Source organism: Pelobates fuscus, chromosome 3 (assembly GCF_036172605.1).
Source record: "Pelobates fuscus isolate aPelFus1 chromosome 3, aPelFus1.pri, whole genome shotgun sequence".
In the NCBI taxonomy this organism is placed as follows: domain Eukaryota; kingdom Metazoa; phylum Chordata; class Amphibia; order Anura; family Pelobatidae; genus Pelobates; species Pelobates fuscus.
In genome coordinates this window covers 402,946,304-403,072,750 of record NC_086319.1, presented here as the reverse complement: position 1 = coordinate 403,072,750, position 126,447 = coordinate 402,946,304, and the positions used below count along the sequence as shown (strand labels likewise).

General features: G+C 43.8%; 3 protein-coding genes and 1 long non-coding RNA gene across 11 annotated transcripts; 1 reads left to right on the top strand and 3 right to left on the bottom strand.

The window, feature by feature from the left end:
• Positions 1 to 13,164: 13,164 nt before the first annotated feature.
• Positions 13,165 to 38,894, top strand: LOC134603607 (uncharacterized). Of its 5 annotated transcripts, none has more exons than XR_010090473.1 (4): positions 13,165 to 13,188; positions 16,449 to 16,531; positions 34,964 to 35,040; positions 37,018 to 38,894. It is a non-coding gene; the product is annotated as an uncharacterized LOC134603607 (long non-coding RNA). The 5 variants fall into 5 exon arrangements; XR_010090474.1 differs by lacking the exon at positions 13,165 to 13,188 and adding an exon at positions 13,197 to 13,221; XR_010090471.1 differs by lacking the exon at positions 13,165 to 13,188 and adding an exon at positions 14,715 to 15,023.
• A 2,310-nt stretch (positions 38,895 to 41,204) lies between these two features.
• On the bottom strand, positions 41,205 to 51,075 carry PSMB6 (proteasome 20S subunit beta 6). The gene is made up of 6 exons (XM_063446052.1): positions 50,932 to 51,075; positions 44,751 to 44,818; positions 44,520 to 44,651; positions 43,647 to 43,776; positions 43,381 to 43,525; positions 41,205 to 41,418 (listed from the first exon to the last, which is right to left on the bottom strand). Exons 1-6 carry the CDS (start codon positions 51,025 to 51,027, stop codon positions 41,291 to 41,293), a joined length of 699 nt encoding a protein of 232 aa, XP_063302122.1. The 5' UTR covers positions 51,028 to 51,075; the 3' UTR covers positions 41,205 to 41,290.
• A 10,072-nt stretch (positions 51,076 to 61,147) lies between these two features.
• On the bottom strand, positions 61,148 to 67,720 carry LOC134603606 (dnaJ homolog subfamily C member 18-like). The gene is made up of 2 exons (XM_063449730.1): positions 66,260 to 67,720; positions 61,148 to 63,425 (listed from the first exon to the last, which is right to left on the bottom strand). The coding sequence occupies exons 1-2, from the start codon at positions 66,725 to 66,727 to the stop codon at positions 62,388 to 62,390; spliced, it is 1,506 nt and encodes a 501-aa protein (XP_063305800.1). The 5' UTR covers positions 66,728 to 67,720; the 3' UTR covers positions 61,148 to 62,387.
• A 5,888-nt stretch (positions 67,721 to 73,608) lies between these two features.
• Positions 73,609 to 90,760, bottom strand: LOC134601534 (ceramide-1-phosphate transfer protein-like). Of its 4 annotated transcripts, none has more exons than XM_063446049.1 (4): positions 90,337 to 90,760; positions 84,838 to 84,924; positions 77,801 to 77,981; positions 73,609 to 74,575 (listed from the first exon to the last, which is right to left on the bottom strand). In XM_063446049.1, exons 1-4 carry the CDS (start codon positions 90,443 to 90,445, stop codon positions 74,050 to 74,052), a joined length of 903 nt encoding a protein of 300 aa, XP_063302119.1. In that variant the 5' UTR covers positions 90,446 to 90,760; the 3' UTR covers positions 73,609 to 74,049. The 4 variants fall into 4 exon arrangements, with proteins under 4 accessions (XP_063302119.1, XP_063302121.1, XP_063302118.1 ...); XM_063446051.1 differs by having other exon boundaries at positions 77,801 to 77,985; positions 84,851 to 84,924; XM_063446048.1 differs by having other exon boundaries at positions 84,838 to 84,927; positions 90,337 to 90,758.
• Between the last annotated feature and the right edge of the window lie 35,687 nt (positions 90,761 to 126,447).

The window sequence follows — 126,447 nt, the reverse complement described above, 5'->3', positions numbered from 1 at the left end:
TACTTATTAACCCTTAATAGGGAACACATGGGATGGGTAGCAGCATTGTAACCAGGCTGTGTGATACAAAGTAAATACAAATACAAAAAGAGAAGTCATGCGCTTAAGCAGCAAGGACTACAACACACATCAGCCCCAATATATAGTAAAAACCAAAGAAAAGAAAATGTTACTTGCGCTTTTTCCTTAATCCCTATGTATATTTAGACAAATGGAGGTCATTTAGTTGCTCCAATGGCCATTGGAGGGATGCCCGCCTGCCAACGTCAAGGCAGACCCCCCCTAAGCGGGTCCTAACACTGACCCTTCAGCCTGCTTCCTTGAGCTTCTGGCAAAGATATCTCTAATGAGACAGAAAGGGGTATTTTTTATATACACCCCTTTACTTATTAACCCTTAATAGGGAACACATGGGATGGGTAGCAGCATTGTAACCAGGCTGTGTGATACAAAGTAAATACAAATACAAAAAGAGAAGTCCTGCGCTTAAGCAGCAAGGACTACAACACACATCAGCCCCAATATATAGTAAAAACCAAAGAAAAGAAAATGTTACTTGCGCTTTTTCCTTAATCCCTATGTATATTTAGACAAATGGAGGTCATTTAGTTGCTCCAATGGCCATTGGAGGGATGCCCGCCTGCCAACGTCAAGGCAGACCCCCCTAAGCGGGTCCTAACACTGACCCTCCAGCCTGCTTCCTTGAGCTTCTGGCAAAGATATCTCTAATGAGACAGAAAGGGGTATTTTTTATATACACCCCTTTACTTATTAACCCTTAATAGGGAACACATGGGATGGGTAGCAGCATTGTAACCAGGCTGTGTGATACAAAGTAAATACAAATACAAAAAGAGAAGTCCTGCGCTTAAGCAGCAAGGACTACAACACACATCAGCCCCAATATATAGTAAAAACCAAAGAAAAGAAAATGTTACTTGCGCTTTTTCCTTAATCCCTATGTATATTTAGACAAATGGAGGTCATTTAGTTGCTCCAATGGCCATTGGAGGGATGCCCGCCTGCCAACGTCAAGGCAGACCCCCCCTAAGCGGGTCCTAACACTGACCCTTCAGCCTGCTTCCTTGAGCTTCTGGCAAAGATATCTCTAATGAGACAGAAAGGGGTATTTTTTATATACACCCCTTTACTTATTAACCCTTAATAGGGAACACATGGGATGGGTAGCAGCATTGTAACCAGGCTGTGTGATACAAAGTAAATACAAATACAAAAAGAGAAGTCCTGCGCTTAAGCAGCAAGGACTACAACACACATCAGCCCCAATATATAGTAAAAACCAAAGAAAAGAAAATGTTACTTGCGCTTTTTCCTTAATCCCTATGTATATTTAGACAAATGGAGGTCATTTAGTTGCTCCAATGGCCATTGGAGGGATGCCCGCCTGCCAACGTCAAGGCAGACCCCCCCTAAGCGGGTCCTAACACTGACCCTTCAGCCTGCTTCCTTGAGCTTCTGGCAAAGATATCTCTAATGAGACAGAAAGGGGTATTTTTTATATACACCCCTTTACTTATTAACCCTTAATAGGGAACACATGGGATGGGTAGCAGCATTGTAACCAGGCTGTGTGATACAAAGTAAATACAAATACAAAAAGAGAAGTCCTGCGCTTAAGCAGCAAGGACTACAACACACATCAGCCCCAATATATAGTAAAAACCAAAGAAAAGAAAATGTTACTTGCGCTTTTTCCTTAATCCCTATGTATATTTAGACAAATGGAGGTCATTTAGTTGCTCCAATGGCCATTGGAGGGATGCCCGCCTGCCAACGTCAAGGCAGACCCCCCCTAAGCGGGTCCTAACACTGACCCTTCAGCCTGCTTCCTTGAGCTTCTGGCAAAGATATCTCTAATGAGACAGAAAGGGGTATTTTTTATATACACCCCTTTACTTATTAACCCTTAATAGGGAACACATGGGATGGGTAGCAGCATTGTAACCAGGCTGTGTGATACAAAGTAAATACAAATACAAAAAGAGAAGTCCTGCGCTTAAGCAGCAAGGACTACAACACACATCAGCCCCAATATATAGTAAAAACCAAAGAAAAGAAAATGTTACTTGCGCTTTTTCCTTAATCCCTATGTATATTTAGACAAATGGAGGTCATTTAGTTGCTCCAATGGCCATTGGAGGGATGCCCGCCTGCCAACGTCAAGGCAGACCCCCCCTAAGCGGGTCCTAACACTGACCCTTCAGCCCTGTCTAAATATACATAGGGATTAAGGAAAAAGCGCAAGTAACATTTTCTTTTCTTTGGTTTTTACTATATATTGGGGCTGATGTGTGTTGTAGTCCTTGCTGCTTAAGCGCAGGACTTCTCTTTTTGTATTTGTATTTACTTTGTATCACACAGCCTGGTTACAATGCTGCTACCCATCCCATGTGTTCCCTATTAAGGGTTAATAAGTAAAGGGGTGTATATAAAAAATACCCCTTTCTGTCTCATTAGAGATATCTTTGCCAGAAGCTCAAGGAAGCAGGCTGAAGGGTCAGTGTTAGGACCCGCTTAGGGGGGGTCTGCCTTGACGTTGGCAGGCGGGCATCCCTCCAATGGCCATTGGAGCAACTAAATGACCTCCATTTGTCTAAATATACATAGGGATTAAGGAAAAAGCGCAAGTAACATTTTCTTTTCTTTGGTTTTTACTATATATTGGGGCTGATGTGTGTTGTAGTCCTTGCTGCTTAAGCGCAGGACTTCTCTTTTTGTATTTGTATTTACTTTGTATCACACAGCCTGGTTACAATGCTGCTACCCATCCCATGTGTTCCCTATTAAGGGTTAATAAGTAAAGGGGTGTATATAAAAAAATACCCCTTTCTGTCTCATTAGAGATATCTTTGCCAGAAGCTCAAGGAAGCAGGCTGAAGGGTCAGTGTTAGGACCCGCTTAGGGGGGGTCTGCCTTGACGTTGGCAGGCGGGCATCCCTCCAATGGCCATTGGAGCAACTAAATGACCTCCATTTGTCTAAATATACATAGGGATTAAGGAAAAAGCGCAAGTAACATTTTCTTTTCTTTGGTTTTTACTATATATTGGGGCTGATGTGTGTTGTAGTCCTTGCTGCTTAAGCGCAGGACTTCTCTTTTTGTATTTGTATTTACTTTGTATCACACAGCCTGGTTACAATGCTGCTACCCATCCCATGTGTTCCCTATTAAGGGTTAATAAGTAAAGGGGTGTATATAAAAAATACCCCTTTCTGTCTCATTAGAGATATCTTTGCCAGAAGCTCAAGGAAGCAGGCTGAAGGGTCAGTGTTAGGACCCGCTTAGGGGGGGTCTGCCTTGACGTTGGCAGGCGGGCATCCCTCCAATGGCCATTGGAGCAACTAAATGACCTCCATTTGTCTAAATATACATAGGGATTAAGGAAAAAGCGCAAGTAACATTTTCTTTTCTTTGGTTTTTACTATATATTGGGGCTGATGTGTGTTGTAGTCCTTGCTGCTTAAGCGCAGGACTTCTCTTTTTGTATTTGTATTTACTTTGTATCACACAGCCTGGTTACAATGCTGCTACCCATCCCATGTGTTCCCTATTAAGGGTTAATAAGTAAAGGGGTGTATATAAAAAATACCCCTTTCTGTCTCATTAGAGATATCTTTGCCAGAAGCTCAAGGAAGCAGGCTGAAGGGTCAGTGTTAGGACCCGCTTAGGGGGGGTCTGCCTTGACGTTGGCAGGCGGGCATCCCTCCAATGGCCATTGGAGCAACTAAATGACCTCCATTTGTCTAAATATACATAGGGATTAAGGAAAAAGCGCAAGTAACATTTTCTTTTCTTTGGTTTTTACTATATATTGGGGCTGATGTGTGTTGTAGTCCTTGCTGCTTAAGCGCAGGACTTCTCTTTTTGTATTTGTATTTACTTTGTATCACACAGCCTGGTTACAATGCTGCTACCCATCCCATGTGTTCCCTATTAAGGGTTAATAAGTAAAGGGGTGTATATAAAAAATACCCCTTTCTGTCTCATTAGAGATATCTTTGCCAGAAGCTCAAGGAAGCAGGCTGAAGGGTCAGTGTTAGGACCCGCTTAGGGGGGGTCTGCCTTGACGTTGGCAGGCGGGCATCCCTCCAATGGCCATTGGAGCAACTAAATGACCTCCATTTGTCTAAATATACATAGGGATTAAGGAAAAAGCGCAAGTAACATTTTCTTTTCTTTAGTCATTTAAATGGGTAGTTCTCACTGGGTAAGCCTGGGCAATGGGTGTAAAAGGCATGATAAGCCAAACCTCCTGTGTCTAACCGATGCTCAGTCTTGAGGATTTGGCTGTAATCTCGGGGTGGGTGAGGGAGTCCCCCCAAAACGTGCCTGTCCAGCTCCCAGCCTGGATGTAGTCTGGGGTTTTAGTGACATTATTCTCCTGTCTGGGTACCAGCAGATCTTGAACTTGGTGTCTCTGGTAGAGCCTAGGAGGCTTGCGACGGCTGGGAACCCCAGATGGGTGGTGGTGGCGAGCACCCGGGGATCCCGTGTCTGTCCGCGGCCTAGGTAAGTAGCGGTTCTTGGCTGGGTTATGTAGGGTAGCCCGGGGTCCATCGGCATGTTGCTGTTGCCCAGGTGAAGCGGTGGTCTCCCCAAGGGGATAGAGGTTTTGAGGGGGCAGTCCTGGGGTATGTCGCTGTTGAAGGCTTAAGCGACTCACCGCTGATCTGAGGTTAGTTTGCTGAGGCTTCCGCCGTATTGCCCATCTCCTCCTCCCAGCCATCTTAGCTCTACCTTGGCTCCGTCTTGGAGCTGCTGGCTGTGGCGTGGTGTCTTGTGGGGTTATTGCCAGTGTGGCCCTTCCTGGAGTGCCCTTGCAGGCTGTAAGTCTGGCCCAGAAGTCTGCTAGTAAGTGGTCTAGTCATTCCGCAAGTGTGGGCAGAGGGTGTCTGGGTGCAGTCTCGAATGTGGCATCCGCCATGTTATGAGTCACTGGTCTGCGATGCAGGTAGGGCGCAGTTGGCTTTTTGTTGCTGGGCCACAGATTGTATTTGCCGGGATATCCCTCACCGACAGGGGGGGGAGGGGAAGAGTATTCTGGGGAGACCTCTAGCTGTGAGGGCAGCAGCGGCTAAGGGATCGGCCGCCTCCCCCGTGCCGTCTGGTATGCCCTCTGTAGGCCTCAGGTCAATCCCCGGGAAAAAACTGCTGAGTTCGGTCAGAGGTTCTGTCACTCGTTGCCGCTGTGGTAGACCCCAGTTCCTGGGGCTCCTGTGCGGGCAGCAAGTAGGGCTTATTGCTCAGATTTTGGCTGCATAAGAGCCGTTTGGCTCGGAGCTCATATAGTGTGCGACCGCTCAGTGTGGCTTCCAGGCTCCGCCCCCCGAGTGTTAGTGGTTTTAATCCCACTCCAGTCTCTGTATTGTCAGTGAGTGTCAGTGGTTTTAATCCCATTCCAGTCTCTGTATTGTCAGTGAGTGTCAGTGGTTTTAATCCCCCTCCAGTCTCTGTATTGTCAGTGAGTGTCAGTGGTTTTAATCCCCCTCCAGTGTCTGTATTGTCAGTGAATGTCAGTGGTTTTAATCCCCCTCCAGTCTCTGTATTGTCAGTGAGTGTCAGTGGTTTTAATCCCCCTCCAGTCTCAGTATTGTCAGTGAGTGTCAGTGGTTTTAATCCCCCTCCAGTCTCTGTATTGTCAGTGAGTGTCAGTGGTTTTAATTCCCCCCCAGTCTCTGTATTGTCAGTGTGTGTCAGTGGTTTTAATCCCCCTCCAGTCTCTGTATTGCCAGTGAGTGTCAGTGGTTTTAATCCCCCTCCAGTGTCTGTATTGTCAGTGAGTGTCAGTGGTTTTAACCCCCTCCAGTGTCTGTATTGTCAGTGAGTGTCAGTGGTTTTAACCCCCCTCCAGTGGCCGTATTGTCAGTGAGTGTCTGTGATGTATCTCCCTCCAGTCTCTGTATTGTCAGTGAGTGTAAGTGGTTTTAATCCCTCTCCAGTCTCGGTATAGTCGGTTGTCAGTGAATGTCAGTGGTTTTAATCCCCCTCCAGTCTCTGTATTGTCAGTGGGTGTCAGTGGTTTTAATCCCCCTTCAGTCTCTGTATTGTCAGTGAGTGTCAGTGGTTTTAACCCCCCCTCCAGTGGCTGTATTGTCAGTGTCAGTGGTTGTATCTCCCTCCAGTCTCTGTATTGTCAGTGAGTGAGTGTCAGTGGTTTTAATCCCCCTCCAGTCTCTGTATTGTCAGTGAGTGTAAGTGGTTTTAATCCCTCTCCAGTCTCTGTATAGTCGGTTGTCAGTGAGTGTCAGTGGTTTTAATCCCCCTCCAGTCTCTGTATTGTCAGTGAGTGTCAGTGGTTTTAATCCCCCTCCAGTGTCTGTATTGTCAGTGAGTGTCAGTGGTTTTAACCCCCCCCCCCCCAGTGTCTGTATTGTCAGTGAGTGTCAGTGGTTTTAATCCCCCTCCAGTGTCTGTATTGTCAATGAGTGTCAGTGGTTTTAACCCCCTCCAGTGTCTGTATTGTCAGTGAGTGTCAGTGGTTTTAATCCCCCTCCAGTGTCTGTATTGTCAGTGTGTGTCAGTGGTTTTAATCCCCCTCCAGTGTCTGTATTGTCAGTGAGTGTCAGTGGTTTTAATCCCCCTCCAGTGTCTGTATTTTCAGTGAGTGTCAGTGGTTTTAATCCCCCTACAGTGTCTGTATTGTCAGTGAGTGTCAGTGGTTTTAATCCCCCTCCAGTCTCTGTATTGTAACAGTGAGTGTCAGTGGTTTTAATCCCCCCCCCCAGTCTCTGTATTGTCAGTGAGTGTCAGTGGTTTTAATCCCCCTCCAGTCTCTGTATTGTCAGTGAGTGTCAGTGGTTTTAACACCCTCCAGTGTCTGCATTGTCAGTGAGTGTCAGTGGTTTTAATACCCATCCAGTGTCTGTATTGTCAGTGAGTGTCAGTGTTTTTAACCCCCCCTCCAGTGGCTGTATTGTCAGTGTCAGTGGTTGTATCTCCCTCCAGTCTCTGTATTGTCAGTGAGTGAGTGTCAGTGGTTTTAATCCCCCTCCAGTCTCTGTATTGTCAGTGAGTGTAAGTGGTTTTAATCCCTCTCCAGTCTCTGTATAGTCGGTTGTCAGTGAGTGTCAGTGGTTTTAATCCCCCTCCAGTGTCTGTATTGTCAGTGAGTGTCAGTGGTTTTAATCCCCCTCCAGTGTCTGTATTGTCAGTGAGTGTCAGTGGTTTTAACCCCCCTCCAGTGTCTGTATTGTCAGTGAGTGTCAGTGGTTTTAATCCCCCTCCAGTGTCTGTATTGTCAATGAGTGTCAGTGGTTTTAACCCCCTCCAGTGTCTGTATTGTCAGTGAGTGTCAGTGGTTTTAATCCCCCTCCAGTGTCTGTATTGTCAGTGTGTGTCAGTGGTTTTAATCCCCCTCCAGTGTCTGTATTTTCAGTGAGTGTCAGTGGTTTTAATCCCCCTCCAGTGTCTGTATTGTCAGTGAGTGAGTGTCAGTGGTTTTAATCCCCCTCCAGTGACTGTATTGTCAATGAGTGTCAGTGGTTTTAATCCCCCTCCAGTGTCTGTATTGTCAGTGAGTGTCAGTGGTTTTAATCCCCCTCCAGTGTCTGTATTGTCAGTGTGTGTCAGTGGTTTTAATCCCCCTCCAGTGTCTGTATTGTCAGTGAGTGTCAGTGGTTTTAATCCCCCTCCAGTGTCTGTATTGTCAGTGAGTGTCAGTGGTTTTAATCCCCCTCCAGTGTCTGTATTGTCAGTGAGTGTCAGTGGTTTTAACCCCCCTCCAGTGTCTGTATTGTCAGTGAGTGTCAGTGGTTTTAATCCCCCTCCAGTGTCTGTATTGTCAGTGAGTGTCAGTGGTTTTAACCCCCCTCCAGTGTCTGTATTGCCAGTGAGTGTCAGTGGTTTTAATCCCCCTCCAGTGTCTGTATTGTCAGTGAGTGAGTGTCAGTTATCTCCTGCTGCAAGTGTTCCGAACAGTTAGACAAACTGACACATTGTCTCACACTGGGGTCACTGCAGCCGGCACCGGTGGGAGGCAATTCACCAAATTCCCACTTTTGTTTGCAGTATAAAAGTCCATCACTGGGAGGTAAGGATTTAGGATGGATGGGGGCAGCTCATGTGCTGAAACTCAGAGCCCATTGACACAGATTCCCTGAATTTGCTTATTTGCAGTATGGGGGGGAATCATACTGTGTCTGGTGTCCCTATATATAGGGACTATCCTGCCAGATCTGGGACACTTGATAAGTTTAACTTTAATGGCTTAAACTAATGTTTGAACTAAATGGCTGAGGCTATTACAGCCTCACAAAGCGACACTTTGAAGGTGGGGAACCTCTTCTGGTACTGAATGGGTTAAGACTACATCAGTCAATTTACGGTAAATAATCTTGGGCGTCCTATGCTTGACCCCCAACATCTGTCAGCATGGAGTCGGACAGGAGTATGGCGGTTGGTGGCAGTGTCCATGATACAATATTTGTTAACGATCTATAGACTGTAAGCTCGTTTGAGTCGGGTACTCTTCAACCTATTGTTCCTGTAAGTTTTCTTGTTATTGTCCTATTTATAGATAAATCCCCCCTCTCATAATATTGTAATGCGCTACAGAATCTGTTGGTGCCATATAAATAATAATAATAATAATAATAATAATAATAATAATAATGACACAAGTGGTTGTAAAGGGGGGAGATCCTGGCATCCATGTGTGCATACCCTCTATACACGTTTACCCCGCCGCTCTGACAGCGGGTTTCAGCCGATCCATTTTCAATGAGCAGAAACGCCTGTTATAGTCTAGCGCGCTCTTGAACGCGGCGCTCACCAACAGGATAATTCACTAAAATGTGCATTTTCAGAAATTCACAGTTAATTTTTTACATTGAAGGCCAAAGCATCGCTGGCATAGAGAGAGTTTCCAGTTTGGCTACTGTCAGAGGTATTTACTAAACTCTGAATAGCAGAGAATTATAATCCTAAATCCAAAATATAGTCTAAAACAGGCCCGCTGTAACCACATCTGAACAGATTGGCTATGTTTGCCTCAGTTTTCCCAATACTTGTACAATTCTGGATATAGTAATGTCAAAATAGCTGAGTTATGTCAACGGCTGTAAATCTTTAAATTGAGTTTTTTTTCTCAATTTGATTATTTCGGCCCATATTCTGTCAGTTTTCTGGCTGCTCACGTTCGCTGTTTAGAGATTAGACCTCTTATATAAAATTTTCTATTTTAAAATTCCACATGCACAGCACATTCTTAGCCATAGGACGGGGCTGGCCCCATACCAAGAGAGTAAACCAGAGCACGGCCTGTCCTTATACAGAATTCTTACAAGTCCTTAATTACATTACCATTAGAACAATAGGTACATTAGCAGTTTGGCTATTGATCCTGTTTTTTGGCTATCAAGGATTTGAATACATTGAATTTCACTTGGAATGGGACGTGTGTCTTTAAAATCCTGAATGAGCTACGATAAGGTTAGAATCAGAAAATATCTCCTAAGTGAAGGTGTATGCCCTGCTGCCTCTGTATTAGGAGGAGGTGGGAGGTGCTTGCCCTGCTGCCTCTGTATTAGGAGGAGGTGGGAGGTGCTTGCCCTGCTGCCTCTGTATTAGGAGGAGGTGGGAGGTGCTTGCCCTGCTGCCTCTGTATTAGGAGGAGGTGGGAGGTGCTTGCCCTGCTGCCTCTGTATTAGGAGGAGGTGGGAGGTGCTTGCCCTGCTGCCTCTGTATAAGAAGGTGAGAGGTGCTTGCCCTGCTGCCTCTGTATTAGGAGGAGGTGGGAGGTGCTTGCCCTGCTGCCTCTGTATAAGAAGGTGAGAGGTGCTTGCCCTGCTGCCTCTGTATTAGGAGGAGGTGGGAGGTGCTTGCCCTGCTGCCTCTGTATTAGGAGGAGGTGGGAGGTGCTTGCCCTGCTGCCTCTGTATTAGGAGGAGGTGGGAGGTGCTTGCCCTGCTGCCTCTGTATTAGGAGGAGGTGGGAGGTGCTTGCCCTGCTGCCTCTGTATTAGGAGGAGGTGAGAGGTGCTTGCCCTGCTGCCTCTGTATTAGGAGAAGGTGAGAGATATGTGTCCTGATGCCTCTGTATTAGGAGATGGTGAGATATATGTGTCCTGATGGCTGTGTATTAGGAGGTGGTGAGAGATATGTGTCCTGATGGCTGTGTATTAGGAGGTGGTGAGAGATATGTGTCCTGATGGCTGTGTATTAGGAGGTGGTGAGAGATATGTGTCCTGATGGCTGTGTATTAGGAGGTGGTGAGAGATATGTGTCCTGATGGCTGTGTATTAGCAGGAGGTGAGAGATATGTGTCCTGATGGCTGTGTATTAGCAGGAGGTGAGAGATATGTGTCCTGATGGCTGTGTATTAGGAGGTGGTGAGAGATATGTGTCCTGATGGCTGTGTATTAGGAGGTGGTGAGAGATATGTGTCCTGATGGCTGTGTATTAGCAGGAGGTGAGAGGTACGTGTCCTGATGGCTGTGTATTAGGAGGTGGTGAGAGATATGTGTCCTGATGGCTGTGTATTAGGAGGTGGTGAGAGGTATGTGTCCTGATGGCTGTGTATTAGCAGGAGGTGAGAGGTACGTGTCCTGATGGCTGTGTATTAGGAGGTGGTGAGAGATAAGTGTCCTGATGGCTGTGTATTAGGAGGTGGTGAGAGATATGTGTCCTGATGGCTGTGTATTAGGAGGTGGTGAGAGGTACGTGTCCTGATGCCTGTGTATTAGGAGGTGGTGAGAGATATGTGTCCTGATGCCTGTGTATTAGGAGGTGGTGAGAGATATGTGTCCTGATGGCTGTGTATTAGGAGGTGGTGAGAGATATGTGTCCTGATGGCTGTGTATTAGGAGGTAGTGAGAGATATGTGTCCTGATGGCTGTGTATTAGGAGGTGGTGAGAGGTATGTGTCCTGATGGCTGTGTATTAGGAGGTGGTGAGAGGTATGTGTCCTGATGGCTGTGTATTAGGAGGTGGTGAGAGGTACGTGTCCTGATGTCTGTGTATTAGGAGGTGGTGAGAGGTATCTGTCCTGATGGCTGTGTATTAGGAGGTGGTGAGAGGTACGTGTCATTATATTTGTGTATAAAGAGAAATATAATGACAGATATGTGCCCTGCTCTCTCTGTATTAGGAGAGCTAAAAGGTACTTACTCTGATGCCTCTGTATTAGTAGGAGGTGAGAGACATGTGCCCTGCTCTCTCCATATTAGGAGAAGGTGAGAGGTATGTGTCAATATATTTGTGTATAAAAAGAAGAGGGTAGATATGTATTCTGATCGCTTTGTATTAGGAGGCGGTGAGGGGTACATACACCCCTGCTTGTGTATTAGGAGGCGGTGAGGGGTACAATCCCCCTGCTTGTGTATAAGGAGGCGGTGAGGGGTACATACACCCCTGCTTCTGAATTAGGAGGTGGTGAGGGGTACATACCCCCCTGCTTGTGCATTAGGAGGCTGTGAGGGGTACATACACCCCTGCTTCTGAATTAGGATGCGGTGAGGGGTACATACACCCCTGCTTGTGTATTAGGAGGCGGTGAGGGGAACATACCCCCCTGCTTTTGAATTAGGAGGCGTGAGGGGTACATATACCCCTGCTTGTGTATTAGGAGGCGGTGAGGGGTACATACACCCCTGCTTGTGTATTAGGAGGCGGTGAGGGGTACATACCCCTCTGCTTGTGAATTAGGAGGCGGTGAGGGGTACAATCCCCCTGCTTGTGTATAAGGAGGCGGTGAGGGGTACATACACCCCTGCTTCTGAATTAGGAGGCGGTGAGGGGTACATACACCCCTGCTTCTGAATTAGGAGGCGGTGAGGGGTACATACACCCCTGCTTGTGTATTAGGAGGCGGTGAGGGGTACATACCCCTCTGCTTGTGAATTAGGAGGCGGTGAGGGGTACATACACCCCTGCTTCTGAATTAGGAGGCGGTGAGGGGTACATACCCCCCTGCTTCTGAATTAGGAGGCGGTGAGGGGTACATACACCCCTGCTTGTGTATTAGGAGGCGGTGAGGGGTACATACCCCTCTGCTTGTGAATTAGGAGGCGGTGAGGGGTACAATCCCCCTGCTTGTGTATAAGGAGGCGGTGAGGGGTACATACACCCCTGCTTCTGAATTAGGAGGCGGTGAGGGGTACATACCCCCCTGCTTCTGAATTAGGAGGCGGTGAGGGGTACATACACCCCTGCTTGTGCATTAGGAGGCTGTGAGGGGTACATACACCCCTGCTTGTGTATTAGGAGGCGGTGAGGGGAACATACCCCCCTGCTTTTGAATTAGGAGGTGTGAGGGGTACATATACCCCTGCTTGTGTATTAGGAGGCGGTGAGGGGTACATACCCCCCTGCTGCTGAATTAGGAGGCGGTGAGGGGTACATACACCCCTGCTTGTGTATTAGGAGGCGGTGAGGGGTACATACCCCTCTGCTTGTGAATTAGGAGGCGGTGAGGGGTACATACCCCCCTGCTTCTGAATTAGGATGCGGTGAGGGGTACATACCCCCCTGCTTGTGAATTAGGAGGAGGTGAGGGGTACACACAACCCTGCTTCTGAATTAGGAGGTGGTGAGGGGTACATACCCCCCTGCTTCTGAATTAGGAGGCGTGAGGGGTACATACCCCCCTGCTTGTGTATTAGGAGGCGGTGAGGGGTACATACCCCCCCTGCTTCTGAATTAGGAGGCGTGAGGGGTACATACACCCCTGCTTGTGTATTAGGAGGCGGTGAGGGGTCCATACAACCCTGATTCTGAATTAGGAGGCGGTGAGGGGTACATACACCCCTGCTTGTGAATTAGGAGGCGGTGAGGGGTACATAGAATACTGCTGCTGAATTAGGAGGCGGTGAGGGGTACATACCCCCCTGCTTCTGAATTAGGAGGCGTGAGGGGTACATACCCCCCTGCTTGTGTATTAGGAGGCGGTGAGGGGTACATACCCCCCCTGCTTCTGAATTAGGAGGCGTGAGGGGTACATACACCCCTGCTTGTGTATTGGGAGGCGGTGAGGGGTCCATACAACCCTGATTCTGAATTAGGAGACGTGAGGGGTACATACACCCCTGCTTGTGAATTAGGAGGCGGTGAGGGGTACATACAATACTGCTGCTGAATTAGGAGGCGGTGAGGGGTACATACCCCTCTGCTTCTGAATTAGGAGGCGGTGAGAGACACACACTGCTGCCTGTGTTTTAGGATGTGGTGAGAAGTACGTGTCCTGATGTTTATGTATTAGAAATAGGTGAGCGTACGTGACCAGATCTATGTGTAGAGGAGGGAGAGTTGTTTTTCCTGGTGTCTCTATATTAGGAGGAGGGAGAGTTATTTCCTGATGTCTCTGTATTAGGAAGCAGTGAGCGTTGTGTCCCCTGATGTCTCTGTATTAGGAGGAGTGGATGGATGGGATTGTTTATTAGGAGGTAGTGAGAGTTGTGTCCCCCGATGTCTCTGTTTTAGGAAGCAGTGAGAGTTGTGTCCCCTGATGTCTCTGTATTAGGAGGAGGGGATGGATGGGATTGTTTATTAGGAGGCAGTGAGAGTTGTGTCCCCTGATGTCTCTGTATTAGGAGGCAGTGAGAGTTGTGTCCCCTGATGTCTCTGTATTAGGAGGCAGTGAGAGTTGTGTCCCCTGATGTCTCTGTATTAGGAGGCAGTGAGAGTTGTGTCCCCTGATGTCTCTGTATTAGGAGGCAGTGAGAGTTGTGTCACCTGATGTCTCTGTATTAGGAGGCAGTGAGAGTTGTGTCACCTGATGTCTCTGTATTAGGAGGCAGTGAAAGTTGTGTCCCCTGATGTCTCTGTATTAGGAGGCAGTGATAGTTGTGTCCCCTGATGTCTCTGTATTAGGAGGAGGGGATGGATGGGATTGTTTATTAGGAGGTAGTGAGAGTTGTGTCCCCTGATGTCTCTGTATTAGGAGGCAGTGAGAGTTGTGTCCCCTGATGTCTCTGTATTAGGAGGCAGTGAGAGTTGTGTCCCCTGATGTCTCTGTATTAGGAGGCAGTGAGAGTTGTGTCCCCTGATGTCTCTGTATTAGGAGGCAGTGAGAGTTGTGTCACCTGATGTCTCTGTATTAGGAGGCAGTGAGAGTTGTGTCACCTGATGTCTCTGTATTAGGAGGCAGTGAAAGTTGTGTCCCCTGATGTCTCTGTATTAGGAGGCAGTGATAGTTGTGTCCCCTGATGTCTCTGTATTAGGAGGAGTGGATGGATGGGATTGTTTATTAGGAGGTAGTGAGAGTTGTGTCCCCTGATGTCTCTGTATTAGGAGGCAGTGAGAGTTGTGTCCCCTGATGTCTCTGTATTAGGAGGAGGGGATGGATGGGATTGTTTATTAGGAGGTAGTGAGAGTTGTGTCCCCTGATGTCTCTGTATTAGGAGGAGTGGATGGATGGGATTGTTTATTAGGAGGTAGTGAGAGTTGAGTCCCCTGATGTCTCTGTATTAGGAGGCAGTGAGAGTTGTGTCCCCTGATGTCTCTGTATTAGGAGGAGGGGATGGATGGGATTGTTTATTAGGAGGTAGTGAGAGTTGTGTCCCCTGATGTCTCTGTATTAGGAAGCAGTGAGCGTTGTGTCCCCCGATGTCTCTGTTTTAGGAAGCAGTGAGAGTTGTGTCCCCTGATGTCTCTGTATTAGGAGGCAGTGAGAGTTGTGTCCCCTGATGTCTCTGTATTAGGAGGCAGTGAGAGTTGTGTCCCCTGATGTCTCTGTATTAGGAGGTAGTGAGAGTTGTGTCCCCTGATGTCTCTGTATTAGGAGGTGGGGATGAATAGGGTTGTTTATGAGGAGGTAGTGAGACTGTGAGAGGTGTGTCTCTGTATTAGCATAAGACGCAAGCTATGTATATTGAAGTCTGTGTACTATAGGAGGAGGAGAGGGATATATCTGATCTCTCTATCAGGAGAAGGAAGATCTGTGTATAAGAAGTTAAAGGAGCAGAGTCGTGGTAGTGTAAGCATTGTGTGACTCTGGATATTAGGAGTTAAATGGACAGATCTCTTGTATTTTAGACACTGCCTGACACTGGGAATTGGGAGTACAAGGTAAGTGTCCAGTGCATTGCAAGTTTGATACTGTATACTAGAGGTTAAAGGGGCAGTGTCCTGTTTATTGTAAGCACTGTGTGATACTACATATTAGAAGTTAAAGGGGCAGTGTCCTGTGTATTGTACATGTGTGCTACTTTGTATTAAGAGTTAAAAGGGCAGTGTCCTGTGTATTGTAAATGTGTGTGTTACTCTATATCAGTAGTTAAAGGGGCAGTGTACTGTGTATTGAACGTGTGTTACTCTGTATCAGTAGTTAAAGGGGCAGTGTCCTGGGTATTGAACATGTGTGTTACTCTGTATCAGTAGTTAAATGGGGCAGTGTCCTGTGTATTGAACATGTGTGTTACTCTGTATCAGTAGTTAAAGGGGCAGTGTCCTGTGTATTGAACATGTGTGTTACTCTGTATCAGTAGTTAAAGGGGCAGTGTCCTGTGTATTGAACATGGGTGTTACTCTGTATCAGTAGTTAAAGGGGCAGTGGTGTCCTGTGTATTGAACATGTGTGTTACTTTGTATTAGGAGTTAAAGGGGCAGTGTCCTGTGTATTGTACATGTGTGTTACTTTGTATTAGGAGTAGAAGGGGCAGTGTCTTGTGTGTAGAGCAGGAGATAAGAGAGCAGTGATTAGGTGAGGAGGGAGGAGTGTCATGTGACAAACACAAACTTTGAGCAGACACATTGACAAAGTGTGAAGTTGAATAAACACAGAAGAGGTTCTGAGGGTACGTGTGTATTGGTGTGTATTAGTGTATAATCCGTTTGTGTGTTGGTTTGACTGTGTGTACACCAGGGACCCTGCAGATCTGTGCTGTGTATGCATGTATGTTTTTCTCTGCACACAATTAGTGAGTTAATCTCAGCAAGGCATGTTTTGTTGCATGGGAATATAGAATACGTGTGTGTGTGTTTATGCTGTTATTTTGCACAAACAATAAATAAGTGTAACAGATTACTGAATTTCAGAATCAGAACACTAATATTTATATATTTACACAAAGATACAAAATTCGCATATACAATCAGCAACAAAGTGTTCACACAAATACACATTCATTCTAACATACACATGAACACACAATTATTCACACATAAACACACAAATACGTGTTTTTCTGAATCATTAAACACATTTTTATAGAACACAATTATAGGAATATTGTAGTAGGCAGAACACAAATCTCTATATTTGGAAGAGCACGTACATAGCTTACAAACCCTGCTATGTATACGCAGCAGGGTATAGATATATACATACACACACTCACTCCGATATAATCCTGTAAACTTTCACCCAGCAGACCCAGTGATACACCGTGCACACAGAGACACACTGTTACATAGGACTGTGTAGGAACATGACATACTGTCTGCGTGTAGGGCTACGCTGTGTAATGTTGTAAAACCAGTTTTGTTCTGCAGAGAGCTGTGGGATTTCGTGAGCGAGATACACTTTGTGTGCTTTCGAGTTAAACTTTACGGACCGCAGATAAACAGAGCCAAAGGTAAGCACTTCATTCTAAATGTAAGCTCTTGGGGCCAGTGTTAGAGAACTACATTAAAGCATGAGCAATGAATGACATCTGTTTAAGTTATATTTACTTCACTATTTATTATAATATTCATAGTGTTTTCTAAGCAGCTTTGATTGTTTTTGGAACCTGTATTCTTGCTTGCAACTCTCTCCGCAATGAATTATATAGGGTGAAAGGAGGTGTTAAAAGGAGCAATATAAGGAGTTATAGGGAGGGCTCTATGGGTTAATAGGGGGAATTATAATGTGGGTTATATGGAGGAATAGGGGGAGTTATAGGGAGGGTTATATCGAGTAATAGGAGGAGTTATATAGAGGGTTATATGGAGTAATAGGAGGAGTTATAGAAGGGGTTATATGGAGTAATAGGAGGAGTTATACGTAGGGTTATATGGAGTAATGGGAGGAGTTATAGGGAGGGTTATATCGAGTAATGGGAGGAGTTATAGGGAGGGTTATATCGAGTAATAGGAGGAGTTATAGGCAGGTTATATGGAGTAATAGGAGGAATTATAGGGAGGGTTATATCGAGTAATAGGAGGAGTTATAAGGAGGGTTATATCGAGTAATAGGAGGAGTTATAGGGAGGGTTATATCGAGTAATAGGATGAGTTATAGAGAGGGTTATATGGAGTAATAGGGGGAGTTATAGGGAGGGTTATATGGAGTAATAGGAGGAGTTATAGGGAGGTTATATGGAGTAATAGGAGGAGTTATAGGGAGGTTATATGGAGTAATAGGAGGAGTTATATAGAGGGCTATATGGAGTAATGGGAGGAGTTATAGGGAGGGTTATATCGAGTAATAGGAGGAGTTATAGGGAGGTTATATGGAGTAATAGGAGGAATTATAGGGAGGGTTATATGGAGTAATAGGAGGAGTTATAGAGAGGGTTATATGGAGTAATAGGAGGAGTTATAGGGAGGGTTATATCGAGTAATAGGAGGAGTTATAGGGAGAGTTATATGGAGTAATAGGAGGAGTTACGGGGAGGGTTACATGGAGTAATAGGAGGGTTATATGGAGTAATAGGAGGAGTTATAGGGAGGGTTATATGGAGTAATAGGAGGAGTTATAGGGAGGGTTATATGGAGTAATAGGATGAGTTATAGAGAGGGTTATATGGAGTAATAGGAGGAGTTATAGGGAGGGTTATATCGAGTAATAGGATGAGTTATAGAGAGGGTTATATGGAGTAATAGGGGGAGTTATAGGGAGGGTTATATGGAGTAATAGGAGGAGTTATAGGGAGGTTATATGGAGTAATAGGAGGAGTTATAGGGAGGTTATATAGAGTAATAGGAGGAGTTATATAGAGGGTTATATGGAGTAATGGGAGGAGTTATAGGGAGGGTTATATCGAGTAATAGGAGGAGTTATAGGGAGGTTATATGGAGTAATAGGAGGAATTATAGGGAGGGTTATATGGAGTAATAGGAGGAATTATAGGGAGGGTTATATGGAGTAATAGGAGGAGTTATAGAGAGGGTTATATGGAGTAATAGGAGGAGTTATAGGGAGGGTTATATCGAGTAATAGGAGGAGTTATATAGAGGGTTATATGGAGTAATAGGAGGAGTTATAGGGAGAGTTATATGGAGTAATAGGAGGAGTTACGGGGAGGGTTACATGGAGTAATAGGAGGGTTATATGGAGTAATAGGAGGAGTTATAGGGAGGGTTATATGGAGTAATAGGAGGAGTTATAGGGAGGGTTATATGGAGTAAAAGGAGGAGTTACAGGGAGGTTATATGGAGTAATAGGAGGAGTTATAGGGAGGTTATATGGAGTAATAGGAGGAGTTATAGGGAGGGTTATATGGAGTAATAGGAGGAGTTACGGGGAGGGTTACATGGAGTAATAGGAGGAGTTACGGGGAGGGTTATATGGAGTAATAGGAGGAGTTATAGGGAGGGTTATATGGAGTAAAAGGAGGAGTTACAGGGAGGTTATATGGAGTAATAGGAGGAGTTACAGGGAGGTTATATGGAGTAATAGGAGGAGTTACAGGGAGGTTATATGGAGTAATAGGAGGAAAGATCCAGGTTTGCTGCATGGAAAGTCAGTAATATAAATGATTAATGTGATTTATTCTCTTGGAGTCCTCCCCTCCTCCTGATGTTTTTGCTGTGTGAGTGTTTATAGTCCTGACAGAATCCAGCTGCCATTAGAATCCCTCACACGCTTCATTTGTGGGCTTAGCCTGGGCTCCTGGGGATAAGCGGTGGAAAAATGTTCATCCAAAATCCAGATTATGTAGCAGAAACCATAATTAACCCTGTGTGTTACCCGGGAAAACTAAGGTGTTTCTCAATAACGAGAGATTCTGGAAAATTGGGCAAAAAGTGGATGAATCGGTGGGACAGGCCCTTGGTTTCCATGGTAACTGCCCAACAGAATGTCTGTTTATTGGCAAACTCCTAGGGACTCAGGTTTCTCTATTGTGGATGGGGATCAATCAATCCAATATTCTGACACTAATGGGTTAACTGGTATCCAGACTGCTGACAGGGTCAAATATTAAACAGCGAACAAACAGGGGATATATTTGCTGAGCTGAAGTACTCCTTGTACGAAGATTGTAAACTTTGCATTCTTAGTACTACTTCATTAAATCTCGATTTACTGTTCAGTAATTAAGTAACACAGCAAGTTATGTCCATATAGGTTGATTTACTGTAAAATAGCAAGCACCATAACTGTCATACTGTGAGTTAGCGGCGTTCAAACAGGGCTCAAAATGGCTTGCTGTTATATAGCCTTAAAAGGGCACTATTGGTACCATATCCATGGATTACAGTGGTTATGGTGGCTGGATTCTGTGGGCTCTGGGTCCCATATCACTGCCTAAAGGGTTCATTCACCGTTTAGTAGAGAGTCTGGAGTCCGGTCTCCATTAATGAAATGGTGAAGGCGGAGATATGCTCTGCTTTATGCCATACCGTGGGTAGTGGGCAGTGATTGGCTGAAACTGTCACCGGAGCCAATCACTGTCCCCAGCACTGGTATAAACTAGGATAGCGATATATTTGCCATATAGTAATTGGAAGTAGGGCTGCACACTACCCTGGATATTGTGTCAGTAGCGTTTTTGGTTTTCTTTATATAATTGGGCTGATGAATACTATAGCCATTGCCGCTGCCTAAGGGTTTTGGGAGTTAGAACTCCCAAACCTCTTCTATGCATTCGTGTTTTTACTATGGAAGAAGTCACCAGACACGATCACGGACATTTTAAATCCCTCACGATAGCCACCTATTTGCTTCTTAAACCAATCTACAAATGTACATAGCAACAATTGTGCACTTTTAACGGTGTCCTGCTCTATAAGAAATGCTTTCTAGAATGTGTTCGAAAGCAAAAGAAACTTCCTGTTAGAATACTTTTCTAAATTAATAGTAAACATTATTGAACACTGCCAAGTGCCCTGAGTATTGCATGTCACTCCTGACTCTCCAAAGCAAGCTACGAACTCTATTATCAAGTATTGTTGGGTAGTTTAACGCCTCAGCTGGCAAAGTGCACACAGACGTCTTATTATGCCGTGTCTATAGATCTTAGAGAGCATTCATAATTATAACTAAAACACGATTAAGAAATATTTACTCATTTTTATCTTAAGCCTCTATGGTCTGTATAAAGACATCTATGAGGGTCTTATGCACACACCTCCCAAGTGCCCTGATTTATGAGGGACAGTCCCTATTTTAAACTCAAATCCCTCTGTCCCTCTTTTCTAGGAGCTCCATATTGTTGGTGTGTCTGAATGTATAACAGAGCTCCACAGCAATAATACTTCCAGTAATTTTCCTGAGTGTATAAAAGAGCTCCACAGCAATAATACTTCCAGTAATGTGTCTGAGTGTATAACAGAGCTCCACAGTAATAATACTCCCAGTAATGTGTCTGAGTGAATAACAGAGCTACAGAGCAATAATACTCCCAGTAATGTGTCTGAGTGTATAACAGAGCTCCACAGCAATAATACAACAAAACTCCACAGCAATAATACTCCCTGTAATGTGTCTGAGTGTATAACAGAGCTCCACAGCAATAATACTGCCAGTAATTAGAGATGTCCCGAACAGTTCACCGGGAACCGTTCGCCAGCGAACATGTAAAGTTTGCGAACATGTTCGCCACGAACACGCGTGATGTGTCGGTCCGCCCCCTATTACGTCATCATGGAGTAAACTTTGACCCGGTACGTCACAGTCAGCTGACACATTCTGGGAGGGAGGGTCTGCTGCTGATTGGCTGGAATGTGTCAGCTGACTGTGAGGTACCGGGTCAAAGTTTACTCAATGATGACGTAATAGGGGGCGGACCGACACATCACGCGTGTTCGTGGCGAAACATGTTCGCGAACTTTACATGTTCGCCAGCAAACGGTTCCCGGCGAACTGTTCCAGACATCTCTACCAGTAATGTGTCTGAGTGTATAACGGAGCTCCACAGCAATAATACTCTGAGTAATGTGTCTTTAAACTAATAATAAATGTGTTTGGAAATCAGTCTGTGTAAATAAAATAAATTTTATAAATTCCATTTTAATTGCATAAATTAATAATTAGATCATTAACGTTCTCAGAACAGCCCCGTCCCCGGCCCCACTCACACCATTGAAGTGAAAGAGCCCCTCTTTGTCCATTTGAAATGTTTGGAGATATGTTATACAGCAAAACAAAAAGTTATACAAATGGATTTTTTTTAAATTTGTTTTCCGTAAATGTGACAGCAGTCGGAGTAGGGTTCAGGATACAATCTTAAAAAAATGGTCTTAAAACTTATACATGTTTCGAAGAACAATTATTGGCAATTTTTTAAATAAGGACGCAGGTCGGTTCTTTCTCAATATCAACTAGAACTTGTGCAGAGTTAAAGCTCTCACTGTAGGCGCTGCAAGAATCTGCTTGTTATCGCGGATTAAGCAAAATTGTGCAGAATTTGTGCCCTCCGGCAAGAGGAATAAACCTCATAAATACCAGCTGTCTCGGGTCTGGTGGTACAACCACAATTATGGGCTTCCATTCCAAATTGTGTTTCTGTGAAATGTACCACATCTTCCATGCTGGAACGCAGTGTTAAAAAAATAAATAAAAGGTTGTTTACAAGTAACATTAACTCTATAAAAGAAACAAGGTGGATCATCCTTTTTTTTTTTTTTTTTTGATCTCTATATATATATATATTTTTAAAGAAACTTAGTTAAAAAATAAAGAGAACACTCCAAGTACAAAACCCACTACATCCCAAGGGCCCACCATTGTAAGAAGTCAAACCATTACCTGGAGCCCGCCGGGCATCTTCTGTATTTTAATCTTTAAGCTCTCCCTTCTGCGCCAGCCTGGCAGAGCAGGGCTTAGCTCATTGGCTGAGAGCACTCAGATTATCTCAGCCAATGAGCTCCATGCAGGAGCTTCTTGCTCTCAGTGGGCCAAAGGTAAATTGTCAAAATGTAAGCAAACATATTGACTACTTAAATGGGGGTGGGGGACGGGTACACCAGACCACTCCTGCCTGGCACCATAACCACTACAGTGCACGGTAATGGTTGTGACGCTTTGAGTGTTTCTGTGTTACAATACATTATTTCCTGTCAGTCAGCCATTCCATGCCAAGCTGTTCCCCTAACGCAGGGATAGGCAACCTTCGGCTCTCCAGATGTTGTGGTCTACATCCCCCATAATGCTCTTACACACATAATGCTGGCAAAGCATCATGGGAGGTGTAGTCCAAAACATCTGCAGAGCCGAAGGTTGCCTATCCCTGCCCTAAGGTGTAGCTGTGTTGGGCAGACTAGATGGGCCGAATGGTTCTTATCTGCCTCACATTCTATGTTTCTATGTGTATTGTAACCAGGGGCGTATTAGCCTTGCGGCTAACAGACATGCCGGCGGGCTGCTGGGCTGGGCGGGCGGCATTGGCGGGCGGCTGGCGAGGGAGCACTTCCCCTGAGCTGTCTGCTCAGCTCCCTCGCGCGCCGCAGAGTGAGGCTGTGAGCCAGAATATGACGTCATATTCCGGCTCCGCCTCCCAGCCTCACTCTGCGGCGTGCGAGGGAGCTGAGCAGACAGCTCAGGGGAAGTGCTCCCTCGCCAGCCGCCCGCCCGCCAATGCCGCCCGCCCATCAGCCACTGGACCACCAGGGAGGAAGAGAACCCCCTCAGCATTTCCAAAGGTAAGGAGGCTGGGGGGTTACATTTAAAAAACAAATGTGTTAAATATGTGAGTGTGTGTGTATGTCTGTGTGTGTGTGTCTGTTAGTGTGTGTGTGTCTGTCTGTTAGTGTGTGTGTCTGTCTGTCTGTGTGTGTGTGTGTCTGTTAGTGTGTGTGTGTGTCTGTTAGTGTGTGTGTGTGTGTGTCTGTTAGGGTGTGTGTGTGTGTCTGTTAGTGTGTGTGTGTGTGTCTGTTAGTGTGTGTGTGTGTGTGTGTGTCTGTTAGTGTGTGTGTGTGTGTCTGTTAGTGTGTGTGTCTGTTAGTGTGTGTCTGTTAGTGTGTGTGTCTGTTAGTGTGTGTGTGTGTGTGTGTGTGTGTGTATGTTAGTGTGTGTGTGTGTGTGTCTGTTAGTGTGTGTGTGTGTGTCTGTTAGTGTGTGTGTGTGTGTCTGTTAGTGTGTGTGTGTGTGTGTCTGTTAGCGAGTGTGTGTTTCTGTTAGCTAGTGAATGTGTGTGTGTGTATTTAGAAGGCGGGGGAAGGGTTTGGTGGGGGTGGCGGGAGAAGGGTTGGGTGGGGGTGGGGGTGGTGGTGGGAGGGGGGCGCCTGAGTTTTGTCCTGCCTAGGGCAGCACAAAACCAGGATACACCACTGATTGTAACCCCAATCTCTGATTCACTTGTGGGAATAGGAACAGCTCTCTGACTTGCCCTAACCTGCTCTCGTGATATCGATGGGATGGGGGGATGTCAGGCCCCTTGTTGCTGAGTACACTAAGAAGAACAGGAAATGCCCAAACTCCTGCCCTTGGAGTGGGGACTGAAAATGGATGTCGCTCAGGACCCCTATGTTTTAATGTGATCCCAAAGACCCCCAGAATTCTAGTTGTATTCAGTTACATAAGCACAGGTCCTTCCGACTCTAGAGTGTACTTTTCATATCCAGTTCAGGTTGGCGCAGACAGAGGGAGCGCTGTTTAGGGAACTTTTGATGGACACATTCCCTGGTTTAATATTTATTGGAGGGTTTTCCTGGGAGCTCACTGCGCTCAGATGATATGGACTTGTTATTCAGCGGTTTCATGCTTTGCTGCGAAACGTGATACCTGGGGTTAACTTTCTGAGCCTCTGTTAAAGTAGCTTTATGCTGGTAATATAATAGCAGAACAGTCAGTGGTCTTCGTATTCAACAAAGAGCCCAGGGGTGACTAGAAAAACCTTATGAAGCAGAATCTCTTCTCTCACAAGGTCACGGCCTTCACGGGGTCCCAACGGCTGCTATTTGCCTTATTTGTGTCATGAGACGGAGCCGTAATTTTAGGAAAGGAAAATGCTCAAGACAATGATTTCTTTGACTATTTTAAAAACCTACAAAAGCTATCTGCCCTTCAATGAACTCATCCAGTTCAGAATGTATCCCATTCCACCTATAGAACAGCTATCCTGAAGGATAAATATAATTATGTTTCTATTTAACGTAATCAAACCTTACATTGTATCCTGCAAATCACATAACTCCCAAGTGCCCATATTGAGTTGGGAACGTCCCTATATTGGGCCCAATGTCCCTCTTTTCTAGAAGCTCCATATTGTTAGTGTGTCTAAGTTTATAACAGAGCTCCACAGCAATCATACTCCCAGTAATGTGTCTGAATCTATAACAGAGCTCCACAGCAATAATACTCCCAGTAATGTGTCTGAGTGTATAACAGAGCTCCACAGCAATAATACAACAAAACTCCACAGCAATAATACTCCCTGTAATGTGTCTGAGTGTATAACAGAGCTCCACAGCAATAATACTCCCTGTAATGTGTCTGAGTGTATAACAGAGCTCCACAGCAATAATACTGCCAGTAATTAGAGATGTCCCGAACAGTTCACCGGGAACCGTTCGCCGGCGAACATGTAAAGTTTGCGAACATGTTCGCCACGAACACGCGTGATGTGTCGGTCCGCCCCCTATTACGTCATCATTGAGTAAACTTTGACCCGGTACCTCACAGTCAGCTGACACATTCTGGGAGGGAGGGTCTGCTGCTGATTGGCTGGAATGTGTCAGCTGACTGTGAGGTACTGGATCAAAGTTTACTCAATGATGACGTAATAGGGGGCGGACCAACACATCGCGCGTGTTCGTGGTGAACATGTTCGCGAACTTTACATGTTCGCCAACAAACGGTTCCCGGCGAACTGTTCCAGACATCTCTACCAGTAATGTGTCTGAGTGTATAACGGAGCTCCACAGCAATAATACTCCCAGTAATGTGTCAGAGTGTATAACAGAGCTCCACAGCAATAATACTCCCAGTAATGTGTCTGAATCTATAACAGAGCTCCACAGCAATAATACTCCCAGTATTGTATCTGGGTGTATAACAGGGCTCCACAGCAATAATACTCCCAGTAATGTGTCTGGGTGTATAACAGAGCTCCACAGCAATAATACTCCCAGTATTGTGTCTGAGTGTATAACAGAGCCCCACAGCAATAATACTCCCAGTAATGTGCCTGAGTGTATAACAGAGCCCCACAGTAATTATACTCCCAGTAATGTGTCTGAGTGTATAACAGAGCCCCACAGCAATAATACTCCCAGTAATGTGTCTGAGTGTATAACAGAGCTCAACAGCAATAATACTCCCAGTAATGTGTCTGAGTGTATAACAGAGCTCCACAGCAATAATACTCCCAGTAATGTGTCTGAGTGTATAACAGAGCCCCACAGTAATAATACTCCCAGTAATGTGTCTGAGTGTATAACAGAGCTCAACAGCAATAATACTCCCAGTAATGTGTCTGAATGTATAACAGAGCTCCACAGTAATAATACTCCCAGTAATGTGTCTGAGTGTATAACAGGGCTCCACAGCAATAATACTCCCAGTAATGTGTCTGAATGTATAACAGAGCTCCACGGCAATAATACTCCCAGTATTGTGTCTGAGTGTATAACAGAGCTCCACAGCAATAATACTCCCAGTAATGTGTCTGAATGTATAACAGAGCTCCACGGCAATAATACTCCCAGTAATGTGTCTGAGTGTATAACAGAGCTCCACAGCAATAATACTCCCAGTAATGTGTCTGAGTGTATAACAGAGCTCCACAGCAATAATACTCCCAGTAATGTGTCTGAGTGTATAACTGAGCTCCACAGTAATAAAACTCCCAGTAATGTGTCTGAGTGTATAACTGAGCTCCACAGCAATAATACTCCCAGTAATGTGTCTGAGTGTATAACAGAGCTCCACAGCAATAATACTCCCAGTAATGTGTCTGAGTGTATAACAGAGCTCCACAGCAATAATACTCCCAGTAATGTGTCTGAGTGTATAACAGAGCTCCACAGCAATAATACTCCCAGTAATGTGTCTGAGTGTATAACAGAGCTCCACGGCAATAATACTCCCAGTAATGTGTCTGAGTGTATAACAGAGCTCAACGGCAATAATACTCCCAGTAATGTGTCTGAGTGTATAACAGAGCCCCACAGTAATAATACTCCCAGTAATGTGTCTGAGTGTATAACAGAGCTCCACGGCAATAATACTCCCAGTAATGTGTCTGAGTGTATAACTGAGCTCCACAGTAATAAAACTCCCAGTAATGTGTCTTTAAACTGCAATAAATGTGTTTAGAAATCAGTCAGTGTAAATAAAGATACATTGTTATTGTTCTAAATTACATTTTAGTTGCATAAGTTATTAGTAAGTCACCTACAATTTCTCAGAACAGCCCCGCCTCTGGCCACACCTACACCCTAGGGCAAACGTGCCCCTCTTCTTCGATTTGAAATGTTGGGAGTTATGAAATGACTTTATATAAAGGAGGCTCATTCTGTCCAAGAGTTTATCTGTTCGTCTGTCTATGGCTTTATATAACACACAAACTACTCGGCACTCTGACTGTGTGTGAAGTAAAGCGTTACGTTGACCCTGCAGGAGGGGATCAGAGAGGGCATTAATATTGCTGTAAGAATAGTCATGGGACGAGTGACCACCCTCAGTTCTGTTATGGTCTTTTGCCTTTTTAGACGATTTTACCATGATCTGTGCAGATTTAGATAGATAGATAGATATTCTATAGCTTTGATTACAAACTACTGAAAGTGACACTCCTAATGTAATGCTCCAGGTGCGGGTACACTGACTCAGGCACACACGTGCCTATAGTGCTTCTACATGGATGTGCACATCTGCCCACACGTATAGCACATGTAACGCTAATATGCGTGATATACTATGCAAACTTAAAACCCGTAGTAAGAGATGTTCAGATTTGGCAAACATGACCTGTGAGGTGTAAAGCGGTGATTCCGTCACACAGAGGGGTTAAGGGTTACTCCAACCCAAAAACTTTGTAGTAATTCTCTCTGTGGTGGTCCACACTCCCCCAAATGCCCTGCAAAATTTTAAATGTTTAAAGTTACTATTTTTTTCAGCGCAGAGGCCAGATTGAAGCTCAATCTTCCTTTGCTAACGTCACTCCCCGTAGCAGGATGGGAAGGGAGGTCATCGAAGGCAGACTGAGGACTGGGGCAGCAAGGGCGGGTGCTGCCATTGGCAGTCTGGAGCCAACATGCTCATGAGACAGACAAGAATTTTGCATAGAATTGATATCAGCCAGAAACTATGGCTAATGACGCTGGTGGAGGTGGAGTTACACGATTGGTGGCTAGCAGGTTAATCTCTGTATGTGCAGCATTTCGAACGAGATGCACTGGTCACAGTTCAGATTGTAATTTTCTGCTATTTTTTCTGCAGTAATATCACTCATTTTTTGTATTCATTTTTTTATGAAAGTGATCAATGGTAATATAATCAGGAGAAATCAATCAAAAGCACTGAAAGAGGAATAAAAGTATCAGAAAGATGTAGTAGTAATTATGCCGGTCCTAGTGATATGGGGCAACTCTGGGGGGAAAAAAGGACCTGCTGAATGAGCTTTACATCCACTGGAAATACTGAGTGTCCAGATATTTCATAGAAGGCTTTGTAAGTTATGGTATGAACATTGTATCAGTGGGAATCATTTTGTCTAGATTGGAGTTCATCCCTAGAATGTTAGAAAGGTCCATCACAAGATGACTGGGGTGATTGGAGTTGTCATTCTTTAGCTCCTCAAAGGACAATGTTGGGGTAAGTCTGGTTAAACTCGACTGTATTTAGTGCCGAGGTAATTATTATTTTATATTTACTTAAAAAACCCTACTTAGTTCATCCAAGCCAGCTTTCCATGTCTGAATGAATCTCTTGATGTAGCTTAATGAAAAAGTCATTGTGTTTAAACACGTGATACTCCATGCAATATGTGTAGGTTGCACAAGAGATAAGGTTCTGGGTTTTTTGTTGACATATATTCACAGGATAAAGGTCTCGCTTATCTCCATGCTGCTTATAACGTCAGGTTACTTAGCGATCGTATATTGTGGCTGAAAGCAGAATAGAATTAATAACAAAGGCTGAATACCTGACGGGTCGGTATTTGTTTTACTCACTAATCATATAAGAGATGGAAAATATACATTTGTGCATTGGACAGACAAGAAAAGCCAATATGCCAGGCAGTTCTCTCTCTACGAGAGCCATGGCAACCCCAGACTTTCATCACTGAGTGGCGGCTGGTACCCCACTAGGCATTATCCCTGGGTATCACCCATCACCCTCAGGGAAAGTGGAATATTATCCATGAAATGAATTGTGGCAAGCCACTTAGGGAACATGCATGTCCTGTTTCTCCAGTTACTGTTCAGGATTGAACTGCTTTGTCTTCCTGCCAGTACAGACCCGGGCTGTACATTTAATGATAAGTCTAGCAGGAAACCTGCCTAGAGGGTAATTTCTCAATTAAAAACTCATGCTCCATTGGTGTTTGATTGGAGGATGATTTAGCATTGAGAGATTTGGGTAGATTTTTGGGCCATTTTTTTGGCTCCCCTGACCCAGAGACTTACTCATGGGCAGCAGACCCTAGGTTGGTATGGGGGGCTGAAGTGCTGCAAAGCTGAGCAGCTGAGATTGGGTGGAGTGTGATGGGCTGAGACAGTCTGATAATATATTCTGGGTGTCGAAGATTCAGAGACAACAGGTTGCAACATGTACATTCTGTATATAACGTGTTGTATGAAAGGAATGGGTTATGTGTGTATGTGTATATACTGCAAGCTGCCACAGCCAGAGCCTGAGACTCTTATAGACCTGTCCGACCATCTATCTAACCATCGATTCACATATTCATCTTGTTCAATCATCGATCTAGTCATTCACCCGTCCATTTATCTGTCCATCTATTCATCTATATATCTTCTGTGCGTCTATCTGTCCATCCATTCGTCCATCTATTTACTCATTCATCTATAAATCCACCCATCTAACCATCCCCAGTGTCCTCAGATGTGGGCAGTAATGAGGTAAACTGGGGGATGTCCGAGTTATGTTTTACAGTGTAATTTGTGCTTAAAGGAATACTATAGGGTCAGGAACACAAACGTGTATTCCTGACCCTAGATTGCAAACACCACCATTAAGGTGGCTTGCTCCCCCTTACCTCCTTTAAAAGCATGGAAAAGCTCACCTTAATTCCAGCGCCGTCCTGGTCTGCCGGCACTGGCTCCGCCCCCTTTGTGACATAATCAGAATGGCCGATTATTTGCCAATCCAATGCTCTCATTAGGGAAAGCATTGGATTGGCTAAAAAGGGCAAGGGGCGGGGCCACATTTTTAATCCATGCATCCCTATGAGGAAAATTCAGCGTCCCCATGCAGAGTGTGGAGAACCTGAATGGCAGGGCTGCTTACTGTGCAGCCCTGAGCCAGGAAGCACATCCATCTGAGGAGTGGCCACTTGGAGGTGTCCCTAGGGGCAATGTTAACACTGCCTTTTCTCTGAAAAGCCAGTGTTTGCATGAAAATTTCCTGAAGGTAGCTATTATACTCACTAGAACAACCAGAACAACTGTTTGTGACTAAGTGGCTACTAAAAAAGACAGGACATACACCACTTGCAATACCCTGGGTTGTCTACTTTTGCAAATGGTATGTCATCGTGGTGGTAATTCTCATTCCTGGGCTACCATACGGTCTCAGAGGTAACATAACCAATCTGGCGAATTTCAATGTGAAAAAAATGGAATTTGCTATATTTGACCCTATAACTTTCCAAAACACCGCAAACTCTGTTAATGGGGGGTACTGTTGTACTCGTGAGACATCGCTGAATACAAATATATGTACATTTTATTGCAGTAAAAGCTAACCGTATTATGACATTCACAGCTAAAATGTCAGGCGGAACTACAATTTTGTTTTAAAAATCTTAATTTCTCCCTTTTTTAAATTGTATTTATAATCAATTATGTTTCATATATGAATAGTTCATGCGAAATTTAAAGCCCTGTTTCTCCTGAACAAAATGATATATAATAAGTAATATGAAAGAGGTGAGTTACGGTTGAACAGACATATAGCGCCAATTCAAGTTTTTGTTTACATTTTGTTTTGATCAGAACGTGTTCTATTGACTCCGTCCTGAAGGGGTTAAAGTCTTCATTAGCGATGTCGCGAACATAAAAAAATTTCCGAACGCGAACAGGCGAACTGGGCGAACCGCCATAGACTTCAATAGGCAGGCACATTTTAAAACCCACAGGGACTCTTTCTGGCCGCAATAGTGATGGAAAAGTTGTTTCAAGGGGACTAACACCTGGACTGTGGCATGCCGGAGGGGATCCATGTCAAAACTCCCTTGGAAAATTACATAGTTGATGCAGAGTCTGGTTTTAATCCATAAAGGGCATAAATCACCTAACATTCCTAAATTGTTTGGAATAACGTGCTTTAAAACATCAGGTATGATGTTGTATCGATCAGGTAGTGAAAGGGTTATGCCCGCTTCACAGTGACAGACCAAACTCCCCGTTTAACGCACCGCAAACAACCGCAAACAGTCCATTTGCACAACCGCAAACTCCCCATTTGCACAAGGTTGGATACCAAGCTAGCCATGTCCCGTTCCTTGTCCTCACTGATGTCATTGAAGGTCTCTTCCTTCACCCAGCCACGTGCAACACCAAGGGTCCCCAAAAGGTGACAACAAGCCCCCTGTATTTTTTTTTTTTAAATGTACACTACTGTTACACCAGATATGAGTTGCACTGGTGTGACACTGTGCCCTGGCAGGCCCTGAAACACACACGTGTGAAGGAAACTGACTGCTATTATTTCACAGTCAAATTTCTAGGTTTTTTTTTAATGTACACTACTGTTACACCAGATATGAGTTGCACTGGTGTGACAATGTGCCCTGGCAGGCCCTGAAACGCACACGTGTGAAGGAAACTGACTGATATTATATTATAGTCCAAAACGTTTTTGTTTTTTTTAAATGCAAGCTATTGTGATACCAGATATGAGTGGTGGCACTGGGCAAGTGGGCACAGTATACGCCGTGAGCCTGACACACACGCTGGCAGGCAGGCAACTGCAATTAGATTACACAGAAAAAAAAAAAGCAGACTGATGTTCTAGCCCTAAAAAAGGCATTTGGGGTGCTGTCCTTACAGCAGAGATCAGATGAGTCCTTCAGGACTGTAGGGGACACTGAATACACTAGCCTAGCTATCGATTTCCCTATTAAATTCGGCACAGCTACACTGTCCCTCCTCTCACTAAGAATGCAGCTTCCGAGGGGCGGAGCCTAGCTGTCATGGAGGAAAGACGCACTTCGTGTGATCTCCCTCAATATCTCACTTTAAGCAGCTATCAACAAGCGAATTTCACCCCAGAAGGGGATGACCCAGCAATGTTGCTCCTACCTGACCGACCCGACATGCTTAATAGCGGTCAGCAACTCGACAGAGTCTTACTTAACTCCACATGGCAAGGGTGGCCTGGTGCTCACCGGCCGGGAGAGGCGGCCGATCTCCCTATCCTGGGATGATCAGGAGCAGCTACTTCCCGGCAGGAGCTCCGTTACCCCCCCTCTCAGGCCGGTGGGGGTTATCCCGGTTCTCCCCTGAGAGGCTGTCTGGAGCTAATGGACGCACAGAGCACAGCCGCCCAGGCTGACATAGTCATTTGCGACTCTCCCAATATGGTGGCAGCCGCGTGTCCTCCTGGTACCAGCAAAGCATGGCAGGATATTGAGTCTAAGCTGGACAGACTCTTGAATCAATTTTGGAAGCAAATAACAAGCAGGAAGCCCCAACAAGCTCCACCACAGCCCCAACAAGCTCCACCACAGCTAAGCGAAGCAGTCCCCATTAAAATCCACCAACGCAAAAGGTGTCGAAGACGGGACCAGAGGCACAAACAGAAATGCAGAGCCTGCCCCACGTCAAGCACTCGCCTCCACCTTAAGCCACCACAATCCCGCACCGGACGTGAAGCACCCCCTGGACAGATCCGACCACCCGACAAAACAAGCTTCCACCACCTCCAGCCGTGAACCCGGCACTCAGCCAGAGACTTGCCTTTGTTGTTCCAGGTATCAGGGACTCCCAGGGTCGGCACCTGGTGCCCAGAAGGGATCGGATGAGCACAAGCAGTAAACAGCAGCCTGCCAAGCATGTCCCACTATAGCCGATCCTCCACACCATGCCTTTGATCACATGAACTGCTCTCTGCACATTAACTAATCGTAAAGTAGCAAGCGTTTAAACATGTCATTATTTCACCTCCTAAAGAGTTTATTGTCGTAGTTCCTTACATGCCTTTACCTTAACCGTTCATGTATTATGTTATTCACTAGTCTCATCTCATGGGGTGACTCACACTTGATTTATAACTAGTGGTGGAGCTGCTGATATAAATACACAGTTGATAACGTGCAACAGAGGCGGCTCTAGACTGTATGAGGCCTTAGGCAAAACTCAAACATGAGGCCCCACTAACAAAAAAGTGTCACATATACACATTGATGCACAGTTTACCTGTGTATGTGCCTGAGAGTGTGTCTGACAGAGAGTATCCTTGTGTGTGAGAATGTATGTCTCTGTGAGCATGTTGGCATTTTTGTCTCAGACTGAAGTGTGTTGTGTGTATGGCGGGTGATGGTGAGAGGGAAAGGGGGGTGATGGTGAGGCTGAGGGTATTGGGGAGGCTGAGGGTGGTGGGGTGGGGAGGCTGAGGGTGGTGGGGGGTGCTGAGGCTGAGGGGGGTGAGGCTGAGGGTGGTGAGGGGTGAGGCTGAGGGGGGTGGGGGGTGATGCTGAGGATGGTGAGGGGGGTATGCTGAGGGTGGTGAGGGAGGGTGATGCTGAGGGTGGTGGGGTGGTGAGGCTGAGGGTGGTGGGGGTGGTGAGGCTGAGTGTGGTGGGGGGGTGAGAGAGCCTACCTTTAGTCCCTGGTGGTCCAGTGGGCTCCCTGGTGGTCCGGTGGCCACTGCTCCCGGTCTGCAGCTCCGCAGAGCTGCAGACCATGTAATCTCGCAAGACCATCAGAGCGTTGCCGTGGTAACCCGCGGCAACGCTCTGATTGGCCGGTTTTCGCGAGACACATGGTCTGCAGCTCTGCTCACTGCGGAGCTGCAGACCGGTGTCTGCGGTGGCTGGCCGGGCAGCCAGGAGGGGCCTCGCACCCGGCGGCATACCGGGCAAGCCGCCGGGCCCCCTCCTGGTGTCAGGTCCTCGGTCAGTGACCGAGGACCTGACACAGTCTGCCCACAGGCAGTTTAGGCGGCCGTGAGGCCCCAGCCAGCGCAAGGCCTTAGGCGGCCGCCTAAACCGCCTAATTAGAGAGCCGCCTCTGACGTGCAAGCTACACCCTAAACATGATAGCCATCTTTCACAACAATGTACTGCTATATACTCATACCCTCAGTGCAACTAGCCATGATATACGCACGTTCAGCCTAGCATGCTCAAATATAACACACTTATGTCTAAAAAGAAAATTTATAAAAAAAAAAAAAGAATGCAGCTTCAGAATTAATCTAAATTGTATGCTGTCTAGGAGGTGGGAGGGCCTGGGAGGGAGGGTCTGCTGCTGATTGGCTGGAATGTGTCTGCTGACTGTGAGGTACAGGGTCAAAGATTACTCAATGATGACGAATAGGGGGCGGACCGAACATCGCATATGTTCGCCAGGAACTATTCGCAGCGAACCGTTCGGGACATCACTAGTCTTCATTAAACCACAACATTACTTCTTGTCCATTCCTCTATCTAGATAAGAAAACTTAATAATAAACAATGGTGCAATAGTGCAATATGTGTATATATGCGTACTTCTCATTATGTTGATTATAATAACATATAAACAGAAAGACATGTGCAAAACTTTATAACTTAAGCAAATCATTGAGCCAACATCGTACTAGCACTCACAATGGCAGAGTGAATAAAGGACCACTTTACGTTTTCTTATCTAGATGTATGTCGATATCTAAATGGCTGCAGCACTGAAATAATATTTGAGTTTACTTATATCACTAAAATAGTGGAGTAGTTGTACATCCATTTTTGAGCACGTGCAAATAAGTTTAATTTACATGATATATAGAATTTTTTGTGCCATTTTTCATCTTAAAGGGACATTATAGTCACCAAAACAACCTTAGCTTAATTAAGCAGTTTATGTGTATAGATCATGCAATTTAGGAGTTAAATCACTTTGTTTATACAGCCCTAGCCATATCACCCTACATGTGACTAACGCAGCTTTCCTAAATACTTCCTGTAAAGAGTCATCTAATGTTTACACTTCCTTTATTGCAAATTCTGTTTAATTTAGAATTTTGTCTCCGGCTCTGTCAATAGCTTTCTAGACCTTACAGGAGCCTCGTGTATGTATTTAAAGTTTAATTTACAGAACAGGGGATAAAAACTTCTAAAGCAAGTTAACATCTGATTAAAAAAGAAACCATTTTGTTTCCATGCAGGCTGTGTGACTAGGGCTGCATGGACATAAACAAAGGTGATTTAACTCCTAAATGGCAGAGAATTCATCAGTGAAACTTCAGATGCATGATCTGTAGACCCAAACTGCTTCACTAAGCTAAAGTTGTTTTGGTGACTATAGTGTCCCTTTAATTATTTTGTGGACTATTTCTTTATCTGATTGTATTATTCTCTATATAGAAACATTAATTAATCTAACCGTTATCTGTATCAAGGTATGAATGAGTCACTGTTTGACTCCCTCTCTGTAGATTTGCTTCCTTTCCCTAGGGGTGGACGCTCACATTATTACAATACAAAGTAGGTCAGTCCATATAATGGCTCTCATTGTGTCTGTGTTTCTGTCAGGATGGGCGTGAAGGTGTTGCAGTGTTTTCCTTGGTCCTGGAGAAAAAAGGAGCGAAAAAGGAAACAGAGTGAAGAAAGTAAGTAGGGAGGTGGTTATAGTGAAATACTCTGCTCTTTCAGGGGGACCATGTGCTGTCTGTCAGGGGGACCATGTGCTGTCTGTCAGGGGGACAATGTAATGTCTGGGGGACAATGTACTGTCTGTCAGGGGGACAATGTAATGTCAGGGGGACAATGTACTGTCTGTCAGGCGGACAATGTACTGTCTGTCAGGGGGACAATGTACTGTCTGTCAGGGGGACAATGTACTGTCTGTCAGGGGGACAATGTACTGTCTGTCAGGGGGACAATGTACTGTCTGTCAGGGGGACAATGTACTGTCAGAGTAAAGAAACTGGCTGCTCAAATAATGGGAATTGTATGAAGCAAATCGGGAAAGAGTAGAACAAAGAGAGACACTGACCAGAGGACAGAGAGTGTATGGAACAAAGAGAGACACTGACCAGAGGGCAGAGAGTGTATGGAACAAAGAGCGAGACACTGACCAGAGGGCAGAGTGTGTATGGAGCAAAGAGAGACACTGACCAGAGGACAGAGAGTGTATGGAGCAAAGAGAGACACTGACCAGAGGACAGAGAGTGTATGGAAAAAAGAGCAAGACACTGACCAGAGGGCAGAGTGTGTATGGAGCAAAGAGAGACTCTGACCAGAGGACAGAAAGTGTATGGAGCAAAGAGAGATACTGAGCAGAGGACAGAGAGTGTATGGAACAAAGAGAGACACTGACCAGAGGGCAGAGAGTGTATGGAACAAAGAGAGACACTGACCAGAGGGCAGAGAGTGTATGGAACAAAGAGAGACACTGACCAGAGGGCAGAGAGTGTATGGAACAAAGAGAGACACTGACAAGAGGACAGAGAGTGTATGGAGCAAAGAGAGACACTGACCAGAGGGCAGAGAGTGTATGGAACAAAGAGCGAGACACTGACCAGAGGGCAGAGTGTGTATGGAGCAAAGAGAGACACTGACCAGAGGACAGAGAGTGAATGGAAAAAAGAGCGAGACACTGACCAGAGGGCAGAGTGTGTATGGAGCAAAGAGAGACTCTGACCAGAGGACAGAAAGTGTATGGAGCAAAGAGAGATACTGAGCAGAGGACAGAGAGTGTATGGAACAAAGAGAGACACTGACCAGAGGGCAGAGAGTGTATGGAACAAAGAGAGACACTGACCAGAGGGCAGAGAGTGTATGGAACAAAGAGAGACACTGACAAGAGGGCAGAGAGTGTATGGAACAAAGTGAGACACTGACCAGAGGACAGAAAGTGTATGGAGCAAAGAGAGACACTGACCAGAGGGCAGAGAGTGTATGGAACAAAGAGAGACACTGACCAGAGGACAGAGAGTGTATGGAGCAAAGAGAGACAATAACCATAGGACAGAGAGTGTATGGAACAAAGAGAGACACTGACAAGAGGACAGAGAGTGTATGGAGCAAAGAGAGACACTGGCCAGAGGACAGAGTGTGTATGGAGCAAAGAGAGACAATGACCAGAGGACAGAGAGTGTATGGATCTAAGAGAGACACTGACCAGAGGAGAGAGTGTAGGGACCAAAGAGGGACACTGACCAGAGGAGAGAGTGTATGGATCTAAGAGAGATACTGACCAGAGGACAGAGTGTGTATGGAGCAAAGAGAGATACTGACCAGAGGACAGAGAGTGTATGGATCTAAGAGAGACACTGACCAGAGGATAGAGAGTGTATGGATCTAAGAGAGACACTGACCAGAGGAGAGAGTGTATGATGGGAGATAATCAGTGCTTAGAGGGAGTATGGAGCAATAGGGCAGACTAATTGTAGAATATGGAGTGTATGGAGCAAGAGCAGGGTATGTAGGAAGATGAATATGGAGCAGAGTCAATAAATGTGAGTGGGCTTCAGGGAGAGTAAATGTGTATAGCACTGAAAACAAAGCTGTTTTCAGTGTGTAGGGTGAATATTGTTGTCCTCACACCTGTCTGACCTCTTCATCTTCCTTGTCCATTACATCAGCTGCTCCTCAAGCTCCCCCTCCAGAGAAGCCAAAACTCCAGTCCACCTCATCAGTGACCAGTGATACGGACTCACATCAGAAAAGTGCTTACTTCAGCGGGAAAGCCAGAGTGTCCTTTCGTCACCAGATGGATTCAACCATGTTCACCAATGACTCGACCTTCTGAGCTGTACTAGAGAAGTGAATATTACAAGAGCAAGATATGGACAACATCTTCTCATATTGAAAGAAGCGTAGTGAGAACTGTTACTGTTTTTGGAGCCAAACTAACAAAAATAATGGCTGTACATGAGCCTTAGACATAGACGGACATCGTGTTTTATTCCCCCCCCCCCCCCCATTCCTTGATAACACAATATGTAGATAAGAGGTCTATTGTTGATTACTTGGCCGACCTGCTAGGGTGGTTTCTCTGTTAATAAAGCTGACGCAGGAAAGTGAGGAGTGTGCCATGTTAGTACACATATGTACCAAGTATATATCCAGACTGGGCCATTTCCCCTGTTTACAATGAATGCCAAGAAAGCAGCGTATTCAGAACCATTCCAACCACAGCTGGTTGGCACAGGAACCTAGACTAGATAATTGTATCCTTTCTTTATGTTGGACTTTGTAATGTTTATCAGAGTTGCTTTGCACCTTGAAATATCCAATCGCCTGCTTTATATTTACATTTTTCAGTGAATTGAGTAGACATGCTCCCACACACTGCGTTCCTATCTAGGAGAGGGCTTGTACACCATATATGAGGCCTTATGGGACATATCTCCTTATATCTTATTATATAGTTTCATATATTGTTTTAATTTCCTAAATCACCTACAGCTATGTGTACAAATGGAAGATAATCAGTATTGGCTAAAGGGTCCGGGTCTTATAAAGATTATCTTTGTAACAAATTCAGGCCTTGGCCACTCACATATAAAGGCTTACAGGGAACACCGGCGAAGGGCAATAGAAATGGATGGATCCCAAAAGTATCACTCCAAAAACTCACTAACTCCGTAGCAACTTGGGAAACGTATGAAAGTTTGACAAAACTATTATGGAGGTCACACAAGTGTCATTGCCACCAAGTGGTCACATTCAGTATTGCAGCAACCTTCCATGGTCAGATAATATTATAGACGTCACCTCCAATGTTTAGGTGTTGTAGTGGCCCCCAGTGGACAGATTAAATATTGCATTCTAGATCTGCATTTGAAACACGTTAGTAGGCTGGGGACAGTATTTTGGGATGTCTGTGTTGCAAAGTTAGGTTCAGCATTTTAGGTTATAGCTCAGGAAATACTTGTTAATCTTGCGTGGTTATTAACTAAGCTGTGAATTGTTGGATATTGACCAGGGAATTCAGGAATGAAATAAAGGAAAATATATCTTGAACAACTTTTCTTTCATATGGGATAGTTTGGTATAATATCTGAAATTCCTTGGTCAGTTCCAGACTGTTGGTTATTTAGGGAGAAACCCTGTGGGTTTCATTCTTCTAAACTTAGAATCGTGGTGAATTGAAAACCAAACTGATAAAAAGCTAAAATAGGAAAAGTCAGAAAACGGCTAAACTGATGAATTCTCGCAACGTATCTATTCTAGACTAAATCGCGCAATATGGGTTTCAGTTCAACACAATATATGAACACGTTAAAGAACATTATTTGAGTTGCAATAATTATCTGTTAATGACATGTAGTTTTACTGACAGTTTTTGTTTTAATGTACACACTGTAGTTTGGCATTTACGGATACTTTTATTCTTGTATAAATATATATCACTATATATAATGTTCATGTTTTATACACACACGGAAACACTGTTTACTAAATGGAGTATATTTTAAATATTGTTCTTCCAATAAAACCTATTATATGAAATGTATTGATCAGCTTCTCACGGAGACCTGTAATACCTAACTGTGGCACTGCAGATGCTTGCTAACTACATTTCCCATGATTCTCAGCTAGCCTTCTTGCTGACCATTATGTGAAATGCAGACTATATAGATATGCAGTGACAAGGTTATTGCAGCCACAGACTGACTTCAGAATATCAACGCGTCTCCATTGCTTATTAAATCTATCCACGAGCTGGTTTTCAAAACCTTTTAACCAGTCGTCACTAGTGCCATGTTGGTGTGGATGGTAAGGATTGGCATGGCACTGCGAGTGAGATATAGGAATGTGGGCAGGGCCGGTGCAAGGATTCCTACCTCTACATTCCCTCAGAGGTTTATTCACTAAACACTTAGTGAAAGCAGACATACTGGGGAGACATTTAGGGAAAGGATAGAGAGACTGTTGAGATATTTAGGAAACAGAGATTGGGAGATATTTTAGGAGAGAGAGACCGTGACATACTCATGCAAAGTGTAAGGCACCTCTAGTGGCAGTCTGGGAGACAACCACTAGAAGCTGTGTTAACCCTACAATGTAAACATTGCAGGATTAAGGGGACAGGGACTCTGCACCCAGACCACTTCAAAGAGATGAAGTGATCTGGGTGCCTATAGTTTACCTTTAATTTACATAAGTCAACTTGTCTGATGGGTTCACTTTACGTATATACTATATACGGATCTATTTACATGGTCAGAAACTCTCACTCACAGGCAAAGTGTCACTTACACACTCTTACTAACACATGCATTCACTAACATATAGACACGTCACTCACCAGTTTACATAGAGACACTCTATATTTACACACACCAAAAATATTCCTCTTGAAAATACTCCTCAAGATATTCCACTCTCTGCCATGTGCCTATAACACTCACACATTCTCCCTCCAGCCAACCCATCTGAACATCTGATGAGTAGGATGTCCGCTCAGCGTCCAGTACTGAATGAGAAAAGTGGGCTTTGTTTGTTAAACACTGATCTGCAGTAAACGAAGTTACAAACGACCAGCTAAAATAACTAAACTGAGTATAGCGGAGTCTGCGAATTGTTCCAAATCAGCACATTTAGCAGTTCTGATTGAATTAACTACAGTTGTGAATAATTCACAAAGTTTGTGTCTCATCCGGAATGCTTTACTGTTGGGGGTAAAGCAAAATGTATACGTGTAATCTCTAAAACTCGGTATCCCCTATATTTCTGTATAATATTAACAAAAAATAAAATGGAGTAAATTTGCATAACTCAAATGTTTGGGTATACCTGAATATCAACCTAGACCTGAAATCTGTTCTGTGCTCAAAACATTCCATTTCTCATAAAAAGTAGTGAAGGGGTTTAAACCGCAAAGTATTCTAGTTGAGGCACACACCATCTGGCTTGGAAGTTTGCTAGTGATGTCATTTGCACAACTTAAAGTGATTGTGTTGCCAAACGAGTGACTATATTTTAAAACGTTTCAAGATTTGCCAATATTTGTCACAGACGCCAACTAAGGTGAAATTACGAGCCTTTTCAGCCATGGAGAGTACTTGTTATTTAACACATCAAGGAGGATCAGCACAAATTAATAAAATATTATACCAGGTGCAAGCCACTAAAGATAGGGGGGAGAAAATGGTGATTCAGTCGTATATAATATTACTAACTTCAGATTACCTGATTAAGTGGGTCCTAAACACAGAGAAGGAGTTTAAATATGCTTGGGATAGGCATAAGGCTATCCTAGAGAATTAGTTGTAGGTGCACAGACCTACACGTACTAGGAGATCTCTTACCAGGTCCTAAAAATAATACGTATATTTAAATAGTGGGTGTACAGACACTAAAAAGAAAACGTAGAAAAAGTGGTTTTAAACGGGAAGCATAAAACGTAGACTCTAAAACAAAATCTGGTACAGATACAGTACTACACACAGAGGGATAAATGGTAATAAGATCAACTTAAAATGGATAAAACAATAAAATCCAAAAAGTTAAGCTACAGGAAACACAAACGCATTAGAAACAGTATAGGTGCCCCAAATGGATAAATATGGTCTAGATATGGTTTATAACGACATTGATCCTTAATGTGTTAATAAACCTAGAACTGGGTTAATAGCCAGAACACCCAAACCTTTCCAAGCGGCATTAAAGTGCTTTAAGGCACAAATAGAAAATAAAAAAAGGGGGGGGGGGGAGGATTAGTGAATTATTCTTTTTTCTATTACAATCATAGATGCAAAAGGTGACCTTGAAACCTAGATACAAGTATGTAGAAAACATGTAAACACAATAATCATATAGCTTGGGTTAAAGGCTTTTATTGTAATTAACATCCTTAAGTAACAAAAACATCATTTAGAGGACACAATGTGGGAATTGTTAATTTCTTCAGGATTCTGCGAAACGAGGAAGTTCATTACCCAGAATTACTTTCCTCTCCACGCCGCTTTCTGTAATGGCGGCCAGACGGATAACGCCACCACTGGACCCGTCTCGTTCCATGGCCAATGATATAGCTGTAACAAGAGCATCATTCATCAGTCCGTGCAAAACACAATGAAACAAATATCCATGACATTGCAGTCCGCATAAAAGCATGCATAAACATTACAATTCTCAAAAATAGTAAAACGTATCCAAACAAAGGACCCATTAAAACATTATTCTGTAAATATTGCATTTTATCGGTTTCTAAATTGAATGTTAAGTAGATCCAGCTTGAAACCTCCATGAAGGAGTTAAAAGACAACTGTCAAACATTTTTTATTTAATTATAAAAATCTAAGACTGACTGCTTGTTTGAGCTGCTACAGCTAAATAGCTGATTGTTTGGGTATCGGTTTGTTCTATCTTAAAGGATCAGCTTGCTGAAGTGCTTTATTGGTGAGGAGTACCCTAGTTTAACCCCAGTTTACAATAGAAATCAGCACCTTTATAAATTAACTAGGAAACTCATCCCTAACTGTCAAACATCCCCATAGCCAACGGTGGTGGCTGGTACGCTATATCCCCTCTCTGACAGACCAGCTCCATAGCTCTAGACGTACCCGCATGTGCACTTGGGCACCGGAAGCCTCTGATTGGTTATTTCCCTGTGAAGAGACTGAAAGTCTCTTCCGAAAAAAAAAAGAGTCCGGCTTTCTAAGACTGCTGTTCATAAGATCTGCAGCTTTTGCAAGCTCTTTCAAGATATAGCTCAGTGGGCTAATGCATCAGCAGAATCTGTTCTAACACTTGGGTCGTAGGTTCAAATCCTGGCAGGGTTGACTCAGCCCTTCATCCTTCCGAGGTAAATAAAATGAGTACCATTAAATTGGGTGATAGTAACAGCCCTGGATGTTGGGCTACTTGGAAACCAGAGTATTCTGAATGTACCTTTCCTGGTTAAATACTTTGTTATTATTATATACCCACAATGAATCCATGCATGTATTCACTGGAGGTATACCTACCTACTAAGTAATGGTTTTTCTTTTTGTTAATATGTTTCACTTGTTTCTAAATAATCTATTTCCAGTGATTTTATGTGTTAAATCACTCATCCTTTACATTATTTATCTACATAAAAGGGGTATTTTTTCAGTACATGCTACAAGGATTCTTATAACAAAAATGTTAAGGCCTGACCGTTTTCCCTTAATCATCCTGTCTTAATACATTATGCAGATCTAGATATACATATAGAATCTCACTCTAAATGTCAGCTTGTGGCACATATCCCCAGAAAATGCAGAGACTAGTTGGGGAGCCAATCCAGGTCCTCCCTTTATTTTCAAAGCAAGCATTGTACATATTGATTGCTTCTAGAAAACCCTGTGGATCTTTATGGGATATGCAGTTGGGTATGGGTTCAGCAGTTGTGAGTAATTCAGGCCTCCTAATAGCCCTGCTTTATTTTCCTGATGTCTAGCATCTGGGGCCACCAGGGATCTGTTCCCGGGCAGCACAGCGAGCACATCTTATGATGCTGGGCAGTGGGCACTAGGCTTTCAGCAGCGCTCTTTGCATGGACTGTGAAGTATAAGTAATTTCACACAAAAACAGAATAAAGCTCAAAAGGAAGCTGCCATGTTTATAGAAGCAGCCACGTGAATGGAAACCTTGTATATTGCAGAGCGCCCAGAAGGCAGTATCCCCTGGCTCCTATAAAACAATACATCCCTACAATAAGGACAATCTAAGCGGAGTGGACTCACTGTTTCAACTACGGAAAAACAAGGTGAAGCAGTTTATAGCTCAGTTTCTGCATACCATAGTGGAACTGTAACAGTTAAAACTAGTCTGCAAAACAAAACGGGTAGTGGGAGATTAATAGCACGTGCATTCTGAGAAGCCGCAGGGATCTCTGCATCACTCATTTAGAGGCTGGATTACTGGGGTCTCCCACCCACCAGTTCACAAGGAAGGGGGCTGGTAATATAAATAACCACTTCTTGGTTTTCCCGTAGTGTGAGATGGAGAAGTAGCCCAAGTCTCACCATTAGCTGTGAATTTTAAACACTCCTCCTTTGTCATTCCTGTTTTGTATGTAGAATCTACAAAGCCGTATATATAGGAACTGCCGGAACCTCCAATAGAGAAAGACTGGTGAACCATCATTCCTCCCATGGGTACGGTGTATACCTGTGGGACCAAGAGGAAATTAAAAAATATCAGGAACGGGAGGAAGGCATTAAGGTGACGGACACAATGAAATGGCCCATAACTCAAATTCTACAAAATGAAACAGAGAGGACATTCGCACCTGCCCTCCTTTCCTCTTGTCCCACCCGGCGACGATAATCCCCGCTGTCAGATCCTCACGGTAGCGGTAACACATCTCCTTAAATAGACTGGCGGCTGTGTGTACCAGGGGAAGTCCATCAAGCTCAATACTGTGGGAGGACGAATGTATTATCACGATTCATTTATTAAGAACCAATATATTCTACAGTGTTAGAAATGTTGAGAATCTAAGAGTTAAATAAAACAGCTAGTGGCTAAAGTTGCAGAAAAAGCATCAATTATTATACAGGGGAAGAATCTATGCACCTGCTGAAGTCAACTGAGTGCTTAGACGAGCATTTCCAAATTGGTGTTCCACGAGAACACAATAGGGGTTCCGCCAAAATTTCTAAAAACAAAATGGCCGCAGGCAGCGAGGGAGCAATGGGCAGTGATCTCCCTGCTCAGCTCCCTCGCGCGCATAGCAGTGATTCCAGGGCCGGAATATGACGTCACTCCGACATCACTAAGAGGCGCGCACGGGAGCTGAACTGGGAGATCACTGCTCCCTGGCCACCGACTCAGCAGCCCCACTGGACCCCGGGACTGCACACCAGTCGCTCAGGAGCCCCACGCCAGCACTCCCAAAGGTAGGGGGGCTGGGTAGAGTAAAATAAAAAATAAAATAAAAAACTGTGTGTGTGTGTCTGACAAAGAGTTGATACACTATGTCAAAGGGTTCCACGGGAAAAATTAATTGGGAACCCCTGGCTTAGACAATCCCTTAAATATATATATATAACACCAAACAAAAATACATATTATAAGGGAGTCTCAATTTAATATTTAAATTTCCAAAGAAGTGACAGTTGCCTTTTCACCCATGTAGTGATTAAGATTTTGTGAGTGTTACCTGTGGAAGCCTAACTGGTAAGAGACAGCATCTGCGATGGCTTGGGTATCTGCAGCAGATCCAGAGCGGCAACAAAATATTCTGTCATGCACAGGAGTGAGTTTATCGGTAACCCGGTTAGCGATGTAGGCCCTGCGAGAAAAGAAAACACATGATTCCATGTTCTGTTCCTGCCATGAATGCGACTCCCGTACCGGCCCAAACACTCAGCCACCTCTTCACTTTACTCACCCAGTGGTTGTTCTGGAATCAGCACCAATAACAACACCGCCATCAAATTCAACAGCCATGATTGTTGTCTACAAGGGAAAACAAACAACATCATCTCTTTAAATATAAATCAGTTTTGTTTTAAAACCTTTTTGACAGGAAGTCAAATTACAAATATGGCGGTGAATTCAAAGCACATTCCATCTCATTCAATTGGTTATAGTGCCTGGAGGCAATGCCCCTCCATTGAGTATTAAACCACTTTTAAGCAATTTAAACACTGAAGGAGGGTCCCTGGCCACCCACAGCATAGCATCCCTCCCCTCTCCCACCCACCGGCAGAGACATGGCTATGGCAGAAATTAGACAATATCGTGCAGCCATACCAATTTATACCAGTAATGAGCGCTTGACACGCTCACCCACTGCAGCTCAGGCTAGTGCTGCCTCGCTACACCAAGAAGCACAGAGGGCATGGCTTGCTAGGGACTCTCACATTAAAAACAGTTTAATGCTAAATGGAGGGACAGAGTTTCCAGACACTATAACAACTTCAATGAGATGAGGCAGTTACAGTGCCTACAATGTAATGTGCTGTGAAAAGGCATGTTTACATTTGTCCCTCACAACACCTCCTGGGACTGTCACCTAGACTGCCACTAGAGGGGCTTTATAGATAATACTGTCTCAGTATTAAATATTAATAAATAGATAATAGGAGGTCCTGTACTATTACTCACTGTTACTGTCTCAGTATTATAAATTAATAGATGAATAATAGGAGGCCCTGTATTATTACTCACTGTTACTGTCTCAGTATTATATATTAATAGATAGATAATAGGAGGTCCTGTATTATTACTCACTGTAACTGTCTCAGTATTATATATATATTATATAATAATAGGAGGTCCTGTATTATTACTCATTGTTACTGTCTCAGTATTATATACTAATATATTATATAATAAGAGGTCCTGTATCATTACTCACTGTTACTGTCTCAGTATTATATATTAATAGATAGATAATAATAAGAGGTCCTGTATTATTACTCACTGTTACTGTCTCAGTATTATATATATAATAGATAGATAATAGGAGGCCCTGTATTATTACTCACTGTAACTGTCTCAGTATTATATATATTATATAATAATAGGAGGTCCTGTATTATTACTCATTGTTACTGTCTCAGTATTATATAGTAATAGATCGATGATAATAGGAGGTCCTGTATTATTACTCACTGTTACTGTCTCAGTATTATATATATTATATAATAATAGGAGGTCCTGTATTATTACTCATTGTTACTGTTTCAGTATTATATATATATAATAGATAGATAATAGGAGGCCCTGTATTATTACTCACTGTAACTGTCTCAGTATTATATATATTATATAATAACAGGAGGTCCTGTATTATTACTCATTGTTACTGCCTCAGTATTATATATTAATAGAAAGATAATAATAGGAGGTCCTGTATTATTACTCACTGTTACTGTCTCAGTATTATATATATATATATATATTATAATAGGAGGTCCTGTATTATTACTCACTGTAACTGTCTCAGTATTATATCACAGATAGATAATAATAGGAGGTCCTGTAGTATTACTCATTGTTACGGTCTCAGTATTATATATTAATAGATAGATAATAGGAGGTCCTGTATTATTACTCATTGTTACTGTTTCAGTATTATATATTAATACCGTATATACTCGAGTATAAGCCGACCCGAATATAAGCCGAGGCCCCTAATTTTACCCCAAAAAACTGGGAAAAAGTATTGACTCGAGTATAAGACTAGGGTGGGAAATGCAGCAGCTACTGGTAAATTTCTAAATAAAATTAGATCCTCAAAAAATTATATTAATTGAATATTTATTTACAGTGTGTGTATTTAATGAATGCAGTGTGTATTTAATGAGTGCAGTGCGCGTATGAGTGCAGTGCGCGTATGAGTGCAGTGCGCGTATGAGTGCAGTGCGCGTATGAGTGCAGTGCGCGTATGAGTGCAGTGCGCGTATGAGTGCAGTGCGTGTGTATATATAATGAGTGCAGTGCGTGTGTATATATAATGAATGCAGTGCGTGTGTATATATAATGAATGCAGTGCGTGTGTATATATAATGAATGCAGTGCGTGTGTATATATAATGAATGCAGTGCGTGTGTATATATAATGAATGCAGTGCGTATGCGTGCAGTGCGTATGCGTGCAGTGCGTATGCGTGCAGTGCGTATGCGTGCAGTGCGTATGCGTGCAGTGCGTATGCGTGCAGTGCGTATGCGTGCAGTGCGCGTATGCGTGCAGTGCGCGTATGCGTGCAGTGCGCGTATGCGTGCAGTGCGCGTATGCGTGCAGTGCGCGTATGCGTGCAGTGCGCGTATGCGTGCAGTGCGCGTATGCGTGCAGTGCGCGTATGCGTGCAGTGCGCGTATGCGTGCAGTGCGCGTATGCGTGCAGTGCGCGTATGAGTGCAGTGCGCGTATGAGTGCAGTGCGCGTATGAGTGCAGTGCGCGTATGAGTGCAGTGCGCGTATGAGTGCAGTGCGCGTATGAGTGCAGTGCGCGTATGAGTGCAGTGCGCGTATGAGTGCAGTGCGCGTATGAGTGCAGTGCGCGTATGAGTGCAGTGCGCGTATGAGTGCAGTGCGCGTATGAGTGCAGTGCGCGTATGAGTGCAGTGCGCGTATGAGTGCAGTGCGCGTATGAGTGCAGTGCGCGTATGAGTGCAGTGCGCGTATGAGTGCAGTGCGCGTATGAGTGCAGTGCGCGTATGAGTGCAGTGCGTGTGTATGTGTATGAGTGCAGTGTGTGTTCGTATATATTAATTGAATATTTATTTCCAGTGTGTGTATATAATGAATGCAGTGTGTGTGTATGAGTGCAGTGTGTGTGTATGAGTGCAGTGTGTGTGTATGAGTGCAGTGTGTGTGTATGAGTGCAGTGTGTGTGTATGAGTGCAGTGTGTGTGTATGAGTGCAGTGTGTGTGTATGAGTGCAGTGTGTGTGTATGAGTGCAGTGTGTGTGTATGAGTGCAGTGTGTGTGTATGAGTGCAGTGTGTGTGTATGAATGAAGTGTGAGTGTGTGATGCAGTGTGTGTTTGTGTATGTGTTGGTGGGGGTGGGGGTGGGCATTTGATATATTATTAATTATATTTATTTTTTATTTTTATTATATTATTTTTTTTATTATTATTATTTATTATTCAATTATTATTTAAAAAAAAAATTTAATTAGCTTTTTTTTCCGTCCCCCCTCCCTGCTTGCTAGCTGGCCAGGAAGGGGGGCTCCTTCCCTGGTGGTCCAGTGTCATTGGTAGTTCAGTGGGGGGAGAGGGGTGCTGGCAGAGCTGTACTTACCTTTCCTGCAGCTCCTGTCAGCTCTCTCCTCCTCCGCGCGGTCTGTGCAGCTCCCTCTGTCAGCTCCCAGTGTAAGTCTCGCGAGAGCCGCGGCTCTCGCGAGACTTACACTGGGAGCTGACCGAGGTGCTGAACGGACGGCGCGGAGGAGGAGAGAGCTTACAGGAGCTGCAGGAAAGGTAAGTACAGCTCTGCCAGCCCCCCTCTCCCCCCAGTCTGTATTATGGCAATGCAAATTGCCATAATACAGACTCTGACTCAAGTATAAGCCGAGTTGTGGTTTTTCAGCACAAAAAATGTGCTGAAAAACTCGGCTTATACTCGAGTATATACGGTAGATAGATAATAGGAGGTCCTGTATTATTACTCACCGTTACTGTCTCAGTATTATATATATATATATATATATATATATATATAATACTAAATAATAGGAGGCCCTGTATTATTACTCACTGTAACTGTCTCAGTATTATATATATTATATAATAATAGGAGGTCCTGTATTATTACTCATTGTTACTGTCTCAGTATTATATAGTAATAGATTGATGATAATAGGAGGTCCTGTATTATTACTCACTGTTACTGTCTCAGTATTATATATAATAAATAGTAGGAGGCCCTGTATTATTACTCACTGTAACTGTCTCAGTATTATATATATTATATAATAATAGGAGGTCCTGTATTATTACTCATTGTTACTGTCTCAGTATTATATATTAATAGATTATATTATATATTATCAGTATTATTGTATATTAGTTGGTGCTGTATTATATTATTATTATATTATTATATATTATCAGTATTATTGTATATTAGTTGGTGCTGTATTATATTATTATAAGTATTATTGTATATTAGTTGGTGCTGTATTATATTATTATTAGTATTATTGTATATTAGTTGGTGCTGTATTATATTATTATATTATTAGTAGTATTATTGTATATTAGTTGGTGCTGTATTATATTATTATATTATTAGTAGTATTATTGTATATTAGTTGGTGCTGTATTATATTATTATTATTGTATATTACTGTATATTAGGAGGTGCTGTATTATATTACGATTATATTCTATATTAGTATTATTGTATATTAGGAGGTGCTGTATTATATTATTCTTATTATATTATTATATATTATTATTAGTGTATATTAGGAGGTGCTGTATTATATTATTCTTATTATATTATTATTATTATTATTATTGTATATTAGGTGGTGATGTATTATATTATAGTATAATTATTATATTATTATTATGGTATATTAGTTGGTGCTGTATTATATTATTATTATTATATATTAGCATTATTATTATTGTATATTAGTTGGTGCTGTATCATATTATTATTATATTATATTATTATTGTATATTAGTTGGTGCTGTATCATATTATTATTTTATTATTATTGTATATTAGTTGGTGCTGTATCATATTATTATATTATTATTATTATATTATTATTGTATATTAGTTGGTGCTGTATTATATTATTATTATATATTATTATTGTATATTAGTCGATGCTGTATTATATTATTATTATATATTATTATTGTATATTAGTCGATGCTGTATTATATTATTATTATATATTATTATTGTATATTAGTCGATGCTGTATTATATTATTATTATATATTATTATTGTATATTAGTCGATGCTGTATTATATTATTATTATATATTATTATTGTATATTAGTCGGTGCTGTATTATATTATTATTATTATATATTATTATATTATTATTATTGTATATTAGTTGGTGCTGTATTATTATATATTATTATTGTATATTAGTCGGTGCTGTATTATATCATTATTATTGTATATTAGTCGGTGCTGTATTATATTATTATTATATATTATTATTGTATATTAGTCGGTGCTGTATTATATTATTATTATATATTATTATTGTATATTAGTCGATGCTGTATTATATTATTATTGTATATTAGTCGATGCTGTATTATATTATTATTATATATTATTATTGTATATTAGTTGGTGCTGTATTATATTATTATTATATATTATTATTGTATATTAGTCGATGCTGTATTATATTATTATTATATATTATTATTGTATATTAGTCGATGCTGTATTATATTATTATTATATATTATTATTGTATATTAGTCGATGCTGTATTATATTATTATTATATATTATTATTGTATATTAGTCGATGCTGTATTATATTATTATTATATATTAGTCGGTGCTGTATTATATTATTATTATTATATATTATTATATTATTATTATTGTATATTAGTTGGTGCTGTATTATTATATATTATTATTGTATATTAGTCGGTGCTGTATTATATTATTATTATATATTATTATTGTATATTAGTCGGTGCTGTATTATATTATTATTATTATATATTATTATTATATATTATTATTGTATATTAGTTGGTGCTGTATTATTATATTATTATTATTGTATATTAGTTGGTGCTGTATTATTATATTATTATTATATTATTGTATATTAGTTGGTGCTGTATTATATTATTATTATATATTATCAGTATTATTGTATATTAGTTGGTGCTGTATTATTATATTATATTATTATTATATTATTGTATTTTAGTTGGTGCTGTATTATTTTATTATTATTATTATTAGTGTATATTAGTTGTTGCTGTATTATATTATTATTATTATTATTGTATATTAGTTGCTGCTGTATCATTGAAGGCCTAGCAGTGCAGGCTCTCCCCGGTCTCTCGTACTCCCGGCCCCCCTGGTCCCCGCAGCCGGTCCCGCACACTCACCCCGGTGCTGACGGGCCGGTCCATCCAGTCCATGTCGGAGGGGAAGCCGCCGGTGTGAGCGGACGCGGTGGGGAAGCGCATTACTCTGGCCGCCATGTCTGAGCTGTGAGAACGGTGGGAGAATGAGGGCGGAGTCACACACTACGGAACCTGAGTCAGGCCATTCGGCGGGTGCAGCAAGAGGGCGGCGAGCGCTGGCTGTATCACTCGGCGGGTGCAGCAAGATGGCGGCGAGCGCTGGCTGTATCACTCGGCGGGTGCAGCAAGATGGCGGAGAGCGCTGTATCACTCCGTGGGTGCAGCAAGATGGCGGAGAGCGCTGTATCACTCGGCGGGTGCGCCATGATGGCGTTCTGAACGTCGTGCGCAGGGGGTGTTCCAAAATGGCGGCACAGAGTCTCGTCGGTTACTGGGTGTACCAAGATGGCGGACGCACGTCATGGTCGTGAAATTTGATAGAACGCCTGTCTAGCTATAGAATGTGTGTGAAAGTGAGTAATGTACAATAGGTGTACCAAGATGGCGTCTTATCATTTCATCAGGGGTTCATAAATAAAGTAACATATCTCTCAAATATCCCATTCACAGAGGACAGACCATATGAATTCCAGCTAAAACAAACTCTGTGTCTCTTATATAGACTGCAGGGCGCCTACAAGTCTAGCTTTCGGTGGGACTTTCCACATTTAGTTCCCTGGTTTCCCCGAGACGGGAATGGGGATATTCCCCAGGCAGCACAGCGCAAACGCATCATTAGACATGCTGTGCAGCGGGCACTAGGACCATACAGAGAATGCGTCAGCATGGCGCCCTTCATAGACCTGCAACTTGGGGGCCCAGAGAGTGCGTCAGCCTGGCGCCCTTCATAGACCTGCAACTTGGGGGCCCAGAGAGTGCGTCAGCATGGCGCCCTTCATAGACCTGCAACTTGGGGGACCCAGAGAGTGCGTCAGCATGGCGCCCTTCATAGACCTGCAACTTGGGGGCCCAGAGAGTGCGTCAGCATGGCGCCCTTCATAGACCTGCAACTTGGGGGACCCAGAGAGTGCATCAACATGGCACCCTTCATAGACATGCAAGTAGAGGGCCCAGAGAGTGCGTCAACATGGCGCCCTTCATAGACCTGCAACTTGGGGGCCCAGAGAGTGCGTCAGCCTGGCGCCCTTCACGGATCTGCAAGTTGGGGGCCCAGAGGGTGCAGCAGCATAGCGCCCTGCATGGACCTGCAAGTGGGGGGTCCAGAGGGTGCGTCAGCTTGGCGCCCTTCATGGACCTGGAAGTAGGTGGTCCAGAGGGTGCAGCAGCATAGCGCCCTGCATGAACTTGCAAATAGGTGGTCCAGAGGGTGCAGCAGCCTGGCGCCCTGCATGGAGCTGCAAGTTGGGGGCCCAGAGGGTGCGTCAGCATGACGACCTTAATGGACCTGCAAGTTGGGGGCCCAGAGGGTGCGTCAGCTTGGCGCCCTGCATGGACCTGGAAGTAGGTGATCCAGAGAGTGCGTCAGCTTGGCGTCCTTCATGGACCTGCAAGTAGGTGGTCCAGAGGGTGCAGCAGCATAGCGCCCTGCATGAACTTGCAAGTAGGTGGTCCAGAGGGTGCGTCAGCCTGGCGCCCTGCATGGAGCTACAAGTTGGGGGCCCAGAGGGTATGTCAGCATGGCGACCTTAATGGACCTGCAAGTTGGGGGCCCAGAGGGTGCGTCAGCTTGGCGCCCTCCATGGACCTGCAAGTAGGTGCTCATGCTTGACGCCAGGCTGACATGTTTCTTTCCGTGGGTGCACATGCCATTGTGGGTGTTGCCGGAGATGCAAGATGTCATGTATGACACTCATTACAAGTGTAACGGATCAACAGGCACCCCGACTGGGTACCTCCGTTGAAGGATGCTCTTAGCGCTTCCTGAGGGCTCCAAGCACTCTAGCAGACACCACAACCACCGAACCGGAGAAGCATACGAATGCTCTCAACCATATGAATGCTGTAAACCGCTGAACAGAAAAAGCATACAATCAGCTTAGACTCCTGGCAATCAGCATACAATCCAATTCCTCCAATGACGAGACAATACTTCGTTTGAGGATCAAGCAGAACTGACTGTACTGGCACATACAGCCTCTTTTAGTCACAATCCACAAACCTAGTACTGCCCACAGGGTTTTGAAATACAACCAATCAATCCGTACAATACACACAGACACTCCCACACAAAATCCTCCCCTCTGCCTGTGATATGATTACTGAACACAATTGTTAATATAATTATCACAGGCAGAGAAATACAGTTTTTACAAAATATTATTAACTTCCAAAATATACATGCCATTCACATAAAACATACATTTTCATAATCAGCATGCTTGAACTATACACATACTCACAAATCAGGGCAATCCGTTCAGGGGTTAAAAAGTTAAGGGAAAGTCCTATTTGTCCGACTGCAAGCACATTTTCATGCCCAAAAGAGTTCCATAGATTTGGGCTGTGCGGACGGTCAATTTCACACAGAAAAATGTCTAAGTCCCATTCGAATTCACGAACGGGGCCATTCGTGCAAATAGCCCAGTCTAACAGTGCGTTCAAATTGTCGAACGCACTTCGATTCCACTCGAAGCGTCGAAGTTCCTGAGAAGGTAACGGTCAGCGGTGTTCGTGCAAATGTGTAGCCGATTTTAGTTCCATAGATTCAGTGGCACACACCGCTGACCGCATTCGACTAAATTAAAATGGCCGCCGCCACGTGTTCGGTTTTCGAATGGCGGCCACTTCGACTGCTTCGGCACTTCGACTGCATCCGAAGTGCCAATTTAAAAGTTCAAATCCTTTCTCTGGGAGTTAAAGGGCCAGCAGCAGCACAACACAAATCCATTATGCCCAAATCATGTCTTTAAAGGGTAATACATCCCAGGGGCCATAGTCACATGGCAGGAGGCTGGCAAGCAGTCCTCTCCAGGCACAAGTGGCGGGGCTGGTTCCACCACAACAAGGCTCGCCCAACATCGCGATTACAAACCTCACAATGTTGGTTGGTCTGTTACCCTAATGTCCCTCTTTTCTAGTAGCTCCTTATTTTGGTGTGTTGGAATGTGTAACAGAGCTCCACAGCAATAGTGCAGTTATTTGTCCTTAAACCGTTACTCCAAGCACCGTGACCACTTCACTCATTTAAAATGGTCATGGTGCCCGGAGTCTGTATATGCAGTTCAGATATAGAGTTTAACCCCTCTGTGTAACTCCAGCATAACCGGGGCATCATCAACATGCCCAGAACAAGAGCTAATGTCAATTTTGTGCATATATTTTTATGACAGATGCGCCTCATCAGAGGAGGAAGCAGTGGCGTACACACAACCCATCGGGCCCCGGTGCGAAAACTGATCTGTGGGCCCCCCCCGCTTACTCTGCGCGGGCTGGGGCCGCAACACATGGCGGGCGGGCACCTGGTCGCAGGGCTGCGACCCGTGCGACCGCGGTATGTACGCCAGTGCATGCATAAACACATACACTTAAAGGACCACTATAGACACCCAGATCAAATCAGCTCAATGAAGTGGTCTGGGTGCCAGGTCTCTCTAGTTTTAACCCTGCAGGTGAAAACAGCAGTTTCAGAGAAACTGCTATGTTTCACTGAGGGTTAATCCATCTCTAGTGGCTGTCTCATTAACAGCCGCTAGAGGATTTTCTGCGATTCTCACTGTGAAAATCACAGTGAGAAGACGCTGAACGTCCATAGGAAAGCATTGAGTAATGCTTTCCTATATGGGCGGTTTGAATGCGCGCGTGGCTCTTGCCACGCATGTGCATTCGGAGCTGAGAGGCGGATCGGGACGGAGAGATCCCCAGCGCCAAGGGAGCCCGGCGCTGGAGAAAGGTAAGTGCTTTAGACACACACACACACTCTCATGAACAGACGCACACATTTACTGACAGACACACACTCAGTGACAGACGCACACAAACATACTCAGTAACAGACACACACACTAACACTAACACACTCTAAAACTAACACACTCACTAACACAATCACTCACACTAACACACTCACTAACACACTCACTAACACACACTCACACTCACTCACTAACACAAACTAACACTAACACACTCACTAACACACACTAACACACTCACTAACACTAACACACTCACTAACACACTCACTAACACAATCACTCACACACTCACTAACACAATCACTCACACTAACACAATCACTCACACTAACACACTAACACACTACCACTAACACACTCACTAACACTAACACACTCACTAACACACTCACTAACACTAACACACTCACATTAACACTAACACACTCACTAACACACTCTCACTAACACACACACACACTAACACACACACACTAACACAAACTAACACTAACACACTCACTAACACACACACTCACTCACTCACACACTCACACACTCACTAACACACTCACATTAACACTCACTAACACACTCACTAACACTAACACACTCACTAACACACTCACATTAACACACTCACTAACACACTCACATTAACACACTCACTAACACTAACACACTCACTAACACTAACACACTCACTAACACACTCACTCACACTCACATTAACACACTCACTAACACTAACACACTCACATTAACACACTCACATTAACACACTCACTAACACTCTCACTAACACACTCACTCACTACCACTCTCACTAACACACTCACTAACACTAACACACTCACTAACACACACTCACTAACACACTCACTAAACACACACACACGTTTTTTCTGTTTTTTTTTTTAATTTAATCCCCCCAGCCTCCTTACCTGTGTGAGAGCTGGGGGGATTCCCTGGGGTCCAGTGGTGTTGCTGGTCACCCGGCTGGTGGGCGCGCGAGGGAGCACTGTCCCCTGGGTGCTCCCTCTTCAGCTCCCTCGCGCGCCGCGTACTGATACCGGAGCCGGAAGATGACGTCATCTTCCGGCTCCGGTTTCAGTGCGGTGCGCGAGGGAGCTGAAGAGGGAGCACCCAGGGGACAGTGCTCCCTCGCGCGCCCGCCAGCCGGGTGACAGCAGGGCCAGCCTCGGGGCCCCGGAGGTGGCCGGCTCCTGGGCCCCCCAGCAGAAGAGGCTGGCCCTGTGGGTACATACCGGGTCGCAGGGGCGGCCGGGCCCCCTGGTGGGCCGGGCCCGGTCGCAGCCGCGACCCCTGCGACCCTGGTATGTACGCCACTGGGAGGAAGTACCCACCTCGCCCGGTAGGGACCCATAGAAAAATATTTTTGCCATTCAGATTTTAGTTCATAACATTTGGATTTTAGTGAATAAACCAATTTTAATTCAATTAGAATTAGATAACCACTTTAGCAATTGACCCTGACAATGTCACTGGGACTTGTGATATAAGTAAGGATTCTGTGTTTTTTCCAAAAGACGTGATGTGTTCTTGGTGAAATACCCAGAAATCGCCTGTCACCCACACAGCAGCGCCCAGCATTAAGGTGTAAAATCCATTTTCTTTTTAGGGATCAGAATGTTGGCAAACATATATCTCATAGTATTTGATTTTTTTTTTTTATTCTTTTATATAGCTTGTCTACTTTTTCAGCCCAAATAATTATCAAAACATTCAGAAATTGCAAATAAATAATACAATCGAGATATATATTTAAAAGAAACTTGCTAAACATTCAGTTTTATATCCTCAATCCTGGTGTACTCATTCAGAGATGTACTTGTGCATACGGATCTGTTATCAGAATGTTACATTGAATCTCTACATGTATATAATAGCTTTCCTGTAGCTATAAATGTCTTTGTTTGACCTGTGGATAACTCAATATGCATCTTCTAATTGATATATATATATATATCATTTATTTTTTCAATCTGACAAAGTTTGTAAAACGGCTGTCATTTTAACTTGTAAATAATACCACGAGTGTTAGATTTTCCGTCAGCACTTTGAGTTAGTACACAGAGTAAGTTTTCAGCCTTGGGTCGTATGTGTAAATGGCAGGAAGCCATGTTTGCGAGGGTTGTGATGTCCTCTCCTACCATAACAGCTGCAGTTAACGTTACAGATGATTTCGAGGAAAAATTCTATTTCCAGACTCCACCTTTTTTTTTTAGATTAATTACTTCCTCACGGTGGAAATCTTACTGGCAGTAGAAGATGAAGCCGTTTGATTGGCCCTCAATACTTATCGTTCTCGGAACTTTAGAAATTCCTAATTAGACTTTTGTACTTAAACAGGAAAACGTATTTGAGCTTTGGGGTATCAAGTTCCTTTTTCATTGAGATAAAGAGATAAAGGAGCTTAAAGTATCTTTATTTGTGTCTGGATGCTGATTGCGATGAAGGGATGTGTACTGAGTAAAGACGTCTCAGTGTACGCAGCCTTAGGGCACACTGCTTATGTCTTATATTACCCTGTTCTAATTTTGCAATGTGTTTACTGGTGTATTGTGTCACTGAACCTGTACATGTTCTCACACTTTTATTTAGCCATGAGATAAAGAAAATATTATGTTGACAAGGAAGTATTTAACACTATCCCGTTTTCAGAAAAAAAAACCTTGAAAAATAGATTTTTATTTCTCTTTTCTCCATCACTACTGGCCACTCCGCATCCAGCAATTTCACCTGGCTCTAGAGCCGATGGCCAATCCAAAGCCCCTCAAAGATGATAATTAGAATCTGATGCACATGCACAGTGAGCGCAGCATGCACACCCACATGCCTCTCATAGGTGAGCTGCAGCCTTACCTGACTGAGATTTAGTTAGTTGTTTGTAGAGCAAGCATGTCAAACCCAAAGTCTAGCACGGGCCACATGAACAAGGTTTAAGGTTATCTGGGCTACAAAAAAAAAAAGTACAGTATAAAAAACAAATAAACCAGCATCCCCCTGTACTAAACCACAGCACCCCCCTCTACTAATTCCCAGTCCCCCCCTCTACTAAATCCTCCCCGATATACTAAATTTCAGTACCTCCCCCCTATATACTAAATACCCCCCTTTAGCCAACAAACAGACTCCACTCTCAGTGCCGCTGCCAGTATACCCCAAATTATGCCATCCGCACCCTGTGCCAAATCTGATCCTCCCGCTACTTCTTGAAACCCTGTGAAGGTGGAGCACGTCGATGTCACGTCGGAATGTGACGTGGTGTTGCATTCTTCCATGCACCTCCAGGTACTCCACTGTCCAGTCGCAGTCAATGCAACGCTAACCAACACACACACTCACTGGAACACACACTGACACACACACTCACTGACAGACACACACACTCTCACAGACAGACAGACAGACAGAAACACTCACTGACACACACAAACACTCACTGACACACACACACATTCTTGCACACACATTTTCTTTATTGCTCCCTACATTTGGGAGCCAATGTGATCTTCTATCTGCTCCTCACTGCTCCCTCACGTGCAGTTTAGTGATGCCGGGTGCCGGAATATGACGTCATATTCCGGCGCCCGACTTCACTACAGATGGCGCGCTCGAGGGAGCAGTGAGGAGCAGGAACATTGAGCTCCCTCGCTGGCCCTCCTACCCGGCCAGGTAACTTTTAGCAGAGTAGGCACCTGCAATGTGGGGAAAGCAGGTGCCTACTCTGCTTTAACACCAAGCTACTAGCGGCTTGCCGGGCCGCAAAGATGTGCATTGTGGGCCATGAGTTTGACATGCTTGTTGTAGAGGAAGCACCTGTAGTGGCAGTCTGGAAGATGTCCTTCTTACTGTATCACCCTGCAGCAGGTCGTTAGTATCTCTACTAAATAAGAAAGTGCAGTACTTTTTATGTTTAATGAAAACATGGTAAAACTAAGTAAAACCACAAAAATTATTTTATTTGAAATATAAAATAAGACATATCAATCCATAAATAATGTGAAACATGAATGCATTGACAGAGCCTCAAGCGTTGTCCACTAGTCTACCTAGTGAAGCTGGTGCTTGGAGTGGCCATTGAAAGCAAAGCTTGATTTATAAGTAAGAATGTTGTGTTTTACATTGTGGCTCAGTTTATTGTTGAGGTGAGATCTGGTTTTGGGGAATCTGGAAATGGCATTGAATTGCCGGGGTTTGGGCAGAGTGTTTATCCCCCTGGTAGGAGGAGATTTTGCCTAAGGTCCTGTAAACTCACAACTACGATTGGCTCAGAAAGTCCACAAACATGCATATGATTGGCTAAGAATTTCTTGCCAACGCAGCCATGAGTGGTGCTGAAATTTTGTACATACAGACACGTGTAGAACAGCATTTTTTGGCAAGAAATTAACATTAAATAGAAATGCTGTCTTAAACCTAGATCTACATTGGGTTCATACATTACATTGAATTAAAGGACGCTATAGTGCTGGAATGCAGCTTTAGGTCCCCTGCCCCCTCTCTCCGGAGATTAAAGGTATTTTACTCAACTTTCCTCCCATGCTACACAGGTCTTGCCAAGGCTGGCCTCACCTCCGTGGCTGAGATCATCAATTTTGAAGTTCTCGGTCAATGCGATGCTATCCCATAGGAAAGTATTAGGAAGCTATTGAGCATGCGTGGCAAAACACCGCCCTGGGGGAGCTTTCAGCGTCTCCATGCAGAGCGTGGACTAGGACTGTGTAGCTCTGAGCTAGGAATCACCTCTAGTGACTGTCACTAGAGATGTTACCAGGCAGCAATGTTAACTCTGCATTTCTCTATAGACACCAGGACCAATACATTAAGCTTAGTGTTTGAGTTGTTACGATAAACTTTAAGTATGTAGTAAGCTGCGTCTGTTATAACAAAAGTGACTGTGTTACTTCAGAAATTGGAGCTATATCTTGTTCTAGCAAAATGTCGTTGACAAGTTACTGAGCATATTATTTAATTTATAGCTTTCTATATATAGCTGCAGTTCATCAATATCCAGCACAGATTGGAAGGGATGCAAGGTTTGTCATGAGCTGATTCTTGGGAGGGGAGTACTGACCGTGTGTGATGTCACACAGACAATAAAATGGTTTCCCCGACGCACAGTTTAAAAAAAAAATAAAAAAAAATTTGACAGATAATTTCTGTGTTTTACATCCTACCGTTAAATGACCCATTTAAAATCAAAGCTGTATTCAAAATACAGTTTTTTCTTGTACTCCGACAGTAAATACCTGGATGGCCCCAGCTGAGATAATTAAAGGGACACTATAGTCACCAGAACAACTACAGCTTAATGCATTTGTTCTGGTGAGTAAAATCATTCAGAGAAAATACATTTTTTTGTTTTTATTACAGCCTAGTGATCACTCCAATGGCCACTCCTCAGATGGCTGCTCGAGGAACTTCCTGCACAGTGTGACTGACATTCAGTGTCTACACACTCTGGAGACACAGAACTTTCCTCATAGAAATACATTGAGTCAATGCATCTCTCAGAGGAGATGCTGAGAGGCCAGGGCTGTCTTTGACTTGTGCCGGCTCTGCCCCTGATCTGCCTCCTTGTCAGTCTCAGACAATCCTATGGGGAAGCATTGTGATTGGCTCAGACCACCATTCTGCTGATGTCAGCAGGCAGTGGGCAGGACAGAGGCAGAGCAGGCAGCAGCAGACTGGAGTAAAGGTAAGATTTTAGTATATTTAGGGAGGCAAAGGGGGGCAGTTTTAACACTATAGGATCAGGTGGTGGTTTTAACACTATAGGATTAGGAATACATGTTTGTGTTCCTGACCCTATAGTGTTCCTTTTAAAATACACCTACGTCAGAACCTGCAGTTCAATATGATTGGTGGTGCCAACTTCCCACATTGAGATACTTTACACTGAATCCTAAGCTCACGGACCTAATAAGAGCTCATGGGATTTTTTAAAAATTATTAAAGATAAACAGTGATAGAGAGGAGAAAATAATAGCAGTGCAAAAAACAGGCGCAAATATACAATAAATTACATTTTGGGATGCCGAAGAGCTTCCATTAGCTCTCCTGAGCTAAGCTCTGCAGTGTAGAAGAACACCAGCTAAACACTCTCAGCCAATTAACTAAGCCCTTAGGAAGCGCTCCAGACAGATTCCAGCTAAGACGCTTTAATATAGGGGGTGGGAATGAAGGGAGCGCTAGGGAACTCCTTGCACCATAACCACTGCAGTGCAATTTGTGGTTATGGTGCTTGGAGTCTTTATTTAAATTAAAGTATTTCTTTAAATATATATATATATATATATATATATATATATATATATATATATCATAGTATTTCTAAATCTGTCGTCCTAACCGACCAACAGACCAGAAGCTAGTGATATCGCTACATTTGCACCAGTTAGTGGCTCAGTCACTTGCATTAGGGCACCGGGTTCTGGCAGTGACTCCTAGACTGTTAGTGAGTCTTGAGGATAGGTTTGAAGAAACATGGTATTTGCAATTAAGGTATAGTTACGACCTGTCAGAACAACCTTAATTGGCCAGTAAATTAAAAGTCATTTTTGGGGTATGTCATGATAGACTGGATTTGCACCAGCAATCCCCCATATTCACTGACTGGATATTTAGATAGAATGTATGGATTCCATAAAACTCCCCAAAGTTTTATTTTGGTGGAGACACTTCAAATATAAACCATTATGATTTCCTTAGATCTCTTCCGTTGCCAAAGCAAGTTTATATTAATAGGCCTTCCGTGGGCGCCCGTGGCACAGTATAATGTCTGTTAAAATGGAGGTCCATCTACTTCTTAATTATAGGGGTTTATTCGCGAAATAGTGGCCAGCTGATATATGAGTTGCAAAATGAATGCTAAAATAGCACAGCTGAAAACCCTCCACCACTAACCCGACCCACCGATCCCTTGCCATGATCCCCTTAGAGAGGTGGGTGTTACACTTCTGTAACAACCACCTCAGGTCCACCCTCCCTCCTTCTGCAATTGTCCTGCTTGGGGACGCAAAATGGCTGTGCCCAGATATACGACCCGGCACAAGGAGGAAAAGATAATAATTATAACTAAAGGCAAGTGGCACGGGGGAGTATACTCATAAAGATACAGGGGGGCATAAGGAAAGGAAAACTAAAAATAGACAGGGCTACTTTAGCAGATCTGGCTCCTTAATTTCCAACATAGCTCTTTTGACTTATATTGGGGTATTTGTTGTCCACTGACCACATCTTATTAAATAGACCTCTATAATGTCAGGTATGGAAGCCCTATATTTGCTTTTAATGAACAAGTTATTTCCAAGTGAATCACGAGTTACAGGTCCCTTCGGGGTTGTTAAAACTAATGAATAAGTTTGAGACATCTTACATGATATGTAGGCAGTGGTTTTAAAAGTAAACAGAATTTTAAGGGTATCGTATTCATTCTTCACTAACAAATACTGGAAGAGTTCATGTAATTGGTTTCATAAATTATTACAGTCCCTACAAAGCTTGGAGACCATTATTTGAATCCTCCTCTTCTGATTATTCACTGGTTGCTTAAAGTCATCCCCTTCGCCGAGAACCTATAAGATTTGAAAGCTTCTGACAATTCTCCATTTTTAGGCTCTCCGCTTTTTCTCTTAGTCTCTCGTCCCTGTAAAGTCGAGCTAGATTGGTCAGGTCTAACTTTTGTTGTTTCTCTTTCCAACATCCGGCCTGGACAGTCTCTGCATATTCCTTTTCAACTGCTCTCTCCAATTCAGTAAGTGCTTCTCCCCGGTAACGTTCCTTAAAATTCTGTGCAACAAAGTAAGGGACGCCTAGGCTACGGGTTTCTCTAGCAACTGTAAGGCCTGATGAAGGTCTCTGATGAAGGCTGTAAGTTGGAGTGGTGGCGGTTAGCTGAGCAACCACAGATACCACCACCAGCAGCAGTACTGGCAAGACCTGGATAAATGCAGAATAAACTGTTTTTGTCCTTTTGTTTTTTTCTTCCTCTTCCTGCCTTCTAGCCTGTCTTGCTTCATTTCTCCCCAATTCCTCGCGCAGCTTTGACCTTCTCCCAGTCTGACCTTTTATATCTGACCACTTTGACTTTCCCTTTGCACCTTCTTTCCTCTTTTCTTCTTGAGTCTTAGGTTGCCCACTATCCTGTTTCTCATTTTTCTTCCCCCTAGGTTGTCCAGTATCTGCTTTCTCCTCCCTTTCCCACCATCTTGATCTTTTATCTCCATCTTGTCCTTCCTCTTTCCACCTACTTTCTCTTCCTCTTTCATGTCTCATCTCTTCTCCATGTTGCCTTGGCCATTGACCTTCTGCTCTTTCTTCCTCTCTCTGCCACCTGGATGATTGACCATCTGTGCTTTCTTCTTCTCTCTGCCATCTTGACCACCTACCATCTTGGGCTTTGGTTGTAGACCTTGGTTGTCGTTGATAGGCCCCGGCATAGGAGCCAGAAGGGAATTGACCACGGAAAAACAGATCAAAAAGATCTTCAGTGGACAGGTCAGGTTCTAAGACCACATGTGTTCTGCCTTGTGAATCGTCATAAAGTTTCCTCTTGACTGGATCACTTAAGACAGCAAAGGCTTTTCCAATCACCTAGAATAGCAGAAGACATGAAAGATATTGCCCTTTTAAATTTTACATTTATATTGATTCTGTAATATACAAAACACACAACTTTAAGTAAGAATTGAAAGTTACATTAAGAAATTTCTGTAAGTATTTGTTACAGTAAGAAATTGCTCATAAGGTATGTATGTTCAGTGTAGATCAGCGGTTCACAAACTGTGTGCCGCGGCGCTCCAGGGCACACAGGGGAACCGCAAGATAATTTCCCGATGCTATGATGATGACACCGGGAACCGGCTGTGATGATAGCACCGGGAACTGTGCCTCCCTCTCCCATGCTGGCTCTGCAGGACCGGAGGGGAGATCATAGATAGTAGTGTACTACTGGCAGCCGGCAGGGGATGGAGGGAGAGAGGACCTGGGGGAGCTCTAACCTGCACGAGCTTGAAGTGTTGCCATGATTACCACAGCAACGCTCCGAATCTTGCAAGAGTGAACTCTAGCAGCTCCTGAGGCTGCTAGAGTTCACTGTCACCACTAGTGGGACCACTAGGGCTTCCCCACCGAACCACCAGGGATTGCAGGAAATGTCCCCCCTCCCAGGCAAAGGTAAGCAGGGAGGGGGGATATTAAAATAATTATTTTTTTTACTTAAAATTAAAAAAACTTTTTATTAATTAAAATAAACCAAAGTATATATTTATCTGCTCTCCTATCCCCACAGACCCACAATAACTCCCCCTATACACAATTACCTCCCCAAACACACACACACTGCCCCCCAATACACACACACTATCCCCCCATACACGCACACTGCCCCCGCATACACACACAAACTGCCTCTCCATACACACACATTACCCCCCCATACACACTCACTGCCCCTCCATACACACAAACAGTACCCCTACACACCTCACACTGCACCCCTTACACACACACTGCACCCTCACACACACACACACACATATTGCACCCCTCAGACACACTTCTGCCCCTATCCCCTACTACAGCCCCTATCCAGGCAGATCCCAGGTAAGTTGGCAAACTGTTCTTAAACAGTTTGACTACTTACTCTGGGAGGGCACTACGGCACTACTGGCACCATAACCACTACAAAGTACTGTAGTGGTTATTGTGCTTGGATTGTTGATTTAAATAATCTACCAGTGCCTCTCCTAGATTAGGTTCTAGATCTGTGCTTGAATGGCAAGCATTTCTGCCGAACAGGGGCCCAGTATATGTCGCTACGCTATTCATATATATAACCTAAGAAATGATTGTAACTTGGGGCGCCTTGGAAAATTATTGAAATATTAAGGGCGCCTTGAACCTAAAAAGTTTGGGAACCACTGATGTAGATAATTAATCTCGGTTTAGAGCACTTCATTCAATTAAAGCAGATGGAAAAACACTACAGCCCCAAAAATGCATTAAACATCAAGTTGACCTGTAATTTGTGGATCAAAATCACAAAAACAAAAAATATGTGTCAACAAGTGGGAAAAGTTAGATGCGGTGGATTCCCTTATCTATTGGAAGCCTTCAAAGGTTGATTCAAACTGTATTGCCACTTCAACAAGTACTTAAATGGTTACTTCCAGCATCATAACTACTACAGCATTTTTACGGTAACATGGAATAAAGTTTTGCAACGGTTTACCCTTTTACCTGTTTTCCCACAGGGCACAAAGGATCCTCTAATGGCTCATGACGAGCATCTGGCTTCTGCAGTGTCTACTCTGCACATACAGACTCCAAGCACCATGACTTCATAAACAATTCAGTGGAAACTCAATGTCAACTGACGAAAAGTCACTGAATACTCACAACTAACGTGGGAAAACCTCACTCTGGGAAACTCAATGGCAACTCAGGAAAACTCAGCTCCATCTTGAGAAGAACTCATCAACAAGTTGGGTGAACTCTTACTACCAATTCAGGGAAACCCAGTTCCATATTGTCGGAAACTACTTACTGCCAACTTGGAGAAAACATATTAAGGAACTCAAACTGAAAAACAAATGTGTACATACAAAGGATCAAAATTAAATCCATATTTATCCACTCTACAAAAAAGTTCTTACTAGTTAAAGACTAGGTTAAGTGTGATATTTACTCTAAGATCATGATGGCTAGAATACAAAATTATTACAAAAACAGCAATGTTATGTAAGACTTACTGTTCATAGCTACCTAAACGACCAAAATTATTGAAATATACATAATGCAAAGTAGTTGGCATAAAGTATTAAAACATATTACTAGATCTTTCAATAACTGATATAGGGCCTGATAAAATAAAGAAAAACAAATGATTCATCAATGTATTTGTAAGGAAAATTCCGTTATTTTGGGGATTGTACATTTCCAAAACAACCAACCATCAATATGCCCTCATACAGTAAGTATAGCTGTCTGACTAAAACCAGGCACATCTATTTAAAAGCCTTGCAGACTGGGTCATTTTCACTACTAGGAGTCAACTCATCAATACTTTTTGCAAACTTGTGAAAATCCACCTTTTTACAGATGTCTTTTCTGAACCTAAATGATCTCCTCACTCGTACAATGGATCTGATCTCACTAATTCCTCTCTTAATTCCTACCTTTTCGTTTGATAGTACCCATCACCCTACCCCCTTATCTGCCTTCCCTCACACCATATAATTGTAACTGAGTCTCTTTCCACCTTGTTCAATTTGATATACTTCTGATATAAATTCTGCATAATCTGTAATAAAGCGCTACTTCAGAAACTGCAAATAAATACAATAATGTATTCCTTAGCTCTTGCAGGACACATATATAATGGTAGGCTCATGCGCGATTGTTATCATGACCTCCTATTCATTCACCTTGAAAGCTTCAGTAGCGCCAGGAGAGTTGTTTTTATCTGGGTGGTAGCGTAGGGCCAGTTTATGGTACGCCTTCCTGAGTGTCTCCTCATTGGTGTCCCGCTTCACGCCCAATATTGCATAGTAGTCCTCTCTATCCTCCAACCTACTGGTCAGACTCTCCCCCTCCTCTTCCTGCTGCTCATCTTCTTCTTCCTCCCAAGTCTGCGTGCCACAGCTTCCGCAGCCTGCGTGATGGTTACGGCTCTCCCAGTAACTGTTTGGCTCAAAGCGGCTGCTCCTGTGTCCAAAATGGCTACTTTCAGCTTCAAACCATCCTCCGCGAATGGCCTGTATAAGTCCTGCAGCAGTCCGCGTGGGATACAGACTCTGGGCTTGGTATAAGTAATTTAAGGCATCCGCAGGCCTACCGCACTCTAATCGTGCTTGGGCAATCTTTATTAAGATTTCCGCTCTCTGACGGTCCATCTCTGCTGTTATCGCGGCCTACTTGGTGTAACAGCCAAAACCACTGTATAAAACCTGATCTATATAGATTCATTCACATTTACAAAAGGGCCTGTAAATGACTAGAGTCTAGAAAAAGATGAGTGCAAAAAAAAGTTTTTTTTGTTTTTTTTATAGATAGATTTTAATGGCCAATGAAATTTGAGACCCTATAACAAAAGGTTCTTTAAATCTCTGCAGAATTAGAAATAGTGCAATCTTCTTTCTATATCAGGCAAGAGGTTTTACTGTAAAGAAACAGAACGTTGTATATTTTTGAAAATTCCATTGAACACCATCAGAGGCAGACTTACTTACATTAGAAATTCAACTGGGAAAATAATGCAAAATTATATCCGATCGTGACAGGTCATGACAACCTGTAACGCCAAACCCGAAGTTCCCGAGAGATAATTCCAAAAGTCAATTGGTGAATGAGATAGCCGTTTAAAAAATATAACACCTGCAATAAAAAACACTATCGGCTATCCCATCTGTACGAAATATACTGTGGTTTCCTCCACGAAGGATATAGACTCCATCATCTGAAACCAGCAGCAGTTGTGGTGAGACTGACGCGGCGCAGGATGCTGTAATACTGTGCATGTGGATATCGGTGATCATATTGAACGTTGTAAAAATCTTGTAGCAAAATCAGCAAGGGGATATCCCGAATACAATATCCAGAGGAGGATTTGAAATAAGCCGGGTCACACATAGATATCCCGCAACCTTTGAAGTGTCTGTAACGGGAATGCTGTGCTTGTTACACTAGCCACCTGCAGAATTCTATAGACACAATCCTTAATCCGGCAACCCCCTCCCATCTTATTCACATCCTCTGAGCCTTTTCTGTGCTTGCATCGGGTGTCACTGCCCTGCCTGAGGTTCCCTGCCCCCACCAGCCCCTATAAAAAGACATCGGAGAGGCAGGCTGCAGTCAGCACACATCCTACAGACAACAGCAGCTGATTCAATGGTCCACACTGCTTCCTTCCTGGTTTGGAGCATGCTGGGAGTTGTAGTCTAATCCTTGCTTGTACGATTACACAACATACGTATGCAAAGAGATAAAGATAACTAGACACAAATATATAGAGAGAGAGATAAAGATATCTTTATCACACGTAACTGTAAAGAGAGTAGAAATCATTTTTTGTTTATAAAATACCAGCATATTGTCATAAAACATGACATTGCCAGCAAAATTTTTGTTTTGTTTGTCTTTTTAATGGTTTTAATCAAATTATAAATATTTTTATTAAATTAATAATAAATTTCCAAAAAACACAGGCATTGAAAAGCATCAGAAATTTTCTAGGAAAATCTGAGTTTCCCCTTTATGGAGCAAGCATACATCAAACCACATGGGTTTATACAGGCAAATATGCACTCTATAGGTTTATAAACCAAATACAACACAATATTCGCTAAATGGTGAATCGGGGCGAACCGAAAATTGGATTTCAAATTTTAGACCAAAATGAATGAATTGAAAAATTGTGTTCCAGCTATTGTCCCAACTAAAATGTGCAATTCTCTCATTAATTGTTTGTGTGCAGAGACGGTGTGAATACACGTGTGTAATAGCAAATATGATGCAAATGTAAAGACATGGAGTATATATGATTTTTTGTCTTGTGTTATTGCTTACCAAATATATGGGAATACAAAGTGGCATTTATTTTCATGTTTAAGTGTACAGTGTATAGTTTGTGTGACTGTAGGTTTGTGTGTCTGTGTCCACTAACTTTTGTGTGACTGTAGGTTTGTGTGTCTGTGTCCACTAACTTTTGTTTTCATGTCCCCCACAAGGTCCAGAATGGCCATTACACAAACCGGGCAAATGTGGTGACTTTCCTGACAGTGGCCCGCCTTGGGCAGAGGCTGGAAGAGGGAATCAAAAGGTCTCCCCTGCTGACCCAAGCAAAGCAGCACTAGCTCTAAGAATGAAGGTCTGAAAGGCTGTTCCCTGATGGGCTGGAAGGGAATTGGGTTACCGGGGGAAAGTGCTACATGCTGGGCAACCTCTCAATCTCTCAATCTCGCGAGCTCCGATACATCAGAGCGTTGCTGTGGTAACATGCAGCAATGCTCTGAAACTCTGTGGGGGTACAGACCACCTCACTTGCCCATTGGACCCCTAGGGGTCATCATCAGCGCGCTCCATCTCCTCTTGAAAGGTAATAAGGAGATGGGGGAGTAAATGTGTGTGTGTGTGTTATTTTTTTTAATAATGAAATTATTAAATGTATTATTTAAGCTCCTATCCTACCCATGTATGCACAAACTACATATACTAACTTTAAACCACCTTATATACACACTACAACCAGTACACTTATACACAAACACATTACACGCACTCCATACCTCCTTATATACACAACCTGAACTTACTTATACACCCTCTATACCCCTATATACACACACGACACCCCATGCACTTACACACACAAACACACTCTATACACTATAAACACACACTACACACCTTACTCTCACACACACTCTTTAAACACTCACATTACACCCCATGCATACACACACCCCAAACGAGCTACACACACTGTATACCCCATAAACACACACTACACCCCCATTGCAGTTGCACACACTATACCCATATACACATACATTATACCCCTATACAAACACACACTACACCCCCATTGCACTTACACACACTATACCCATATACACATACGTTACACTACAAACACACACTACACCTCATGTGCACCGTCTGTACCCCGATACAAACTTTACACCCCCTAGGCACATACTTTACCCATTTTACAGCCCTATGCACAAATAACACCCCTATACACACTACACTCCCTATACACACATGCACACTAAACCCCCTATACACACATTACCACACGTATACACACGAGCACTACGACCCCTATATGCATATATTACAATGCTACCCCCTGTAGCCCCTAGATACACACATGCAAACGCAATAACCCCTAGGTTCACACTCAAAAGACCCTATAGACATATACACACACACATAATATACAGCCCAGAAACACATTCACACACTACTGCCCCTAGCCACACATAGTACACCACAAACAGACCCCTTTACACACTACAGAACAAACAGTCTCCTTTAAACACATGCAATCACACAAACAACATCCAAACGCATACAATACTACAAGATATTGTGTGTCCCCACAAATGCACAACACACTTTAAAAGCCCTGTTCCACTCTTGTCCTTTGGTATTTCACTACTGAGGACACCACAGACAAGTCACTGGCAAATGCATAAGCTTGCGTTGTGCAGAAAAAAACCCAGGATATTTTATCCATCCAAGAGCACTGGATGCTCTGCAGGGGCATCAAACTAATATACTAATTTGTTTCTTTCTATGTCTATTTCCGTAACTTTGTGTTCCATAGCTTTCTGAATCCACAAACCTTGCCTTTTTTTTTTCTCCAAGCTTTGTGTACCTGTCTCCTCCATGCTTCTTTCTCTCACAGCTTTATGTACCTGCCCCCATGTTTCTTAGTCTCCTAGCTTTGTATACCTGTATCCTGCGTGTTTCTTAGTCTCCTAACTTTGTATACCTGTATCCTGCGTGTTTCTTAGTCTCCTAGCTTTGTATACCTGTTTCCTGCGTGTTTCTTTGTCTCCTAGCTTTGTATACATGTATCCTGCATGTTTCTTAGTCTCCTAGCTTTGTATACCTGTATCCTGCGTGTTTCTTAGTCTCCTAACTTTGTATACCTGTATCCTGCGTGTTTCTTAGTCTCCTAGCTTTGTATACCTGTATCCTGCGTGTTTCTTAGTCTCCTAGCTTTGTATACCTGTATCCTGCGTGTTTCTTAGTCTCCTAGCTTTGTATACCTGTATCCTGCGTGTTTCTTAGTCTACTAGCTTTGTATACCTGTATCCTGTGTGTTTCTTAGTCTCCTAGCTTTGTATACCTGTATCCTGCGTGTTTCTTAGTCTCCTTGCTTTGTATACCTGTATCCTGTGTGTTTCTTAGTTTCCTAGCTTTGTATACCTGTATCCTGCGTGTTTCTTAGTCTCCTAGCTTTGTATACCTGTTTCCTGCGTGTTTCTTTGTCTCCTAGCTTTGTATACATGTATCCTGCATGTTTCTTAGTCTCCTAGCTTTGTATACCTGTATCCTGCGTGTTTCTTAGTCTCCTAACTTTGTATACCTGTATCCTGCGTGTTTCTTAGTCTCCTAGCTTTGTATACCTGTATCCTGCGTGTTTCTTAGTCTCCTAGCTTTGTATACCTGTATCCTGTGTGTTTCTTAGTCTCCTAGCTTTGTATACCTGTATCCTGCGTGTTTCTTAGTCTCCTTGCTTTGTATACCTGTATCCTGTGTGTTTCTTAGTTTCCTAGCTTTGTATACCTGTATCCTGCGTGTTTCTTAGTCTCCTAGCATTGTGTACCTGTGTCCCCCATGTTTCTTAGTCTACTAATTGCATGTCTTGGATACTCGGTCCTCCATGGTTCTTTGTATCTTAGCTTTGTGTACCTGTCTCTCCTGTTTCATTGTCTCCTAGCTTTGTGTGCCTGTCTCTCCCCCTCCCCCCCATTCTTCTTAGTTTCCCAGCTTTGTGTACCTGTATCCCCCATGTTTCTTAATCTACTAGCTTTGTGTAACTGTCCCCCCATGTTTCTTTGTCTCTTGGCTTTGTGTACCTCTGTCCCCATGTTTCTTAGTCTACTAGTTTTATGTACATCTGTCCTCAAGGCTTCTTAGTCTCCTAGCTTTAAATAGTTTCCCAGCTTTGTGTACCTGTATCCCCCATGTTTCTTAATCTACTAGTTTTGTGTGTGTGTCCCATGTTTATTTGTCTCCTAGCTTTGTGCACCTGTGCCCCACATATTTCTATGTCTTCAAGCTTTGTATATCTGTTTTCCCCATGTTGCTTTGTCTATTAGCTCTGTATACCCCTGTCCCCATATTTATTTTTCTCCTAGCTTTGTTCACCTGTCCCCCCCATGTTTCTTTGTCTCCAAGCTTTGTGCACCTGTGTCCCTCATTAAAAAAAATCTGAGTTCATAGGAGTGCAGGAGTTGTACGGTCTTGGTTAAAATGAGCGCAATAATCTTGGTTCCCAGCAGTGCAGACTTAGGAGTGATAAGGGAATATTTTAAGCAAACAAAGAAGTTTGAATGACTATCTGTTCCTGTCCAAATTAGAGATGTTTAAATTGCGTATACGCAGAAGTAAATTCACACTGACACAGAGTTCAGATTAGATGAAAGAACTTCAGGAAATGTATTGGCTTCTGGTTAAAAAGCGGGCTCGCAGACCCTTTTAAAGGCAAAATTACATCATTATAAAAATCAAGATACGAGCAAGAAAACATTGTCAATTGGTTAAAGGTGTAAGTGGTCAGTCAAATGCCCTCCTTGTTGGGAGTTACGCCTTATGTCATAACTGACGTCATAAAGTTCTACAGGTTTCGGCTCCATTTTGCTAAGCACGAGGGAGCTTACTCGATGGGAGGGGGGCTTGGCATCCATCCATAATGAGTGGCTGGTACGTTAAGGGTTTCAAGGTTAGTATCCTTCAGTGTTCTCAAGGCCTTCTTAGCAATTATACATTCTATCAAGACTATCTGCTACAGTGTTTCATTTAATCAGAAGAGTCTAGCATTTTCTGCTGACATGCTGTTTCTATGAACAAAGGAATCTTGTAAAGCTTAAACTATGAGGCCTGAGAGCTGAATATGAGAATATAGTATTAAAGGGGCCCAGTAAGGATTATATAGTTTATATGGGGCCTAATAATGGTTATAGGTTATAAGGGGTATAATAATTCTACAACAGGAGTACATTGATTCTTTGGAGTACAGGTGGGGTTCCTTTGGGATTTTGTGATGGACACCTTGGCTTGTGATAGCACAGCTTTTGTCTGTATTGGGATTCTTTGAAGGATGCCTTGTTTCTGCCTACTGTGGAAGTGGGCATGTCTGCACTATAGACCTGGGGAGTGCAGAAGTGGGATTTACATTTTGTGAGGGAAACCTTGGCTCCTGGTAGTGCAGGCGTGGAACTGTGTTTAGGTCCTGTGACTGCCTGACATGGGCACCTTGGCTCATTTATTGTGTTTTAATCTTTAGGTGACCAGTGATTTCTTGCTAACTACTGTTACTCAGTGCCTGGTGTTGTTATTTTTGTCCATATATCAGGCTTTGCTTTATTTGGAAAATCATTCTCTACCATGATACTAGGGAGTAATGAGTAAATCTTATAAGTACAGTCCAGCTTGTTATGGTTCACCTAGAAGCCCAGTGTTACAATAAATTCAGCACTGCTCATTAGAAGTCATTCAGTTATACTGAAGCCTGGTTTTTACCAAGCCATCTATTCCCACTCCTTTGGCGCCCTCTACTTAAAGCTGAGTATAATTTTAGAGTCCAGCCCTGCTTATGTCAAGCAGGTGGCCATGTCTAAGGCTAATATAAATTGTCGACAGTCATTGAAATTTGGAAAAAAATCTCCCAGTCAGCTATGCTTCAAGTTCAGCTATTTTGGTCTAAAATTAGAATTACGGTGTTGATAATTCTCACTGAATAAATAACGCATGTAGGCCAATCAAATTAGTTTGCAAAAATTCATTCATTCGTTCATACTGGACCTCAGTCTTGAACACAGAAGTCAAATATTTATCACTGGATTCTCACTTATGAAGAGTCATCCATAACGAAGGTCATTCATCATCATTATTGGAGGCAAGCCTCAATCATCGGGAGTCACCCACTCATTCAACTCAATCATTGGGAGTTATCCATTCATCTCACTCATTGGGAGTCATCCAGGCATTCAGTGAATATTGAAGGTCAACCATGAATTCAGGACGGCCTTTTTACTAGTTAGTTTTAAAATGTATTTTGTTTATTTTACTCGATGGCGAAGAAACAAGTCAGTCTAAATTGAGGAATGAATAATGTAAAATGACATTCATGCTTAAGAACTGATGGTACTACGGATAATGGGAAGGACATCCAAACATAGGAGATAACATAATGGGACAGCCACATTCCTGCTGTATGATCTTTCATTTTAATTACAAGCCAATATTAATAATAATAAGGCTTGTTCTCTGTCTTTGGAAAAATCAGTGACGCACAACATTAAGGATATTCTTTGTCTGATACATTTTAAATTGGTTTAGTTATCTTCTTAAATAAAGAATATTAGCATGTTGTTTAGGAAACTACATATCTTATATCAGATATAACATTTCCTTAGTAATTCTTCGGCTCCACGTGAGAATAGTGATTTGTCTGTGTTTATCTTCAAAAACACAATATTCATGGCAGGTCAAGCATTTTGTTATTTGTGTATATTTCTTGGGTGATATTATACACTATAACAATGGCATCTACTGTGGTCAAAAGGACAACTCTGGCCTCATTATGGTCCTTTACACAAACCACTTCATACATTTCCTCGAGGGAAGGGAGTGCTAAAAACGCCACCTCAGCCACTTGTCGGATGAACCAACTGTGATGGTGGGCTAATGTCTTGTGATATGAATCAGCACAGAGTTCTGAGGTTTTCTGATTTCCAGGGCTGGTGCCAACCTTATAGAGGAAGTCCTCCAACCACTTGAGTGCCCTATGCATACGTAGGAGAGTCCGACATCCGGAGGGAACACGGTTACTAGGAAGTTCTTTGAAGTTAACCACCTCATTTTCCAGCTCGTATTTTACCATGGATGAAATTGTCCTGTAGCTCTTGCCGTTTTCTCCGTTTAGATACCCCTGAAGGATGTTTATTTTGGTAATAGTTTCATGGGAAATGAAGGTAAATACTGTGCCCATGGAATCCATGAACCTGCAAGGAAAAATTGAAAAATTATAATTTAATCTGGCTATCTATGTTACACAATATGTTGGACAGATTCTTAGCTCCTTCTGTCTGTGTCACTGTGTCACCCTGCAGGCAGAGGGACAAACCTCATAGCTTCACCAAGGCCTGGAATTGCCATTGGTAAACCCCAGACAAAATCCCAGTGGGCCATGATGACCAGATCTCCCCCATAGACCATGCAGAGAGCGGTGTTTATTTGATGGGCTGATGGGGACATCAACGATCTCCCTCATTGGCCCTGTGTACCTTATTGTGGCTAGGGCTCATGAGATTTCTAATCGGCACCTATGCCAGGTGCAGAATTGGTATATTCCTCCTGCGGGCTCCAGCCATTGAGATCGTTTTTCTGGGTCACCGCAGCAATGCTCCAATACTATCACAGTGCCTGAGCAAGTGAGAGGCGTACGGTCAGTCACTCAATGGAGGTCCAGACTACAGTCTGTCACCACCAGGCTAATGCATATCTCCCCTCCCTGGCCACTGGTAAGAATCAGGGAGGGGTAAATAAACTTAAAAAATATTAAAATGCCTCCTCCATCACACATTACATCCCCCTCACACCAAATTCACTACCCACACAATCTCTACAGCCCCATATACACACACACCCTGAAGCGCAAGATGCTGCTTACCGGCATGAGGGAGCACAGTGCTCGCCTCCAGACAGTCATTCCTGTGTATTGTAGCCGAGTCGCGGACCTGGGGAAAGAAGCTTCAGTAACCACTACCCCAGTGCGACAGTAAGGTGAGGAGACAAATGGAGGAAAGAGGGTAAGACACACGGAGGCGAGGACTGAGGAAATAGGTCACATGGGGAGCTGGAGGAATGAGACACATAGTGGGGCTAGGGCAATGAGGCACATTGGCAGGGAGAGAGAACGAGATACATGAGGACAGGGGGAATGAGACACATGGGATTAGGTTAAATGAGACACATGGGGGCAGGTGGAATTATACACATGAACTGAGGGGCTGGGGGAAGATATCAGACACATGGAAGGACTGGGGGGAACACCACGAGACAGAGAGACTGGGGGAGAAAGAGAAAAAAGTGTTGGGGGAAAGATACACACAAGAGGGCTGGGAAGGGGACAAAGAGACAAAAAGGGGCTGTGGAGAGAAAGACACAGAGTGTCAAAAGAGACAGACGTGCTGGGGGGGAGACACCGACAAGGGCTCAAGGGGGGCAAAGAGATACAGAGTGGGTTGTGGGGAGAAAGAGACAAGCTGTACATGAGAAAGAGAAAATGAAGGGGTGGGTAAGGGGAAAAAAGAGGTACAAAGGGGCTGGGAAGGCAAGAAAGAGACACAGAAATGCTGGGAAGGGGAGAGACACACAAAGGGGATGGGGTAGAAAGAGATACAAACTGGCTGGGTGGTGAAAGAGACATACAAAGGGGCTAGAGGGAAGTAAGAGATACACAAAGAGAAAAATGGGAGGATATGATATACTAGAGGGGAATGAAACACAAAAAATAGGATAAGAAATTCAAGAGTGGAATTAAGGGACACACCGGTGAAGATGCATTTTTTGGGTGGAGGAAACACACCACAAACCACTTTTCCCTTTTGTCCTCTGGTATCCCGCTTATAGAGACACCAAAGACAATTCATCAGCAAATTCTTTAAAATGTGTCTGTTCTTCTCAAAAGGACAATTTCTCCATGCAAGAGCTCATCAGCAGGGCTCGGTGCAGGGGCTACCCTGGAAGAGCATTGAACTATAATGCTCACTTTTGGGGGATTTGCACTTGTCATTGGTGATGACACAATAATCCCCTTCTCTGGCCATCCTCTTACTGTGCCACTTTGATTTTCAATTGTCCCAGTACAGCCCTATCTCCCCCTGTCTGTGTCACCACGTTACCCAGTAGTCAGATTCTGATTAACCATTAGGCGACTGAGGGCTCAATGGGCTCCACTGGACCTAGAGCTCTAAGCAGTCCCTCCTTGAGCCAGAAGGTAGATCAAAAGATGAATTCCTGCATGTCCCTTTAACATTCCTACACTGGTGGTTCATAGTGTAATTACAGTCCACGTTCGACCAGGTTCACAATCAAATACTGCCCATAGCGAGTATTTGAGTGGTGCAGTGCTTCATTTTGCTACACATGCGCACAAGTCTCTTAATGTTTCCCTAATGGGAAATATTGGATTGGTTGAGATCATCAATGTTTATGATGTCAGCCAAGGAGGTGAATCGGCAGGACAGAGACAATCACGGTGTGGGCTGAAACTTAATTAAAACTTGCATTTGCAACCCTCACAGTGGTCACCTACAATATTAAAACTATAGTGTTATGAATACATGTTTGCATTCCTAGTGCTCAGGGCCAGCCTTAGAGGTGTGCGAACTGTGATGCCGAATGAGGCGCATTGATGCAGGGGGCGCCGTGCGGCCGCACAGCTCACATATGGCCTGCAACAGGGGTGGGGCTTACCAAAAGTGGGGCTGAGCTTGTGAGTGGCAGAGGCGGGGTTAAGTGGCGGCGCAGCTAAAAGAGACAGTGTCTGTCTGTGTGTGACTGTCTGCCTGTGTGTGTGTGACTGCCTGCCTGTGTGTTACTGTCTGTGTGTGTGTGTGTGTGTGTGTGTGTGACTGCCTGCCTGTGTGTGAATGTCTGCATGTGTGACTGTCTGCCTGCCTGTGTGTGAATGTCTGCATGTGTGTATGTGTGTCACTGTCTTCGTGTGTGTGTGTGTGACTGGCTTTAGCTCTGCCTTTGTGTGTGCCTGTGCCTGTATGTGTGACTTTAACTGTGGGTGTGACTGTCTGCCTTTAACCGAGTGTGTGTGTGCCTATCTGCATGCGTGCGTGCATGCGTGAGTGTCTGCCTGTATGTTACCGAGTGTGTGTGACTGTCTGGTTGTAACTGAGTGTGTTTGACTGTCTGCTTGAAACAGAGTGTGTGTGACTGTCTGCCAGTAACTGTGTGTTTGTCTCTGTGATTGTCTGCCTATACCTGAACATGTGTCACTGTCTGCCTGTAACTGATCGTGTGTGACTGTCTGCCTGTAACTGATCGTGTGTGACTGTCTGCCTGTAACTGTGCATCACAGTATTATGTGACATACCTAGTCTGCCCCTCTGTAATGCAGGCGCTGTGAAGCCGTGAAGATTTTTCGCACAGGGCACCTGATGGCCTAGGGCTGGCCCTGCTAGCGCTGTCACATTCCTTTAAACACTTACTTTATCAGCTCCCTCCACCCATTGAGATATTCATCCAGTAAAATTTCATTGTTTTCTGTCACACTGGCGCGGAAGGATTTAAGCATCTTTCCAATCTGAAATCCATCTCTTTTGCAACTTTTCATTGTATTTTCTATTACAATGTCATCTTGTTCATGAACCCCTACTGACGGAGGTCCTTCTACCTGAAACAAGATTATACAAATATTTTTACTTACAACAATGTATCCTATCCTAAAATATGCTACCCTCTCAGCCTCTCAAAATTAAAATGAATATTTTCAACTAAGAACTTAAGTGTCTACATTATGAGTGTGGATGTGGATGGGTTGGATAGCAGGTGCTGTGAAGAGCACCATTTTTTCTTGAAACCTTCCAAAATAGTTTGTACAGAAGAGGACAGCACCCAACATTATTAAGAGTCATCAGTGGGCACAGATGTGCAATTTTCACTATTGAAGCCAGCTCAGTGATCTGATTTCTTGGAGCATACTGCTTTAGATGGTGTTTTTTTTTTTACCAGACAATATCTGCATTAATTCAAGTTTTAATTAAAGTTCATATGAAATTGTAGCGCAAAGAGCATAAATAATGAACTGACAAAAATAAGGGGCTAGAATAAATATGAGCATTTATATGATCCTTACACCAAAACTACTTCATTAAGCTAAAGTTGCTCTGGTGCTTATATAATAATTTAATAATTTTATTAAAGACACGGAGGCTCATATTATGCATAACTCTTTCTTTATTTCCTCAGCAGCAAAGATAGAGGAATATAAATATTGTCAAAATGAAAGAAAAAACTAAACAGGCATAACAGGCAGCCAATCACATAACAGAGGAAGTAGCTATATAAGTCCTGTGTCTCCCACAATCCTCCTCTTTCTTTGCTGCTTCCTCAGACAGCTAAGTATCCATGTTTAGCTCTCTTACTTGTTGTACTTTGATTGTGGTACTTCTTGTTATTATTGCCATTTACTGATTTTACTTTGGTGTTGTTTTTATTGATGCATCCCTTGTTTAAATGTATATGCATCGTTTTTATTTGTTGTGCTCCGCTTAGTGTGCCTTGGGGATCCCTGGGGGCTTTTCCCCTTTACCGGGAGATTTTTTCTCTCCCTGCCTTTCCCTTGCTCCCTCTCGCGGGTGCAAACAGTGATTTTTGCCGCGGCCGGTCCTTGCTTCACGACCGCGGCTACGTGCACTTCCCTGCCCGCCCACGGTCTTACCGCGCGGGCAGAGTGCACGCGCCCCTTCCCCCGACGGGTGCACGGCCGCGAGCACTTCCCTCGCGTGCGGCGGCCATTTTGGACGGACCTCCATGCGGTCTGCCTCCTGGTTGCCGTGCAGTCGGTCGCCTCGATCCCTCCCGGGCACACTAACGGTCTGACTATTTCTTATTGCTTTTTCTCTGTGGGTTACTCAACCCTTTTAGTTCTCTCCTGCCCCATTTCGTTAGTTTAAAAGTTTGCTCTTACAAACTATTGCCAGCATGCAGGATAGGGATGATGGGCCTGCAGATCCCTCTGGGGACTTTACCATGGAGACTACTGAGAGTGCTATGGCCTCTCAGGAATTTCAAGCATTGCTTGAAGCCACTATGGCTTCCTCCCTGCAGAAGGCTATTGCCTCGGCCATGGGGGCTGTCTCCTCCTCATTTACCCACTCCCTGCACTCTATGGTTGTACCTGCAGTAACCACCCCAACTTCCCAGGGTGGGGGGTCCCCTTCCCCTGCCCAGACAGTGCCTGGGGCACGTAAGGCTAAGGCCAAATCCAAAAATGTCGGCTCCCACTCCTCGATGCAGGTGCTACCTGCCATGGATGACACGCTGGAAGCAAAAGAGCCCCTGGCCGGGCTAAAAAGGCTAGACTATGGAAAAGGGCCAGAGCCCTAGATGATGGGTCGGATACCGACCGGAGTGTGGAGGATGAGTCCGACCATATGGGATATGACTCCTTTGACGAAGGTGAATCTGGCGAGGATTTGCCCCTTACGGGCGTGACCCCCTCGGGCTCCTCTGCCAAGGCCAGTGGCCACTTATTAGACGCCTCTGGGGATACCAAGGCGATTCTTGACCCGCAGGGTAAACCCCTGTTTGACCCTGACGACTTGCGGCACCCCAGGTCCGCTGAGTGGGTTCCCCCAGACCATATTGCCCAATACGTGGCTAAGCGTATTCGCACCCCGCTCTCTAAAGAAGGCCGCAATAAACTGCGCGCCGAATGCCCGAGGCCTTCCCTCCCCGGCGCCGCCGGCAAAACCCCGGATATTGACCCCCAAATTGCCCAATTCCTCAATAAGTCGGGCTGGAAACCCAAGAAGGGCCTTGACAACTCCCTGAAAGGGTGCCAGGACAAGATCCTGGATACCCTGGGGCCCCTATCGAAGTTATACGAGCTTCTTGAAGCTGCCAAATCTGGAGACTCAGTTTTGGATATGGATGTGGCCATCAGGTGGGTCCAGCGAGCTATATGCCTGCTGGGCAATGCTAATACGGCTATGTCCTCTGAGAGGCGTAAGGCGATCCTCCTAAAGATCGACCCTAAGCTGGCCGCTATGACGGTGACAGAACCTGACCCGACTGAGGAGGGCTTGCTGTTCGGCTCCTCCTTTGTCAAAGACATGGGCTCCTATGTGAAGACCTTTACCGCAATTGATAAGGCGCAAGCGAACATGAAACGCATGTTCGCGCCCAAGGCTTTTGGAGGGGCCGGGCGTAGCAGGAACCGTCCGCCTGGCCGCGGTTACAGAGGCTCGTTCCGAGCACCCAGAGGTTCCTTTTTTCCATCACGAGGCTTCCAAGACCCGAGAGCACCCACCTTCTTCCCAGCCAGAGGCAGAGCTTGGGGCTCCAGATACCCCCGCAGTGGCGCTCCTAACAGACGTCCTTACGGTGAGTACCCCTTCTTCCCCTCCCGCTCAGGTTCAGGTAGCGGGGAGGTTGGCCTTGTTTTATCACAGGTGGGTGGCACTGACCTCAGATGCTTGGGTACTACAGTGTGTAAGGGGATATCGCCTAGAGTTCGTTTCTATGCCTGTCCAGTTTTATCCCCCCAGAGAACTGTCTCTTCCACCAGATCAGGACGAGATGATTTCCGCGGAAGTCGTGGAAATGTTGTCCAAAGGCGCAATAGAGGAACTGCTGTTCGCCGCACGAGGCTTTACGAGCAACTTGTTCCTTGTACCAAAGAAAGGGGGCGGAGTTCGCCCCGTGATAAATCTTCGCCCTCTCAATGCTTTCCTACGTTACCAACATTTCCAGATGGAGGGCATACACTGCCTCAGAGACCTTCTACGCCAAGCGGACTGGCTGGCCAAACTGGACCTGAAGGACGCTTACTTCACGGTTCCCATTGCCGCAGACTGCAGGGACTACCTGCATTTCACTTGGCATGGCCGACGATGGCGCTTCACCTGCCTACCTTTCGGTCTCTCTTCGGCTCCTTGGTGCTTCACCAAGCTCCTGAAGCCGGTGGTGGCATTCCTGCGAACCCGAGGGGTCCGCCTCATTATTTACCTGGACGACATTCTGATCTTATCCCAGTCAAGGGCGGACCTCCTACTACACTTGGACTGGACGACCGACCTTTTACAAGGTCTGGGATTTCTGATCAATTGGGACAAATCGGTCCTGACCCCCGCCCAGTCGATAGAATTCCTGGGCTTCAAAGTGGATTCCGTCCAACAGTTTTTGTTTCTACCGGATTCCAAGATGAAAGCCATTCGGAAGGAAATCCGGAGGGCTCTTCGTGTCTCAGACTTGTCAGTAAGACAATTGGCGAGAATTATTGGCCTCCTCGCAGCCTCTATTCAGGCGATCTTCCCGGGCCCACTACATTACAGAGCCCTTCAACGGCTCAAAGGGTCGCACCTTCGAATGGGCCACTCCTACGAATCTCGGATACGCTTGGACGCGGAGTCCAGAGACGAGTTAGAATGGTGGTTGGCACACATGGAGGCATGGAACGGGAGAGCCATTTTCGGCTCCGTCCCAGACGTAGTGATAGAGTCCGATGCCAGCTTGCACGGCTGGGGTGCTCGTTGTGGAGACGTTTCCACAGGAGGCAGATGGTCCGACATGGAGAAGTCGTTACACATCAACTGCTTGGAACTTCTGGCGGGGGCATTCGCGATCCGCAGCCTTACCCCAGGGCGGGCGAATTGCTGCGTTCTGCTCAAGATGGACAACGTGTCGGCGGTCCGTTACATAAATCACCTGGGCGGCACGAAGTCCAAAATGTTGGCGATTCTAGCGAAGGATTTCTGGCAGTTCTGCCTCTACAACAACGTCTCGGTGACGGCGGAACACATTCCGGGTCTGGACAATTCGGGAGCGGATTGGAATTCCAGACACTTACGAGACTCTGGCGACTGGCGTTTGCACGCCTCGGTGTTCCAGGGCCTGGACATGTTATGGGGAAAGTTCCAGATGGATCTGTTCGCATCACGGCTGAACACTCAGCTGCCGAGGTTCTACAGTTGGAGGCCGGACCTGGCAGCGGTGGCGACGGATGCCTTTCTCCAAGACTGGCCGCAGGGTCACCTGTACGCTTTTCCCCCGTTCAACATGATCGCACGCACGATCTCGAAACTAGTTCGCCACGACTGTTGTGTGGCGTTGGTCACCCCTCTCTGGAGATCTCGACCATGGTTCCCTCGCTTGATGGAGTTGTCAATAGATTTTCCCCGGTTGATACCAGTCTTCCAGGACCTCCTTCTGGATCCGGATGGGAACTCGCACGACCTGGTGATTCAACACCAGTTGCCCCTGATAGCATGGTTCCTTTCAGGGGACCTTGGGTTGTCTCAGACGTTCCGCAAACAACTCTCCTGCTCCTCGATAACGCCTGGGCCCCAGGCACACGAACGGCTTATCGAGCTTCATGGAGATCGTGGTCTGGTTGGTGCATGGAACGGGCAGTGGATCCCGTATCTGCCCCTCTACATCTGATCCTGGAGTTCCTCACGTTCCTGTTTGACTCGGGCAAGGCGTACCGCACGATCAACCTATCCCGCTCGGCTATTTCGGCCGGACACAGGGGTTTGGATGGTTCCCCTGTCGGCAGACATCCTTTCGTATGTCGCCTTCTCAAGGGTATTCGCCTTGCCCGTCCTCCTCGGCCTCGTTTCTCTGCCTTTTGGGATGTCAACGTGATGTTGCAGTTCCTCTCATCGTGGTACCCTAACCATGAATTGACTTTGAAACGGTTGTCATCCAAGCTGGTGATGTTACTCTGTTTGATCTCTTGCAAGAGGGTCTCTGACGTCAGGGCCCTGGATTGGGACGCCGTTGCATTCACCCCAGAAGGTGTTACTTTTGACATATCCAGGAGGACGAAGTCTGCATCCAAGTCGTTTACTTACCCGAGATTTTCTGGTTGTCCGGCACTCTGCCCAGTGGATTGCGTCAAAGTTTATCTGGATGCTACACATTCCCTTCGCTCCGCTGATCTACATGATTTGTTCTTATCTTTTAAGTCACCTCACCGGCCAGTTTCGACACCTACTCTGGCACGTTGGGTGCGTTGGCTACTATCTTCTGCAGGTATAGACACCTCTGTTTTTACGCCTCATTCTGTGCGGGGCGCGATGGCTTCGAAAGCATCCTCAGTCGGATGTCGTCTAGAAGACATTATGCGAGCGGCGGACTGGTCCAGGGAATCGACCTTTCGAGATTTCTATTTCAGACCAATTGAACACATCGCATCTCGAGTAGTGGCACAGCTTTGAACTTGCATAATATGAGCCTCCGTGTCTTTAATAAAATTCCCAGATTTTACTAGTAACATGACGTAAAGTCATGATTTTATTAAAGACACGGAGGCGAGTATTATTCCCGCCCACCCTCCCGGTGTGGATTCTGGGAAAGGAGATGCTTCGGTGCTATTCAGGTATGCTTTTCAATTAGGTCTGTATTTATATCATGTATTTATATCATGTATTTGCATCATGTTTTGGATGATCTTGACCATTTTATGCTGGGTCCTAATTTTATATATTTTCTATTTCAGAATACAGTTTTTTGTATGGCTCCTCACGGTTATGTTTGGTAAGTCTACAGTTTTGAGTTTGGAAATTACCATATTTTTCTATCTTTTTTAGCTTGAAGTTTTCGTATTGTTTCCCGTTTCCTGTTGGGATCAAGTGGGACATCGTTATCTTACCTGGTCTTCGGTTTTCGCAAGAAAGAGGGGGATTGTGGGAGACACAGGACTTATATAGCTACTTCCTCTGTTATGTGATTGGCTGCCTGTTATGCCTGTTTAGTTTTTTCTTTCATTTTGACAATATTTATATTCCCCTATCTTTGCTGCTGAGGAAATAAAGAAAGAGTTATGCATAATACTCGCCTCCGTGTCTTTAATAAAATCATGACTTTACGTCATGTTACTAGTAAAATCTGGGAATTATTATTTAATAAAAACTAAGAACAAGGGTTACTTGCGCACTATCACTCCAATGGCCATTAGATTACAAGCCCACCTGCCACGTTAAGGCAGACCTATTGGGGGAGTCCTACTCTAACAAGTCACCATGCTTCCTTCAGCTTCAGGTAAAAAAAAAAAAACTGTAATGAGACAGAGGGGGGGGTTCTAAACCCCTACATACTTATTAACCCTTAATAGGGAATATATGGGCCTGGTGGCAGCATTGTAACATAAATGCAAATACAAATACACAGAAATAAGTCCTGCGCTCAGACTCCCACTACTCTTGGGCGGCCATAGTACACATCAACCCCAATACATACCATAAAAACCAAATAAAAAAGTTTGCTGTGCACTACCCCAAATCCCTATGCCCTGACGTGGCAAGTGAGCTTACAATCTAACGGCCATTGGAGTGGAATTTAAAACTGTCAGTTATTTAAATATGCTTAGAGATTTGGGGTAGTGCACAAGTAACATTTTTTGTTGTGTTTTTATTGTACTATGGTCATTGATGCTGCCCAGGAGTAATGGGAGTCTGAGCGCAGGACTTATTTTTGTGTATGATAATTATTATTGTTGTACTGTGCATAGATCAGGCACTCGCCTTTATTACCGGTTTAAAATTAACATCGTTCTGGATCTCCACGCATGGTTTCCCATTCTCAGAGCACTCGTTCACATGGATATCTGCTGCAGAAAACATTTTCTATCAATTCATTGCGTCTAACATATAATTATTTTCAGAATTTATAAATTGGTAGAATGTTCCATAGCGCTGTGCGATGGGTGGACAAGACATACAAAAAAATAAATACATCAAATTTGACTTTTAACAACGCCCTAGTCAAAAGACCTTACAGTCTAAAGGGAATGGGGGAACTTCATACTAAGGTTAATGTCAGAGTGCATTCTTATTACTATAAAAATGAATATAGGGATCGACCGATAATGATTTTTTAGAGCCAATACCGATAATCTGTGAACTTTGAGGCTGATAGCCGATAGCTTGCCGATATTCTGTACATTTAACATATATATTTTTTTTTTTTGCAAATCTTTTTTTTTATTAAGTGGTAAATGCACAAAATATACATGCCAGTCAGATTTTTTTTATATTTTCAAGAATATTTATATGTGTGTGTGTAGTGGATGCAGTGAGAGTATTTGATTAGTAAATGCAGTGTCTGTTTGTGTAGTGGATGCAATGTGTTTGTGTAGTGGATGAAGTGTGGGTAGTGGATGCAGTGTGTGTGTGTGTTTGTGTAGTGGATGCAGTGTGGGAACTCCCCTCCTCCCCACCCCTTACCTGTCTCTTAGTGCCCCCCCCCCATTCCCCTGTTCCTTTCCCTTGTCTCTTAGTGGTCCCCCCTACCCCAATGTTCCTTTTCCCTTCCCTCCCCTGTACCTTAGTGTCCTCCCTTAATGTTCCTCTCCTTCCTAGTGATCTTCACCCCCCTTCCCTGTCCCATAGTGTTCTTCATCCCACTCCACCGTCCCATTGTGTTTTTCACCCCCCTTCATTGTCCCATAGTGTTCTTCACCCGCCTTCCCTGTCCCATAGTGTTCTTCAACTCCCTTCCCTGTCCTGTAGTGTTCTTTTCCCTCTTCCCATCCCCCATAGTGTTCCTTACCACCCCCCCTTACATAGTGTTCCTTTCCTCTCCCCCATAGTGTTCCTTACCACTACCCTCCCCCATAGTGTTCCTTACCACTACCCTCCCTGTCCCATAGTGTTCTACAACCCCCGTCCTATAGTGATCCTTAACACCCCCACGTCCCATAGTGTTCCCCGTCCCTTAGTGCCCCTCTCTCTCTCCCCTCCTTGGTCCCCGCTCACCGCTGTATCTCCTGGTAGCGAGGCCGAGCGGAACAGTGTGCACCGCGGTACAGGAGATTCAGTTTCCTGTACCAGGCCGGACTTATAGGAAGTGGTCTCTCAGTGAGCACTTCCTTTCAGTCCGGCCGGGCACAGGAAACTTAAGTTCCTGTAGTGTAGTGCTCTGCTCGGCCACGCTACACAGAGTGCCTGGCAGGAGGGAGCGCTATGCCAACACCTCCTCCCAGTCACTCCGATCTAGCGATACCCCCATCCCCCTGGGCCGGTGTGCCCTAAGGCGCCCCTTGTGCTGACTAATTTACGCACCGGCATACTCATTCATTATCGGTATTGTAGGTGAATATCGGCCGATAATATCGGGAAAACCGATAATCAGTCGATCCCTATTATTAATCACCCTGTAAACATTATCACTTCACTTTACTGAGCTGTGTAAGGAAACCAGCCACAGCTGATATCAGTTATAGTTGGGTGTCAGTGTAAACATCCACAACATCCTCTGTAACTGAGACATAAAATGTATTTTCCCAGCGTAAGTGCAGGGTTCGCACGACACTGGAAAAATAACCAAGTAGTAACAAAAGTAAAATAAAAAAAATAAAAAAAACACACAGTGTAATCTGCAACATCCACATATATACGTACACAACGTATTATTAACAGTTTTAGTACCACAAGCAGCTAGGTTACTTGCAATACAACATTCTAAAAACATCATAACTGTCATCCTGTGATCATTTCAGTGATCAGCAAATACACTGCATTTTTTTGTTAAACAACAGATATTTAAAGCAGATCTTGGTCTTTGGGAAAAAAAAATCTTATGATTTAAAATTATTTTTTGAATTGACCTTTATTTTTCCCAAGGGATTATTGGTTTCCCTAGCTGGTCTGTAGTTGGTGTAATACTGCCACCTGAATGTAGTCAAAGAGCAATGCAGGCTAGGACATCCTAACAAACAAGCAAACAAAAACAACTGCTTTTTGGGTTATTATTTGTATTTACACAGCGCCAACAGAATCCTGATGACGTAGGTCCCGCTGAAACAAGTCTACAATCTATGAGGACTTGAGGTAGGTGGGTAAACATCCTTGGGTGTCTGCGTTGGTGGTGAGTTTTATTTTAATCATTAATAAAATATGAATAATGTGGCACAATGCGGCTGACCTTGGCCCAGAAGGTCTAAATCTTTACAATCGAACTTAACCCCTTCAGGACGGAGTCAATAGTACACGTCCTGATCAAAACAAAATGTAAACAAAAACTGGAATTTGCGCTATATGTCTGTTCAACCGTAATTCACCTCTTTCATATTAAATGCACCCACACTTATTATATATCATTTTGTTCAGGAGAAACAGGGCTTTCATTTCATATAAAATATTTATATATGAAACATAATTTATTATGAATAAAATTAAAATAACTGTGAGAAATGTTAATTTTTTTTAACCCCTTAAGGACAAAACTTCTGGAATAAAAGGGAATCATGACATGTCACACATGTCATGTGTCCTTAAGGGGTTAAATTTGTAGTTCCACCTCACATTTTAGCTGTAAATGTCATAATACTGCAACAAAATGCACATATTTGTAATCAGCGATGTCTCACGAGTACAACAGTACCCCCCATTAACAGGTTTTATGGTGTTTTGGAAAGTTACAGGGTCAAATATAGAACATTACATTTTCAAATTGAAATTTGCCAGATTGGTAATGTTACCTTTGAGACGGTGTGGTAGCCCAGGAATGAGAATTACCCCCATAATGGCATACCATTTGAAAAAGTAGACAACCCAAGGTATTGAACGTGGGGTATGTTTAGTCTTTTTAAGTAGCCACTTAGTCACAAACACTGGCCAAAGTTAGCGTTCATATTTGTTTTTGTGTGAAAAAAGCAAAAAACGAATATTTGGCCAGTGTTTGTGACTAAGTGGCTACTAAAAAATACTGGACATACCCCATTTGCAATACCTTGGGTTGTCTACTTTTGCAAATGGTATGCCATCATGGGGGTAATTCTTATTCCTGGGCTACCATACGGTCTAAAAGGCAACATAACTAATCTGGCAAATTTCAATGTCAAAAAAATGAAATGCAAGCCTTATATGTGACTCTCTAACTTTCCAAAACACCATAAAACCTGTACATGGGGGGTACTGTTATTCTTGGGAGATTTCACTAAACACAAATATTAGTGTTTTAAAACAGTAAAACATATTTCAACAATAATATAGTCCATAAAAGTGCAGTTTGTTTGTAAAAAATGCAAAAAACTTCACTTTTACTTAAAATATCATCGTTGTAATACAATTTACCAGTTTTAAACACTAATATTTGAGTTCAGCGAAGTCTCCCGAGTAAAACAGTACCCCCTATGTACAGGTTTTAGGGTGTCTTGGAGAGTTACAGGGTCAAATATAGTGCTTGCGAATTAAAGGAACACTATAGTCACCTAAATTACTTCAGCTAAATAAAGCAGTTTTAGTGTGTAGATCATTCCCCTGCAATTTCACTGCTCAATTCACTGTCATTTAGGAGTTAAATCACTTTGTTTCTGTTTATGCAGCCCTAGCCACACCTCCCCTGGCTATGATTGACAGAGCCTGCATGAAAAAAAAATGGTTTCACTTTCAAACAGATGTAATTTACCTTAAATAATTGTATCTCAGTCTCTAAATGGAACTTTAATCACATACAGGAGGCTCTTGCAGGGTCTAGCAAGCTATTAACATAGCAGGGGATAAGAAAATCCTTATTAAACAGAACTTGCAATAAAGAAAGCCTAAATAGGGCTCTCTTTACAGGAAGTGTTTATGGAAGGCTGTGCAAGTCACATGCAGGGAGGTGTGACTAGGGTTCATAAGCAAAGGGATTTAACTCCTAAATGGCAGAGGATTGAGCAGTGAGGCTGCAGGGGCATGTTCTATACACCAAAACTGCTTCATTAAGCTAAAGTTGTTCAGGGTGACTATAGTGTCCCTTTAAATTCTCTGCACTTTCTCCCTGTGTTGTCAGGCATGTGAATCAAATTTTAATTAATCAAATGACATAATTATGTTAAAATATTACTTAAATATACACATAGAATTTTAATATATATGCATTTATAGGTATTTAAATTCTACGTGTATACTAATGTAATCTTTTATGTAATTATATGTATTTATCTCTATATATATATATATATTTGCGGTTATTTGTATTTTATATATAGATAGCTATATATAGAATGTCATTCTAAGTGTATTCTTTTTCCAATATATATATATTAATAACAAAATACAGTTAGAATATAATTACATATGAATATATAATTTATTTTAAATTTTGTTTCAATATTTTATTTATTTATTTAATTATTTTATTTATTTATTATTGTAATTATACGTATATATATAATATATATACATATTATATATATGTAACGTCATTCTAAGTGTATTTTAATACTAATATATATACTAATATTAATATTAAAATACATTACGTATGACGTTATATATATATAATATGTATATATATTATATATATAAAAATGCATTTAATTTATTTTATAACATGTTAATAATTTTTTTTTTTACACTACCTACCAGCAGGGGGACTGTCTAATATTTTAGACAGTCCCCCTGCTGGCAAATCCATAGCCAGCTATAGGGGGCCTCATTTGCCGGGGGAAGGCTGCCTGGGCTGTCAGGCAGCCCTCCAGAAGAGGATCGCGGCGGAGGTGAGTACGCCGGACCTCCAGGGGCTGCAAGCCGTTACGGCGTTCTATGCCGCCGCAACGGCTTTAAAGCCCTTTAAAGCCGCAACGGCATAGAACGCCATAACGGCGTTAAAAGGGGTTAAGAGTTTGATATCCATGGATTTACAGCCCCACATTTGGCCTTCAGCCCCTGAAGTCCACCCCTAGCAGTGACGCTGGCTGGAGATATGTTGCATCATTTTAGTTTGCCCCCACACTATCCTCACAAGCCAGTCATTGTTAACAGATGATAAGGGTATTGCCCATTTTAGGCAGAAATAGTCTTTCTGGAAAAAAACAACATATTTTCACATCAGCTATTTTAACCTTAATATGCAATTTCCTTGTCATTTCTAAACGTATCTCGGTTAAATGAATAAACTCTCAATGGGAATAACTCTCATCAATAAAACCATAATCAAATTACGAAAATAAAATCAATAATTTTCCTAGTTCATTGAAAATGTACAGACATTTCACCTTCAGGTTATTTTTTTTTTTTCTTTTAAAACTTACGAAGTTTTGTGGCACTCAGGTATATAAACAGGAAAACCGTGGACAAGGGGAGAACAAAGCAAATCATTCTCGGGTACCCCATCTCCAAGAGGCTCGTACAGAGGGGCATTATCTGTCCAAACGCTGTGACTCTTCCATGCTCAAAGTGCAGCAGTGTCCGGAGAAGTGGTCTGTGGGACAATCAATGCTCTCTTTCACAATCCTCCTGGAAATGATAAGCGCTTAACCTTTAAACCTGTGATCAACATAGTATTAAAGAGACAGACTCAGAAGAACGTGTGCATTCAGCAATCCGTGCTGAAGTTACCTGGGGAATTCTGTCTGAAATGGTGTACACACAGTACTGGTTTACTTTAGATATCACACTGAGTTCAAATTGGGTTACATAACCTCGAGTCCAGTGTATAATATCAACATTCTAAATGGGAGTTTACAAAAGTTGTAATAATGAAGAATATTATTTAAAAAAATATTCTGTTTGACTTCTTTAACCCCTTAAGGACACATGACGTGTGACATGTCATGATTCCCTTTTATTCCAGAAGTTTGGTCCTTAATGGGTTAAACTGTGTCACATGTCAATCTATAGTTGTTTGCAAAAAAAAAAAACAAGAGTGTATTGCACACACAAAAAAAGGGGGAATACTTCCTGCAGGGTGCTCCAGAAAGAGAGGGCCAATCCCTGAAGACAGCAAATGGAAGAGAAGAAATATCCAGGCACACCTGAGGTTTCTTCTAAATGGCAGTCTATTTTTTTGAAACAAGAAAGTAGAGACGTTTTTCGGCTCCTCTCTGAGACTTTATCAAGTCCACCTAAATGTGTACGTGGCGTACGCTTTCATTGTCAGCTGGTGAGCTACGGATCAGAAATTCTAAAAATCGAAGGTTAATAAGTCTTGCGTTGTATCTTCCCAGTGGCTTTACATTCACAGCTAAAGGTACAAAGTTCAGATGATGATGCTTTGCAAAAATGGTCACAGTGTGATAAAGTAACACATTGACTCACTGAAGAACAAGGAAGTAAGTGAAGTGTTGTTTTCCCAGTTATCAATCGGTGTCACTATAAAAACTTAGAATCTAAGTGATAAACCTCATGATAGTGACTGTATAACAACTCAGCATTGAGAAGAACTCAAGAAGACCATTGCCAGGTACCCCAGTTCTGTTTTTATTGGAGTGTGTCTTAACACAAGGGACAGGTAGCCTGTAAACCCTGTAATCCTTTCTCTGCTGAGCCCGGTGGTACAGGGATTATGCTTGGCATTGACAAAGGTGCATTTTAGGACTAAAATGTGTGTCTGACTGTGTGACGGATTGCCTGGCACCCCTCTGTCAATCGATGCTTCTACTGCTCTCCGAGGACTCCAAGCACTCCACCATCAGCACCGTAGACCCCACAAACCGCCGCAACTAGGTTGGGGTCTCGCCGTCCTCCACCCACCCTGGACCCAAGACCAGGATCCAGCTTCCAGTGGATGAACCTCTCCTACTCCAAAGAGTATAGCAGGAACAGCTCTTAAGAGCTAGTTTTTAGAACCCAAGAGAGTATAATGAGTATAGCAATCCCCAGAGTGAATATAGCTGTCCCCTCCACACATGAGACGAGGCTCTATGTTGAGGGTGAAGAGGAAATGATTTTAATGGGGCCACACTTGGCCTTATATGACAATCCCCATGCAAGGGGTACGCCCATATGGACCTGATGGTAGACTGATTTACAAGGTCACACTAACTTTACACACACAGCACACAATCCCTCCCATCAGCCTGGGAGATAATCGAAAATGAGTAATAACTCAATTATCTCCAGGCAGAAAAAACACATATTTTTACGAAACTCCTAAAGTACCCCAAAACCCATAATATCCCCACAAATAGCCCTGATCTGGGTAACCAACATATCCCAAAATCACCCAGATCAGTTCAGGGGTTCAGGAATTCTATGGAAGTCATTTATTAGACCGACCGCAGGCATGGTCCCATGCCCAAAACAGTTCCAGAGAATCAGGGCTTGCGGTTGGTCTAGTTTTGAAAATGAACAAACTACTGAACAGAGTCAATAGTTCTACCCTGGAGCTTTTTCCCTTCATCCAGACGAATGATCCCAACTAACTGTGCCCTTCTAACTTGTATAGAAACGAACGCAGGCAATGATGGAAGTCCAGCAGTGTTCAGGAGTTTCTGTGTCCGATTTTAGTTCCATGAGATTCATTCCCAAACACCGCTGCTTGCTTTCATGCGAACAAGATGGCCGCCAACTCGTGATTGTCCATAGGAATTGCGGCCACCCAGACAAACAATTAGAACACTGCGGTGAGAAACGTTCCAAGTTGTTAAAAGGTGTTAACAAGCTCCACATGGTCCATTGTCTGTGGACAGGAGGCTGGCGAGCAAGCTCCTCCAGGAGCGTGTGGAAAACTCATGTAAAAAAAGAGGAGTTTGTCACAGATACTGTACATGCATAAGGAAAATGAGGTCGAGGGTATTGCCAGCTACATGGGTTGGATAATTAGCCCACTGGGATAGCCCGTGGGAGGAAGTAATTGAAAGTAGTTCTTGATTAATATGATTAGGTGGTTCCCCTATATTAGTATAGGGAGGATTTAAACCTCCATTATGCCCCCATTTGCCATGACGCAAGTGGCGGCATGTCTACTACTTGTAAGCCGACCAATCAGAACACTCTAGCAAGCAAGTCTTCCGAGACTGCAGTAGTCAAATAGACAATAACATAACTTTTAGGTGTCAAATTCGATTCAGATATTTATCAGACATTATTTGCCCGATAAATGGAATTTACTCTCCAAAGCCAATATTTCCAATGTAAAATATAGGTTTTGAACTGATATTGATCCTGGTAGGCCTTTAACAGCGGTAATGTAATCGACCAGAACCGTTGGATGGATTATCAGGAGCCGATAAACTGTTGATAAACATAATTAAATGGAGGCCATAGGCTGAGTTTAATACCATTTATGCCTTGCCCTTGGTACCATGCCTTATTTTTTCTTTCCAATCCAATATTTAATTCTGTCGTAATGGCTAGCTTGCTCTGAACAACCCCGACACACATAATAAAACATCCCCCTTCACCTACACACACTCACATCATATTAACACTCCACACTGGATGCCCACAGGTGGAATAACTGGCGGGGGAGGGGGACAATGGAATGTTTGTATATTGGCTCCCACTTGCCACCAGTGGGTAGGGGAGGTGTGTCAGGAACAATTGCATGTTGTGACGGGCCACCTGGTCCCGTGTTAGCATACCAAACTTCCCAGCCATCCTCTCCTTCTCAAAAGACTAAATATCATGAATTTCTTAAAGGGAAACTCCAGTGCCAGAAAAACGATCCGTTTTTCTGGCACTGGAGGGTCCCTCTCCCTCCCACCCACCAATCCCCGGTTACTGAAGGGGTGAAAACCCCTTCAGTGACTTACCTGGGACAGCGGCGATGTCCCTCGCCGCTGTCTCCGCCTCCGCGACGCTCCTCCTAGTGATTACGTCGGCCGGTGGGCGAGACTAATCTCGCTCACCGGCCGAGGAGACATAATGCGCATGCGCGGAAATTCCGCACATGCGCATTACGTCTCCCCATAGGAAAGCATTGAAAAATCATTTCAATGCTTTCCTATGGGGTTTTGAGCGACGCTGGAGGTCCTCACACAGCGTGAGGACGTCCAGCGACGCTCTAGCACAGGAAACCTGTGCCAGAACCCAGGAAGTGACCTCTAGTGGCTGTCTAATAGACAGCCACTAGAGGTGGAGTTAACCCTGCAATGTAAATATTGCAGTTTATGAAAAACTGCAATAATTACACTTGCAGGGTTAAGGGTAGTGGGAGTTGGCACCCAGACCACTCCAATGAGCAGAAGTGGTCTGGGTGCCTACAGTGTCCCTTTAACCCTCCAGCCATATCTCCCAGCTCAGCATCCCCTCTTGCCGGTTCAGGATTGCAGATTATCTGCCAGAGGGCCACTGAGGTTTTCAGAGCACTATTTGGAAAGTTAATAGAGGCGGGGGTGAGGCATCGAATGACACCTAGGACTTGGAGGAGCCCCTAGTATATGCAGAAAGCGCTGCGTTTTTAGGTAACAGGGAAACTTTACCAAGCACTCTGGAACTCTGTGCCGGATCAGGGGCTGGCCGCGTCTCGCTGAACTTTGGACTTCCACCTAATTTGGGTTAGCGCTTTTTGGACAGATTGGGCGCTCCAGAGAGACCTTTATAGGGATGTATGGCATGTGGGGGTGCGTTGCTGCATTACACGTATCTTCGGGGCTTTCTGTGTTCGGGAGATAATTAGTTTATCCGAGAGTTGACACAATTATCCCCCAGACAAAGTGACAAATGGGTGTGCTTATGTTACCTTGAATGGAGACCCCATGCTGGGGGTCTATGTATAAATTCAATGTGCCATGCCTTAATAAACCAGTTCTGCAAAAATTGCCAGATTTCCATTGCAACCTCATACCACCTACAGGCGTCCTTTGAAATTACAGGACCCTGTGGGTGTTACACTTTATACTCACCTTTTAGTGATGTCATATTTGTTGGATGTCTTGCATAGGTTACACCCCTTTATGTGTCCTGGTGCAGGGTGATGATGGTGTCCAATATTATTCTTTCTAGACCTATAATCATTACCCTGTCATTGTTCTTGTTAGCCTGAGAGTGCGTTGTAGCGGACTGGGCCCTGTAGTAGAGTCTGCCCCAGTTTCCTGGAGGGGACTGCTTGCTCGCCTCCTGCCCAGTGATTATGGTCCCGGGAAGATGGGACCCTTTAAATCCATTGACTGGGCATAATGGATTGTGTATACCCTTACTGGCCCTTTAAGAACAGCCAGGGACATACTGTGACTTTTGGGACAATACCCCTTTAAGACTTTGTAGCAGATTGCAGTAAGGCTGTCTTTAATATTATGTATGTTTCTATGTGCTTGGCTAAACAGTGTTATGAGTATGCAGCATTCCACTGATTGTTCGGTAGAATCACTCCATTCATTATATTGAGTGAAACTACCGAACAACCAGACCACCCAGGAATAAGTGTGCCTCCAATTACCGTTTGCAACAATGTTGCAAACGGGTAATTGACAATCAGTGCAGTGTGGGTTTTGTCCTCTGGGTGGCCGCCATTCGGGAAACGAACACGTGGCGGCGGCCATCTTAAACTCCCGAACAGTGGTGTTTTGCCGTTGAGTGTCTGGAACTAAAATCGTTGAGACCTCCAGACTTCCAGCAATTCGTGCAGAAACCCAGATAGAACCCCACGAACAAGGGGATTCACATAGGCGTGCGCAGCCTATTGCATTAGGGTGTGCACCCTAAAGCACAAACACACGCCGCATGTATATATATATATATATATATATATATACATACACACACATACATATACTGCTGTTTGTGTGTGCTGCTGGTGCGCTGTGTGTGTGTGGGTGTTCGTAGTGTGCTATGTGTGTGAGGGTGCTGTTTGTGTGCTGTGTGTGAGGGTGCTGGTAGTGTGGTGAGTGTGAGGGTGTTTGTGTATGTGTGTTTGGGGCCTGTTAGTGTGCTGTGTGTGTGAGGGTGCTGTTTGTGTGATATGTGTGTGTGAGGGTGCTGTTTGTGTCGTGTATTTGTGAGTGTGCTGTTTGTGTGAGGGAGCTGTGTGTGTTTGTGAGGGTGCTGTTAGTGTGCTGTGTGTGTGAGGGTGCTGTTTGTGTGCTGTGTATGTGAGGGTGCCGTGTGTGCGCGCTGTTTGTGTTAGGGTGCTGTATGTGTGTAGGTGCTGTGTGTGTGTGTGTGTGTGCTGTATGCTTGGAGGGATTGTGAAGGTGGGGGCAGATTAGTAAATAACCCCCTCCCTTCTTACCTTATGTAGGGAGGGGGGATCCTTGCTGTCCAAGGGAGAGTGAACTCTAGCCTGCGGGCCTAGAGTTCACTCTCGCGAGATCTGAGCATTGCCGCGGCAACGCTCAGATCTCGCGAGAGGAACCTGGCGGAGCTTCTGTCTAGAGCTCCCCGGGTCCTCTCCTGCCTCCCTCCATGCTGCTGGTGAGGTAGATCTTTGATCTCCCCGCCGGCCCATGGAGGCTAAGAGCAGAGCCGGCACTTAGATAGCGCCAGCTCTGCATGAGCCGACAGGGGAGATCCGGAGATCTCCCCTGCCGGCAGGGGTCAAGTCCTGGGGAATAAAGTGTGGGATCTCTCCCAAGATTCCCACCCCCCCAAAAAAATATACACTCGTGTGTGTGTGTGTGTGTGTGTGTATATATATATATGTATATATATATATATATATATATACACGCGTACACACACTCACACACACATACTCAGACACACACACATATATTCACAGACACACAACATTCATTCACAGACACACACACACTTACAGGCACACACACACACACACAGGCACACACACATACATTCACAGACACACACTCACTTACAGACACATACACTCACAGACACACACATACATTCACAGACACACGCACTTACAGACACAGACACACACACACATACATTCACAGACACACATACACACTTATAGGCACACACACATACATTCACAGACACACACTCACTTACAGACACATACACTCACAGACACACATACACACACACTTACAGACACATACACTCACAGACACACACACAAACACTCACAGACACACACACATTCACATACACACTTACAGGCACACAGACACACACATACACACTTACAAACACATACACTCACAGACACACACACACACACTTACAGACACTCACACATACATACATTCACAGACACACACACTCACACACATTGACAAATTATTATTTATTTTTTTACAAAAATTGTCCACCCAGCCTCCCTACCTGGAGAGCTGGCGTGGACTTGTCCCTGGGGTCCAGTGGGTCGGGCGGCTCTCTCCATACAACAAGCGGCGAGGGAGCTGTGTGCTCTCTGCTCCCTCTCACCGCGCGGGCTGTCTGCTGTAGCTGGGAGCCGGAATATGACGTCATATTCCGGCTCCCATTATCAGCAAACGGCGCGCGGCGAGAGGGAGCAGAGAGCACACAGCTCCCTCGCCGCTTGTTGTATGGAGAGAGCCGCCCGACCGGAGGGGGTGGGGGGGTGTCCGGGTGTCCAGGTGTCCATCACCTCTTGCTCCCCCCCATGACGGGGGGAGGAGGAGGAAAGCATTTGGGGGCGGCAGAGTACCTGCAGGAACAGCGTTCCTGCAGGACTCACAGGCGTGCCGCAGTGATTAGGGTGTGCCCAGGCACACCCGGCACACCCCGTGCGCACGCCTATGGGGATTCATACGAATCCTCCTCAGGCTCCATAACCCAGGCAATTCGTGTCGTTTTATTCACTTTTCTGGGACTGACCGCAGGGCCAAAGTATATGGAACTATTTTCGGATACTTTGCCTGTGCGGTCGGTCAAAACTTTAATTCCATAATTCCCGAACCCCTGGTCTGATCTGCGTGATTTTTGGATATGTGTCTCACCCAGATCAGGGCTGCCAGGGGGTGTAACATTTAAAGGGGTACCCCTATGTTTAGGGGTACATCCAGAAACCCAGGGAATTTGTGTCTGGAATAATGGGATTATGTGTCTCACTAAGGGGAGGGGATGTGTGGGTGGCAACTCAGGTATGATTGGCTGCTGTAATAATTATTGTAAATCCCTCCCTTGCATGGGAGAAGCCTTTATAAGAAAGTTGTGTGAATAAATTATTAGTTTGTGCTTAACCCTCAAAGTGAAGTGTCGTCTCATTATTGGGGGAGGATTTATTGTATGCTGTTCCAGTTTGACTGCTAGGAGTGTAAACCTTTTCGCAGGGTTTTTCCTATTCGGCTGTGTACAGCATTCATATGCTTGATAGAATTTATATGCTTCTCCGGTTCGGTGATTGTGGTGTCTGCCAGAGTGCTTGGAGTCCTCAGGAAATGCTAGGAGCATCCTTTAACGGAGGTACCCAGTCGGGGTGCCCGGCGATCCGTTACATGCGTTTATTATTATTCTGTTTTTCCTGTTGCTGACCTGGTTTCATATTTTCACTATTCTGACTTTCTGTATCCCTTTGACCTTGGCTTGTTTTCTCGTTTTTGTGTATTTCTGTATTCCCTGACCTAAGCATCCTTTATTACTATGATTTCTTGCCTTTTTAGGCATATGTTAAGTCCGTCCACTCTAAGGTCCATTATACGTATCCTGTTTTTCCTTCTATTTTGGCTAATATCCTTCTGAGTGTAGGGGTTACCCCAATCCTGACCTTACAACAGGGAGATGGACCCTACAGGGTTAGGACATCAGCTAGCCAATAATGCAGCACGTATGGAACAAATGGACCATAGGATGGTCCAATTTCACAAGCATTGCCAACCATACTGACTAAGACAGCATGTCCCAGCAGGAACCACAAACCAGTTCCGCTAGCAACCAGACTCCTCCCGAATCTGCTCAAGCAGCAGGACCTGGCCCTTCTATATCACACCTCCACCTAGATATGGGGGTGATCCAGCACATTGCAGGGGTTTTCTTAATCAGGTAGCCGTTTATTTCAAGTTGTCATCCAGAATGTTTTCTTCAGACAGGGCTAAGATTACATTCCTCATGAACCATCTGACCGATAAGGCCCTTTGTGGGAAAATCCCTTGGTATATAACTATTCCGAATTTATCATGTCATATCAGAGGGTATTTGATCCCCCCAAGGAGAGAAGTGCCCGGAAAGCTCTCAAGAAAATTAAGCAGAGTAATAGTTCAGTCGCTGATTATGCAATTGAATTCTGTATGTTATCTTCAGAAGTATTGTGGAATAACAGCTTCCTTATTACTGCCTTTATTGAGGGTCTGTCTGATACCTTGCAGGATGAGTTAGTATGAGTTAGTACATCCCATATAGATAGGAGAATAAGGGAGAGGAGACAAACCAGTAATGCTGTCAGACTCGCACACCTAAGTCCTAGTAGGACTTAGCCACTGGCTGCTTGCTGTTTAGGCGACATGTCACTACTACAAGGGGGGGACCTGGCACAGTTAGGGGCATGTGGGAGGATTTAACCTGTGCCAGGTTAATAGCTGACCAGTCACTAGTAGTTTTCAATTTGTTTATTTGCCTACTCGCGGCATGCGGGAGGATTAAACCTCTCTTTTATTAATATGGGGGTCATAGTGACCCCCATAGGTTTTAATGCAGAGGGGGGTAGGAATGGTTATTTATTACAAGGAGGGAGCTGGTAGCGCTGCCGACTCCCTCCTTGCTTGTTTTTTTGGGGGGGTTTTTGGTGCATGCACAGTGCTGTTTTCATCCTGATGGCCGAAAACAAATAATTTTCTAATGAATGTTGTTCGAAAATGAATGGTTTACGGACGAAATTCTGGATTGACAAAAGCAATTTTTATTTAGTACGAAATCATTTGTACAAAACGGAAATTTCACTGGTGCACATGTCTAAGTTTAATTGATTTAGCTTTCGCCACCAGCATAATACCCACTTTTGGTGTTAAAGTTTGTCTTCCATTTATTCACTTGGCAAATTCTGACCAGATTATAAGCCCCCCTGAGATCTAGTTTGGCGAATACAGTAGAACCCTGTAGTGTGTCAAACAGCTCAGTAAGCAGAGGAATGGGATATGCATTTTTAACAGTTATACAATTTAACCCTCGGTAGTCGATACAAGGTCTAAGGTCCCCATTTTTTTAAAGACAAAAAAGAAATCCACCAGGAAGACCCATAATTGCAGGCATAGACGCTATATCAAGTAGAATATCAGAATATATAGATGTTCAACTCCAACCGATAGTACAGAAAACAAAATCCTATATTAGAGACACTACAGCTGTTCTGAATTTAATTAAAGATTGTAGCTGGCAAAGTAATTTCTTTTTAGTAACTAGCGATGTTACAGCATTATATAGTAACATCCCCCATTCTAGGGGTTGTGAGGCAGTAAGGACATTTTTGGAAGATAATGGAGACCTTTTACCGGACCAAATTGAATTCGTAATTGAAGGGATAGAATTAATATTATTTAATAACTATTTTTGGTATGGGAACGATTTCTTCATTCAAGAAAAGGGAACGGCCATGGGGACCAAGTTTGCACCCAGTTATGCAAATCTGTTTATGGCCCATTGGGAAGATTCCTTCATATATGGACAGCATGACTGGGGGGCAGACTTGGTGTCATATGGCCGTTATATAGACAACATTTTTTTCATTTGGAGAGGTACAGAGGAGAAATTGACAACCTTTTTAACTTTTTTGAACAATAATGCATGGGGCATAGAACTTAATAGTGTCTGGAGTAAAACAGAGGTAATTTTTCTAGATTTAGTCATTTACATCGAAGAAGGAGAAATTAAAACTAAAAACCATTTCAAGCTAGTAGACACTAATAGCTTCATTGAAAGAGATAGCTGCCACTATTCTCCGTGGTTAGAGAATGCCCCTAAGGGACAATTTCTCCGCATAAGACGAAATTGTACAGACCAGAAATTATATGAAGAACAATCCCTGAAAATAAAGAATGATTTCCTACAGAAAGGATATGAAGAAGAGAAATTAGAACAAGCAAGAATAGAAATAAAAGCAAGAAATAGAGAAGATATATTGAAATATAAAATGAATAAGAAAAACACACATCCAAGTAGTATTCCCTTCATATGCAATTTCAGCAATCAAAATAGAAAAGTAAGAAATATAATACAAAAAAATTGGCATATCCTGTTGCAAGATCCAACATTAAAAGAAATCTTGACAGAAAAACCAAGAATAGTTCATAGGGGTGTTAGAAATATTAAAAGTAGTCTGGTAAGAAGTCACTTAAGAGAAATAAAAATCCCATCTAGGCTAGACAACAACATTGGATTTTATGGCTGCGGACAGTGTACGGCGTGTAAGAGAACAGGCAATCACAGAAGAATAATTAAAGAATTCCATTCAGAAAAGAAAATTCATAAAATTAAGGAATTTATTACATGCCATACTAAAAACATAATATATCTATTAGAATGCCCATGTGGGCTGAGATATGTAGGGAGAACAACAAGAGCACTACATACACGTATAGAGGAACACTCAAGAAATATTTTAAAGGGCTATGAAAACCATAGCGTTTCAGCTCACTTTGGAATCTGCCACCAAAAAAACCCTATAGGCATGAAATTTATGGGTATAAAGAAAATCCGAAACGACTGGAGAGGAGGGGACTTTAATAAGATTATAGGAAAGGCAGAGATGGAATTAATTTTTATGTTAAATACAATGACCCCATATGGACTTAACAGTGATTTCGAGATTTGCCACTTTCTAAAGTGAAGATGATAATAATATCTATATTATTAAAATCAAGGAACACTTTTCTTTTAAAGAAGATCTATTAATTTTATAAACCGGCTAAAATTTTTTAGGAGATTAGACATTTATATTTAATATTTATTTTAGATTGACCATTTTTTAGATTAATATATGTATCAGGATATTTAATGTATTTGAATAATTTGGAAAATATGTTGAATTTATGTAAAAGATCATTTGTAAGAAAAAGATAATGCGGTATATATATATAATAGAGGTAATAGGATTTATCTACCTTATACATACTCTATAAGAAACATATTCCCATACACTAAAGAGATGTTTAATACAATAAATTGATTCAATATAAATTCTTTCTTTATCTGTGAAATGAACCCCCAATTGGTGAAACGCAAAATGAAACGCAGACAAGAAGAAGGGAGAGAGGAACGTTGTAATACGCCCTTCCGCAAACGAACTCTTATGTTGACGTAATGACGTCATGCGGTCCACGCACACATATCGAAACCGAGGCGTGAACCGCAAATACAGCGCGAAAAGAAGATTGAACGAAAAACAGCTGATAGAGAACAAGAGGAGGAAGCATTTAAAGACGGAGACCAAGGAAGTCAGAATTAGAAGACTGAGGAAGCCGAAACTGAACGGTGAAACGCGTTTCTTTATTTGAATAGACTTTTTTAATAGATTTGGTATTGTATTTTTTATACTTAATTTTATTTCTATCTGGAAAAAATAAAAATAATACTTTTTTACCGAATTTAAGTCTCCGGCATCTATACAGATGGGTGTGTAGTCCCAAACTACACTAAGCTGATTTACTGAGCCAGGTTACAGGCTCTACATTTGTGAGTATATTTTCACTTATATAAGAATTGTAATCCAGGTCTAGTGGACCTTCACTATATACTGTTTCTATTTGAGAGGTAACATTGGATCTACGCCAGTACTGAAATAAAGAGGGGGAGGTCGCCCAGGAACGGACCTAAAAGCAATCCATACCAGAGCTAGGTTATATTAGCTCTGGAATATGTGAGTTTTTCCATTTTTTCCTTTTTTCCTGTGCTTATAAAAATAACATTATTACACTATATGCAATTTTATATTTTAAAGGCACAGAAGACACCAATATATCACTAGAAAAAAATCCCAGTTAAGTGCTTGAATATTACTTTTTTTGTATGCACAATATAATACTGGGTTACCACATAAGCGCTCCACTGTTTTAAACTTTATAAAAGAACTTCCGTCTAACTTTTCATATACTGGAGGGATTTATATGATTATTGCGAATGTTTATGTTTAAAGTATGCTGAGTCTTAATATGTTATTTTTATGGAGATTGGATGTATGGTTTTAGAGTTATGAAAGTTGGGTAAAAAGTATGTTTTAACTGTATGGGTAATTGAGTTTCCTCACAGGATAAGGGGAGGGAATCTGTGGGATGTAACTGTGATATGATTGGTTGTTTTATCCCTCCCTGTGGGCGGTCCTGTATTTGTAACATCTGTAATAAAAACCAGGCTGGGTGTGCCAGCACCTCAGACCACTGCCTGACCCTCAACACAGAGCCTTGTCTCGTTCTTGGGGGGATTCACTGTATGCTGTTAGAGACTGATTGCCAGGAGTGTAAGCCGCTTGGGAGCTTTTCCTGTTCGTCTGCTAGCAGCTATTCGTGAGGTTCCAGTTCGGGAGTTTGGTGTTCTGCAGTAGCTGTGCCTGTCTCTCAAAGGGGAAGATCGCCTAAACGGATTTTAACCCCTTGTCTGCTGAAACGGTCCGTTACAATTGGTGGCAAGCGGCGGGATCGTTCCTACAGCCAGAAGGACAGCTACAGGAGACACCATTTCTGTGGAATTTACAATTTGAGGGCAACGCATGTCCCAGTACAGCGACCCTGACAGCACCAGCATGGAACAAGCAGTGGAGTACAGCTACTCTATGAGAGAGTACGACCGTATGGTGTGGTTCCACCTAAGCTTCTTCGGACCCAATCCACTGGAGAGATCGGTGCGGTTCGTGAGGAACTTAGTGTTCCAGAGACTGCAACACCGGGCAGAAAGAGAAGGTCAGTTGGCACGTTTGGAGGAACTCCAGCGGCAGGTACTGCAGGGAATTGGGAGCCCAGTCTCCATTCCCCAGCGGGCGTGTGATTTATTGGGAATTGGGAGCCCAGTCTCCATTCCCCAGCGGCAGTGTGATATGCCGGGAATTGGGAGCCCAGTCTCCATTCCCCAGCGGCAGGCTGAGTTACAGGGGGCAGAGGTAGTTGTTACTGCCCCCCAGCAGCAGAGTGATATGCCGGGAAGGCAGTGTAAAGTGCAGGGAGAGGAGAGCAGCGTCTTCCCTCCCCAGTGGCAGGCTGAGCTACAGGGGGCAGAGGTAGTTGTTCCTGCCCCCCAGCAGCAGCGTGATTTTTTGGGAATTGGGAGCCCAGTCTCCATTCCCCAGCGGCCGAGTGATGTGCCGGGAATTGGGAGCCCAGTCTCCATTCCCCAGCAGCCGAGTGATGTGCCGGGAATTGTGAGCCCAGTCTCCATTCCCCAGCGGCCGAGTGATGTGCCGGGAATTGGGAGCCTAGTCTCCATTCCCCAGCGGCAGAGTGTCCAGCAGGGAATAGAGAGCCCAGTCTCCTTTCCCCGGCAGCAGGGCACTGTATTGGTGTCAGGATCGGGACAGGGATCCAACACGCAGAGTACAAACAGGAGGTAGGTACGTATACCGGACCTTAGAATGGCCGGACTTAACGTAAGGAGTAAGTATAGAATGGTCTAGGAACAAGCCGAGGTCGAGGGAACGAGAGGACAGGTAAGCGAGAGACAAGCCGAGTAAAAGGGTAACAGAGATAAACAGAGTAGTACAAACAAGCCGGGTCAGAACCAAAGAGACAACTAGAATACAAGAGCACTGAGTGACTAGACAGGCTAGAACCACGACAGGGCAATGAGCAGATGCCGAAAGCCTTACTTTATACCTAGATTCTAGAGGGTAATCACGCCCCCGACGAGTCCTGATTAGTGCTCGGGACTTGACTGACAGGTCGACCCGGGTTGGCGTCATGACGTCGACTACTGAGCGTCGCGTCATATAAGGAAGTGGATCCCTCGCGGTCGGCTTGTAAATGGCTGAGAGGACCGCGAGGAACGGAAGAAACAACCCCTCTGAGAGGATAAACATCTAAGTCTCTCACCTCCTCTGAGGTAGAGACTACAGGTACCCTGACAGTACCCCCCCTCTCAGAAACGCCCACAGGGCTGAAGGAACCGGGACGACATGGAAAACGGGAGTGAAAAGCCCTGCGGAGGCGAGGAGCATGTACATCTTCCTGAGGTACCCAAGTCCTCTCCTCAGGGCCATATCCCTTCCAGTCAATAAGATATTGTAACTTCCCCCGGGAGATTCGAGAATCGATGATGGAGTTGATTTCATACTCCTCCTGACCCTCAACCTGAACAGAGCGAGGAGAGGATATAGTGGAGGAAAATCTGTTACAGACTAGCGGTTTCAGTAAGGAAACATGAAAGGAGTTAGGAATGCGTAAGGCAGCTGGAAGAGCTAGACGATACGCAACTGGGTTAATTCGAGTCAGAACCCTGTAAGGGCCAATGTAACGAGGAGCGAATTTCATAGAAGGAACCTTTAAACGAATGTTTCTTGTACTCAACCATACCCTATCACCTGGAACAAAAACCGGAGCCGCCCTTCTGTGCTTATCAGCGTGTTTCTTGAACAACATGGAATTATGTAGGAGAATTTGTCGAGTCTGATCCCACAACTTCCTCAAATTGGCAACATGAACATCAACCGACGGTACCCCTTGGGAAGGAGAGACCGAGGGAAGAATGGAAGGATGAAAGCCATAATTCATGAAAAAGGGGCTGGAACGAGTAGAATCACAAACGAGATTATTGTGTGCAAACTCCGCCCAAGGAATCAAACCGACCCAATCGTCCTGGTGTTCAGAAACAAAACAACGCAAATATTGTTCAATCTTTTGATTGGTACGTTCAGCAGCTCCGTTAGACTGAGGGTGATAGGCAGAAGAAAAATTCAATTTGATACCTAGTTGAGAACAGAAGGATCTCCAAAAACGTGAAACAAATTGGGAACCTCTATCGGAAACAATTTCGGAAGGTATCCCATGTAAGCGAAAAATCTCTCTCGCGAATATCTCCGCCAATTCAGGAGAAGTCGGGAGTTTAGTTAAGGGCACGAAATGAGCCATCTTAGTAAACCTATCAACCACCGTGAGGATCACAGTCTGTTTTTTAGAAACAGGCAAATCTACAATGAAGTCCATAGCCAAACAGGACCATGGTCTCTCTGGAATGTTCAAGGGATGTAACAAACCACATGGAAGCGTATGAGGTTGCTTAGTCTTCATACAGACCTCACATGCTCCGATGAAATCCCTAATATCCTTCCGTAAAGAAGGCCACCAGAAATCTTTAGAGATCAAGGAACATGTCTTGCGAATACCCGGATGCCCAGCCGCCTTACTGTTGTGAAAACACTGTAAGAGTTCCAGTTGGAGTTCAGGAGGAACGAAATGCCTTGACCCAGGAGTCTGTCTAGGCGCCAGATGCTGCAACTTCATGATCTGACCAAGCAACGGAGAGTGAATCTTGAGACTCGTGTTGGCGATAATATTGCACCTGGGTACTATAGAAGACAAAACCGGCTCAGATATCGCAGAAGGTTCATATTGGCGAGACAAAGCATCGGCTTTAGAATTCTTAGAACCAGGTCTATAAGTGAGCACGTAATTGAAATGCGTGAGGAATAAAGACCAACGAGCTTGCCTGGAGGACAAGCGCTTGGCCTCCCCAATATAGGACAAGTTCTTGTGGTCTGTCAAAATAGTAACAGGATGTTAGGTGCCCTCCAATAAATGTCTCCACTCCTTTAAAGCCATGATAACTGCTAGTAGTTCCCTGTCACCAATGTCATATCTGCTCTCAGAACCTGATAGTTTCTTGGAAAAAAAAACCACATGGATGTAAGGGCTTATCCACACCTAACCTTTGGGACAGGATAGCACCTATACCTGTCTCTGAGGCGTCTACCTCGAGTAGGAAAGGCAGAGTCGTATCAGGGTGAACTAAAATTGGTGCAGAAGCAAACAGTTGCTTGAGTGTTTTGAAGGCAAGAAGGGCTTCAGTAGACCAGTTCTTAGTGTCAGCCCCCTGTCTGGTCATATTGGTAATAGGAGCTATAATTGAAGAGTATCCCTTAATGAAGCGCCTATAATAGTTTGAGAATCCAATAAACCTCTGAATGGCCTTGAGACCCCTGGGTAAAGGCCAATCTAAAATGGACTGGAGCTTATCCGGGTCCATCCTAAACCCTTCCCCAGAAATCACATAACCAAGAAAGTTTATCTGGGATTGGTCAAAGCTGCATTTCTCCAATTTGCAGTACAGGCCATGTTGAAGAAGCTTGCGCAATACGCTTCTGACTTGTCTGTGGTGAGTCTCAATCTCTCTAGAGTGTATAAGTATATCATCCAGATATACAATAACGCAGTCATGTTGAAATTCCCTAAGGACTTCATTGATCAGGTCCTGAAATACTGCTGGTGCATTACAGAGACCAAAAGGCATAACTGTGTATTCATAGTGCCCATAACGGGTATTGAACGCCGTCATCCACTCGTGTCCCTGCTGAATTCTCACCAAGTTATACGCCCCTCTGAGATCTAACTTGGTGAAAATCTTGGAGCCCTTTAGACGATCAAAGAGCTCGGTAATCAAAGGAATCGGGTAGGCATTTCTAATGGTTATTTTGTTCAAACCTCGATAATCAATGCAAGGTCTTAGTGTACCATCCTTCTTCTTAACAAAAAAAAACCCAGCCCCGGCAGGAGAGGAGGATCTCCTAATGAATCCTTTTTCAAGGTTCTCACGAATATACTCCTCTAAGACTAAGTTCTCTTTAGTGGACAAAGGATATACATTACCCCTGGGAGGCATAGTACCAGGTAGTAGATTAATCTTACAATCAAAAGACCTGTGTGGAGGTAAAGTATCAGCATTCTTTTTGTCAAATACTGCCTTTAAATCCAGGTACAGGGGCGGTATTTGTACCTCTGTAGAGTAGGTAGAATTAATCGGTGTGCTAACTGCGCAAAGCGGTGACACTGTCCGTAAGCACCTGTCCTGACAACCCTGACCCCATGAGACTATCTCCCCTAGTTCCCAATCAATAATAGGGTTATGTTTCTTTAACCAAGGATACCCCAGGACTATGGGAACAGAAGGAGACTAAATAAGCAATAAAGATATGTCCTCCTCGTGTAAGATACCAACAGTTAATTTAACGGGTATGGTTTCACGAAAAATAACAGGCTCAACTAAAGGTCTACCATCTATGGCCTCAACGGCCAAGGGTGTTTCCCTTAACTGGGATGGGATAGCGTGTTTGGTAACAAAAACTTGGTCGATAAAGCTCTCAGCAGCTCCGGAATCTATCAATGCCATAGTTTCTACTACTCCCTTCTCCCAAGTTAAAGAAACGGGTAGCAGAAGCCTGTGATCTTTATAATTATGATTAGAGGACAAAATAGAAACACCCAAGGCCTGTCCTCTAGAGAAACTTAGGTGCGAGCGTTTCCCGAGCGATTAGGACAATTTAGGCGTAAATTACCTCTGACTCCACAGTACATACACAACCCCTCCCTTCTCCTGTACTGTCTCTCCTCTTCTGAGAGGCGAGTATTGCCTATCTGCATAGGTTCTGGAAAAAGTGAGGTTGTGGATTCAGAACTTTGAAATGAAGGAGCTAGTTTAAAGGAAGGTCTACGGTTTCTCTCTCGAGTGTTCTGCCTCTCTCTTAAACGTTCATCAATGCGAGAAATAAAAGAAATTAAATCCTCCAAATTTTCAGGAAGCTCTCTAGTAGCAACCTCGTCAAGGATTACGTCTGATAACCCGTTTAAAAATACATCTTTATAAGCCTGTTCATTCCACTTAACTTCTGCCGCCAAGGACCTGAACTCTAGTGCATAATCCACAAGTGTTCGGTTATCTTGTCTAAGGCGCAACAGTAATCTAGCTGCATTGACCTTTCTACCTGGAGGGTCAAAAGTTCTTCTGAAAGCAGCTACAAAGGCATTATAATTATATACTAACGGATTATCATTTTCCCACAATGGATTGGCCCATCTCAGAGCTCTCTCAACAAGTAATGTGATAATAAATCCAACCTTCGCCCTATCTGTAGGATAGGAGCGGGGTTGTAACTCGAAATGGATACCTATTTGGTTTAAGAAACCACGACACTTCTCTGGAGAACCACCATAACGTACAGGTGGAGTAATACGGGAAGAAGCACCTACAGTGTCTACCTCTAGACCTGAACTCACAGGGGAGATAGAAGTATTACGCATCTCTTCTGGTTGATTACTAGAACGAGATAGTAACGCCTGTAGTGCTAGAGCCATCTGGTCCATTCTGTGATCCATGGCGTCGAACCTAGAGTCAGAAGGACCAAGCTGAGTGTTTGTACCTGCAGGATCCATTGGCCCTGTCGTAATGTCAGGATCGGGACAGGGATCCAACACGCAGAGTACAAACAGGAGGTAGGTACGTATACCGGACCTTAGAATGGCCAGACTTAACGTAAGGAGTAAGTATAGAATGGTCTAGGAACAAGCCGAGGTTGAGGGAACGAGAGGACAGGTAAGCGAGAGACAAGCCGAGTAAAAGGGTAACAGAGATAAACAGAGTAGTACAAACAAGCCGGGTCAGAACCAAAGAGACAACTAGAATACAAGAGCACTGAGTGACTAGACAGGCTAGAACCACGACAGGGCAATGAGCAGATGCCGAAAGCCTTACTTTATACCTTGATTCTAGAGGGTAATCACGCCCCCGACGAGTCCTGATTAGTGCTCGGGACTTGACTGACAGGTCGACCCGGGTTGGCGTCATGACGTCGACTACTGAGCGTCGCGTCATATAAGGAAGTGGATCCCTCGCGGTCGGCTTGTAAATGGCCGAGAGGACCGCGAGGAACGGAAGAAACAACCCCTCTGAGAGGATAAATGTCTAAGTCTCTCACCTCCTCTGAGGTAGAGACTACAGGTACCCTGACAATTGGGAGCAGAGAAAGTCAGTCTCCCTCCACAGAGGATGGAAGTATGTATGGGAGAGGAGCTTGCTACCACCTCTCCCCAGCGGCGGATCATTGATGTGCAGGGAATAGAGAGCCAAGTCTCCTTTCCCCAGCGGCAGAGTGTTCTATCGGGAGAGGAGCCTGTTACCCCCTCTCCCCAGCGACAGCTTAGAATATCCAAAGGGGAGACAGTTGGTCTCCCCCTCCGGCACCGGAGCTGTGCAACAAAAGGGGAGACAGTCGGTCTCCAGCAGCAGAGCGGTGTAACCAAAGGGGAGACAGTCGGTCTCCAGCAACCAGGCTTCAACCAGACTACTCCCGCGGTAGTACTGGCATCAGGGCAGAGTACCGCTGGTCTCTGCCCCCTCAGCAACCCACCAAGGCAGCCTACCAGTCCCCCCACACAGCCGTGGTGAGGCACCTGGACATGGACCTGGATTCTTCCCCACTCAGGTGTAGTAACCAGTTATTGTGGGAGGGCTGTACTGCTGTTTCTGTTTTGTGGGTGGGCTGCTGGACTAACAAGGGCACTGACCGGCAGGAGGTCAGATATGCTGTTAGTCTGTTTGGAAAAGGGGAGAGATGTGACAAGAGCAATCTCGCCACATTGCATTGGAGAAGCCTGGTTGCCCGCCTGCTGCCTTTGGACTATGGCCCTGGGAGATTGGGCCCTTTAAAAACAGTGTTCGGCCCTAACAGAGTGCATGTCACTCATTCTGGCCCTTTAATTACTGTTGGAGAAGGATTGGCACTTTTTATATGCAGCCGAAGTGTCGAAGTTGCCGAATGTTACCGAAGTTGTCGAAGTCGTCGAAGTGACCAGCATCGGACAAAGGACCACGTGGCGGCGGCCATTTTAACGTCGAACACCGCCGACCCTTACCATCGCCTCCACTTTGACACTTCGATTAAAGTCAAAGTACCGGCAACACTTCGAACGGGACTTAGCCGTTTTTATGCAGGATATTGACCGACCGCACAGCCCAAATCCATGGAACTGTTTTGGGCAAGAAAATGTGCTTGCGGTCGGTCATAAAAGAACTTCTGTCTAACTTTTGATATACTGGAGGGATTTGTATGATTTTTGAGAATGTTTATGTTTAAAGTATGCTGAGTCTGAATATGTTATTTTTTATGGAGATTGGATGTATGGTTTTAGAGTTATGAAAGTTGGGTAAAAAGTATGTTTTAACTGTATGAGTAATTGAGTTTCCTCTCAGGATAAGGGGAGGGAATCTGTGGGATGTAACTGTGATATGATTGGTTGTTTTATCCCTCCCTGTGGGCGGTCCTGTATTTGTAACAACTGTAATAAAAACCAGGCTGGGTGTGCCAGCACCTCAGACCACTGCTTGACCCTCAACACAGAGCCTTGTCTCATTCTTGGGATGATTCACTGTATGCTGTTAGAGACTGATTGCCAGGAGTGTAAGCCGCTTGGGAGCTTTTCCTGTTCATCTGCTAGCAGCTATTCGTGAGGTTCCAGTTCGGGAGTTTGGTGTTCTGCAGTAGCTGTGCCTGTCTCTCAAAGGGGAAGATTGCCTAAATGGATTTTAACCCCTTGTCTGCTGAAACGGTCCGTTACAACTATCTTATCACATACAGGTCTGGTTCCTGTAACGCCAAGGCAGACGCTCTTTCGTATGTATGATGAAACTGAAAGCTCTGAGTCTGAGACCTCTATATTACTATCCGATAACATAATTGCTATTATTAACACTCTGTCTTCTACACTTATTGAATCTATCCAATCCACTCAAACATAAGCTCCTGCTAAGTTACCTCCGGGCAAACTATATGTCACACCACCGTATAAAATTACTACACTTCTTCCATAACAATAAAATGGCAGGTCATCCAGGTGTAAAGAAGACTACTTCTGCCATTATTTTTTTGGCCTTCCATGAAACGTGATGTGTCTGATTACGTTGTAGTCTGAACCATATGTTCACAAACAAAAGTATCCCATCAATTACCGTACTTATAGGTCTCTTGCAACCATTGCCCATTCCGGATATACCGTGGTCACACATACCCATGGATTTTGTGGTTGACTTACCTCCCTCTAAAGGGAATACTGCTATATTAACCATAATAGACAGATTCTCTAAAATGGGTAATTTTGTTCAACTTCCCAAGTTGACTTCTTCCGCAGAATTAGCCATTCTTTTGCCAGAGAAGTTATCAGACTGCAAGGTATTCCTACCCAAATAGTGTCTGATCGTGGTAGTCAATTCATATCCAGATTCTGGCATAAATGTTGTACTGAGATGGGCATTCATAGACTCTTCTGCTTACTGTAGCGGAGCGCTAGTTTAACATAGGCTTTTCTCCGCTGATATTCCAATAGTTACTCAGGAACAAGCAGGATATTACAAGAAGAACAGCATTAGTAGTAAATAAAGAAAACCACGAATCTCCCATTACCTTTTCACAATAACTGGACGGCACTCAGTATCAAGAGCAGAACTGAACTTTTAATCACACACTCAGCTTTTATACATTTCTCCCATGCAAGGGAGACACCCACAAAGAATAAGGCATCAGCCATAAGAGATAACTTAATCACAGTTTTCCACAATTCTTAGATGTACCCCAAAATTCACCCATAATTTATACCCTCTGATAGCCCCGACCTGGGGGAGCAACATACTGATAAATCACCCAGATCGGTTCAGGGATTCGAAAATTTTATGAAGGTATTGATTTCACTGCACACGAGGTGTAAGCCGAAGATAGTTCCATGTGTTTTGGCCTTGCGGTCAGTCTCCATTTGTGCGGTTGAAAAGCACGAAAAGGTCTACATAATGGGTTTTGTCTTGGTTCTTATGATTCTCCTCGTTCGTATGATTCTTTTCACCGAACGCCGTTCTGTTCTCTTGATTTTCCACAAATGGGTGGGGGTATGGAGGTATCTGTGGTGTTCACGCTGTTGAGTGTCCGATTTGTGTTCCAGACATTCGACAACCAAACACCGCTGGTGTGTTCGTATGAAAAGATGGCCACCACCATGTGTTCGTATGCCGAATGGCGGCCACCCAGTGAATACCCAGTGCGTTCGTGTGGTTAGTAATTAAGGTAGTGTGAATAACGATGGGGGGTCAATTAAAGCCATGCTCCTCTCCGGGGTGGCCTGGTTGTTCGGTAGTTTGTTCGTTTGTCGAACGGTAGGACTTAATATGGTTGCAATTAGATTCTTACCGAACAACCAGACGAATGGTATAACAAAGGGCTTATTACTTGTTTCTTATGAGTAACGAACAGTGGCAAATAATGTAAAATACTGCAACAAGTAAAGGTATGGACAGCCAAAAATAAGGAAGGTGGTTAGTAGCAAAACAAAACACATGCACTCCCCAAGTGTATAAAATTATGTGTACAACCTGCAAAGATATACAAAATAAATAAAAAAATAAATAAAAAAACACAATAGTGTGATATGTACAGAAAAAAAGACACTGGGTGGAACTGAAAATGCAGGCCTGTCTCCCCAAAGTAGGGGTGGTTCACCAATTCAGAGAAGGAGAATACATTCAGACCATCTTCAATCTTAAAAGAATATAAAAAAATCTGGTATATAAGAAGAGAGACCACAAATAGTGCAATATAATATGCACCAAAGAATGTAATGGTAATATGCAGTGAAATAAAATGTAGCCCATCTCCACTATAAGTGGAACAATGTAGAAGCTGTCTGCAGCCAAGGCACAGTAACAGTACTAGAGTAAGCAAAGATAAACAGCCATACACATATTAAAATAAAATTAATTACAACTAAAAACCAAGCGGATGTTGTCGAGGTCCTGGAGTTCTTCGAGTATGATGAGTATGAGTCATACTAAATGTTGTGAGCACTGAGTACAGGAAACCAGATAACAGGTAGGCATTAGAGTAAGGAAGTTAAAGCCCCAATGGCACGTTCTTCCCCCCTGCTGCTGCTGTTAAGTACAAAGTCCCAGTTTAAATCATGATTTTAAAAGAAAAAATTTAATGATTAGATTTTGTCTCGCACTGAAATTAGATAGAATCTTTTTAAACTTGTTTCATCTTGTGACTTGTGTTCCACTGTTGCCGAACACCATTATTATGTTGCTACACTTTCTCCAAATCTAACTTTACTAGTTTAAAGTGAAAAGAGAGACTAATTATACACCTGAATAGTGAACAATGTATTATATATGCACACGCGTGACCAATAGAGCCTCTCGTGTGCTGCCTAACAGTAACACAAACAATAAATATTTCATACAGACGAAACACATTGGGATTATTTATTTGGCATTGTTTTTATTATTCATCTTCTGTGGCTGATGTGGACATCCCTTAATTCATCTGACTGATAGCGTCCCAGAACATGAAGATTTGGTAATATAGATAACCACAAACAACTCAGAGCTTCGGGATACGGCTGAAAATGAGTCTAAAACGAACATAAAAATATACAAATAGTGAAGTACAATTAACACACTTTTATGCGCTATATACAAATGCACTCACAGAATTGTGTAGAATATATCGCTCCCCCGATTAAAGTGGGGGGCTAGTAGTCCCTTGGCTCTTTATGAGATTCCTTAATGATGCTCTGGACTCCAAACAGGCAATGGTAGGAAAAAAGTGCTTTTATTGATAAAAGGTGAATAATCACCATCAATATAAAGTATAATTAAAAGAGAAAACGGTATGGTCCTACGCGTTTCGTTCTGCGAAGAACTTCATCAGGGACTGTATATAAAAATAAAATCAATATACAATCATAACATGTAAAAAACACATCCTATTCCCCCCATCCCCGAGTCCTCTTTAAATAGGGCTAATCCCTATGTCCATTGGTGGTTCCGTGGGTGGTATCCAGTGTCCGTTACTTGATTGGTCCTGTAAGGGAGCTGTTCAGCTGTTTCCCATCTTCCTCGCATTGCTGTGATCAAATTTGGCGTGTTCGAATAACCGGAATCGGAAACAGCTGAACAGCTCCCTATATTTTTATGTTCCTTTTAGACTCATTTTCAGCCGTATCCCGAAGCTCTGTGTTGTTTGTGGTTATCTATATATGAAAAGGTCGTCTTCTTTGGGTAACGATCTTGGGAGGCTGCATTATAACATTTAGGTCAAGTATTTGTATACATTTCACTATGGTTACTATCTATAGTAGTGTTTATATTGTATTGTAAGATTTGGTAATATGTCTGTTTTATCTGAAACTCTGTAAGTGCAGTTGGCATATTACAGTTATAGTGTCATACACTATTGCACTATTCCAGACTGTTTATCCTTACCAAGTAGATGGGCTCCAGAAGATAAACATTAAGCGGACATACCCTTAGAGGGGGGACAAACCGAAAAACCTATTATCTTTAGGCCCTTTCCCTAATATATGTTTTGGATCATATTACACTACTAGCGGCTTATTTTCTTTTGTTTGTAGTGAAATTAAAATGTTTGGTTCCACTATAAGCACTTCAAAATGAGGATGCAGTTACAGTACTCACAATGTCCCTTTAGAAATTAGACCAAATAAAAAGTTGAAAATAACTTGCCTTTTAATCTTTTTTTCACGTGATGCTCTGTTTTTGAGTAATTGTGAGTACGTTTTACCAACCTGCCAATAATCACTAAAGTATCTGTTGCTAATGTTAATTAATGCAGCTGTCTCTGAAGCACAAATTCTCATCACGAGTGACTCTGAATTGCTGGAGGGCCTTTCGGTGGTACCCATGGAGTAAAATTAAATTAAAACCAGCCTCTGGTGGAAATAGACAAAATCAAATTAAATACAACCTCTCTATATTTTTTTATTTATATTAACTGATGTACAACTACTGCAACTGAAATAAATAATAAATAAAAAAATCCTCAAAATAGATTAGCTTATTAGTTTGATTGTCAAAATGACCAGTTCAATGAATTTTGGGAAATTATTGGACAAATATGGCAAGGAGTGAATTACGGCTTTAAAACGAAACCATGTCTAAATGGCACTCTGAGACTAAATCTTCAATAGCAGCAAAACGAGTATATATTCATAGAAAGCTGAGCAATCAGGATATTTAAAGGGCCACCACAGTCACCAAAACAATTACAGCTTAATATATTTGTTCTGCTGAGTATAATCATTCCATTCAGGCATTTTCATGCAAACACTGCCTTTTCAGAGCGTAGGCAGCACTGCCGCTCATCGTCTTCACGCACTGCATGGAGACACTGAAGTTTCCTCATAGAGATGCATTGATTCAATGTATCTCTATGAGGAGGTGTTGATTGGCCAAAACAGTGTCTGGCCCCGCCCCACCCCGCATCCTTGTTGATTTTAACCAATCCAATGCTTTTCCTAGGGGAAAGCATTAGATTGGCTAAAAATCGTAAATTCTGATGATGTCACCAAGGAGGCCAGTACCGGTGGACCCGCACGGTGCTGGAATTAAGGTGAGTTTTAACCCCTTCTGAGGGGACTAACAGTAATACAAACAAGAAATATTTCATCCAGACGAAACACATTGGGATTATGTTAAAATGTTCCTTTAACTCTGAGCATTTCAAAAGTTTTCATCACCAGCCCAGCAAAGTATTACTTTTTCAGGATGTGTATTCTGCTAATGCTGCTGAGTACATCGGTACAACCATGCAGACATCCCAATTTATGGCGGGATAAGCCCTGAAATTGGGACTGTTCTGCCAAAAGTGGGACTGTTTGGAGGTCTGCATAGGGGCATTGCTGTACTCACAAACAGTAGCAGAATACATAAATAAATAATGACATAAATTAATGGATTTAACTAATGGATAGCCATTTTATACATTGGAGAAGCTTGGCCAATACATTTCACAATAATTTCACAATAACCATTCACACTCTCCTGTTATCCATCTCCCTTCCCTATTCCTCTCCACATGAGCCCCTTATCTATCACAGCTTCAAACAGAGCAGCCACGCCGTCAGAGATACTTTTAAATTACCTTGGGCTCGGCGGGTAGCTGTCCGGTCTCCAGCGGGTGCGGCGTTCATAGGAGCGCGGGCCACTGCGGACCGGGCGTTTATAAGCAACCTACCTTCACCCACGTCAAATATGGCGCCGCTGTGCGTGTGGCATCACGTCATTGACACTCACGCACGTTTTTGGGTCAGAGGTCAGAAACAGCCAATTACAACCTAAGGAGGGTTATTTAAACTCAAAATAGCATTTGGTCAGTGCCCTGTCGTGGTTTCCCTTAGATGGTTATCCGAGAGTGTGTTCCTGATCATGTAGTCCTGTTTTTTTTACTTTGGATTCGTTTTGACTTCCTTGACTTCTGGTATCCTTGACTATTGGCTTTTCCTTATCGTTGTGTCTCGTTCTGTGTCCCTGACCTCGGCTAGTATATTGACTATTCTCGGGTACGTTATGTCTGGCCATTCTAATGTCCAATTAGACGTTACCCTTAGTCCTAGGTGTGACACTATTCTGCGTGCTGGATCAAAAGTAATCCTGACACTATCGATCCCGGCACATCTAAGAGTCCATGCATTCCCTATCTACACTTATTCTAGAAATGCCCAAACCTTACTGGCAGCTATAATACAACTAATTCCTAACCAGACAAGAATCCCCAATGCTACCTCACCTAGCAAAAGTAAAAAAAAGCAACAAAATCCGTTAAAAGAAGGGAAATGGGGCTAACACGCAATTTTTTAACAAAAAATGACATGGGTTAATTGTACGTTGAAATGGCATGGGGACAGAAATGGGGTAAGAGAACAAATGTGTTATGGAGAAAATGGTAGGATTAATACAACATGAATGAGTATTAGTACAATTCAGTAAAATTAAATAATAACTATATGCATATATATATATATATACAGGGGCGGACTGACCGGTCGGACACTTCGGACATGGTCCGAGGGCCCGGCCGGGAGGGGGGCCCGCCATCAGGGGGCCCGGCCGCCCCTTTAAATGCTGCAGCCGCCTGAGCGCTCTCTTAAGAGCGCTCAGGCGGCTGCAGCTTCTCACCTCCCCTCCCCGTAGCGTGGCCGAGCTGCTCTGCGTCCGCGGTGCCGGCCGGAGTTATAGGAAGGTGCACACACACTGAGTGTGCACCTTCCTGTCAGTCCGGCCGGGTACAGGAAACAGAAACTCCTGTTCCGCGCGGAACAGGAGTTTCTGTTTCCTGTACCCGGCCGGACTGACAGGAAGGTGCACACTCAGTGTGTGTGCACCTTCCTATCAATCCGGTCAGCACCGCGGACGCAGAGCCTCTCGGCCACGCTACGGGGAGGGGGTAAAATGAGAGAGGGAGGGAGGGGAGGGGAGGGAGGGAGGGAAGGGGGGGGGAGTTAAAAGAGAGAGGGGGGGAGTTAAAAGAGAGAGGGGGGAGTTAAAAGAGAGAGGGAGGGGGGGTTAAAAGAGAGAGGGAGGGGGGGTTAAAAGAGAGAGGGAGGGGGGGTTAAAAGAGAGAGGGAGGGGGGGTTAAAAGAGAGAGGGAGGGGGGGTTAAAAGAGAGAGGGAGGGGGGGTAAAAAGAGAGAGGGAGGGGGGTTAAAAGAGAGAGGGAGGGGGGGTAAAAAGAGAGAGGGAGGGGGGTTAAAAGAGAGAGGGAGGGGGGTTAAAAGAGAGAGGGAGGGGGGTTAAAAGAGAGAGGGAGGGGGGTAAAAAGAGAGAGGGAGGGGGGTTAAAAGAGAGAGGGAGGGGGGGTTAAAAGAGAGGGGGGTTGTTAAAAGAGATGGGTTAAAAGAGAGAGGGAGGGGGGTTTAAAAGAGGGAGGGGGGTTTAAAAGAGGGAGGGGGGTTTAAAAGAGGGAGGGGGGTTTAAAAGAGGGAGGGGGGTTTAAAAGAGGGAGGGGGTTAAAAGAGAGAGGGAGGGGGGGTTAAAAGAGGGAGGGGGGTTAAAAGAGAGGAGGGGTTAAAAGAGAGAGGGAGGGGAGGTTAAAAGAGAGAGGGGAGGTTAAAAGAGAGAGGGGGTTAAAAGAGAGAGGGAGGGGGGGTAAAAAGAGAGAGGGAGGGGGGGTAAAAAGAGAGAGGGAGGGGGGTAAAAAGAGAGAGGGAGGGGGGTAAAAAGAGAGAGGGGAGTAGGGGGGGGTAAAAAGAGAGAGGGAGGGGGTAAGAAGAGAGGGGGTAAGAAGAGGGAGGGGGTAAGAAGAGAGGGGGTAAGAAGAGGGAGGGGGTAAGAAGAGGGAGGGGGTAAGAAGAGAGAGAGGGGGTAAGAAGGGAGGGGGGAGTAAGAAGAGGGGGAGGGGGAGTAAAAGAGGAAGGGGGGAGTAAGAAGAGGGGGAGGGGAGAGTAAGAAGAGGGGGGAGGGGGTAAGAAGAGGGGAGATTAAGAAGAGAGGGGGGGAGTAAAGGGGGTAAGAAGAGGGGAGGGGGGAGTAAAAAGAGGAAGGGGGAGTAAGAAGAGGGGGGAGGGGGGTAAGAAGAGCGGGGAGGGGGTAAGAAGAGGGGGGAGGGGGTAAGAAGAGGGGGGAGTAAGAAGAGGGAGGAGTAAGAAGAGGTGGGAGTAAGAAGAGGGGGAGGGGGAGTAAGAAGATGGGGAGAGTAAGAAGGGGGAGTAAGGAGAGGGGGAGGGGGGAGTAAGAAGAGGGGAGAGTAAGAATGGGGGTAAGAAGGGGGTAAGAAGAGGGGGAGGGGGGGTAAGAAGAGGGGGAGGGGGGAGTAAGAGGAGGGCAATTGCCCCCTCCCCTGTCCGCAGGCACCGTGCGGGCAGCCGGCAGGGGAGGGAGGAAGAGAGGACCCGGGAGCTCAGCCTGCAGCTCCTCTGGGTCCTTCTTGCGCGAGCACAGATCGTTGCCGCGGTTACCACGGCAACGTTACGGCTCTTGCAAGAGTAAACTCTAGCCCTGGAGCTACGGGCTAGAGTTCACTCTCAACACTGTGACCACCAGGTATTCCTGGTGGTCGCAGTGGTGAGAGTGAACTTTAGCCCCATAAACACACTTCCCCTACACCATACACATTCACACACTGCCCCCCATACACACACACTGCCCCCACACACACCATACACACACACTGCCCCCACACACACCATACACACACACTGCCCCCACACACACCATACACATTTACACACATTGCCTCACACACACACACATACACTGCCCACCCATACACACACTGCCCCCATACACACACACTGCCCCCACACACACCATACACATTTACACACATTGCCTCACACACACACACATACACTGCCCACCCATACACACACAGCCCCCCATACTAACATTGCCACATACATGCACAGCCCCCTCGTACACACATTGCCCCACACACCCTACACATTCACACACTACACCCCCTCACACACACTGAACCTTTCACACAGACTGCACCCCTTACACATTGCACCACTGCTCCTATACCCTACTACAGCCTCATATCCCAGCAGACCCCAGGTAAGTTGTCAAACTGTTCTTAAACGGTTTGACTACTTACTCTGAGAGGGGGACCCGGCCCTCCTGGCACCATAACGACTACACAGAGTAGTAGTGGTTATTGTGCATGGATTATTTCTTTAAATAATCTACGAGTGCCCCAGTAGCCAGCAAGCCAGCCAACCCACAGGCCAGCCAGCCCACAGGCTGGCCAGTAGACAGCCAGCCAGCCTACAGGCCACCAGTTAGGCTTAAAGCCAGCAACCCCACAGCCTGCCAACCGCAGCCAGCAAGCCACAGCCTGCCAGCCAGCAAGCCACAGCCTGCCAGCCAGCAAGCCACAGCCTGCCAGCCAGCAAGCCACAGCCTGCCAGCCGCAGCCAGCAAGCCCACAGCCTGCCAGCCGCAGCCAGCAAGCCCACAGCCTGCCGGCAGTAGCCAGTAAGCCCACAGCCTGCCAGCAAGCCCACAGCCTGCCAGCCGCAGCCAGTAAGCCCACAGCCTTCCAGCAAGCCCACAGCCTGCCAGCCGCAGCCAGCAAGCCCACTGCCTGCCGGCAGTAGCCAGCAAGCCCACAGCCTGCCAGCAAGCCCACAGCCTGCCAGCCGCAGCCAGTAAGCCCACAGCCTTCCAGCAAGCCCACAGACTGCCAGCCAGCAACAGTAATTAAGGTAAGAGGAGCCAACTTGGCCTAGGTATCAGCTATGTTGTGTTGCTATATTGTGAATAGGAACCAGAGTGTTGGAGAGACCCCCCTCCAGGCCCCATTAGACTCCATTGTAGTCTCTAATGGGACCTGGAGGAAATTCTTTCTAACACACTCTCTAAAGGACACTGAGATAGCCTCTGCTAGAATGCTCCCCCCCTCCATGGCCCATTAGCCCTCAATTGTAGTCTCTACTGGGGCCTGGAGGCGACTGTTTCCAGCAGGGACACTGAGATGGCCTCTGTTAGAAAGACCCCCTTCCAAGCCTGTTAGACTCCATTGTAGTCTCTAATAGGGCCTGGAGGGGATTCTTTCTAACACACTCTCTAAAGGACACTGAGATAGCCTCTGCTAGAAAGACCCCCCTCCATGGCCCATTAGCCCTCAATTGTAGTCTCTACTGGGGCCTTGAAGGGATTATTGCACTTTTGTTCCGTGTGTCTAAAGATTGTGTAGGGTGTGGCTGGAGGCGGTGCATGGAGGCGGGACATGGGTGGCGCTTGCTGCGGAGTATGGGTGGGGCCTGTAAGGGGGCCCTTGATTTATTTTGCCCGGGGGCCCTGAGGGTTCTCAGTCCGCCCCTGTATATATATACACATAATTTTCACATGACAATAATAAAACATTGTGTTTTTGAATGTGTGTGTTGTGTTGTTTGTGTATCGACTGCTGTACTTCTCTAACTAGTTTGTCTAACTATATAGGTGTACTTACTTAGAAAATGAATCCACTACTCCACTTCAACTATTGCCACTAACACATGTAACTATTTTAGACAGCCACTAGAGGGACTTCCGGGTTCTTAAATCCTGACGTCTTCACGCTATGCATGGGGACCTCAAGCGTTGCCGAAATCCCCATAGCAAAGCATTGAATAATGCTTTCCTATGGGAAGGTCTAATGCACGTGCACGGCCATTGCTCATTAGGTCTCCCCCGCCGGCTGACGTCAGAGCCTGACATGGGATGGGGGTGGGAGAGGGGCACAGCAGGAACCTGCAGTGCCAGGAAAACGGATATGTTTTCCTGGCACTGGAGAGTCCCTTTAAGGCACAGTTGAATTGCGCATGCACTGGATGTGTCTTTTATACAAAATTTGCAGGTGCTATATAAATAATAAAATAATATTACCACCCAGTTGTGGTTGCTGCAGCTATGAAATAAATAGCTCATGTTTTAATGCTTTATGCATTAGACGCTGGTAGATGATCAGTAGTTTCAAGCCACAAAATATAGACCACAAAGTGGGACTACCAGCTTGCAGGATTTAGCTAGAATTGCCAATTTGGCCAAAATGGATTTTCATTTACAATGTATTATTCATTATGAACTTATATAGTTTACTAGGGAATACAAACGACTATGTTTTAATAGAAAAATAAATAGCGTTACCATCTGTTTAGAAGGCAGTTCAGTGAGATAAAATGATGTATGTAGCCTCCTCTACACATGCATGATAAAATGCATGATTGTTATCAGTGAATGTAAATGCTGCTGGACCGTAAGACTCCATGTTAAGCCTGAACATCACAAGAACAATATCGTGTGAGTGTAAAGAACACGATACACACCTGTTTCCAAATCAGATAAAATTATATTTATAGTCACCTGATTGTATTAGTTCAAACTCCAGCGAGATAAAGGGTAATTTCCTGATTGTGGATTTAGGCTATCCCTCTGAGATTATCCCACATGTCTTGTAAAGGGCAGCATTTAATGGAAATATGTTCATTATCAGCAGTCACATGCTTCATTCTTGTCCACCCCATCTGCCTTTTTCCTGATCCCTACCTCACCTCTATTACCTCCATATCCATCCATCACTACTCTCTATCCGTTACCTCAATCTCCAACCATCAATACTCTCTATCCATTACCTCAATCTCCAACCATCAATACTTTCTATCCATTACCTCAATCTCCAACCATCAATACTCTCTATCCGTTACCTCAAACTCCAACCATCAATACTTTCTATCCATTACCTCAATCTCCAACCATCAATACTCTCTATCCATTACCTTAATCTCCAACCATCAATACTCTCTATCCGTTACCTCAATCTCCAACCATCAATACTCTCTATCCATTACCTCAATCTCCAACCATCAATACTCTCTATCCATTACCTCAATCTCCAACCATCAATACTCTCTATCCGTTACCTCAATCTCCAACCATCAATACTCTCTATCCATTACCTCAATCTCCAACCATCAATACTCTCTATCCGTTACCTCAATCTCCAACCATCAATACTCTCTATCCATTACCTCAATCTCCAACCATCAATACTCTCTATCCATTACCTCAATCCCCAACCATCAATACTCTCTATCCGTTACCTCAATCTCCAACCATCAATACTCTCTATCCATTACCTCAATCTCCAACCATCAATACTCTCTATCCGTTACCTCAATCTCCAACCATCAATACTCTCTATCCATTACCTCAATCTCCAACCATCAATACTCTCTATCCATTACCTCAATCTCCAACCATCAATACTTTCTATCCATTACCTCAATCTCCAACCATCAATACTCTTTATCCATTACTTCAATCTCCAACCATCAATACTCTCTATCCATTACCTCAATCTCCAACCATCAATACTCTCTATCCATTACCTCAATCTCCAACCATCAATACTCTCTATCCATTACCTCAATCTACAACCATCAATACTTTTTATCCATTACCTCAATCTCCAACCATCAATACTCTCTATCCATTACCTCAATCTCCAACCATCAATACTCTCTTTCCTTTACCTCAATCTCCAGCCATCAATACTCTCTATCCATTACCTCAATCTCCAACCATCAATACTTTCTATCCATTACCTCAATCTCCAACCATCAATATTCTCTATCCATTACCTCAATCTCCAACCATCAATACTCTCTATCCGTTACCTCAATCTCCAACCATCAATACCCTCTATCCATTACCTCAATCTCCAACCATCAATACTCTCTATCCATTACCTCAATCTCCAACCATCAATACTCTCTATCCATTACCTCAATCTCCAACCATCAATACTCTCTATCCATTATCTCAATCTCCAACCATCAATACTCTATCCATTACCTCAATCTCCAACTATCAATACTCTCTATCCATTACCTCAATCTCCAACCATCAATACTCTATCCATTACCTCAATCTCCAACCATCAATACTCTATCCATTACCTCAATCTCCAACCATCAATACTCTCTATCCGTTACCTCAATCTCCAACCATCAATACCCTCTATCCATTACCTCAATCTCCAACCATCAATACTCTCTATCCATTACCTCAATCTCCAACCATCAATACTCTCTATCCATTACCTCAATCTCCAACCATCAATACTCTCTATCCATTACCTCAATCTCCAACCATCAATACTTTTTATCCATTACCTCAATCTCCAACCATCAATACTCTCTATCCATTACCTCAATCTCCAACCATCAATACTCTCTTTCCTTTACCTCAATCTCCAGCCATCAATACTCTCTATCCATTACCTCAATCTCCAACCATCAATATTCTCTATCCATTACCTCAATCTCCAACCATCAATACTCTCTATCCGTTACCTCAATCTCCAACCATCAATACCCTCTATCCATTACCTCAATCTCCAACCATCAATACTCTCTATCCATTACCTCAATCTCCAACCATCAATACTCTCTATCCATTACCTCAATCTCCAACCATCAATACTCTCTATCCATTATCTCAATCTCCAACCATCAATACTCTATCCATTACCTCAATCTCCAACTATCAATACTCTCTATCCATTACCTCAATCTCCAACCATCAATACTCTATCCATTACCTCAATCTCCAACCATCAATACTCTATCCATTACCTCAATCTCCAACCATCAATACTCTCTATCCGTTACCTCAATCTCCAACCATCAATACCCTCTATCCATTACCTCAATCTCCAACCATCAATACTCTCTATCCATTACCTCAATCTCCAACCATCAATACTCTCTATCCATTACCTCAATCTCCAACCATCAATACTCTCTATCCATTACCTCAATCTCCAACTATCAATACTCTCTATCCGTTACCTCAATTTCCAACCATCAATACTCTCTATCCGTTACCTCAATCTCCAACCATCAATACTCTCTATCCGTTACCTCAATCTCCAACCATCAATACTCTCTATCCGTTACCTCACTCTACATCTGCCACCACTCTTTCCTTTACCTCAATCTCCATCCATCACTTCTCTCTGTCCACTACCTCACTGTATGCGTATCTATGTACACAGCTTTAACAATTTCTGAGGGAGTCTATTTACACAGCTGTACCAGTGTTTGCGTGACTCCATATACACAGCTGTACCAGTGTTTGCGTGACTCCATATACACAGCTGTACCAGTGTCTGTGTGAGTCAATTTACACAGCTGTAACAGTGTCTGTGTGAGTCAATGTTCACAGCTGTACCAATGTCTATATGAGTCCATATACATATCAGTAACAGTATCTGTGTGAGTTCGTGTACACACCTGTATCAGTGGCGGATCCAGAGCCTGATCTCGGGAGGGGCACTTGTAGGTTATTTAAATAAATAATCCAGACACAATAACCACTACAGTTCAGTGTAGTGGTTATGGTGCCAATAGTGCCGGGACCCCCTTCCCAGAGTAAGTAGTCAAACCGTTTAAGAACAGTTTGATTATCAAACCAAAATATATATTTTTAAAATTATATTAATTACCTTCAAAATAAAATCCACTTGTAAACTATTTAATTCACCAAATTTTCTAAAAAATATTTAGTATTTAGTGTTCGGGAACAAATAGGTCAAAAAGATAGGAACAAAAAAAAATCTCCAGGCACTCAAGTCGTTAAAGGTGCAGGCAGTTTTAATAAAAAAACATAGTAGGTCGAAACGTTGCTGCTCTCTTTTTTGTTTCATTAAAACTGCCTGCGACTTTAACACCTTGAGTGCCTGGAGAATTTCTTTCACTGCCTTGACGTTGTGGGATTGCTGGTTCTGCTCCGGAGCACCGGGTGGCTGCAGCAATTGAGTGCGGCTCCTACCAACGATTTTCCAAAAAGATAGTAACAAACTTTTAGCTTATACAAAGACAGATACTAATATGAGAATAGAGAACGAATCAATTCTCCTCATTTTTAATTTTAGTTCAAATAAAGTGCTGTGTAACATTATAACAAAAAATTGCCATATTTTAAAGGAAAAGCCTACATTTATTTTTCGTGGGGCCAGAAATTTTAGACAAATTTTAACCAACATCTTTCTAGATAAAGAAGATAAAGGTAGCAATGTTCTTAGTGTGGAGATTATGTAGGTAGTAGATTACGACATGACAAAAGTAGAAACGTGAAACATTCTCATCAAAGATAGCGAATAAAGAGTATTAAATTCAACCCCTGATCACGTGCAAAACAGTTGATGTTATCTATTTACTAGCTTATCCTTGTGGTCATCAGTATGTAGCCAAAACTATTAGAAAACCAAAGGTTTGTATTGGTGAACAAATGAATAATATGGAAAATACATTTATGAACCATAGTGTTTCAAAACATTTTGATGAAAAGCACAGAAGTAATCTGGATGGTTTACAGTTTTTA

Bases quoted from the DNA above. Each gene is read 5' to 3' on its own strand.
- PSMB6 (XM_063446052.1), bottom strand. From the start codon at position 51,027: ATGGCGGCCAGAGTAATGCGCTTCCCCACCGCGTCCGCTCACACCGGC. The intron at 44,819-50,931 runs GTGAGTGTGCGG...TTTCCCTTGTAG, and splicing joins ACCGGCCCGTCAGCACCGGG to ACAACAATCATGGCTGTTGA. The intron at 41,419-43,380 runs GTGAGACTTGGG...CTCTTGTTACAG, and splicing joins TTTAAAATTCACAGCTAATG to CTATATCATTGGCCATGGAA.
- LOC134603606 (XM_063449730.1), bottom strand. From the start codon at position 66,727: ATGGACCGTCAGAGAGCGGAAATCTTAATAAAGATTGCCCAAGCACGA. The intron at 63,426-66,259 runs GTGAATGAATAG...CTGCTATTCTAG, and splicing joins GCGCTACTGAAGCTTTCAAG to GTGATTGGAAAAGCCTTTGC.
- LOC134601534 (XM_063446048.1), bottom strand. From the start codon at position 90,445: ATGCCCCTCTGTACGAGCCTCTTGGAGATGGGGTACCCGAGAATGATT. The intron at 84,928-90,336 runs GTAAGTTTTAAA...TGTTTTCTGCAG, and splicing joins CCTGAGTGCCACAAAACTTC to CAGATATCCATGTGAACGAG. The intron at 74,576-77,800 runs GTAAGTGTTTAA...TTTTCCTTGCAG, and splicing joins GGGTGGAGGGAGCTGATAAA to GTTCATGGATTCCATGGGCA.